The following is a 144,179-nucleotide window of genomic DNA, read 5'->3' on the forward strand; positions in this document are numbered from 1 at the left end:
GGTCTTGAGCTCTTTGTGGTTACTGAAGTGTTACATGTTGACAACCACATTGTTAGCTTTTGGGTTACGGATTTCTCATCTCTTCATTAGTTTTTTATATGTTATACCATGGTAAGGGGCCTGGTAGCCAGATCACTTCTTTATCTTTTTTTTTACTTTTTTGCAGTACTACAGTACATGTATTCTCAATGTACAGTAACTTCAAGCTGATTTTTACTATGATAGTGTGTGAAATGTTTTATACACTTTTTGTTTCCTTTTTCTTTTTAATTACTAAAAATCTTACTGAGAGTTAGAATAAATGGCCCTTTACATGGCCCGATGTAGCATGGGAGGAGTGATCACTAATGCCATTGCTCGTCACCATTGTTTGATGGCAAAAGAGAGCTATTTAGAAGGCATGATCTGCTGCGGCAAACAATGATTTTGGTGAATGCACAAACAATCTTATTACCCGATGAACAAGTGTTTCGCTCATTCATTGGGTAATCGTTGGCACCTTTACACTGGCAGATCATCGCTAACGAGCATTCATATGCACGCCCTGGGAAGTGGGCAGAGTAAAGGGTCATTAACATGCACAATAATTTTGAGGTATGGGTCTCCTAATTCATTAAAATGGGTGTACATTTGGTACATACAGTACATACTTGTTAATGAGAGTGGAAGAGAAAAGGTATTAGAAAGATATTTATGAGGTGGAAACATAAACATAGCAGAGCTGGAGAGGGTCCAGAGGAGGGCAACTAAAGTAATAACACTTACTGTTATCCCCGGGCGCCGCTCCGTTCGCCCGGTACAGCCTCCAGTATTTTCATAGTTAGGCTCCACCCAGGGGAACCTGCCGGCGTCTCTTTCTCCTATGCTGTAGCGCTGGCCAATCACAGCGCTCAGCTCATAGCCTGAGAGTTTTATTTTCCTCTCAGGCTATGAGCTGAGCGCTGCGATTGGTCAGCGCTACAGCATAGGAGAAAGAGACGCCGGCAGGTTCCCCTGGGTGGAGCCTAACTATGAAGATACCGGAGGCTATACCGGGAGAACGGAGCGGCGCCCAGGTATAATAGTAAGTGCAGGGGGATCCCTGGGCGCCGCTCTACATGTCTGTATAGTCAGTTTAGAGGTTTTATTCTTGTGAAAGGTCCTCTTTAAATTTGATCAAAAGGGACAATTTCAACCAAAATTATAATTTTTGGGTGGTATTTAACAATTTAGTCAACCGATGACAGACCATCATCATATGACAATAAGTGGACCGTGTTTGAAATTTTCATTGGATGGATGAAAGATCTTTTTTTGAACGAACGTTCCCAGAAAGATCTTTCATCCATTGCCCGGTTTCAATGAACATGTATGGCCAATTTGAGCAACTGTAACATCCAATATAGGCTAAAATGTGTATGGTCATGTCTGCAGAATGATTGTTCACCAGATGATTGTTTGTTCAATGGCTGTTCAGCCATCAACCAACTTCTATCTAATGTGTATGGCCACCTTTCAAACTGAAAAGAAATCTCTATTCAAAAATAAAAACATGAGGAAATATTGGGTCTGTCTTACTTGCACAAGAAAACTGGCATAAATTCCACAAAAAAATTACTCCATTTCTGAAGCAAAGACAGGCCTCCTGAGATGTGCCAAAAGTATTTAAAGGCATGAAACACTTAATAAATGTGCTGCATCTTACACCAAAGTACTTTTTATTAAAACTGGCATAAAGCACCAGTCTTAATAAATCTTAAAACTTTATATTTGTGAATATAATGATAACACATAAAAAGAATAATATCAGAGTGAAAGGATAAGTTTAATGGGGAAAACTGTATGTAACAGTGGCTGCTGTGCGCTGCTGTTCCCCTGCTTACCGCCGCGGTTCCGGGCGCCGTGTTCAGCCGTGATCTGCTGCCAGTGCTTCCCATTCACCGCTGCAGTCCTGGGTGCTGTTGTTCTGGGATTCGCTCCACTGTTTCCTGTCAGCCCTGGCCACAGCATGCTTACTGCTTGTTTTCTGCAGCACTTCCTTAAGGGTCACTCCCTGTGCTTTATGGGTTAGGTCATGCTGACCAATCCTGGCCCTCCTGCACATATATAAGTGGCTCAGTGTCAAGTGTCAAGGTCCTTGTGTCCTGCTAAGGTTCCTGATATCCACTTGTGTTCCTGACTTGTACTTGTATTCCTGGACTCTGCTACCTGTTTGATCCCTGCCTGCTTGCCTTGACTCTCCTGTTGCCGACTCGGATTGCCTGACCTGTACCTGTGCTGACTGTTCTGACCTATTGCCTGTCTGACTTCGCCTCTGCCTCATCCTTCGGTCCTGCACTGTTGCTCCTGGTTACGAATCAGCCTGCTGACAACGCCTGTACCTCTGGTACCTTGCTCAGGTACCTCCTGGTCCGCCTGGACCAGCTGCCTTGTATGCCTATCCTCCTCAAGAGGTAGCGACCTGGTGTTCCGCTCGGGAAAGTCTATCCCCACCATCAGGGGTACTGTGAAGATCGAGGGGTTCACTTAGACAACGCCCTTAGAGGAGGTAGGACACGTGGCACAGTGGGTTCACACTCGCTGGTTCGTGACACTGTACAGTTGTAAGGAGGCTCTAGTACCCTGTTGGCCTCCTCTAGCCTGGATACAAGATGAGATACGGTTGGACAAGGAGGCATACAGATTCCATATGGTATTATGCAGCACATTTTCCCACAGCTGGACCTGTAGATGCTGCACACTAGTCCCATAAATGCTGGATTGGTGATAAATCTGGCAACTGGGCTGGCCAAGGAAATTTTACAATCTGGCAAAGACGTTCCTGGAAAACTCTTGCTATGTGTGGGCGAACATTATCTTGCTGAAAAATGGCCACTGGAAGCCCTGCCATGAGAGGTAACACATGTGGCTGTTAGATGTCCTGCACATATCACTGAGCTGTCAGTGTCCGTCATGGCTCCTCAGACCATCACACCAGAAGTTGGGTCAGTGTTCTGTGCCACAGCAAAGGCAGGATTGAAATGCCCACAAAGAGGCCTCCAAACGTGAACCCAACCATCATTGGATCCCAAGCAGAACCTGGATTCATAACAGATAATACAGTTCCAGTCCATAGCAGCCCAGGTTTCTTGTTCATGACACCAATGCAAACAAAGATGACGGTGGCTGGCAGGACATATACTTGGCCCCATGGCACTAAATTTCCTTCTGCAAAGCGCCTGGAAATGGTCCGTGCAGAGACAGGGGTGTGTAATCAGTGGCGCACCTACAGGGGGGGGGGGTCCAGCGGGTCTGGACCCCCCCTAGAACAACCAACCAAATTATTATTTTTTTAATCCTTCAGGGCCGCACCGCCGATCACCACAGGCGGCACGGCCCTGGATGTAATTGCGGCGGCCGCGGCGGCGGTGGTGGTGGGGGCCCGGGGGGGCGGGGGGCAGTGGGAGTACTAGGAGATGAGCGCTTCCATTGTGGAAGCGCTCATCTCCATATCTAATCCATCTGTATCGCCGTCCTTAGGACAGCGATACAGATGCCTGTGCTGTGCTGCGGCAGGGGAGGGAGAGGCGTGTCCCTCCCCTGTTCTTCTGATAGGCCGCAGGCACTAATTCCTGCAGCCTATCAGAGGCCGGCTCAGGCGGCGCGATGACGTCATCATCACGCGCCTGAGCCGGGCAGCACACAGCAGGGACACAGGCCGGAAGAGCCTGCATCGCATCGCTGCTGATGGAGGTAAGTATCAGTGTATTTTTATTTATTTTTTGTTTTGCTTTTTTTGGAGGGGGGGAGCTGGCACTATGGGGGCACTAAAGGGGAGACTAAAGGGGAGAACGGCACTATGGGGCATCTGGTGGTACTTTTTTTTTTTAGTTGGCACTTCTTACTGCCACATTATGGGGGGGGGGACCATGGGGGAGAGGAGCACTATGGGGGCTCTAAAGGGGCTTTTTTTTTTACACATTATGGGGGGCACTATAGGAGAGAACGGCACTAGGGGGCATCTGGTGGCACTATAGGGGCATTATTTGGGGGGCACCATGGGGGAGAGGAGCACTATGGGGGCTCTAAAGGGGCTTTTTTTTTTACACATTATGGGGGGCACTATAGGAGAGAACGGCACTAGGGGGCATCTGGTGGCACTATAGGGGCATTATTTGGGGGGCACCATGGGGGAGAGGAGCACTATGGGGGCTCTAAAGGGGCTTTTTTTTTTTTACACATTATGGGGGGCACTATAGGGGAGAACGGCACTATGGGGCATCTGGTGGCACTATAGGGGCATTATTTGGGGGCACCATGGGGGAGAGGAGCACTATGGGGGCTCTAAAGGAGCTTTTTTTTTTACACATTATGGGGGGCACTATAGGGGAGAACGGCACTAGGGGGCATCTGGTGGCACTATAGGGGCATTATTTGGGGGGCACCATGGGGGAGAGGAGCACTATGGGGGCTCTAAAGGGGCTTTTTTTTTTACACATTATGGGGGGCACTATAGGGGAGAACGGCACTATGGGGCATCTGGTGGCACTATAGGGGCATTATTTGGAGGCACCATGGGGGAGAGGAGCACTATGGGGGCTCTAAAGGGGCTTTTTTTTTTACACATTATGGGGGGCACTATAGGGGAGAACGGCACTATGGGGCATCTGGTGGCACTATAGGGGCATTATTTGGGGGCACTATGGGGAAGTGGGGGTTCTAAAGGGGCCTTTTTTTCTTATTGGCACATGGGGGCATTATGGCATCTGGTGGCACTAAGGGGGCATTTTTTACTGGCACATTATGGGAGGCACTATAGGGGAGGGCGGCACTATGGAGGAGTGGAGCACTATTGAGGCATATGGTGGAACTTTATGGGGCGGCACCATGGGGGAGAGGAGCACTATGGGGGCATCGGTGGGGTCTAAAGGGGCTTTTTTTTATTGACATATTATGGGGGCACTATAGGGGAGAATGGCACTATGGGGCATCTGGTGGCACTATAGGGGCATTATTTGGGGGCACTAAGGGGAAGTGGGGGCTCTAAAGGGGCCTTTATTCTTATTGGCACATTATGGGGGCATTATGGCATCTGGTGTCACTAAGGGGGCATTTTTTTACTGGCACATTATGGTAGGCACTATAGGGGAGAGCGGCACTATGGGGGAGTGGAGCACTATTGGGGCATATGGTGGCACTTAGAAGGGGCATTTTTTACTGGCATATTATGGGGGACACTATGGGAAAGGGGGAGAGGAGCACTTTTAGGGCATTTACTGGGGCACTATATAGGGGTATTTTATACTGGCATACATTATGGGGACATTAGCTCAACAGCGGGCACTAAGCGGGGGTATTTCATGTACTGTCATATTGTAGGGAGAATTATTAGTACTAGGAGGTATTATGCGGAGCTTTGCTAATACTGGGGGGCTATTAGGAACATGATTACTAGTATGGGCACTATAGGGGCGTTATTACTACTAAGTGTGCTCTGGCAGAGAATTATTTCTATTTTGGGGAGCCCTGTTATTTTGGGGGGCACCCTGCCACAGTATCAGCTTAGCACAATAATTTTTGGGGGACATTATCTTTATACTATTAGTGTCTGGGCGCAGTTATCTTTTTAGAGCACTGTGTGCCAATAATTGTTGAGGGGGGCACTATCTGTGTGGTAGTAGTATTTCCAGGGGGACTGTTTCTGCAGTATAGTATTGGGGGCACAGCGGGCACAGGGGGTGGCAGGAAAGGGTGTTCAGAAGATGTGAAGATGATGGAAATGTGGGAAACTAATGTCTGTTTGTTAATCTCTGCAGAGATGGAGATGGCTGAAAAATCATCATGACGGTCTGAATGGAGAAGATGAGGAAAGAGAACGTCTACAACAAAGGTGACATCACTGGATGTAAGAGGTATGTGGCGCTATGTAGGAGAGGAGATGCTCCGGCTCCTCCTCCTGCCATTTGCAGAAGGAGAATTCAGAGCTGGGTGAGGACGGTCAAGGGGGGCAGCAGGCCACGGGCGGGTGGCAGATGGTGGGGGGAACCACAGGCCTTGAGCAGGATCAGGGGAGGGAGGAGAGCGGAGGAGCTTCCTGGCTGTAGGTGGCTGTCTATTGTATAATGTGAAGCAGGCAGTGCAGCCAGGACAGACCCTCTCCTCTCTCCGTATGATGTGTAGAGACAGGCCGAAACTATAGAATGTCAGCTGTACAGTGTTTGTTGGGAGTGGCCTATTATATGCAGGAGGGGCTTTTAATAATGGTCGGGGCCGCATTGTTGTTCGCGCATTGTTGTTTTCCTGCAGGGCTTTTAGAATCGCCAAGTAAAAGAATCAGCGCAACACACTACACCCCTTCCCTGCATTTTTAAATATAAAGGGGGCTTTGAAAAATTCAATTAGCACAGCGCACTACACATGCCGCATTTTTTTGCCTTTCTGACCCCCCCTAAACAAAATTCCTGGGTGCTCCCCTGTGTGTAATGAAGATGTCACCTGTTTCTGGATAGCGGGCAATGAAACTGTGGGAGATCCTTGTGCTTGTCGGGGGATCAAACAATTCTTTCTACTTGTGGTCTACCAGGGTCGTCTGGAACATGTTTGTAGTGTGTGCACATGCCCTCACATAACCACTGCTCCCAACACCTCCTAACAGCTAGTTCAGAACGGCCTAGATCAGTGGTGGCGAACCTATGTCACGGGTGCCAGAGGCGGCACTCAGAGCCCTCTATGTGGTCACCTGCACCCTGGAAAAAGTCTATGGTGTACCAATATGCCTTAGACTTCTCCTGCCATTCATCAGCGCAGGACGCAATATGAACAGCACAGGCAGCGCATTGAATGTAGGCAGGTTATTATAGCTGAATGATAAAGTACATGGAAGATATACTATATTGGTATTCGGGTTAAATTTCAGTGTTGACACTTTGCAATAAATAAGTGGGTTTTGGGTTGCGGTTTGGGCGCTCGGCCTCTAAAAGGTTCGCCATCACTGGCCTAGGTGGTGAGCAATCCTGCTTCTTTCAGTCCAGTGATGCGGCCACTCTCAAAGTGTGTAGTAGAGGCATGTCTGGCAGTCAGCAACCTCTCTCCAAGAGGTACACTAACCAAAAGTAGCCTCTGAGAGCCTTTTTATAGGGGAAGCAGTTTTACACCCTCTTGTGGCAAGACCCAGTGTCTAATCCGGCCGCATCTCTAATAACTTAAATAATTTACATTTTACACTTACATTTATCATTTACATTTAATCATCTGGCTGAGACATAATTGCAGCTGAGTTTTGCAGCAATCCGACATTTCTATCTGAGTGCATTATTTATTTATTCAATGAGTGTAGGATGTAGGAAACAGATAGTAGATAGATAGATAGATAGATAGATAGATATGAGATAGATAAATATGAGATAGATAGATATCAATAGATGGATGATAGATGGATGATAGATAGATGTCAATAGATGGAGGAAAGATAGATTGATAGATAGATAATGACACCATTTAATGGATACATGAATTTGAAGTAATTAATAATTACTTTTCAGCAACAAAGACAACGGTCTATTGGGCAAAGGCAGAAGGTAAATTGGAGAGGAACGGGAGGGTCTGCCAAACCCCTGTAGACCAAATGCCAAAATAACCCAAACTGTTATTACTTCATCAAATACAGGCTGCAAATAAATTAATCAAAAGCAAATATGTCCGATGTGCGAATCATTTGGTGATAATGGATGGAAATTAAGATTTGCAGATATTATTTTCTGTCATTCAGTCTAACAAAGTGAACATTTATTGCATATATATTAAAAATTATCCTTTAATGGAGTGCTAGTGGGGGGAGTGCTGTAGAACTGCTCCCAGAGGTGATTTGCCCTATGTAAGGGGGGAATGGCTGATATTTCTGTGTTTTCCCAAAAGAATAGATTTCAAACATTGCTGGAAACGATTGCTAAATTGAGACGTTATTTAATGGCAGCTGCAATTGTTCGATGGTCTGGAGGGAGAATTTTATCATCCTCGTCTTATTGCTTGTACCGACAAGATGAAGCGGATTCTTGTACCGAAATTACTCAGGGCCAAAGGAGCTTGTTGACCCCCCCTTGACACTGAAAGGGTTAACGACTAGAAGACGCATGATTGTGGAGAGACGTACTAAACAACGCTTGGCTCGCTTTACATTTATTAGAATTGTGAAATATGGGAGACTTGGGCCTCGCTGTATAATGACCGCCCCTGTCTCCAGTGGAGACACATTGTACATTGGATCCTCTATGATACATGTTGGAAGAAGAGGATGCTGAAAGACAAACTAGCCTGGAGGGAAATAATTTGTATGATAACTTAGTAAAAGCTAATGAATGAATACCCCAAATATATACACAGTGTCAAATATTAATGGCAGACTCTGTCCCCGGTCATTTTTTACTGTCTGGGTGAATTCAATGAAGTTCCCTTTGTCCATTTTTGGGACAGTATTACTGCTTGAGCAGACAGGAAAGGAAAATGTTGCAAGTATGAATACTTTTTTTGGGTGCAGGGGAACTATTTCTCACGCCCTCTTGCCATACCTCACTACCACCCTTGCAAAAAAAGGAAAGCAACATTAAGTAATTAAGTGCCCTGCCAAGTATAGACACAATTATGACCATTCTTCCATGTGAAGGCTACAAGTCTGATGTAACAATGGTAATTTTTGAGTCTAATGGTTAAGTGTCCTAAGATGGATGGTGCTGGCTGAGTGTCTAAGGCCTGGGGCTATGTCCCAGACTCTGGCTGTCCAGCGCTGACCTCCTCTCGCTCTTTGCCATCAGACCAGGCACCAGAGCTAGGTTGCAGTGACTTGCCCCTTCTTTTACAATACCCCTAAATGCTTGGAGAGACCCATCTCATGCTGTGTCTATCGGTGATTGACCTTTGTGAACCTGCTGAAAAATCGCTGAGCCCATATTAAAGCTATTACTTAGCTGATGTTCGGAAGATGTCCCATACAAAACAGCACCCTCCATATGCTCCATTTCATGCGGCAATATGGATCTAAAATGTAGGTATTGATGAGTGATTCTTGACCAACCTCAACCTCCACGTCAGGAGAGGGAGGTCTGTAGGACAATAGATGGACGTTCACTACAGCCCGAGCTGAATGCAGACAACGCTGGCAACTAGTACTAGTCTAGAGAACTTTATTCATTTTCACTTACAGGCAAAAAAAAAAAATAGGAAATATAAAACTACATTGAAATGATAAAATTCGAAATGACACAAAACAGAAGCTGAAATGTGACTTTAGCCATTCATTTGTGCAAATAGGTAACATATAAGCTTCTTAAATTTCTGGCAAAGTGAAAAAATGGCATCTAATACTAAATACAATAAGCCAATATCTGTAAGGTAAAGAAACCTTCTTACCAAATGGAGGCTGCAGATCTAACTTCTGAGTCACTAATGTTAGGCCATTTTTTATTTATTTTATTTAATTTATTTTTGGACATACTCTTTAATCATGACACTAATGTATTACACATAAATTACATAACAGCCCAGATGGTTTTTCTATGTCATATGCTTAGCACTCTGGTATATAAAAAATATTCTTAAAATCTGAGTATTTGGAGTATTAGGCCCCCTGAACACGAACGTGTGCTTCCCGTTGCCGTATTGCGGATCCGCAATACACAGGTGCCGTTCCGTGGGCATTCCGCATCACGGATGCGGACCCATTTACTTGAATGGGTCCGCAAATCCGGAGATGCGGAATGGTGCGGAACAGAAGCACGGAACAGAACCCTACGGAAGCAGTACACAGTGCTTCCGTGGGGTTTCATCCCGTACTTCCGTTCCGTAAAAAGATAGAACATGTCCTATCTTTTTGCGTAACGGCCGGATCGCGGACCCATTAAAGTGAATGGGTCCGCGATCCGCTGCGGCTGCCCCGCGGACTACATTTTGCAGGCTGCAGCACGACCACGGGGTGCACACTAGACCTAGACTAAGGCCTCCTGCACACGACCGTATGACTTTTTCAGTGTTTTGCAGTACGTTTTTCATGGATCCGTTGTTCCGTTTTTTGTTTCCGTTCCGTTTTTCCGTATGGCATATACAGTAATTACATAGAAAAAATTGGGCTGGGCATAACATTTTCAATAGATGGTTCGGAACGGATACGGAAGACATACGGATGCATTTCCGTATGTGTTCTGTTTTTTTTGCGGACCCATTGACTTGAATGGAGCCACGGAACGTGATTTGCGGGCAATAATAGCACATGTTCTATCTTTCAATGGAACGGAAAAACTGAAATATGGACACGGAATGCATACAGAGTACATTCCGTTTTTTTTGTGGAATGATTGAAATGAATGGTTCCGTATACGGACCGTATACGAAACGCAAAAAACGGCAAGTAAACGGGAAAAAAAACCCCGCCGTGTGTAGGAGGCCTAAGGCTGAATTGTAAGGAGAGATAAACGGGCACGTGCCCCTGGCTGCAAATATTTAAAGGGGTTATGTAGCCGTATACATTTTTTTTTTTTATGACTTTCTGTGGTTTAAAGTGGACCAATAACCTCTCATGACATGTCTGTTTTACTATCTACTTGTATTCCCTTTGTAATAATTTTGGGGCATCTACTGTTATGACTGTATCTTGTGCCTCTGTTATTCCTGCTAGAAGTTATGAATGAATTGCTAGCAGTTTACAATGAAGGTCCAGGTGGGTGTTAGCAGTTAGGGGTGTGTCCCTGCACAGTCTGACACTGGAAGCACTGATTGGACTGTGCAGGGACACACCCCGAAGTGGTAACACCTACCTGGACTTTTCTTGCAGACTTCTAGTAATTCATTCATATCTTCTAGCAGGAATAATAGAGGAATTGCGTATTATAGAGTCATAAGAATAGATGTTCCAGAATTGTTATTACATGGGGGATCAAGTAGTTACTAAAATTGACATGTCAGTAGAGGTGAGAGGTCCTCTTCTAAATAATAAAATAAGTCAATACTTTGCTCACAAATCACCTGTCGCTCCTATTCTGATGCTTCATGGTCCCTCACTGGTCCTTTCTTCCTGGTCCCTCTCGACCTGTAGAAAATGCCTACTCAGCCAATCACTGGCTGACGTGGGTCACTGCTGTGTCGGTGATTGGCTAAGCAGGCTTTTCCTGTGTGTCAGGAAGTAGCAGGAAGCAGAGACAGGCTGGTGACCTAGCACACCCAGGGATCGGTGGGGTGACTAAGACTTACTAAAGCATGGGGAGCTTTTAAAAAAAATATTTATACAGCTGGACAACTCTTTTAAGGTATCAATTAGGCACTTAAAACAATTTACAGCAGTGTATGAGCACCAGCTTCTGTTGCATGAGCATCGGATTTAGCGCTCATGCACAAGATCGTAATTTTTTCCGTTCCGTTTTTTTTACAGGTCTTTATGCAGAACCATTCACTTCAATGGGTCCTCAAAAAAAAAAAAAAAACGGAAATTACTCCATTTGCATTCAGTTTCCATATGTCCGCATGTCCATTCCGCAAAAAATAGAACATGTCCTATTCTTGTCCGTTTTGCGACCAAGGACAGGCATTGTTACAATGGATCCGCAAAAAAAACTCGATGCAATACGGATGTCACATGGATGTCACCTTTTTTTTTTTTTTGGGCGGATCCGTGTTTTGTGGACCCCAAAATACATACAGTCATGTGCAAGAGCCCTTATGTTGTAAAGATAGTGACCACACCTCATACATATTGTGTAATAAGATATGGCACAAAATGCACCATAGTTATTAATAATTACGGTACGTCCAGTGCCAGCAGGCCACAGATTATAACCAATGCATAAAATGCCCGTCTTAAGGCTCCATTCACACGTCCGCAATTTCGTTCTGCATTATGCGGAACGGAATTGCGGACCCATTCATTCCTATGGGGAGCACGATGTGCTGCCCGGACACGGAATTTCGGATCCACAATTCCGGGTCCGCACTTCCGTTCCGCAAAAAAATAGAACATGTCCAATTCTTGTCCGCAATTGCGGACAAGAACCGGCATATTCTATTAGTGCCGGCAATGTGCGATCCGCAAAATGCGGAACGCACATTGCCGCTTTCCATGTTTTGCGGATCCGCGGCTCCGTGTATCCACAAAACACGTTGCGGACGTGTGACTGGAGCCTAATAAATTTCCCCCAATGTGCATTCAAAAGTTGCAGAACTTCTCATTAAAAAATAAGCCTAATTTAGATAAACATGGAAAGCCTCTTTAACAGCATTATGATATGGGTTGTACTATGGTAAAGTCTACGTTATTTAGCCTTTGGGCACGCACTGAATAAGGCAGAGGCGTTGTTGCTTTATTTTATAGCAAATGGTCTTCTTTAAATAAACATGTATACATCCAGAAAAGATCTATTTCAGGTGACATGAGGAATTCTCTCTTTACAATCCCCATTGAAGGCCCGGCCATTATCCCTTTTATCTGCTTGTAAACTTTTGTGTTCACAGTTAACAAGACGGAGCGCTCTTATATGGACACCATTATGTAGGGATTGTTGGCTCTGACATTTCTTTCTTTTCTTGCCATTGTGCCGGTGCCCTCACTTGGAGATTTATGTATTTTTGATATTAAATTCTTTCTGCCTTTAACCTGCTCTCTTGTTGACTTTTATTGACCCCCATGACATTTTTCCTGAACGTTTCCATATTTCTTTGTAAGCCATGTCGTACTGGCCGCTCCCCATTGTCCCCCTAAGGCCGGGGTGGCGTCCCCAGTTGCACTTGGAGTTTGTTCTGTTCTTGAACTTCCTTGGGTCAGCATAGTCCGGCACTGATATTTCTTTGGGTTGCACAACCTTTCAATTCTTCACAGGGGCCTTGTACAACAAGTATTTTCCCTCCTAGATACAAAGTTCCTAATTACTTAGACAAACAGCTCCACTAAGCATGGGGCAGGCCTCCTAATGCTTAGGGTTTTTGTTTGCTGGCCTCCCAATGCTCCTGCTGCTGTAGAATAGCAGGTTGGCCTCTATGACCTAGGACTTCTCCTCTACTTTCTCCTTGGAGCAGGCTGCCCTGTCCAGCTCTCTCTGGTTCAAAGGGCAGCCTCCTGGGTGCAAAGCTTGGCAGCAGCTGCTGGAGGTAACATGGCCAGAGAAGAGAAAGCCTCAGCTCACACACTCTCTGAGATGAATCAATGAATTTTTGTATTTCACATTTCTTTGCGTGCCGGCCACAGCTCAACTTGGCTGGCATACAAAGAGAATGCGTAGATGTAGTGGATGCTCAGCCTTCAAGTGACTGGGATCTGGAGACTTGTCTGCTTAGTATCATCCACTGATGTGGTCATTTTTTCCCTATCTTTATGATGATGGTTGTGATTCTTTCCCATGCTGCCTTGTTAGTTATGCCCTGGAGGTCTTTTTCAGACTGGATGCTTATTGTAGGGGTTGTGCACTACTGGCAGCTATCATGCCTGGAGCCGATCACCAGAACCTTAATTGACAAGGACTTGTCTGTATTTAGGAGCAGCTGGTCCCAGACCCTGGTATACCAGTGCAATCTTAACATGGCGTCTCTAGCCTGGAGCAGTGAGTGTAAACGTGGTTAAAATCAAGAAAGATTTATAGTGTGTTCTCCAGGGTGAAAGGGACATAAAGCAGCCACCAAGATCTTCCCTGGAAGGGGTCTCATCCATCAGCCTCCCAATCTTTGTAGCATGTCTAGCAGCCATGCTTCACATATAATTAATAATGGAGCGGCCATTTAGGATAATTAGGCAGGTGACAAAATTTGAGACAATATATCACTGCAAACAAGCCTAGTGGGGGAGTGAATGATCAACTATAGTGGAGGAACATGGCACACCTACAAAGACCACCCTTCTCATTCCAAGACTGTGGAGTGTTGGCTGAGTTTAAGAGGCATTTACTAAAAAAAGGGTGATGACAACAGGTCCTAAATTTTTTTTAAAAAAATGCAAAAACAGTCAACATTTCGATAGAAAAAAAATCACGCATATACAAAACGCTTTAGCTATCCTTTGTCTACTTTTAAGCTGCCTATGGAAAAGTTGGGTGACAACCATTTTTGACCCTTTTTTCCATAAATAGTACCCAGCTTTCTCAAACGTCTGAATGGAACATGGACATAGTCATGCAGCAAGACATCCCTCATTCCTATATAATAGTATAAGTAGCTTAGGATTCTGGGAAGGTGAGAAAGCAACTCATATAGGATGGTCATAGACTCATCTTGATTGTCACCCATATTTCCTAAGAACAGATATATGTGAAAGAAATGACTTTTCACTGGACAAAAGGGGACAACTTAAGAACCTATATGATTTTGGTGAACGTTCTTAATGTCTTTAATGTGATTATTTCGGTGGGTTCTGTATATTCCAAGGACGTGTAGGCAGGTATTTAGGCATAACATAGCTTACTTTTCCATATTAATGCCTCACCACTGAAGAGCCATTCACACTGTTATGAATACTTATCTATTTACTCCAAAGAAGAAAAAGACATCGGTTTGCTTCATTATGTGAGAACCATTTAATTTTCTCACAGTTTGCACGTGTTAATAAAGGGGATAATAGATTCCGAACCTTCATTCAAATTTTAATGTATTTTTTTTTCCGTCTTTATTTTAAACAAAACTTCTCTAACTTTTTCTTGTTTTCTCAACTTTTTCTGCAGGAACAATACCAACATTGAAGGCCACAGTTGGGAGCCTGCACAGTTGGAGTTCTTTGGTTCCATTTTAGACATCTTTGGATTTCATCAATCAAACTGACTGCAATTTTCCATAAAAACTCCTGAATTTGGGTCAGAAAGTGGGCAATCCAGATAAAGATCATTCTGCTTGTCTTGTGAGATGATAAATAGGCAGGCTTTCAGTGCAACAATGCAAGAAGTTTCAGATTTGTAATGCACGTCTATAGCTTGTGAATACAAGTGAGTCATTGCCATTTCTGTATGTTTGACCAGGCTCAGAAGAGATGTCTTTATATTGCAATGTCTCTGTTGGCAGGATTTGTCTCCACAGCCTCCTCGCATTAGGATTTTGAATTCATATAGAAAATAATATGCTGTTTATCTGAAAATGTGACTGTATAGAGACTGTACTATGCTTTGTTTTGTCAGTTAAAGGGGTATTCTGGTTATATTAAGTTATCCCTTATCCACAGGATAGGGGATAACTATTAGATCAGTGGGACCCCCACCTATCACAAGAATGGGGGCCCTGTACCCCATTGAGTCCCCCCTCCCAAAATGAATGACGTGCGCTCAGCAGCTCCATTAGTTTCTGTGGGAGTTCCAGAGATAGTGGAGCACTGTACTCGGCGCTCTCTCTGCAACTCCCATAGAAAGGAATGGAGCCGCTGAGCGCATGCCCAACAGGCCCCTCTGTTCATTTCGGGGGGCTCTACGGGATATGAGATTCCCGTTGTCGTGATCAGTGGGGGGCCTACCACTAGGAACCCCACAGATCCATAGTTATCCCCTGTCCTGTGGATAGAGGATAACATAATATAACCAGGCCAGTCCCTGTTACTGGAAAGATGCCAAAGAATTGGTGTGAGACTTTTATGTTCTATTCGTGAAGTGTGCTATAATCAAAATTGGCCTTAGATTGGATAGTACCATGTGCAGTACCTTCTAGTGCTCCAATTTGAGGCACATATACCAATAACATAGAGTGCTTAACCGGGTTGTCCGAGATTTTTTTTTTCATGAATTTGCAAATAGCAGGAACCTGTATTAAAGGTGTTATCCCATGAATGAAAGTATTACTATGCAATTAATTGGGCTTTGCAAATAAAGTATTACTGCAAAATACATGCAATAAACACATTGTTAGGGTTTTTTATGTACATTACATTTTCCTCTCTAGTAGCGTCCCCTGCTGTCCACCCATCAGGTCCGCCTTCTGCATTCAGGGGTGGACTAACATGCTCAGTAGCTTTCCTCTTCCTCCTCTCATTGCTGGCGTAGTGATCTCATAGAGAAGCAGGTGAAGTGGTGTAGACACCTTTCTTTTAGTCATCCTTACTTCTAAATTCATAGAAATATATACTGTAGCTATATCTCTCTAGACAGAGAAATTGTGGGGGCACTACATACCATATGTACCTCTGGGGCTATTTGTGAGGGACTATTTTCCATGCAGGGAAGGAAGGGGCTAATTGCAGTGCATCCTGGGAGATGCAGGTGCTTGACGAGCTACTGTCCGCCTACAGAAAGGGAAAAAAATTCTCTAGATGTGTGAGTAAATAAAGTTTTAAGTTTATGGGGTAACCCCTTTATATAAAGAATGAAATAATTATTCACCCTTGAAATGTCCGGCCACTTCTCTGCTCCCATTCTTGATGGGTGGAATACATCATGCCTGTGACCGCTGCGGCAAATCACTGTCCTTTGCGAATGGCACATGACTGCTGAGGTTAGTGATTGGCTACAGAGGTCATGTGATTGAGGAATGTGACGTCATCGCTGCAGGAACGGCAGAAACTGGAGCAGCAGAGACAAGAGTGGTAGCACTGCAGCAGTGGGACATTTGATAAGGTGCATAAAAGTTTTTTACTTATTTTTGACAGGCTTCTGCTTACAGACAGTTTTTAAAAGATCTCAGACAACCCCTTTAATTAGACGTGTCATACAGTATGATGCCTAAATAACATGTCCATACAATTGTGTAAGTAACTGTTAAACAGTGCCACTACCACCATAAACTGCAAAAAGAATATAATTTACAGAGAATAAGAAAAGTACCAGGTAATTTCATGCAGTGCTCAAGTAACACCAGCATACAGTGAAGTAATGTAATAACAGTACTATACAGCTTCTAAATAATACTGCTCTACAGTTCATACTGAGCATTGACTGTGTTGCAGATTAATGATATATTTTAAGATTTTGCCCCTTAGCTTAGATTTTGGTCACTGTGGATGCTGGCATCTTAGTATTCATACATTACAGTGTCAGACTAGCTGGGCCCAAATCCTGACCCAATGATAGGTTTTAAAGGTCCAGCCGAGCACAATCCCGTTTGAAACTGATTTGAAGGCAATCACTTTCTGATATTTGCGGGCCATAATGGTAAAGTATAGCAGCTCTTATGTAGTAGTGATATGACCTGTGTGCACAACTATAGCATAACACGTTCTGTATAGATTGATGGTGGGACCTTAGGTCATATTCTTTGGTGGGCCCATGGCATGCTAGTCTGACACAGTACTTAGTCGGATCTGTATGTATGCACTGCTATGGACATGTGTATGTACAGTAAATCAGCACTGCCTTGGCTACACATAAGACACAATAGGAATCACAGGTTCTAGGTCTAGGAGATAAAGATGGATGGACTATGACATCTGAAAGTACGGTGGACAGTCCATCCACTATTTTTCTAATACTGTTCTGAATATATGTTTTTTCTTATAAAACCTAGTTTTATACCAGATGATGTGGCTGAGGCACAGCATATGAAGAACCACATTCATACATTCTCCTACAATATGTTCATAAATATAGTCACATTATGACCAGTCATGTTTAAAATAAAACAAAATATATTTTTCCCCGGTGTATAGTCTATATACTTACTGTATTGGATTAGAAATATTAGATAAAACTTCTCTGCTTGTGGTCGAATTGTTGAGGCTACATTCACACGACTTTCAAACTGCCATTAAAAACGGACACACTGTCAGTTGGCCATCACAGCCATCCTGCATCCATTTTCTGGCTGTTCGTCCATTTTTAATGGCTGTTTTACATCCATTTTTCATGACTTTTTTTTTTACATCCCAAACACTGCTGTGCCCTCAGTATGTATTAAATTACCCACAGTGCTCCCAGTATAAATAATAGCCACCATATTGCCCCAGTATATATAATGCCCCCCCCCCCCGTGTAGTAGCCTTAGTGTCTATAACGCTCCCCATGGTGGCCCCAGTATATATAAGGTCCCCCCAAAGTGCGCCCCTGTATATAAAATTTCCCCCAATAGTTCCCTCCAGTATAAATATTGCCCACAAAAGTGCCCTCCGTTGTGCTGGGTCTAAAAACAAAACAAAAAAACTCACCTTATCCACTTGAACACGAGGGCACACTTGCTCTGCACTAGAGGGAACAGGAGCGTCAGGTCCTGCTCCCTCCAGTGCAGAGCAAGTCACACGGGTGAGATTTCCACGTGAGGGAAATGCGTGGGGTGAACGCATTGCACCCGCACTGAATCCGGACCCATTTTTTTCTATAGGGCTGTGCACATGAGCGGTGATTTTCACTCATCACTTGTCCGTTGCGTCAAAATCACAGCATGCTCTATATTGTGCGTTTTTCACGCAACGCAGGCCCCATAGAAGTGAATGGGGTTGCGTGAAAATCGCAAGCATCCGCAAGCAAGTGCGGATGCGGTGCGATTTTCACGCATGGTTGCTAGGAGACTATCGGGATGGGGACCCGATCATTATTATTTTCCCTTATAACATGGTTATAAGGGAGAATAATAGCATTCTTAATACAGAATGCAAAGTAAATTAGTGATGGAGGGGTTAAAAAATTATAAACAAATTTAACTTTCTTCAGGACCTGGGTAAAGGACCTTTGTTGACATCACTGCGCTCATCACATGGTGATGGACCATGTGATGAGCGCAGTGACATCATCAAAGGTCCTTTACCCAGGTCCTGAAGAAAGAAGAGGAGATACGCGACCAAGTGGATGGGGTGAGTTAAATTTGTTTATTATTTTTAACCCCTCAATGGACATTTTAGTAAACATTCTGTATGAAGAATGCTATTATTTTCCCTTATAACCATGTTATAAGGGGAAATAATAAAATCTACACAACACCTAACCCAAACCCGAACTTCTGTGAATAAGTCCGGGTTCGGGTCTGGGTACCAAACATGCAGATTTTTCTCACGTGCGTGCAAAATGCATTAAAACGCTTTGCACTCGCGCTGAAAAATCGTGCATTTTCCCGAGACGCACCCGCATCCTATCCGGCCCTCACACGCGGCGCCCATGTGAAAGAGGCCTAAGGGTAGTGGATAGCAATTTACAATCCCCTTTCAAAAGCCCATTTTGGGCATGTTTCCTTAGTCAAGTGGATATCCCTTGATCAGAACCTCCTTCTGTTAGCTAAAGCCGTTCATCACAGCATGGAAGGACTACAACTTCACAAACTGTAGAAAAGGATTGCATGGGTATTCCTTCATTTGGTGCATTGTCATGAAATGTTTACCCTGTCTAACTCTGCTACAGTATAAAGATGATTATGAGGGTTCTCTATGAAAAATAGCTCTAATAAAAGATAGAGAATTCCTTCAAAAGTGAGGCTCTAGAGCCAGGGATACTTACATCCGTGACTGAATTATCAGCAGTCGGTAACTCTAGAAGTTTTTCAAAAGCCACCCTCTTTTAACAGAATGAGAATGACAAAAAGTTGCAAAACTTTGCAGAAAATGTGGTTTTGCACAAAAATGCCCCACTTGTTGGCGCCACAATTCATACTGCGTTGTGGTCTCTTTGATATTTTGGTACAATATGTGTTTCACCAATATGCTGTTCATACAAAAAAACTATTCTATTCTGTTAATAGGAGGCAATACAAGTATGGTTCACCATTTTCACTTCTTTGCTCCTCCATGCACCAGCACTTCACATGTCAGACTTCACATGTCTGGTGACCTGGGCACCTGGATCCTGAAGCTCCAATCCCACAATTCGAGCCCCAGGCAGTGGAAAGACAGCTGCACAGGATTCAGCACATTCGTCCATTTTTTTAATGGAAAGTCTTAGTTGGACTCCTTCTATGCCAATTTTATTTGAGTATTCTATAATTGTATTATGTGGGCACTATATGGCACATTCTAAGCTAGAAGGGGGAATTAACAGAAAGTACCACAAAGGGTATCATTCCACCTAAGGTTGGCCCTTAGGTATAATAATTACTGGAGAATTTTTATTCATGGGTTGTCTTACCATAGATGAGTATTTTCCATGTTTGACTTGTGATATAAATTACATTTTGCGCACATATTCTGTGCAGTGATTTTATGATTTTGTCATGCACAATGTAGTATCCAAAATGGCTCTTGAGATAATAATGGAAGAAGCAATCCTTGAAAAACCAGAAGATCTATAAACATTCAGAGTATACACGCTAGTGAACTAGCTTTAGCCTTGTAACTTTTTATGTTACTTTTATGTTGTTGTTTTTTTGTGTATGATAGTTCTGTTTAGGACTAAGGGAAAGGAATCCTCTAATGTGCTTGAAAGAAGGCAGCTCTCATTACAGCTTCTTATTCAATTTCATGCCTTGGAGATGTTTGTCTTTGCAATGTGAAATGTACTGAATGTGTACAATAATTACATTATCAGCTGCACAGATGCTGTCTGTAGTGCAGGGAACACCCAGGGGACACTCAGCTTTTAAATAATCTCGCTAGATGCAGATTTATGACTTTCCTCAACAAGTATCAGCTTTACCTTATATTTCTGCTGCACCAACAGATTCTACCCAGGTAGAAATGAGTCTGTATTACATCATGTGCATTGATATTATGGCAGTCTGCAGCGGAGAGCACATCAACGTGCAAAGTGTGCTTTGTGCATCACTAGAAGAGCCTTTGCTCCTTCCTTGAGCCACAAGGATTGATTGCCTTTAACCCTTTAGCCTACAGAGATTTTCTCACCATCTCTTAGTGGTAATATAATATGTTAGTGTTAACAATCTCCTCTCATTACAAATGCATCGACATGTGATGTACTGCAAATTCAGTTATTGTGTATGACGTTACTATGGTCAAGTTGAGATCTGGACCATTCAACGAAGAAAAGAGCTTGAGTTCGCTCAAACATTGACTAGAGAGATTAATCTATATACTGTAGAAAATACAGGTGGGACATGTATCAGTCACAGTATATTACAGGGACTAATGTGTCAATAGGTACCTGGCGTAACTGTATTTGAAAGAATGTATGAGTATATATACAACCTGTACAGAATTATTAGGCAAATGAGTATTTTGACCACATCATCCTCTTTATGCATGTTGTCTTACTCCAAGCTGTATAGGCTCGAAAGCCTACTACCAATTAAGCATATTAGGTGATGTGCATCTCTGTAATGAGAAGGGGTGTGGTCTAATGACATCAACACCCTATATTAGGTGTGCATAATTATTAGGCAACTTCCTTTCCTTTGGCAAAATGGGTCAAAAGAAGGACTTGACAGGCTCAGAAAAGTCAAAAATAGTGAGATATCTTGCAGAGGGATGCAGCACTCTTAAAATTGCAAAGCTTCTGAAGCGTGATCATCGAACAATCAAGCGTTTCATTCAAAATAGTCAACAGGGTCGCAAGAGGCGTGTGGAAAAACCAAGGCGCAAAATAACCGCCCATGAACTGAGAAAAGTCAAGCGTGCAGCTGCCAAGATGCCACTTGCCACCAGTTTGGCCATATTTCAGAGCTGCAACATCACTGGAGTGCCCAAAAGCACAAGGTGTGCAATACTCAGAGACATGGCCAAGGTAAGAAAGGCTGAAAGACGACCACCACTGAACAAGACACACAAGCTGAAACGTCAAGACTGGGCCAAGAAATATCTCAAGACTGATTTTTCAAAGGTTTTATTGACTGATGAAATGAAAGTGAGTCTTGATGGGCCAGATGGATGGGCCCGTGGCTGGATTGGTAAAGGGCAGAGAGCTCCAGTCCGACTCAGATGCCAGCAAGGTGGAGGTGGAGTACTGGTTTGGGCTGGTATCATCAAAGATGAGCTTGTGGGGCCTTTTCGGGTTGAGGATGGAGTCAAGCTCAACTTCCAGTCCTACTGCCAGTTTCTGGAAGACACCTTCTTCAAGCAGTGGTACAGGAAGAAGTCTGCATCCTTCAAGAAAAACATGATTTTCATGCAGGACAATGCTCCATCACACGCGTCCAAGTACTCCACAGCGTGGCTGGCAAGAAAGGGTATAAAAGAAGAAAATCTAATGACATGGCCTCCTTGTTCACCTGATCTGAAACCCATTGAGAACCTGTGGTCCATCATCAAATGTGAGATTTACAAGGAGGGAAAACAGTACACCTCTCTGAACAGTGTCTGGGAGGCTGTGGTTGCTGCTGCACGCAATGTTGATGGTGAACAGATCAAAACACTGACAGAATCCATGGATGGCAGGCTTTTGAGTGTCCTTGCAAAGAAAGGTGGCTATATTGGTCACTGATTTGTTTTTGTTTTGTTTTTGAATGTCAGAAATGTATATTTGTGAATGTTGAGATGTTATATTGGTTTCACTGGTAAAAATAAATAATTGAAATGGGTATATATTTGTTTTTTGTTAAGTTGCCTAATAATTATGCACAGTAATAGTCACCTGCACACACAGATATCCCCCTAAAATAGCTAAAACTAAAAACAAACTAAAAACTACTTCCAAAAATATTCAGCTTTGATATTAATGAGTTTTTTGGGTTCATTGAGAACATGGTTGTTGTTCAATAATAAAATTAATCCTCAAAAATACAACTTGCCTAATAATTCTGCACTCCCTGTATATGTCAGTTGTCACTTTTTCACTACACAATTTTTTTGCTAGTGTCAAGGAAAAAGTAGTGTGGTTCTCCAAATATGAGCAATTTATGAAATGTTCTCCTGACAAATGAATCCTGACATTGTTCAGTGAAATGGGCTGTATAACCCAAAAGACGTGCTCTGCAGGGAATAGAGCACATACCACTGAAAGATATACCAATCAACCAACATGCAAGCCCACCCCAATATCCAACTTTATGGGTATCACTACACAGAGGCAGCCTGGGAACTTAAAGTGGCCCTGGAAAAAAAACTAAACGTGACCCCAACAGAAGTAGCTGGGGGCCAGCAATACCTTGGTGCAGCACAAAATACCGCTCCAGCAGAACCAAATACCACAGTGTAGCAAAAAATACTGTCAACCCTTCTGCACTATTCAACTGTATCACTGCCCTGGGGACAGCGATACAGTTGAATTCAGGGAGGTACCTATGGCCACCGGCCAGGTGAATATGTACCTGGTGCTCCAAGCATTAGGGCTCGGATGGCCCTATGTACATCAGCCCACTGGGAGATTTCCCTGTAGGGTTTATGAGCAGCCCTCTCCTACAGCGACACTTTCAAGTTTCCTGATGCAGTTATGGAAGCCAAAACCTGAAGTCAATTAAAAAAGAGAAGTTACATCTGTCCTTTTTTCTCCTTTTATGATCCACTCCTGACTATAGCTTCCAAAACTATATCAGGAAACCTGCACATGTGGTTGTACCCTATCAGTGGCAACCTTGCTCTGTGATTTTTACCCCTGCTAAAGTGTACCCTAAGGCCATTAGCGACAACATTGGCGCAGTTACCCCATGGAGAATCAGTTGTATAGTTTCCAGTCATGGCTTTCCATGGATAGCTGTTCCTGATGATCAATTAATATATGATCTAGTTCCTAGTGATCCAAAGATTAAGGGCTCGTTTACACGAAGTATTTTGCGTTCCGTATACGGGCCGTTTTCTTCATTCCGCATACAATCCGTATACGGAACCATTAATTTTAATGGGTCCGCAAAAGATGTGGACAGCACTCTGTGTGCTGTCCACATCCGTTGCTCTGTCCCGTGGCCCCACAAAAATTACGAGTCCTGTCCTATTCTTGTCCATTTTGCAGACCACAATAGCATTTCTATAATGGGCCTCCTGTTCCGTTCCGCAAAGTGCGGAAGGCACACCGGTGGCATCCGTTTTTTGCACGGTCGTGCGAACAAGCCCTAAGCGGGAGATTTAACATGAGAGAAATTTTTTAAGTCAGTTTTGCAGAATTTTGCTTTGTTGAAATGTGTGCCAAATGTATCTAAATGCACAATGTTTATCCAGTGTATCTTTAACCCCTTCTACCCCGGGCCAGTTTTCGCCCTTCTGCCTAGGGTATTTTTTGCAAATCTGACGTGTCACTTTATGTGGTAATAGCTTTGAAACACTTTTATTTATCCAAGCCATTCTGAGATTGTTTTCTTATGACAAATTGTTCTTCATGACAGTCATAAATTTGAGTCAATATGTTTCACCTTTATTTATGAAAAAATCCCAAATTTACCAAAAATGTAAAAAAATTTCAATTTTCAAAATTTCAATTTCTCTGCTTTTAAAGCAGAAAGTGATACCTCATAAAATATTTATTACTTAACATTCCCCATATGTCTACTTTATGTTGGCATCATTTTGTAATTGTCATTTTATTTTTTTAGGACGTTAGAAGGCTTACAATTTTAGAAGCAATTCTTAACATTTTTACAAAAATTTCCAAAACCTACTTTTTAAGGACCAGTTCAGGTCTGACCTAGTGGAAACCTCACATAAATGACCCCATTGTAGAAACTATGCCCCTTAAGTTACTCAAAACTGATTTTACAAACTTTGTTAACCCTTTAGGTGTTAAACAAGAATTAAAGGAAAATGGAGATGAAATTTCTAAATTTCACTTTTTTGGCAGATTTTCCATTTTAATCCATTTTTTTCTTTAACACATCGAGGGTTAACAGCCAAACAAAACTCAATATTTATTATCCTGGTTCTGCGGTTTACAGAAACACCCCACATGTGGTCGTAAACTGATGTAAGGGCACATGGCAGGATGCAGAAGATAAGGAGCGCCGTATGGTTTTTGGAAGGCAGATTTTGCTGGACTGGTTTTTAGATGCCATGTCCCATTTGAAGCGCCCCTGATGCACCCTTACAGTAGAAACTCCCAAAAAGTGACCCCATTTTGGAAACTAGGGGATAAGGTGACAGTTTTATTGGTACTATTTTGGGGTACATATGATTTTTAATCGCTCTATATTAAATTTTTTGTGATGCAAGGTAAGCAAAAAATGGCTGTTTTGGCACCGTTTTTATTTTTCATTTTTTACAACATTCATCTGACAGGGTAAATCATGTGCTATTTTTATAGAACAGGTTGTTATGGATGCAGTGATACCAAATATGTTTACTTTGTTTGTTTCTGTTTTACATAATAAAGCATTTAAAAAATAAAAAAAATTGTGTCTCCTTTTTCTGAACGCCATATTATTATTTTTTTTATGGCAATCGTCTTGTGCAGGGGCTCATTTTTGGCAGTAAGAGTTGACGTTTTTATTGGTACCATTTTTGGGTACATATGATTTTTTTGATCATTCATTATTACACTTTATGGGGCAAGGTGACCAAAAAATTGGTTGTTTTGGCATCGTTTTTATTTATTCATTTTTACAGCGTTCACCTGAGAGGTTAGGTCATGTGACATTTTTATAGAGCAGATCATTACGGATGTGGCAATACCTAATATGTATATTTTTTCTTATTTATTTAAGTTTTACACAATAATAGCATTTTTGAAACAAAAAAAGAAATATGTTTTAGTGTCTCCATAGTCTGAGAGCCATAGCTTTTTTATTTTTTGAACAATTGTCTTAGGTAGGGTCTAATTTGTTGAGGGATGATGTGATGGTTTGATTTGGGGGGCATATGCCTTTTTGATTGCTTGGTGTTGCACTTTATGTGATGTTAGGTGCCAAAAAATGGCTTTTTTTGGCACTGTTTTTATTTCTTATTTTTTACGGTGTTCAGCTGAGGGGTTAGTTCATGTGATATTTTTATAGAGCTGGTTGTTACGGACGCGGCAATACCTAATATGTATACTTTTTTACATTTATTTCACTTTAACACAATAATAGCATATTTGAAACAAAAAAATGATGTTTTAGTGTCTCCATGTTCTGAGAGCTATAGTTTTTTTTTTTGCGATTTTATTATGTAGGAGCTAATTTTTTGCAGGATGAGGTGAGGGTTTCATTGGTACTATTTTGTGGGACATACGCCTTTTTGATTGCTTGGTGTTGCACTTTTTGTGATGTAAGGTGACAAAAATTGCTTTTTTTGACACAGTTTTTTTTTTATAGTGTTTATCGGACGGGGTGGATCATGTGATATATTTATATATATGGTCGTTACGGACGCGGTGATACCAAATATGTGTGTTTTTTCCTTTTTTTCCTATTTTTTATTCTAAAATCAGGGGAAAGGGGCTTTTTTTTCTTTTTTTACTTAAAACTGCTTTTTTTTAAACTTTATTTCTGTCCCACTCTGGGACTTCAACTTTTGAGGGTCTGATCCCCTCTGCAGTGCATTAAAATACATCTGTATTACACTGAGTAGTACACAAACAGGTTGCCTAGGAGACGAGCCTGGGGCTGGATCTCCTCGGCCCCCGTAGAAGGCAGGTCCCGATGCATTGGGCAGCCTGTGCATGGCATTGGGCTGCCTTGTCAACCACCGCATTCCCCTTCTATGCCGCGGTCAGCGCTGACTGCGGCATAGAAGGAGTTCATCCGCCAGCATCGGCTTTTACAGCGATGACGGCGGATACAGCAGGGGCCTGGCTATCAGGGACTGCCGGGCCCCTGCAGTGATCAGGCGCGCACCGTTCTGGTGCCCGCCCGATCACCATGACGTAATAGTATGTCAAAATGCTGCAACTTACTTGCCACCATGACGTACTATTATGTCATATGTCGGGAAGGGGTTAAATCTAACACTTTTGTGTTGAGATGTTACTCCACCTTCTACACCTCCCCTTTACGGCAGTAAGATTGAGACTAATTTTTGCAAGTTTGTAAAAAGTTGAATTGGATAAACTTGGCTTAAAGAGGTTCTCCGGGCCTTTAATATTGATGTCATCAATATCAGATCAGCGGGGGTGATCAGTTGTATGAAGGAAAGACTCTCGCAGTGCGCACGTGCTGTCTCCCTTCCTTCTTCCTGCTTGCTGCTGCTATGTCTGTGGCGACCAGGAAGAGAGAAGGGAGACGGCACGATAGGTCATCAATATTAAAAGAGCGGAGAACCCCTTTAAATCAGTTTGACAGGCTAAGGCCTCACAACCATATTTTTGATCCTTGACTGATCTGCATTTTTTTACAGATTGCATATGATTCCATCCATATATTTTGTGGTTTGTAGAGCGCAAAATGGATAGTCATGTGCATGAGGCCTAACGCCACACATTTTCAAACCCACTTTTCAAAATTGGAATGAGTGCAGTAAAAAAAATCTAAATTTGTTGTTCAAATATGCACAAAAAGTCAACAGAAGCCCTGTATTAAGACTACTTGAAGCCAGAATTCTGGAGTGCAATCCTGGTAATCCATTGATAAAGACTGTAGTCCCTGGTGCATAGAGCCATATGCAGCGTACTCAAGTTAGGGTTAATAGTGTTCCTGGGTGTTGTAGTGCAATCATGACACTAACCTGAGACGGCTGACTCTCTGCAAGGGCAGGGGATGATAGGAAATGTTCGTGACGCCAGTGCCAATTAAACGGTGGCACGCCGTTTGCTGATAGCAGGAATAACTGAGGAACCACGTGATGTTAAAGCAGAACTCAAACTTTAGTAGTCATCAAATAGGGACATTAACGGAAGCGCAGTTCCTTTGCAGACAGTAGATTTTCAATACAGTTGATGCAGGCAATATATAGATATAGCAAGGTGACTTTCAGAGTGTTAAACACAGGACTTGCAGTCTATTCCTGACTGATCCTGGAACATATAAACTCTTCTCCAAGGCCCGATGCCCTAGCTCTGGCGTATATCCTTGGTTTTATCTTTATCAAGTACCTCCTCTGTTATCTTGAGTACCTCTTGCTTTCCTGGATTTGCCTCTGTCCCTCTCTCAGCTTCCTCAGGCTCTAGAAACTTCTGCACTCCCAGGCTGTTTAACAGTGGTCTTCCTGCTTCTGCATATATAAATTCAGGAGGGGAACCTTCTCCTTGGATCTGGAACCCGGTTACAGGGACTGCAATACCCTCTCCTGGTCCGCAGGCTTCAGGCCTGGACTGGACTCTGACATGGTCTAGTCTCCAACTCCAGACTCCAACTTTAGACTGCCTTTCCTTTCCCTGACTGGGCCTTATATAAACTAGGGCTCCCTAGCTCCCTCTGCTGGCTGGAATCTGCATTGCCTGCTGCAGGCCTAACTTCCTTAAAGAGAAATACACATTAAACCTAGCAGTGTCGGGTAACCTACCCGTATGCTGCACATAACCTAAAGCTTCATGGCCCAAATGGAAAATAAGGGCCTCCACCTACCATGTGCCATTCATAATATTAGTATCTTCTTTTGTGTCCCCTAAGGCACCAGCATTCAGATGTAACTGCTACCTTGGCTCCCCCATCAGCTTCACCACTTATAGAAAATATTTCATTTGGTGGATACAGAGGAAAGGTGCGATGGATACCTCAGCTATGATATTACTGGGGAGCAGATTAAGTTGCTTGAAGTTTCTTAAAACTAAGTTGAGATAGCATCCAATTTCTCATGATCTGCTAGCGTAGTGTGTGACCCAGTGATCTAGTGTCCCTCACTAATGATTAGTGGTTCCTTGATCCACTTTTTTACATACATCCACTCACTAATTTTGTGTCTAGCACTAAGTGCCAAGCTTTGGCCTTCTAAATATTGTTTGTGCAATTAATCTACCCAAATGTAACGAAAAATAAAGCCTGGTTATGAAAAATTAACAACAATGTAGACCCACCCCAGACTTATTACTTCTACCTTGCTTATTCTTGGGCATTTGTAGAAGCCAATCGTCATCATACAACATAACACAATGTCTAGAAAATGACCAGATGTTTTGGACTAAGAAGAGTCCTGCAAAGCATTTCTAGGTTGATGCTTATGAAGAGATAGGGGCGTGCAAAAGGTGACGGAACTACAGTTGCAAGAAAAAGTATGTGAACCCTTTGGAATGATATGGATTTCTGCACAAATTGGTCATAAAATGTGATCACAACAATAGACAATCACAGTCTGCTGAAACTAATAACACACAAAGAATTAAATGTTACCATGTTTTTATTGAACACACCATGCAAACATTCACAGTGCAGGTGGAAAAAGTATGTGAACCCTTGGATTTAATAACTGGTTGAACCTCCTTTGGCAGCAATAACTTCAACCAAACATTTCCTGTAGTTGCAGATCAGACGTGCACAACGGTCAGGAGTAATTCTTGACCATTTCTCTTTACAGAACTGTTTTAGTTCAGCAATATTCTTGGGATGTCTGGTGTGAATCGCGTTCTTGAGGTCATGCCACAGCAATCTCAATCGGGTTGAGGTCAGGACTCTGACTGGGCCCCTCCAGAAGGAGTAGTTTCTTCTGTTTAAGCCATTCTGTTGTTGATTTACTTCTATGCTTTGGGTCGTTTTCCTGTTGCAACATAGTGTTGTGTGTTTCTTCCAAACAACTCAACTTTGGTTTCATCCGTCCACAGAATATTTTGCCAGTACTGCTGTGGAACATCTAGGTGCTCTTGTGCAAACTGTAAACGTGCAGCAATGTTTTTTGGACAGCAGTGGCTTCCTCTGTGGAATCCTCCCATGAAATCCATTCTTGTTTAGTGTTTTACATATTGTAGATTCGCTAACAGGGATGTTAGCATATGCCAGAGACTTTTGTAAGTGTTTAGCTGACACTCTAGGATTCTTCTTCACCTCATTGAGCAGTCTGCGCTGTGCTCTTGCAGTCATCTTTACAGGACGTCCACTCCTAGGGAGAGTAGCAGCAGTGCCAAACTTTCTCTATTTATAGACAATTTGTCTTACCGTGGACTGATGAACAGCAAGGCTTTTGGAGATACTTTTATAACCCTTTCCAGCTTTATGCACGTCAACAATTCTTAATCGTAGGTCTTCTGAGAGCTCATTTGTGCGAGGCATCATTCACATTAGGCAATGCTTCTTGTGAAAAGCAAACCCAGAACTGGTGTGTGTTTTTTATAGGGCAGGGCAGCTGTAACCAACACCTCCAATCTCATCAAATTGATTGGACTCCATTTAGCTGACACCTCACTCTAATTAGCTCTTGGAGATGTCATTAGTCTAGGGGTTCACATACTTTTTCCACCTGCACTGTGAATGTTTGCATGGTGTGTTCAATAAAAACATGGTAACATTTAATTCTGTGTGTTATTAGTTTAAGCAGACTGTGATTGTCTATTGTTGTGACTTAGATGAAGATCAGATCACATGTTATGACCAATTTGTGCAGAAATGCATATCATTCCAAAGGGTTCACATACTTTTTCTTGCAACTGTATTGTAGAAATGCCAAGTCTTTGTTGGAGAGGGTTTCTTCCGGATTGAAAAATCATTTAAAGTAATTGTGTACTTGATATCTACTAGTATCTGATCTTATCACTTCTCCTGAGCTCTGTGTTAAAGTAAATGTGTTGCCCAAAAAAATTTCTGCCATTAAAACCAGATAGTAACACATTTTTCTAATCTGTTTTTATTTTCTAATTTCAGATTTTTTTATTCCATTTCCTGAACATGATTACAGTTCAGCCATCTTGCCTGAGCTGTTCTTAGCAGTATTTAGGAAGCATTAAGAAAAGTTCTTTACGGCAGACCCATGGGGCATAGACACAATGGTCAGGAGGGGACTTCATTGACTTCTATGGGAGAGTTTTCTCGGCATGCTGTGTGACCTGTGCAGAGGTCATTGTACAAGGAAAGAATAGATAAGCTCTGACAATCACCTATTGTGAATGGTGGATCATGTCTTATCTATACACAGAGGTGATATCATTACAGGCAGGATTAGAATGACAGATAAGCAGGTAACTACAGTAAAGTGATCTGTACAGACCAAGAAGTGGTTGTATTATAAGGCTCAGTGGCCAGTGGGAAAACTGCTGGATTTTATGGTTTTAGTTTAAATCTAAATATTGACATGGAAAATTGAAAATATCATCAAAAATTCTTTAAAAATATGTAAACATAAAAATGCAATTTAAACAATAGGTCATTTTCTGATTACACATTCCCTTTAATATACATTAGCCCCCTGAACAGCATGCTGGAATCCACCATCCAGAGTCTCTAATGTATGACATTAATTCTGATAGCTCCTTGGGTTCATTAGCTGCAGGATACTTGTCCTTGGTTACTGTAAACCATCAATTATTCGGAAGTCATTTAAGTTTAAGATAACATAATGAAAACCAAAGAAGCTGTGCGACGCTGTCCTTGTTGGGTTGCATTATCTTGTTACATACAAGTTGTGTTATATTGTCTTGTGAGGAGTGTAAAGAATTTTCAGTACAAAAAAATTAAAAAAATTACCTTTATGTTTTGTGTTGTATTCTGCTATGTATATGGTGGCTTACCTGGGCATTGGTACATTGCAATATCAAAAGAATGTCTACTGATGGTCATATCCATTATACAGTAGGGAGATAGAGAACATAAGGGTATCATTTATTTTCATATCCTTCTGCTCTGGTCAACAGATAATATCTGGTATTTCACACTTCCAGCTAACCAGCTACAAATGGATTAGATTGTCTATTATGGTACATAAGGTATAGTGTATGCAGTCATCTTAAAGGGATAATTCCATGAGAAAGGGCTACATTTTATACTCAATATTCATAGAAAACTGTTTTTACATGTCTATTTCATCAGAGAAGGATAAAACTCCTATATGATATGTAATCCATTCTCAGCTTACTACTGCTGTTAAGGTAAGATGTTATCTGCTAGTATAATAGTAGATTATAGAACTTGGATAACAGTAATAGATCTATTCTCTTTATAGGCATAAATAATGATGCACTTCATTCAGTGCAGTGTAATGTGTGATGCTCTAATTGAGTCACTTGCCCCCTTTCCTCTCTGGTCCCAGTGAATGGTCCGAGTGAGAAAGTCAAATGAAGCTGTTTGCTGGGCTAAAACTCCAAAGAAAGGAGGTACAGAGCCATGACAGACTTAGAATACATGGAGTAACTTCAAAAACATATATGCAGAAAACGATCCACCCATTATTTGTAAAAAAATAAAAAATAAATTACATGAAATATTCACATATAGGTTGTTAATATGTGGTGAAAAATGTTTTATGGTAGTTTCCCTTTAAAGGAAGACTCCAAGGAACCCTCAAACACTGTGTTATACCCATCGAAGTTTTGTGGCCTCAAACAGATCACACATGTTGAAATCAAACTTGTCCAACTGTTCCTTACCCCGATATCTTCTGCCGGGAGCAAATCAGGACACCACATTAGAGGGGTTGGACCATCTTGCTAGGATATGCCAGCAATTTTTGATAGGTGTGGGTCCTACCTCTAGGACTTGCACATATCTCTAGAACGGGGACCCCCAAAGCTCGCTCAGCTATTTCTGAAACTCCCATAGAAGTGAATGGAGAGTGCACAGCAAAGTATGGCCACCTCTCCATTAACCTCTATGAGAGTTCCAGAAATAGTCGAGTGAGCTTTGGGGGGCTCCATTCTAGAGATAGGTGAAAGTCCTAGAGGTGGGACCCTATCGGACATTGGTGGAATATCCTAAAGTGCATGATGGGCCAACCCCTTTAAGTAGTCAGTCCATCAGTCCTGCTGAAATCAGGATTTTTCAAGTAATGGCCTATCCTTAGAATATGTAATCAATATCAGATCAAGGGGGGAATCCACCTCTGCCGATCAGCTTTTTGCAGTAGCTCCGGCGCCGACTTCGTTACGTAGTGGACATAACTGCTTACTGTAGTGATGCTCCCCCTGAAATGAGTCTGTGCTGGAGATACTGTTGAGGGGATTGGGCGTCTTGGACCACCACCCGTCAGATTTTGATGACCTATCCTGAAAATAGGGCATTACTTGTAATATTGTGGACAAACCCTTTAAGACTCCTGCTATTCATCAGATCTCCTGAATGGTGAACATCATCCATCTAGGGAACATTCATAAGAGTGACATCTCATACAAGCATAAGATGAATAGACATGTCTCTTGGTACATACAGTGCCTTGAAAAAGTATTCATACCCCTTGAACTTATCCACATTTTTTCACATTACACACACAAACTTAAATGTATTTTATTGAGTTTTTATATGATAGACCAACACTAGTATGTGTAAATTTCTAATAAATAAAAGTCTTAAAAGTGTGGGGTGCATTTGTATTGATAAAATCCAGTGTGACCAACTGCCTTCAGAAGTCACCTAATTAGTAAATACAGAGTCCACCTGTGTGTAGTTTATTCTCAGTATAACTACAGATATTCTGTGAAGGCCTCAGAAGTTTGTTAGAGAACGTTAGTGATGAAACAGCATCATGAAAACCAAGGAACATACCAGACAGGTCAGGGATAAAGTTGCAGAGAAGCGTAAAGCTGGGTTAGGTTATACAAAAAATATCCCAAGCTCTAGACACCTCATGGAACACTGTTTACATCATCTGAAAATGTTTACATCATCTAAAAAAGAAAGGAGTATGACAAAACTGCAAACATGGCCGTCCACCTTAACTAACAGCCCAGGCAAGAGGTGCACTAATTGGAGAAGCAGTCAACAGGATAATGGTCACTCTGTGGGAGCTCCAGAGAGCCAAAGCTAAGGTGGGAGAATCTGTCCACAGGACAACTATTAGTTGTGTGCTCCACAAATCTGGCCTATATGGATAATATGCAAGAATAAGGCTATTTTTGAAAGTAAGCCATAAGAAGTCCCGTTGCAGTTTGCCACTAGTCATGTTGGGGAAACAGCAATCATGTGGAAGAAGGTGCTCTGGTCAGATGAATCTAAAGTTGAACTTTTGGGCCTAAATGCAAAATGCTATGTGTGGTAGAAAACTAACGCTGCACATCACCCTGAACACAGCATCCCCGCTGTGAAACATGGTGGTGGCAGCATCATGCTGTGGGGATACTTTTCTTCAGCAGAGACAGGGAAGCTGTTCAGAGTTAAAGGGAAGATAGATGGAGCAAAATACAGGGCAACGCTAGGGGAAAACCTGGTAGAGGCAGTAAAAGACTAGAGACTAGGATGAACATTCACCTTCCAGCAGAACAACAACCCTAAACATACAGCGAGAGCTACAATGGAATGGTTTAGATCAAAGCATATTTATGTGTTAGAATAACCCAGTCAAAGTCCAGACTTAAATCCCATTGAGAATCTGTAGCAAATTGTTGTTCACAGACGCACTCCATCCAATCTGACTGAGCTGGAGCTATTTTGCAAAGAAGAATGGGCAAAAATTTCTGGCTTTAGATGTGCAAAGCTGGTAGAGACATACCCCAAAAGACTCCCAGCTGTAATTGCAGCGAAAGGTGGTCCTACAAAGGGGCCTGAATACAAATGCACGCCACATTTTTATTTATTGAAAATTTGAAAACCATGTATCATTTTCTTTTCACTTCACACATACTTGCTACGTTGTGTTGATCTATCACATAAAATCTATTTAATTTTCCGGGTGTTACGTGAAAAAATGTGTGTGTGTGTGTGTGTGGGGGGGGGGGGGGGGGTGTAAATGAATACTTTTTCAAGGCACTGTACATAAGGTTAGACCATAGAGAATGATGTGTTAAAACCAAATTTAGGGTTTTTAATAGTTTTCAATTATAACTTGGTTCAATACATAGTTTCCATTATAACCTGGTCCAGTACAAGGTTTTCCATTATAACCTGATCCAATATGTAATTTTCCATTATAACATGGTCCAATACAAAGTTTTCCAATATAACCTGGTCCAATACATAGGTTTCCACTATAAGCTGGTCCAATACATAGTTTTTCATTATAACCTGGTCCAAAAGATAGTTTTCCATTATAACCTGAACCAATACATAGTTTTCCATTATATCCTGGTCCCATATATTGTTTTCCATAATAACCTGGTGTAATACAGTAGGAAGTAAAAATACAGGGGAAATTTATCATTGTAGGTATATTTGAGGTTAGTTTTTAGTTGGAATTGCTCTACGCACTTCTGCCAAAATTATGAAAACGGTGCACAGTAGTAATAAGTTTGTGCAATGTAATGCACCGATATCAGTGAAAGTACATCTGGGGGATGCCTGGAGTGGAGTTGCAACTTTTTTGTGACTTTTTGTGATAGACTTTAGAATGAAAGTATGAAATAGTAAACCACATTAACCTATTAATTTCAAGTTAAGTAAAATCTATCTATCTATCTATACATCAAAGGAACAACAATTGCACTCATTGGTGACGAGTCCTGCACACACTAAAAAGGTCCTTGTCTCTTTTCCTATATTGCTTACATTTTCCTGAACATTAATCATCCTAGTACAGCGTTACAGAACATGATGGCTGTTCATAATGAAGATTAATCTGCTGTATTATTATAAAGCCCTGTCTACGCTTTACTAACTGGATCCCACCAGACAGGATCTCAAGTACTTGACCATGGAGGGCGTCTGACCCTGGGGGTGGCTCTCTGGCAGGTGATCTCTATGTAGATGACCCTCTATGATATTCATGCAGCCTATTGTGGTGTTAATTGTCCATAATTAAAGCTGGTGCATAAGAATAATAATTCATATTAATAAATATGAGGCCAATGCTCCTCCTGGACCTACTGGTTCTTGCAGGTGCTTGATGGCCCCTTGTTGCGTCTCTTATTTCGTCCATGTAGTTGCTAAGCAGGTGCTTTGAACATACAAGAAGAAAAGAGTAGCCCTAAAAAACAAAAGGATTTGTTTGGGTTAAACTTGCAGGCATGGAGAATTGTTTGGTTGAAGCAAGGTCTGCTTCTGCTGGGATGTCACATTTCCTGTGGTGAAGCCTGCATTGGCTGCTAATAGAGGTCTAATTGATGGGTGAAGTCCCATTTCCTCGCTCTCTCCTTTATTGCTCCATCCAGTCTGTTGCAAAATATAACCTTAATCTGATTTAGCAATTCCTCCAGGATTCAGTGCAAGCCTGCAGCACAGGAAAATCGTTATTAAAAAAGTTATCGGAGAGGCGTGGATTCAGTACGCTGCCTTTTAAAACCCTACCAGGGTCCTGACATCTAACACTTTCTTATTTTGTAATCATTTAAGTTGCATTATTATTAATATCAAATAGTACCACCAATTGTCTCTGAATACAAATGGGATGGCTGGTCTGCCTGGAGGTGAACACCGCTCACACGCAGCAGCTGGGAATATAGTTAATAATACTCACCATATAATCTGATAACATGTATGAAGAATATCTCACTATTATAACCTGATAACATGTATGAAGAATATCTCACTATTATAACCTGATAACATGTATGAAGAATAACTCACCATATAACCCGGTAACATGTATACAGAATAACTCACTATTATAACCTGATAACATGTATACAGAATAACGCACTATTATAACCTGATAACATGTATAAAGATTAACTCACCATATAACCTGATAACATGTATGAAGAATGACTCACTATTATAACCTGATAACATGTATACAGAATAACTCACCATATAACCTGATAACATGTATACAGAATAACTCACCATATAACCCGGTAACATGTATACAGAATAACTCTCTATTATAACCTGATAACATGTATACAGAATAACTCACCATATAACCTGATAACATGTATACAGAATAACGCACTATTATAACCTGATAACATGTATACAGAATAACGCACTATTATAACCTGATAACATGTATACAGAATAACTCACCATATAACCTGATAACATGTATGAAGAATAACTCACTATTATAACCTGATAACATGTATACAGAATAACGCACTATTATAACCTGATAACATGTATACAGAATAACTCACCATATAACCTGATAACATGTATACAGAATAACTCACCATATAACCTGATAACATGTATAAAGAAAAACTCACTATTATAACCTGATAACATGTATAAATAATAACTCACTGTTTTAACCTGATAACATGTATAAAGAATAACTCACTATTGTAACCTGATAACATGTATACAGAATAACGCACTATTATAACCTGATAACATGTATACAGAATAACTCACCATATAACCTGATAACATGTATGAAGAATAACTCACTATTATAACCTGATATCATGTATACAGAATAACTCACTATTATAACCTGATAACATGTATACAGAATAACGCACTATTATAACCTGATAACATGTATGAAGAATAACTCACTATTATAACCTGATAACATGTTAACAGAATAACTCAGGATCACTTGAAATTGTATTACTCACACTTGTAAGTGATACTGCTCATGTTACTAGTGAACTTTATTACCTGAACTAATGAATATTACCAGATGATATACCACTGTAAGGAAACAAATACATCATATCACATCTGTAATCTGATGAAATGTTCACATAATTCACCATTGACCCTGGTATACAATAACAGGATAAATTTGGTATATTGCTCATCATAATACGTTGATAATGAGTTACTCATAATAATGAGCTCATAAGGTATGCATGCTGTTTAATGGAGTAATTATATTAGTATAAATTACTAACTTGTGTCGTCTGTGTGTACCGTATCACTGTTACCCTCAAACATGTCCTTCTGTTTTCATATTTGTGTACAGACTAATAAACTGATATTTGAAAGCGAATGACTATCTGGTTTAAATGTATTCATATGGATTTATTTATGTATTTCCTGTTTATATATATATCACAAACATATTCCTCAGCATTGTACACAGATTGTCGCTGTCTCAATCGTCCTTGCCTCCAGTAGCAGCCACTAGAGGAAAGAACTGAAAAAAGACATCCGTCCATCCACTTGAGCCTGTTATCCTGCAAAGTTGTTCCAGAGGAGGGGAAAAAAACATGAGGTAGAAGCCAATTTTCCTAATTTTAAGGGGAAAAAATTCAGAATAACTCCCTGGATCAACGACCCCTCTCTAGTAACTATAACCTGTAATATTATTACACTCCAGAAATACATCCAGGCCCCTCTTGAATTCTTTTATTGTACTCACCATCACCACCTCCTCAGGCAGAGAATTCCATAGTCTCACTGCTCTTACCGTAAAGAATCCTTTTCTATGTTTGTGTACAAACACCTTCTTTCCTCCAGACGCAGAGGATGTCCCCTCGTCACAGTCACAGTCCTGGGGATAAATAGATGATGGGATAGATCTCTGTACTGACCCCTGATATATTTATACATAGTAATTAGATATCCTCTCAGTCATCTTTTTTTTAAAACTAAATAACAATAATTTTGACAATCTTTCTGGGTACTGTAGTCCATGTAACACTTTTTCCATGTCAGTGTTACCGAGTGTTTTACCATTTAGTATGTACGGGTGACTTGCATTATTCCTTCCCATGTGCCTAACCTTACATTTGTCAGTGTTAAACCTCATCTGCCACTTCTCTGCCCAAGCCTCCAATCTATCCAAATCCCTCTGTAGTAGTATACTGTCCTCATCCGTGTTAATTACTTTACACAGTTTAGTGTCATCTGCAAAAATTTATTTTTTACTGTGCAAGCCTTCTACAAGATCATTAATAAATATATTGAAGAGAATAGGGCCCAATACAGACCCCTGTGGTACCCCATTGGTAGTGATGACCCCTACAATACTGACCCCTGAGGTACCCCCTAGTGACAGTGACCCAATCTGAGTGTGTACCATTAATAACCACCCTCTGTTTTCTATCACTCAGCCAGTTACTTACCCACATACAGACGTTTTCTCCCAGTCCGAGCATTCTCATTTTATATACTAACCTTTTATGTAGCACAGTATCAAATGCTTTGGAAAAGTCAAGATATACGACATCCAATGACTCACCCCGTTCAAGTCTAGAACTTACCTTCTCATAGAAACTGATTAGATTAGTTTGACAGGACTGATCCTTCACTATGTTTATTCCAATAAATATCTGAGTGCTGGGGGCCCTAGGCCTGAGGCCCCACATTCCTTGCATGGAGCACTGATCAAGCATGCTATCTGCTATTTTGTTCAATGTCTGTGGGACTGTTGGAAACAGCTGAGAACTGGTGTTGACTGTCTCCATCAGTTCTGTAGATTCAGGGATGGACTTTACTACCACACAAACCAAGAAAATGTTGGGGTCCTAGAGATTGTGGGCCCCCCTGCTGGCCACAAGAGGTTAGCTTAAAAAACTGCTTCAGTGCTTCAATGTCACTCCTTTCAAGGAATGGGGGCTTGGGACCTCTGTTCTCTTAATGGTTGGGGTTCCCAGCTGTGGCTCCCCCCAGCATCAGACATTTATTCTCAATCCCATGAATTGTGGGAAAACTTTTTAACCTATAGCAGACGTCAGTGACAAGTGATTGTCACAAAGTAATCTCCAAATTGAGATGTTTTCTAATGGACATTGTTACAGCCTGGGCCCACTGGAGGATCTGTTGGTACTCTAAGGCCTCTTTCACACTTGCGTTGTTGGGATCCGGCATGCACTTCCGTTGCCGAAGGTGCCTGCCGGATCCGGAAAAACGCAAGTGTACTGAAAGCATTTGAAGACGGAGCCGTCTTCCAAATGCTTTCAGTGTTACTATGGCACCCAGGACGCTATTAAAGTCCTGGTTGCCATAGTAGGAGCGGGGAGCGGGGGAGCGGTATACTTACAGTCCGTGCGGCTCCCGGGGCGCTCCAGAATGACGTCAGAGCGCCCCATGCGCATGGATGACGTGATCCATGCGATCACGTGATCCATGCGCTTGGGGCGCCCTGACGTCACTCTGGAGCGCCCGGGGAGCCGCACGGACGGTAAGTACACTGCTCCCCCGCTCCCCACTACACTTACCATGGCTGCCAGGACTTTAGCGTCCCGGCAGCCATGGTAACCATTCAGAAAAAGCTAAATGTCGGCTCCGGCAATGCGCCGAAACGACGTTTAGCTTAAGGCCGGATCCGGATCAATGCTTTCCAATGGGCATTAATTCCGGATCCGGCCTTGCGGCGAGTGTTCCGGATTTTTGGCCGGAGCAAAAAGCGCAGCATGCTGCGGTATTTTCTCCGGCCAACAGACGTTCCGTACCGGAACTGAAGACATCCTGATGCATCCTGAACGGATTTCTCTCCATTCAGAATGCATTAGGATAATCCTGATCAGGATTCTTCCGGCATAGAGCCCCGACGACGGAACTCTATGCCGGAAGACAATAACGCAAGTGTGAAAGAGCCCTTATCTCTATATTTTACATACAGTCATTCAGAAATCCATAATCCAGAGCAGGAACTATATTTCTAGTGGTGGTGTAAACATTTACATAGATAGATAGATAATATATACAGTATATACATGATAGATAGATAGATAGATAGAATAAATAAATGATAGATGGATAGAGAGATGTGAAAAGAAAAAACAGCAGCACCTGTTAATGACATGGTGGGTGCAAATCCCCCTAAACCGTCGACTCAAGGTCGAATTATCAAAAAACGCAGAAAAGAGGCAGCACTCCAAATAAGGTGAAGGGTGGTGAACCCAATTATATTCACCCCAACTACAAGTTTTCAGCCCAACTCTATGAGCCTTTGAGAGAAGCCTCATAGAGTTGGACTGAAACGTTGCAGTCAGGGTGAATATAATTGGGTTCATCACCCTTCACCTTATTTGGAGTGCTGCCTCTTTTCTGCCGTTTTAGATAAATAATAGATAGATAGATGATAGATAATAAATGGATACATAATGGATAGAAGATAGAAAGATAGATAGATAATAAATAGATAGCTTGATATATGATAAATAGATAATAGATAGAATATAGATGGATATATGGATAGATAGATAGATAGATAGATAGATAGATAGATAGATAATACATAGATAGATAGATAGATAGATAGATAGATAGATAGATAGATACTAAATAGATAGATAGATAGATAGATAGATAGATAATAGATAGAGATAGAGATAGAGATAGATAGATAGATAGATAGATAGATAGATAGATAGATAGATAGATAGATAGATAGATAGATAGATTTGATAGATGGATGAATAGATAGTGTGACATAGTGAGAGGTTTGGTCTGGGAAAACAGGTATTTTCCTCCCAGCATGTGCTGCTGGGCTGATTTACAGCTGTGCTCCTGGCTGTCCTTAAATAGGCAGCTGGGCTCAGAAGCCAGGTCTCTGTGTTGGGATCTGGGGGCCTTGTGTCTGGATGAAGGCTTGCTACCTGTTTGGCGTGAAAACAGGTTGGTGCTGCTATCAGCAAGGACTCTTTAAGGCAGAATTGCCGCATGGTGTGAACTACCACCAACACCTCAAGGTGACTTTTTGTTTGAATATGACTGCTTGTTTTGTCACTTACCTAAAGTGTGAATAAAACACTGAACTGTCTGATCCAAAGAACTTGTTGTTGCCTCAATACTGCGTCCGCTAATCATGTCTACCAGAGTGAGTCCCCACAATTGGTGGATGATGTGGGCAAGAGTAGTGAGGCTGGCGTGAACACCGATACTTTTGGTCTCTCTATTTTTCAGGCACGGTTGTATGTCGTACATTAAACCAGCTGTATTACAACCAGTGCCCCACGACAAAATAGAGGCTGTTGTGAAGGCCCTCATGGAGACTAATCTGCAGCAGCGAGAGGCTAATAAGCAGCAGCAGGAGACTAAGCAGTTGCTGCTACAATACGTGATGGCTTTGCAGACAGCAGGAGCAACCCCGAGCGTCCACGATGCCTGGAAAGCTGTCCGTGCCGCGATTTCTAAGATGACCCCCGCAGACGACATCGAAACCTACCTGGCGATGTACGAGGAAGTGGCCATCAGGGAAAAGCTACCGCGTGACCAGTGGGCTGAGGTCGTCGCTCCATTCCTGGCATCCGATTCCTAGCAGGTGTATTTTGACTTGCCGTCGGGACCCAACCCTATCCCGTGCCTGGGAAAATGTGTTAATAGTAGATAGTGAACTACAACAACCTAGGGCAGAGTCAGTGTTTCCCCGTTATGTTGTATCGGGTAAACCAACTACGGCGTGAGCCTATTGAACAGTTGGTGGTCCCCAAGGCTTATTGCAAGCTTGTGTTAGATCTAGACCCCGAACAGGTTCTCAGGGGTCACCTGGGGCTGCAGAAAACTCAGGATCGTATTCTACGGCGGTTTTACTGGTCCAGCATATTCAAAGAAGTGGAAGAGTTTTGTAAGTCTTGCCCGACCTGCCACATAACTAGCCCCCAGCCACATTTCCGTAGTCCCCTAGTACCTCTCCCGATTATCAAAGTACCATTTCACCGAATAGCTATGGACCTCATAGGCCCAGTACCGAACTCCGCCAGAGGGCATCAACACATCTTAGTCATTCTAGACTACGCCACTCGGTACTTGGAGGCGGTGCCACTGCGACATACCTTGGCCAAACTCATAGCTAAGGAGTTAATGGAGATGTTTTCCCGAGTAGGACTACCTAAAGAAGTTCTGACCGACCAAGGGACCCCTTTTATGTCCAAGGTGATGAGGGAACTCTGTAAGTTGCTGCACATAAAATAACTACAGACGTCCGTTTACCATCCACAAAAGGACGGTCTGGTAGAACGGTTTAACCAAATATTAAAAAATATTTGAAAAAGGTAGTGTCTAAAGATGGGAAGGACTGGGACCTCCTTCTGCCCTACCTCATGTTCGCTGTGCGATAGGTACCCCAGGCCTCTACTGGGTTCTCACTCTTCGAACTGCTATATGGCAGACACCCTCGCGGTCTCTTGGACGTGGCCAAAGAGGCGTGGGAACAACAACCCACTCCACAAAAAAGTGTCATTGAGTACATTACCCAGATGCAAGATCGGATAGAGACAGTGTTGCCTCTTGTTAGGGAGCATATGGAGGCAGCTCAGCGAGCCCAGAGTCGGGTCTATAATCGGCAGGCTCTGGTCCGGACAGTAAGTTCCTGGCTAGGTGCAGGGGCCCTACGAGGTACTCAAGAAAATTGGAGATGTAAACTACAAGGTACACCAGACAGGGCGGCGAAAGCTGGAGCAGGTTTACCATGTGAATTTACTCAAACCGTGGAAAGATTGGGAAAGCTGTACACAAGACAGCCCGCGGCCGGGTTTTCTAGATGCAAGAGAGGCGGCTGCCACAGTAAAAATTGCTGACAGCCTCTCCTCAGACTCAGGACGCCAGGGAGTTTGTTAGTCGGAACACGGATGTGTTCTCGGACCTCCCTGGCCGCACTTCCATAATCCAGCATGACATTGTCACTGAGCCTCAGGCAAAAGTCTGATTAAAACAATACCGGGTGTCCAAGGCTTGGCGACAAGCCATATAGGAGGAGGTGCAGCTAATGTTGCAGCTAGACGTCATTGAGGAGTCAAAATGTGAGTGGACCAGTCCTATAGCATTGATACCCAAGCCGGACGGGACGTTGCGGTTTTGTAACGACTTTCGAAAACTTAACGAGGTTTCCAAATTCCATGCGTATCCCATGCCCCGGGTGGATGAGCTCAAAGAGAGGATAGGACAAGTCTATATTTCTGTTTTGGACCTCACGAAAGGGTACTGGCAGGTGCCCTTAACAGAGGCTGCCAAAAAGAAAACTGCTTTCATCACGCCTGAGGGGCTGTATCAATATAAGGTCTTACCCTTTAGTCTGCATGGCGCCCCCACCACGTTTTAGTACTTCGTCCACATCGTCGGTACGCGTCGGCTTACCTGGACGATATCGTCACCCACAGTACCGACTGGGAAAGTAACCTACCCAAAGTGCAGGCTTTAGTGGACTCCCTTCAGAAAGCTGGCCTAACCACTAACCAAATCACGAAAAAAATAAAATAAAACCTCTTGCACAATATGATAATGAATGTTGCGGATGTACATGGCTACATTTATACAGTCACAGAAAATAATGCACTATAATAATAGATGCAAGCATAACATATGGACTAAGCCCTCACTCTATTGATAAAATCTGAGACACTATATGTGTGGGGTCTGCGCTCCTTAACATAAATGCTTAACTGCATAGGCATGTTTAGCATAGGACCTGCCTGAACTGAGACCACCTTGTCGCTTGGTAGGTGGGCTTAGATGTCTTTTGATTAAAATGTATTGACCAAGTGTCTCAGATTTTAGCAATAGAGTGAGGGCTTAGTCCATATGTTATGCTTGCATCTATTATTGTGCATTATTTTCTGTGACCCCAACTGCTAACCCCCAAAAAAGCACGATAGGGTTAGAAGAGACTAAGTACCTGGGGTATGTCATTGGGGGCGGAGTCATTAAACCCCAAGTGAACAAAATAGAGGTGATACGGAATTGGCCCCGACCTGTCACCACTAGGCAAATAAAGTCATTCCTAGGAATAGTGGGCTATTATATGAGGTTTGTTCCCCACTTTGCTACTCTAGCAGCTCCCTTGACAGGACTCTTGAAGGGACACAAGTCAATGATGGTTCGCTGGAGTGATCTGGCGGAACAGGCTTTCTCCGCATTGAAGTCGGCCCTGTGTGGGTCCCCGGGTTTTGATGACGCCCGACTTCAAAAGGGAGTTTATAGTACAGACCGATGTCTCTGAGGTAGGTCTTGGTGCTGTACTGTCTCCGGAAGTCAACGGGGAGGAGCATCCCATTGTCTTCCTCAGCCGTAAGCTCACCCCAGCTGAGACCCGGTATAGTATAGTGGAGAGAGAGTGCCTGGCTATCTCTCTGCTATTATTTATTGGGGAGAAAATTCCGCCTGGTGACCGACCACTCCCCTCTCAAGTGAATGAGCCAGGCCAAGGACAGAAATGCCCGGGTCACCCGATGGTTTCTTTCCCTACAAAACTTTAAGTTTTCGGTGGAACACAGGGAAGGCCGGTTACAGGGAAACGCGGATGCCCTGTCCCGGGTACACTGTCTGGCGTGAATTCACTCCGTCAGGGTTGAACAAAGGCGGGGGATGTATGTGACACAGTGAGACGTTTGGTCTGGGAGAACAGGTATTTTTCTCCCAGCATGTGCTGCTGGGCTGATTTACAGCCAGGTGAGGTCAAATACCGAACCGGATTTTAAATGCCGGTCCGGGTTTTGGCAGCACCTGGCTGTCCTTAAATAGGCAGCTGGGCTCAGAAGCCATGTCTCTGTGTTGGGATCTGGGAGCCTTGTGTCTGGATGAAGGCATGGTGTGAATTACCACCAACACCGCAAGTTGACTTTTTGTTTGAATATGATAGCTTGTTTTGGCACTTGCCTAAAGTGTGAATAAAACACTGAACTGTTTGATCCAACGAACTTGTTGTTGCCTCTATACTGCGTCCGCTAATCATGTCTACCAGAGCGAGTCCCCACATTAGATAGATAGATAATAAATAGATAGAAGATAAATAGATAGATGATACATAGCTAGATAGTCGATAGAAGATAGACAGATAGATAAATAGATAGATAATATATAACAGATGGATAGATAGATAGATAGATAGATAGATAGATAGATAGAATAGTACTCCTGTTTTTGTATTCATTGGTGATTTCACTCATTTCTTCATGTAAGTCACTGACTTGGAATGTGGACCAGACTCTCACAGAACTGTGGCATGGCTCATTGAATGGCTTCTGACTGAGTCCCTGAGTAAACAGAGCTGCCTTCACATTAAAGGAAATGTAAGACAATACAAACGCCCCAAACACCCAACATGGCAGCTATTGTCGGCGGTTTTCATTTAGTCCACGTATAGAAGTTATATTTTCCCCAAGCTCAATGTATATGTGGGTTTACTGTGCAGATTACTTCGTGAGGGAACGTCGTCCACAGTCTACTAATAGGAAGAGTATATTCTCATTGTGTAGCTGAAGATGGGTGCACGGGATGACCTGTTTGTCTGTAGGCCTTTCATCCTGAAGCCATAAGCTAGTGACAGGGCTGTGGAGGCATTCTGGGCCTATACAAGCTCTATACACTCCAAATGATGGGCTTAATGAGGCGGAACACCATGAAGGGGATGTGAGCCAGCCACAATGATTGATGAATCCAGGGGCAAGACTGAGCCATTGCTGGATAAAACCCCATAGAGCCCCTAATAAAGGACGGCTAGTAGAAGGGTTGGCTCTCCTGAAAGGACTAAACAGAAAGGGAAGGTGCTGTGTTGTTATCTAATCAGTTTATCCACTGAACCACCAGCAGCAAGAAAGAGGCAAGACACTGATGGTGGATAGGAAGTGAGGAGGGTGAAAGGGGAAGTCTGTGACACAGACATCAACCCCAAGCAGACTTTACCCCTCCTTCCCCGGCCATTCACAGCCCAGATCAGCCCACCAGATGCCTGAGAACCCAGCATGGGACCTGGGTAAAAAACTCCAGGGATCCCTGCGAGGTGGTAGCAGAGAAAGACCTCTAAAAATGTGAAAGGGTTTGCAGTAGATGGTATTATTTATTTCCACAATATTGTGCCTGACAATGCAGCGGCTGTGAGGCCTGAAAAGCGCAGCCTGTGCGCCGGCGATTGGTGCATGGTGCCCTGCTCTATGAATACAAATATACGGCTACGTGGAGCATTCACAATGAAGAGATGCTTCCAAACACCTCCATGTAATAACGCTGTTCGTGAAAGTACTAGTCACTCCATGTCTAGACAGAATCATCATTTATAACATCTGTTCTAAGAATCTGAAAAGTAATGATAAAAACCAGAGCAATATTTTTTAAATAGAAATGAGAAAAATAATTAATAAATTAAAGATAATAAAAATATATATTTTTTTAAAAGGCTCATCCTGTTTTTGTAAGTCTTTAGCTCTTGACAAATTATGCGCAGTCAGATCACCACTGAAGAAATGAAGACTGTCAAATATTTATTAAGATACAGATACTAGAAGTAAAAAATAAAAAAGAATTGAAAGAAATAGAAAAATATATGTATCTACAAGGAGATATATCCATTTTTCGGTACCTTTGCATTTTTGGTGGCGTTTTTGCAGCATTTTTTTCCAGATGACAAATATACTAAAGATATGGGGAAAATATCACGGTAAGCTTTCACATATAGGGATTTGGTGACGTTTTTCTGCACTTTTGCATTTTTTGTGGCGTTTTTTGCATCTGTGTTTTTGGCAGCATTTTTTGCTGCAAAATGACACAATGTACTGTATACAATATATGTACTGTATAGACATACGATGTATACTGTACATATATATATATACAGTAGACACAGTATGTCTAAACAATATATTATACAGTAACAGTATATATATTCCATTTGATAATATACTCTACATTTAGTCATATATTTCATTTTAGTAAGTACACTAAATGCAAAATAGTACAGTTGCAAAAAAAATGTAGGATATGTTTGTTATATAATTTACACGAATAATAAAAGATGTCAGTCTATTGTCCACATCCCAGTATATATTATCCATTTCCAAATGCAATCAGTAACTGGCAAAATTTCATCAGGATACGTGTCTAGTGACTGAGTGCCAGAGAGTGAATATCTACGTACTGTAGGCCTCAGCATCTGTGCGGAACTACTGAAACGCCACGTCACCGTTATACAGATGTCAGTGTAGCGGAATCATATCATATATACCGATCTGATGCTGGAGTCTCACATGCTTTTTGCTGCATTTTTTAATGATATAGATTTTACTGTCATTAAGAAAATTGCATCCAGAATGTCGCGGTATAATCCAGAAGAGCGGTATAGTGCAGTCTAGAAGTGCTAAAATAACTTACACCTGTTTAATGACATTTGACTGTATTTGATTCATATTGTAATATTATTAAGACACATCGACATAGTCCATTTGAATACATTCAGAAATGTCAGGCAGCGTCCAATACTACCATCTCATAGATTGTAAGCTCTTGTGGGCAGGTCCCTCACTCCTAGTGTTTCAGTTGTATATTAGCCAGTTACGTTGTGATTTAGGGATGAGCGAATTTCATATTTTGAAATTCGTTTTTCCTTTCATGTTGTGGTATTTAGTTAATTGCGTTATGGATTCCGTTACCACGGACCATAACGCAATTCTATGATGGAATGCCTTTAGAGGCATTCCGTTATTCATTCCGTCATAATAGAAGTCTATGGTCTGCATAACAGATCCGTCCGGTTTCCGTTATGCTGGAGTAACGCATCTGTTATGCAGACCATAGCCTTCTATTACGATGGAATGAATAACGGAATGCCTCTAAAGGCATTCCGTCATGGAATTGAGTTATGGTCCGTAACGCAATTCAGTAAATACCACAACACGAAGCGAAAACGAATTTATAAAATATGAAATTCACTCATGCCTAGTTGTGACGTCTTTTGTTTTGTACATGAACCCTCTGAATTTGTAAGGCGCTACGGAATATGGTGGCGCTATATAAATAAAGATTATTGTTATTATTATTATTTGTACCCACCTATACCTGCAGGGTGCACATATTTCTTCGTTCACATACAATCTGTGTGAAAGGGTTAATTAGCTGACTGCCTAAACCCTTTGAGGGTCCCAGTGGTCAGCTATCATGACAGGCAATGCATATAGCCTCTTGCTGAGATGGAATTAGAAGTTGCAAGCAGTTTCTTTGAAGAGCCGTGCTGCCAGTATGGCAGGCCCATAGCCAAAAGCCAGCAGGCACAATCCATAACTCTGAGCCTGTAGATAGGGGGTCATCTCTCAATACCTCCCCACTGTCATATACAGCGTGTGTCTTGTCCCTCATTGAGACTGGAGGGAGGCACTATAATACTCATCTACAAAAGGACAATGCCAGCAATAATCTCCTGCACAGAGTCTTTCTTCCTTTAAGTGCTGCTCCATAGCTCCTCAGACACGGCATCCCATCCAGGAGGAATGATGAGATTACCTTCTCTAGTCCTGGGGAGATGCAGTCACACCGGATAAATCGCCCATTATTATACGCGTTGTGGGCTCACTGAGTAAATGCCTCTATGAAATGAAGACATATATCAAGGGAATAGGAACCCTGCATTCCTATAGCACATGCCGCTATCATTAACCATTTCATTTCTGCGTGATATAACTAAGATGTGGGGAAAATGCCCTGGTTAGGATTCTGATGGCACACATGAATTTACCGGTAAAAACACAGAATAGGCGTTTTTTTTTAGGGCACCTGCATCTTTTGCGCTTTTTTTTTTTATAGAGTTTTTGTTTTCTTTCCAACTGGCTGTTTGAACTGCTTTTTTTCTGGCTTTTTTCTCTTATAATTAGGCTACATGCACACGACAGTATGTGTTTTGCGGTGCCGCAAAAAAACGGATGATGTTCCGTATGGCATCCGTTTTTTTGCGGATCCATTGTAATAATGCCTATCCCTGTCCGCAAACTAGAAAATAATAGGACATGCACAATTGTTTGGGCGGAGCAACGGAACGGACGTACTGATGCAGACAGCACACGGTGTGCTGTCCGCGTTTTTTGCGGACCCATTAAAATGAATGGGTCCGCATCCTATCCGCAAAAAAAACGGAACGGACACGGAAACAAAATACGGTCGTGTGCATGAGGCCTTAAAGACACGTAGCAACACCTGAAGAAAATGAAGGACAGACAGAAAGACAAAAAAACGCCACCGGTAGCAAAAAAAAAGCTTGTCCTCCATTTCATGATTCCCATAAACCCTCAGCTAACATCTGGAGACGACATATTTCTAGAAAAAAAACACACCAAGTGACCCCACTGAACATGCAAATGTGCAGAAAAACGTCGGCAAAAACCTATGTGTGAAGACACATGGTCATAAAAAAAAACACATTCTCATACACTATACTTACACACGCTAATATACCACAATACAACACACACGGCACATATACACAGCAAAAACATACATATCGTTAAACACCCAGACACAAGGAGCAGCACATTCATACACATTCATAAGAAGCACAATCATACATGTCCATTAACACACAGGCGATACAGACACAAGCTTGTACACAAAAAACAGCGCACACATACACACAAAACATGTGCACAAAAATTCTCTGAAACACGACAAATTATCCATGCACACTCTCACACACACATATAAGGTACACACGTAGTACATACACAATAAAAACACAGCGGCACATGCTCATAAACACACAGACATACCTAGACACACACACATACTGACATACACCTGAATCACTGTGCAGACACACAAAGCACCTTCTGATACACACAATAGTAACACAGCACACACAATATACACACCGCAGATAGTTACTGATGCCTACAGTACAGGCACATACACACAACACCGTAAAAGCCGGCGAACCCTTTCACACAAAACAGCCCCCCACTCATAGACCGGTAGAGATAAAAGACACAATAAACAGACTACTGTGATATCATTAAAGGCAGGCACTGCCCCTCATCCACAAACATCCCCTCCCCCGCTCTGAAGAATAATTGTGGCTAATTCAATGTTCAGATTCGATAATGGATGCTCAAATAAATCTGAGAATTCCAAGCAAATTTGTGCAAATGAAAAAAGATTTCCTCTGACATAATGGCACGGTGCAAGGCTGTGTGTAATGAGCTGTAATTTGTCTGCAAGAGCATTTAAAAGTGGGTTGATCCATCCAGTGCACCGGCTCAGCCACCGATCGGAGACTGCAAGCAATGAGCCAGCCCGCCTGGTCTCCCAGGAAATTACAGCACATGCAAGCCAGATTTCTGACAAGTTCCATAAATTATTTCAGATTTTCATATTTCAAATTTCATCTGCATTCATCATGTGAGTTTGACTGGGGAAGGAAGAAAAAAAAAAAGTCTAGGAGGAGCTTTGCTAGCATTCAGTGTAGCAGTCCCAGGAGCCTGCCCTAGGACTGAGTAATTCAATTTACTTCTGATTTGATTATTCTTGCTGCAGTCTACTGCCAATCTGAAGTATTGTGCTTTCTCTTGTACTTAACCTTGCTGCCCTGTGCCTGCTCCAGCTTGCATGCATCTCTATGTATTGCAGAATATATTTGAACAATCAAAGTTAGGAGTTATTATTTTCTTTTCCATTGTCCATCCTTATAAAAGCACACATCTTTCACTTGGCTCCATCTTCCCAGAAATCCGATTACCTCTTTCTCGTTTTTTTTTCCCCCTTTTGTGTGTAATATTATTTACCATTTTCGGTGGAAAGTGGCTTGTAATTTAGGTGAGGAATATAAAATCGTTACAATGGTCCTGATGATGCAATACGCTATAAGCAAGAATCATTTATGAGGAAAAATAATAATTCAAGCTGGTAAAGGGAAAAATAAAGAACCTAAGGGGTTTCATAACAGAAGAGCAGCAGGCAAATAATTAATACCACTGTCCTTGATATAAAACATGTTGGCCCAGATTTACCAATTGTAAAGATGGAGTAAGCTTAGGCAGGCTAGCAGATCTATCACAGAGGCTCCCGCTGGTTGATGAATGTGGTGCAGGGATAGACACTTTTGTCTAGCTCTGTACCAGCTACTGGTTGGCTTACTCTGAGATAGAGTTTTATGCCAGAATTGTGGCTCAATTTTGGCACAAAAAAGTGCATCTTAGGCCCTGTCCCTTTCCCACAAAGCTCTGACCCTTTTTCTCAAAGCCCCACCCCTCAAGCATGTTGCAAAAATGTGTTGAAAATCTAGATGTGCCAAATTGTGCCAATTTACGATACTTTTTTAAACATATTTGCTCTCCAGAAGGGATAGTAAGGCATGGTGCACCTCAATGGGAAGTAAGTCCAGAGAGTCAGCGTTTGCAGGGAACCAGTATGCTTCTTTAATGGAGGAACTCTAGTGCAAAATAATACAGGCGAGGCATAGGGATGGCTTCTACAGTCTACTCCCAGGAAAAAGGTTTCATGCTAAGGAAAAGCTTGAGCTAGCTGTTCCCCTCTCTCTCAGAAGGCTGATACCCTGGCCAAAGGGCTGTGGTACCCTGGCCAAATAGCTGTGGTCTGTGGCAGAGTATCACCATCTCAGCATCTTCTGCTAGTCACTGGCTCCCTATCTGCAGACAACTAGAAGCTCTAACTGCTCTGGCCTCAATACAAGTCAAATGGAAATGTCTAAGCAGCTTTTAGATGTAAACAACAGTCCAGACAGAGCTTAACTAGACAGCCAAAAGGTCAGTGTATCCGTTTTTTCCCCCTTCAAAACTTAACTCTGCATATTCTTCTATAGTAACTGTCATGTTCTAAGGGGGGTCAGCCGGACCTCTAGAACATCTCAGGCACAAAAACACAAAGCAAAGACTAAGTGCACCGGTTTGACTTGAGCCAAACACAGAGGGCAGAGACTTAGTGAGCCCGATTCTTCACAGAGCCCCTGATGGTAGGGATGAACTTAGCCGAGGGCTCACTGGTCGCACCTCCAGGATGGTCCTGGTGTACTTGGCCACTTACCTACAGAGACTGGCAGTGTAAGCACCAGCAGTCCACACAAACAAGGACTGGAACCCAGGCACACGAACTGGAACCTGAACAACCGCACAGGACACAGTACAGACAAGACAAACGGGAACCAGAACACAAGCAGATGCCTGGACCCCAATGCGGAACGGTGCATGGCGATCACAGGCAGACCTGCCCAAACAAGCAGATTCCTGGATCCCATGCGGAAAGACACATGGCAGTCACAGGCAGAGCTGCCCAAATAGGCAGAAAAGAAGATGCCTGGACTCTATGTGGAATGACACATGGCAGTCACAGGCAGAGCTACCCAAATAGGCAGACAAGCAGATGCCTGGACCCCACGTGGAAATACAGATGGCGGTCACAGGCAGAGCTGCACAGATAGGCAGAAGTCAGGACCCCATGCGGAATGATACATGCCAGTCACAGACAAGACACGGAACCAGACAAGGTGACCTTGATGTCTTGTTAGGTGGCCACACAGACAGGGCAGATGGAATAACCCCAGGCCAGGTGCATAGCTCCTGCGCCCAACCAAGCTGGAGACAGACTGACCCCCAGGCCCACAGCTAACAGGAATAGATAGCACCTAGTGACCACACCCAGACCAAGACATTAACCCCAACAGAACCAGGAGACAGGGAGGGGAAAGCACGGAAGAGACAGAACACACACAGGTTGCTGTTAATACACATCGCCCATGGCAATCAGCCTTCCCATAATCCACTGTAGCCAGTACGCCAGAGCACAAACTTAAGCAACATAGCAACCTGCATCACAGTAAACCACACTGTGACAGTAACTGTGGAAAATTACTAGCTTCTCAGTGCATAGGTAGAAAGTCCCAAAGTCTCTCAGTATTAACTGGCTGTGCATTAAAAGGGTTTTCCAAGACTTTAATACTACTGACCCAGGATAGGTCATCAGTATCTAATAAGTGGGGGTCTGACACCCGGGGCTCCTGCTGATAAACAGTTTGAGAAGGCACTGGGGCACCTGTGACCACCACGACCTTCTCCGTGCTTACCAAGCACAGCTCCGTACATTGTATAGCAACTGTGCTTGGTATCATCCTCATTCACTTAAATGGGTCTGAGCTGCGCCTAGGCCACGTTACTAATGAATGTGTCATCACTGGCCTACAGAAAGCTGAGAAGGACGAGGCGTGACGGTGAATGCTGCTGCTTTCTCAAACAGCCGATCAGCAGGGGTTCCGGGTGTCGGACCTGAACCGATCAGATAGTTATGACCTATCCTGAGGATAGGTCATCAGTATTAAAGTCTCAGAAAACGTATTTAACCCTTTCTACGGTGCAGTGCAGATATAGTGCAAGAACAGTGCAAATTAACAGAATATATTATATTTTGTGCAGTCACCTAAATTATTTTTGCCTGCAGCAGATCGTGCCATGTAAACAGCCTCTGCTGTCGGCAAACAATGAGTCTGTATGGGGACGATACTGTGGAGGAGATTGCTGCATGTAAATGCAGTCTCCTTCACTGATGAGCAAACGATTGCCAGGAAGGAACGCTCTCTTCCCGACAATCGTCTGCTAAATTGAGAAGAGTAAAGGGGCCTTTAGAATTTTTTTCATAGCTGGTCAACAAATGCAGGCAAGCCATAGGCAGCATACAGTTGCAAGAAAAAGTATGTGAACCCTTTGGAATGATATGGATTTCTGCACAAATTGGTCATAAAATGTGATCTGATCTTCATCTAAGTCACAACAATAGACAATCACAGTCTGCTTAAACTAATAACACACAAAGAATTAAATGTTACCATGTTTTTATTGAACACTCCATGTAAACATTCACAGTGCAGGTAGAAAAAGTATGTGAACCCCTAGACTAATGACATCTCCAAAAGCTAATTGGAGTGAGGTGTCAGCCAACTGGAGTCCAATCAATGAGATGAGATTGGAGGTGTTGGTTACAGCTGCCCTGACCTATAAAAAACACACACCAGTTCTGGGTTTGCTTTTCCCAAGAAGCATTGCCTGATGTGAATGATGCCTCGCACAAAATAGCTCTCAGAAGACCTACGATTAAGAATTGTTTACTTGCATAAAGCTGGAAATGGTTATAAAAGTATCTCCAAAAGCCTTGCTGTTCATCAGTCCACGGTAAGACAAATTGTCTATAAATGGAGAAAGTTCAGCACTGCTGCTACTCTCCCTAGGAGTGGCCGTCCTGTAAAGATGACTGCAAGAGCACAGCACAGACTGCTCAATGAGGTGAAGAAGAATCCTAGAGGGTCAGCTAAAGACTTACAAAAGTCTCTGGCATATACTAACATCCCTGTTAGCAAATCTATGATACGTAAAACACTAAACAAGAATGGATTTCATGGGAGGATACCACAGAGGAAGCCACTGCTGTCCAAAAAAAACATTGCTGCACGTTTACAGTTTGCACAAGAGCACCTGGATGTTCCACAGTAGTACTGGCAAAATATTCTGTGGACAGATTAAACCAAAGTTGAGTTGTTTGGAAGAAACACACAACACTGTGTGTGGAGAAAAAGAGGCACAGCACACCAACATCAAAACCTCATCCCAACTGTGAAGTATGGTGGTGGGGGCATCATGGTCTGGGGTTGCTTTGCTGCGTCAGGGCCTGGACGGATTGCTATCATCGAAGGAAAAATAAATTCCCAAGTTTATCAAGACCTTTTGGAGGAGAACTTAAGGCCATCTGTCCACCAGCTGAAGCTCAACAGAAGATGGGTGTTGCAACAGGACAACGACCCAAAGCATAGAAGTAAATCAACAACAGAATGGCTTAAACAGAAGAAAATACGCCTTCTGGAGCGGCCGAGTCAGAGTCCTGACCTCAACCCGATTGAGATGCTGTGGCATGACCTCAATAAAGCGATTCACACCAGACATCCCAAGAATATTGCTGAACTGAAACAGTTCTGTAAAGAGGAATGATCAAGAATTACTCCTGACCGTTGTGCACGTCTGATCTGCATCTACAGGAAACGTTTGGTTGAAGTTATTGCTGCCAAAGGAGGTTCAACCAGTTATTAAATCCAAGGGTTCACATACTTTTTCCACCTGCACTGTGAATGTTTACATGGTGTGTTCAATAAAAACATGGTAACATTTAATTCTTTGTTTATTAGTTTAAGCAGACTGTGATTGTCTATTGTTGTGACTTAGATGAAGATCAGATCACATTTTATGACCAATTTGTGCAGAAATCCATATAATTCCAAAGTGTTCACATACTTTTTCTTGCATGCCATAGATATTAAAGGGGTTATCCAACCCCTATAATGACCCCAACCCCCCTCAATGCAGGGATCAGAAGCAATGTCGGGAAGCAGGGTAAGTATAACCTATATGAGGGGCCCGGGCATTAGGGGGGTCATTATAGGGGTTGGATAACCCCTTTAGGGTCCATTCACGCGTCCGCAAAATGGGTCCGCAATTTTGCGCAACAGGTGCTGATCCATTCATTTTCAATGGGGCCGGAATGTGCTGTCCGCATCCTCATTTGCGTATCCGCACTTCCGGATCCGCACTTCCGTTCCGCAAAAAAATTGAAAATATCCTATTCTTCTCCGCAATTGCGGACAAGAAAACGCATTTTCTATGAGAGTGCCGGCGATGTGCGGTCCACAAAAAGCGGAACGCACATTGCCGGTGTCCGTGTTTTGCGGATCCACAATTTGCGTATCCGCAAAACACATACGGATGTGTGAATGGACCCTTAGGGCTCGTTCACACGAAAGTGTGCTGCCCGTTGCCATATTGCGGGCCGCATTTGCGGATCTGCAATACACTGGCACCGTTCCGTGTGCATTCCGCATAACGGATGCGGACCCATTCACTTCAATGGGTTCGCAAATCCGGAGATGCGGAACGGAAGCACGGAACGGAACACTACGGAAGTACTACGGAGTGCTTTCTGGGGTTCCGTTCCGTTCCTCCGCACCGCAAAAAGATAGAACATGCTCTATCTTTTTGCGGAACGGAGGGATCGCGGATCCATTCAAGTGAATGGCTCCACGATCCCCATGCAGCTGGGCACGGGCTTCACACGGTCGTGTGAACGAGCCCTTAATCAAATTTTGGTTTGTCAGAAAACAAATTATGCATATAGCCAGCAGTTCTTTATTTCCCCTATTGATTTAGATTCTTAACTTTTATGGTATTGGGTTTTTAAAAAAAAATTGTGAGTGCAAGGTTGGGCAACTTGATCCTGTTTTCTGGAAGCCCAGTATGTTATGCCTTGCTCAAAAACACGGCCAGTTTACTCAGTTATTGCATAGTTAAATGGTACAATGCAGCAACTGAAATAGACTTCCACCTGCCACAGATGGAAAAAATGAAAATGGCATGCACACACACTGATCGCTGAACTGATTAGGTGGCAATGCACTCTGCCAACACCACAGGTGAAAAAAAATCTAATACCATGTGTACAGAGCCCTAACACCACACTTCATATTTGCCAAAGTGCTCTGTTCATATAACAGATGATAAAACAAAATATCCAAGATATTGTCTAGACCCATACAAGAAGATAAGACTGAAAGTATAAGTTTACTTCACCTGTCACCGGGATTTTGTGTATAGAGCTGAGGACATGGGTTGCTAGATGGCCGCTAGCACATCCGCCAGACTATATATACAGTATATTGGTAACAGTGTTAGGACCAAGATATATGGCTTCTGGTGGTGGCTCACCCATAAATCTATCATAACTATCATCCAAAAAGATAACAGCCTATTTGTCTGCCAGAAGGCCAACTTTCAGTACCATGGCTTGGGTCCCCACCCACTTCCTTCTTTGCTTTGTCACAATTGTTGCCCTTTTTAGAAAACTTCTAGTCCCAATTTATCAGGGTCTTTTGATCTCAAGGCCATCACAGATGTACAGTAGATTAAGTGGTCAAGAAGCTCACCCTAGAATTGCAAGCCCTTCTGACTCAATTTGAAACATGATCCCACTCACATGCAAGGTAGGCAAGATGAGAGATTTTAAGATTTTTTTTTTCTAGCTTAGTCACAATCATGCAGTATTTTGCAAAGTATAGTCCTTCAATTGAAAGTCCCAGACAACACCATTAGGCTAGTTTCAGATGAGTTCAGTGCAAAAAACACACTGCCTGTGTAAGGCCGAGTTCACACGAACGTGTGTGACCTGTGCCCGTGCTGCGGGCCGCAATGCACGATCGCCGGCCGTAGGTCAGCCGCATCAGATCGCGGACCCATTCACTTTAATGGGTCCGCGATCCGCCCGTTCCAGCAAAAAGATAGGACCTGTTCTATCTTTTTGCGGAACGGAAGTACGGGACGCAACCCCACGGAAGCACTCCGTAGTGCGGCCGTTCCGCAATTCCGGATTTGCGGACCCATTGAAGTGAATGGGTCCGCATCCATGATGCAGAATGCACACGGAACTGTGGCCGTGTATTGCGCCCCGCAATTTACGTGCCGCAATATGGCCACGGATCACACACGTTCGTGTGAACTAGGCCTAAGTATGATTTCCTGTTCTGACCTCTGCTCCTCTGACAGGATTGCACAGCATTATAATGATTTATTCTTTTTCTTATTCATCCATGAAAATTCATAATTAGCCACTGGCCAACGTTTCGGTATGCTACAAATACTAAGGTCGTGAACAAGGTCTAGGATTAGACCGAAACGTTGGCCAGTGGCTAATTATGAATTTTCATGGATGAATAAGAAAAAGAATAAGACTAATGAAGTAAAATAAAATAAGAAGCTTAAAAACCCCTTTAATAGTGGCCCCTGCCCGCTTAACAGTGACCTCCACAGTGCCCGCCCCTTTAACAGTGACCTCCACAGCGCCCTGCCCATTTAATGCTAGGGCTACACGACGACATGTGTCGCGTGACATTTTGTCTCGACAATTTTTATAATGATAGGCTATGGTGTCGCACTGCGACATGTTCCACAGTAATCAAAATCAACAGCTCACGGTCCTAGGAGGAACCCCCACCACAAAATCCAAATAAATGATTCCCAGCTGCCTTGCTTGGTTTAATCTTGTATCTTTATTTTTTTTTAAAACCTGCGACATGTGACATGCTACTACTGCGACACGACAGTTGCAAAAAATCCATCCAAGATGAATTTTTCTGCGACTGTCGCGGCGCAGTCGCAGCCGCAGCATGTCACCATCACAGTGAAACACCATAGACTATCATTATAAAAATTCTCGCGTGACATTGGTGCGACATCAATGTTGCGCGACACATGTAGCCTATGTGTCGTGCGACTTATTGTTGCGCGACACATGTCATCGTGTAGCCCTAGCCTAAAGATGACCTAGAGCAGTGAAGAAAAATGGCTGGGTTGTTATGGAAACCTGGAGTAAAGCTGTGTATATGTGGACACTACATGCACACAACAGTGAAAAATGGCCGTGTGACTGCCGTCTAAGTAACGTAACCAGTGAAAGTCTATGAGGCTATTCACATGGCCGTTCTTTTAATGACCAGTGAATAGCGTCCGTCCAAAAATAGGACATTTTGAAAGCTGGGGACACTATAATAAAATGATATACACTGTGGGGGACATTTATTTAGCTGGGGGCCTACGTGGGGGCATTATTAAAGCTGGGGGTACTATAAAAAAAATGATATACACAGTGGGGGGCATTATTTTAGTTAGGGGCACTATGGAGGACATTATGGCCACCATGGGGGGTCATGATTATAGTTGGGGGCCAAAAAGGAGAACATTATTACTGCTAGGGGTCATAACTAATGTTTACGGGGCAGTATGAGGTCTAAACTACTGCTTAGGGACCGTAGGGGGCTAAAACTGCCCATCCATTTTTCATGTCCGTTTTTAAGGGACATGAAAAACTGATTCAAAACGGATGCAAAACGGACATTAAAAACGGACATACGGCCAGAAAATGGATGCACACACTGAAAATGGCCATGAAAAACTGAAAGTGTGTCCGGTTTTTTTTCACTGTCATGTGCATGAGGCCTAAGGGCCTGCGAGCTTCAATTGGCTGATAATGGACATGTGACCGTGTGTATGGCAGTTGGGATATGAATAGAAAGACTTGAAGGCTTGTATTGGCTAATGCAGGTCATTTTTTGGGAATCTCCGGAACGGTACTGTACTTCCTAGAGAGCTGTGACCCCCACAAGATTTCTTTCCAAGTAGCAAGGGATGTGTATACCAAGTTTCGTTGAAATCGATGGTTACGTTTTTCAGTGATCGCGGAACATACATACATACTTACAGATATATGTCCTTCTTTATACATATAGATTTTTAAGAAAATCACTGCCATAAATTGAGACTGCAGTCTCGGTGATAAAGATACAATGCACAGAAGAACATTTCAGAAGTAAACCAATTGCAGTGGCCTTAAACAGGACCTTCCACCTCTTCTCCCTGCAATAACATTTCTGGAGCATATTCTGTGCTCTGTGTTGTTCCATTCCTCAATTATTGCTACTATAAGTTTATTAAAGATCATCTGTCAGCAGATTTGTACCTATGACACTGGCTGACCTGTTACATGTGCACTTGGCAGCTGAAGACATCTGTGTTGGTCCCATGTTCATATGTGTCTGTATTGGTGAGAAAAATTTTATTTTAATATATGCAAATGGACCTCTAGGAGCAACGGAGGCGTTGTCATTACACATAGAGGCTCAGCTCTCTCTGCAACTACTGCGCCATCTCCACTTTCGTTGACAGGGCCAGGCAGTGAAAACATCATCGCACCTGATCCTGTCAATCAGAGTAGAGAGGACACAGCAGATGTAGAGAGAGCAAAACCTCCAGGTGTAATGGCAATGCCCCCATTGCTCCTAGAGGCTCATTTGCATATGTTAAAGGGACACTGTCACCTGGATTTCACTTACAGAGCTATTAACATCACCACATCAGTCTCCACGATTTACATTAAAATATACTAGTATTACTGCCCTGTGTCTTGTAATTTGTCTATAAAATCGCTTTGATTAATATGCTAATTACCTCAATAAGGAGCCCAAGGGGCTGTCCCTCCGGCCGTTGGAGCCCAGCCACACCCATTATCTTGGAGCGCAGCACCGCCCCACTGCTAATTTATTCACTGCTCATCGCTGACGTATTGTGTTTGTTGCGCCCGAAATCTCGGACATGCTCCGTGGATACTCATGTCAACGCCCGCGCGGTGTCCTGGCATTGGCTTCACAGAACGAAGTGCGCATGCGTCAGCTTCGCTCGACCCAGAAATGAGAGCAGTGAGTAAATTAACAGTGGGGCGGTGCTAAGCTCCAAGATAATTGGCGCGGCTGGGCTCCATTATTGGTATTGTCACTTCCATAATAAACTGATCTATAAAAGGATCATGAAGCTTATCCCGCAAGCTGAACGCTAAAAAAAGATTTAAAAATAGTATAAAAAGCCTTAACAGAAAAAAATGTTATGAGTCTTAAAAGATATGGTAATGCAAAGTATTATATTAATTTAATGATTTTATGACCAAAAAACCTAGGAAGAAAACCTATATAAATTTGGTATTGCCTTATTTGTATCAACCCACAGAATAAAGTTATCAAATCGTACCTCATGGCGAACCCCAGAAAAATAAAAACACAGAAAATTTGAGGTATTTCCGTACTCGGGACAAATTAAGTATGCTTTTTCTTCATTTAACTCCAGTCAAAGTAGGGCTAAAGCAATACACTGTTGGAAAAAATGTATTGTTCATTTTCATGGCCCAATGTTAATATATTCTATGAAACACCTGTGGGGTCAAAACCATCACTACATCCCTAGCTGAATTCCTTGGGTGTGTAGTTTCAAAAATGTGATTATTACTTGGGGTATCCACTGTACTGGTATCTCAGATATTTTTGCAAATTCGACATGGCACCCAAACCCATTCCAGTAAAATCTGTGTTTTAAAAGCCAAATGGCACTTCCTCCCTTCTGAGCCCTGCTGTATGCCCATCCAGCAGGATGCAACCAAATATAGAGTATTAACGTACTTGGGATAAATTGCATAACAATTGTTTGGGTGCATTTTCTACTGTTAACCCTTGTAAAGATGAAAACTTTAAGTTAAAACTACATATTATAGTTCATGCCCCAATTGTAATAAATTATATGAAAAACATGTAGGGTACAAATGCCCACTATACCCCTAGATTATTCCTTGAGAGGTACAGTTTCCAAAATGGGGTCTTTTGGGGGTGTTTCTTATGTTTTGGCACCTTAAGGCCTCTGCAGACTAAAATAGTGCCTGAAAAACTTCTTAAAAAATGTAGACCCCAAAAGGTGTTCCTTCAATTCTGAGGTAAGTGAGTCAAGTAGCACCCTAGGACCACATATGGGATATTTATAAGAACGGCAGAATCAGGAAAATAAATCTGGATAAATCCTACTGTTTTCCTCAAAAATTGATTCAAATTTAAAATTAGCAAAAAAAAAAGGAAATTTTAAATGTCTCTTCCATTTTGCATGAATTCCTGTAAAACACCTAAATTCCATTTCAATATCTTTTGAACTGAGTTGGTCCCTAAAAAAATAGGATTTGGGAATTTTCGTGAAACCAGCATTTTAACCTCTCCAAAAATTAAAAATATGATGATGCCAACATAAAGTGGACATACGGTAAATGTTAATTATTAACTATTTTGTGAGCTATGACTATCTGCCGTGTAAACAGAGAAATTCAAGTTAGGGAGATTGCAAATTTTCTTAAATTTTCATAAAATTTGGGATTTTTTTAATAAATAAAATCAAAATACATAGACTGAAATCTAACAATAACAGAGTACAATGTGTCATGAAAAATGGCTTGGATAAGTGTAAGCATTACAAAATTATTACCACATAAAGTGACACGGTGACAGATTTTTAAAATAGGGCTGCATCCTGAAGACCAAAATAGGCTTTGTCTTTACATGGTTAAAATAATAAAAAATAGATTTAAAAAGTGGCTAGTTTTTTTTATTCCATACCCCCTCCTCCACCCCGACTGGAGTTAAATGTGCACCTTTTTGAAAGTCACCTTTGATAAATATAACATAGACCTAATTAACATAGGTAATTACACAAACCTTTGCAGCCACTTTTTAACCAGTTCAAGATCACGCCATTTACCCTCCTTCCTGACTAGGTGCATTTTTCATTTTTAATAGGTATCTTTAAAGGCCAAAACTTTCTATTTGGTTATGTAAATGATTGTTGTGGCTTTTTTTGGGTATGTATGGGGATTTATTTTTGTGTCATGTTTATTTTAGGTTTTTTTTTATGTATTTTTTGTTTACAATTTTTGTTAATAGATTAATAAATTATATTCCATTTCCATAATTGTCCTTTTTATATATGTGATGTATGGGTTATGGTTGCTGGGGAAATTGCTAGGCGTTGGGGCGTGTGGTGGCATTTTTTAAAATAGTTTTTTATTTTATTATTTAGCTTTTTTATTTTGCACTTTGTGCCCCCTATAATGTCATATAAGACCTTTGGAGGACATTTAACTGCAGAGCTAATCTGGGTCTGCTAAAACCCAACAGTTTGTGCAGATTCCTGGCCACTGGCGATCAGATGACCACTGGGACCACAGCAGGAAGTGGCATGCCATTTTCTCATCTCTATAGAGCAATGAGGAAAGCAGGGACAGTGAAAAAATTCCCATGCCTTCTCTATGGGGAGCCCTGCTGTCACTGACAGTGTGCTCCCCACTCTGGCAGCTGCATAATTAGCACGCATCTGTAATCTCTACAATGTCCGTGCAGAGATAAATGCCGACTGCCTGGATGTATATAATCAAGGGTGGTCGGCAAGTGGTTAAAGACTGGCAAAAAAAGTCAAAAATTTTTGTAAAAAATAGCATTCAATTTTTTTTTTTTTTAGTATATGGGTATTTTTCATCTATTTTCATTTGAAGCAGCCTAATTCAACTTTTTCTAGCTCGATATGTCAGATAGGTGCGGGTACCACATCTGGGATCTGCTCCTATCTCCAGAAAGGGTCCCCTGAAGTGAGCAGAGAACAAATGTGCGCACTCGCTTGGCTATTTTCAGAACTCCCATAGTGATGAATGGAGAGCACTATCCTCTAGATAGGAGCTGGCCCCAGAGGTGGGACTTGCAGCTATCTGACATTCATGCCAACCCTTTTAAGTCTTGTTATAATAGAGATAGATAAGCCTTGCTTCTTCATAAAGACAACCCTTGTCCAAATGCCCTGTTATGGCATACAGGGAGTGCAGAATTATTAGGCAAGTTGTATTTTTGAGGATTAATTTTATTATTGAACAACAACCATGTTCTCAATGAACCCAAAAAACTCATTAATATCAAAGCTGAATATTTTTGGAAGTAGTTTTTAGTTTGTTTTTAGTTTTAGCTATTTTAGGGGGATATCTGTGTGTGCAGGTGACTATTACTGTGCATAATTATTAGGCAACTTTAACAAAAAACAAATATATACCCATTTCAATTATTTATTTTTACCAGTGAAACCAATATAACATCTCAACATTCACAAATATACATTTCTGACATTCAAAAACAAAACAAAAACAAATCAGTGACCAATATAGCCACCTTTCTTTGCAAGGACACTCAAAAGCCTGCCATCCATGGATTCTGTCAGTGTTTTGATCTGTTCACCATCAACATTGCGTGCAGCAGCAACCACAGCCTCCCAGACACTGTTCAGAGAGGTGTACTGTTTTCCCTCCTTGTAAATCTCACATTTGATGATGGACCACAAGTTCTCAATGGGGTTCAGATCAGGTGAACAAGGAGGCCATGTCATTAGATTTTCTTCTTTTATACCCTTTCTTGCCAGCCACGCTGTGGAGTACTTGGACGCGTGTGATGGAGCATTGTCCTGCATGAAAATCATGTTTTTCTTGAAGGATGCAAACTTCTTCCTGTACCACTGCTTGAAGAAGGTGTCTTCCAGAAACTGGCAGTAGGACTGAGAGTTGAGCTTGACTCCATCCTCAACCCGAAAAGGCCCCACAAGCTCATCTTTGATGATACCAGCCCAAACCAGTACTCCACCTCCACCTTGCTGGCGTCTGAGTCGGACTGGAGCTCTGTGCCCTTTACCAATCCAGCCACGGGCCCATCCATCTGGCCCATCAAGACTCACTCTCATTTCATCAGTCCATAAAACCTTAGAAAAATCAGTCTTGAGATATTTCTTGGCCCAGTCTTGACGTTTCAGCTTGTGTGTCTTGTTCAGTGGTGGTCGTCTTTCAGCCTTTCTTACCTTGGCCATGTCTCTGAGTATTGCACACCTTGTGCTTTTGGGCACTCCAGTGATGTTGCAGCTCTGAAATATGGCCAAACTGGTGGCAAGTGGCATCTTGGCAGCTGCACGCTTGACTTTTCTCAGTTCATGGGCAGTTATTTTGCGCCTTGGTTTTTCCACACGCTTCTTGCGACCCTGTTGACTATTTTGAATGAAACGCTTGATTGTTCGATGATCACGCTTCAGAAGCTTTGCAATTTTAAGAGTGCTGCATCCCTCTGCAAGATATCTCACTATTTTTGACTTTTCTGAGCCTGTCAAGTCCTTCTTTTGACCCATTTTGCCAAAGGAAAGGAAGTTGCCTAATAATTATGCACACCTAATATAGGGTGTTGATGTCATTAGACCACACCCCTTCACATTACAGAGATGCACATCACCTAATATGCTTAATTGGTAGTAGGCTTTCGAGCCTATACAGCTTGGAGTAAGACAACATGCATGAAGAGGATGATGTGGTCAAAATACTCATTTGCCTAATAATTCTGCACGCAGTGTATTGATATCATAAAGGGATCTGCAACATTGAACTAACCAGAACAGACCTTCATTTGAACAATTTTTTGTTGTTTTGTTGTTTAAGTAATTTTTTTCTCTATAAGACTCCCTTTTTCCCCAAAAAAGTAGGGTAAGTCAGTGGGTCTCATAGATAAAATACTAATGAGCGCTTCCATTATGGAAGAGCTCATTAGTACACAATAGGACCAGAGAGTGTTAAATACAGCACTCCCTGTGCTGAAGGTACGGTACTTAATGCTCTCTGGACTTCTTCTGCCGGCACCACATGCTGTGCTGAGACCTGCATGCAGCGTAAGGATGTAGATACAGTGCCTTGCAAAAGTATTCACCCCCCTTGACTTTTTTCTTCTGATTTTATTACATTACAGCATTAAGTTCAATGTTTTGTTAATTTGAATTTTATGTGATGGATCAGAACACAATAGTCTAAGTTGGTGAAGTGAAATGAGAAAAATATATAAATAAAACTATTGTTTAGAAATAGAAAACAGAAAATTGGCATGTGCGTATGTATTCACCCCCTTTGTTAGGAAGCCCATAAAAAGCTCTGGTGCAACAAATTACCTTCAGAAGTCACATAATTAGTGAAATGATGTGTGCAATCTAAGTGTGAAAAATTATATCCACGGCACACTCATAAAATTTGCACAATAGTATAAATTTAATTATTATTTGCCAACACCAACTTTATAACTCAGTCAATACATGAATTCATACTATTGTGCAAATTTTATGAGTGTGCCGTGGATATAATTTTTCATATACAGTGGCTTGACGGCCCTTTTACTGAGCACCTCTAGTTGGATTTAATTCCTTTTTGGCGGTTGTGCCATTCAATGTAGATTCATTGCAATCTAAGTGTCACATGATCTGTCATTACATATACACACCTTTTTTAAAAGGCCCCAGAGGCTGCAACACCTAAGCAAGAGGCATCACTAACCAAACAATGCCATGAAGACCAAGGAACTCGCCAAACAAGTAAGGGACAATGTTGTTGAGAAGTAAAAGTCAGGGTTAGGTTATAAAAAAAATATCCAAATTTTTGATGATCCCCAGGAGCACCATCAAATCTATCATAACCAAAGGAAAGAACATGGCACAACAGCAAACCTGCCAAGAGACAGCCGCCCACCAAAACTCACGGATCGGGCAAGGAGGGCATTAATTAGAGAGGCAGCACAGAGACCTAAGGTAACCCTGGAGGAGCTGCAGAGTTCCACAGCAGAGACTGGAGAATCTGTACATAGGACGACAATAAGCCGGACGCCTCATAGAGTTGGGCTTTATGGCAGAGTGGCCAGAAGAAAGCCATTACTTTCAGCTAAACACAAAAAGGCACGTTGTGAGTTTGAGAAAAGGCATGTGGGAGACTCCCAAAATGTATGGAGGAAGGTGCTCTGGTCTGAGTAGACTAAAATAGAACTTTTCGGCCATCAAAGAAAACGCTCTGTCTGGCGCAACACATCCCATCACCCAAAGAACACCATCCCCACAGTGAAACATGGTGGTGGCAGCATCATGCTGTGGGGATGTTATTCAGCAGCCGGGAATGGGAAACTGGTCAGAGTTGAGGGGAACATGGATGGTGCTAAATACAGGAATATTCTTGAGCAAAACCTGTCCCACTCTGTGCGTGATTTGAGGCTAGGACAGAGGTTCACCTTCCAGCAGGACAATGACCCCAAACACACGGCTAAAGCAACACTTGAGTGGTTTAAGGGGAAACATGTAAATGTGTTGGAATGGCCTAGTCAAAGCCCAGATCTCAATCCAATAGAAAATCTGTGGTCAGACTTAAAGATTGCTGTTCACAAGTGCAAACCATCCAACTGGAAGCAGCTGGAGCAGTTTTGCAAGGAGGAATGGGCAAGATTCCGAGTGGTAAGATGTGGCAAGATCATAGAGACTTATCCAAAGCGACTTGGAGCTAAGATTGCCACAAAAGGTGGCTCTACAAAGTACTGACTTTAGGGGATGAATAGTTATGCACATTTACTTTTTGTTATTTTGTCCTATTTGTTGTTTGCTTCACAATAAATAAAAAAAAACATCTTCAAAGTTGTGGTCATGTTCTGTAAATTACATGATGCAAATCCTCAAACAATCCATGTTAATTCCAGGTTGTGAGGCACCAAAATACGAAAAAAGTCAAGGGGGTGAATACTTTTGCAAGGCACTGTACACTCTGTGACCTCATGCTGCGATGTTGGTTCACAGCACAGCGAAGCAAGAAGTGCGCTGGATTTCCCGAGTGGTGGCATCGGCGTCCGGAGCAGGAAGTGAGTTAATTTTTTTTGTCTGATCTGAGATCTGAATATTTTTTTTCTTATTTTTCTCCTCTAAAACTTAGGTGCTTCTCATAGGCAGATGCATCTTATAGGTTAAAAAATACGGGTACTTGCATTCCCCATATAATGACATTTTTAAGCTTCTATTCTTATGACTCTGTCTTGTGCCATTCCTTTATTATTCCTGCTAGAAGTTATGAATGAATTGCTAGCAGTTTGAAATGAAGTTCCATCTGGGTGTTACCAGTTCAGGGTGTCCCCCCAAACAGTCTGACACCAGCTGCTCTGATTGGATAATGTTAGACTGTGCATGGACACTCCTCTCAATTGGTAACACTCATCTGGACCATCAATGCAAACAGTTAGTAATTCAGTTATAACTTCTAGCAAAAATAATAAAGGAATAGTACATAATGGAGTCACAAGAATAGATGCTCCAGAATTGTTATTACATGGGGAATACAAGTAAATACTAAAACACAAATGTCAGTAGAGATGACAGGCACTTTTTAAGTTTACGTGAACAGGGATTCCACAGGTGAGAAGAGCTTATAGCTGAGGACAGGGGCGTAGCTATAGGGGAAACGGCAGCTTTGGGGCTTGAACTCAGAAGGGGCCAATCCAGGAGGTGGTCCAATTATTAGGAACAAGCATTTCTCTGACCACACCTTTCAGATAACTGGCCCGTGTAAAGGCGCCACAGATCAGCCGACAAATGAGCATTTTTGTGGGATCTAAAACATTGTTTGTCGGCAGGGGTTGTGCTGATGACAATTATCTAAAGTGAATGGCAATGACAAATGATTGCGAAAACGAGAGTTCGTCCCTCTTTCACTTTGTCAGGCCGTGTGAAAAGTCCTTTAATCGAGCACTAATCGACTTGTACGACGTTGATCAGTGGATCAGAGGACCTAAGAAGGGGCTTGTTTGAGAAAGTCTGGAGACTTACTGAATGTAGATTTATTTACCCGTTGTTAGGCCATCTGTAAAATTCCATAATGTACAGAGGTCTCTCCCTAGGACAAGTTCCCTTTAAGGCCTGCCATTGAATAATTCGGCAATCACTTCCAACCCCCTGAATTGTCTTCCAATCGTACAGTCTGATTAAATTCTTATATTTTTTGTCTAGTTTCTTCTACTGTTTTTATTGTGATAAAGCAAATCGAATTTCTTGGTGCCTATTGAATTGAGTTCCACTGATATCTGAGGATTATATCAGTTGTTTAAAAGCACCAATAAATCCAGATCAACGGAAGCAAGCAAATACATATTTGGACATAATTTCGGCAAGGCGAGGACAGCAATGAAAGTTATAGTAAAGCATATTAGGGATTTTATTTCTTTTCCCATACTGATACACAATGCAACAGTAATCCTGACAAAACGTGTAGTTCTCAAGAGATATATACTGTAGCAGACTGGAAGAAATGATATCCGTTTTAATGGCTGGAAAGTGGTCTTAAAACGCGTAGCTGAAGGACACTTTTGTGACTCTTTCCTATAAGATTAACTTTAATCTTTATATGACAAATAACAATTCCAACTCATTTATGTTTTGTAGAGCCATCAGCTCCTACGACCAGTGTTAAAGAAAGGCAGGGACACAATAAAGTCACTTCAATAAGGTACATTGATAGTTCCAGCCAACTTACAGTCCAGTACAGCCGGATCGCAGCCAGGTCAGTTAGTGAGTCCATAACACACGAATAGAGCCATACAGTCTCAGGTCTCACTTCGAACCGTCCTCAGGCCAGTGTTGCTTCACACACACACCTTGCGCTCTGATCTGTAAGCCTCTCACTCATACACACACACCCTGGATTAGCTGACACCAGCTATGCTAGTTAACAAGAGCGTCCACTATCTATCCTAGTGGACGCACAAGCTAATGGCTTTTACTCCACCAAGGCCAGGCACCTTGATGGCACGTCTCAGGTGGAACACAGCAAAGCATGATATGCATCCCCTCTAATAGGTTTCCTGCACCATTCTCGGAGACACATACAGTACCTTCCTTCATATATGAGGCCTGTCACTGCCTCACAGTTTCTTAAAGGTATTCTCCTGATTATGCAGCAGCCTGTGGCAGAGAATGATCTGGTTTCACTGCTGTCAAGGAAGACGCTTCCTAACAATCAGTCTTTTCAGTGGGGTTGTTAGGAAGCAAATTGATAGCAACTAATCTGTCTCAGGACACTTAGGGCTTCAGCTCAAGACAGACAACCCCCCCCCCCCCCCAAACTTGGTGCTAGAAATCCAAAAAAGTGCTAGACATCATTTTCAAAAGCCCAAGGACGGACAACAGCAGTAACTGTTTTGTACTGTAAGCTACATCACTAACTCTGCCCAGTGCCTATCTATACACACCCAATCCTGCCCAGTGCCCTTGGTGCCCCCACACAGTAGTTATTCCCCCTTACTGCCTCTACAGAGTACAATGCTCCTTTAGCGCCCTCTTCATAGTGGTGATGCTCCCTTACTACCCCCACAAAGCAGATACTCCCCCTTACTGCCTCCATTCAGTAAAATTCTCCCTTACTGCTCTCTTCACAGTAGTTATGTCCCCTTAGTGACCCCACACAGTTGTTAAGCCTCCTTAGTGCCTCGTTCACAGGTGAATGCCCCCTTAGTGGCCCCACACAATAGTTATGATACCTTAATGCACCCTTCGAGTAGTTATGCCCCCTTAGTGACCCCACACAATAGTTATGCCGCCCTTACAGTAGTGCCACCCCCTGTCTCCTTGCAACAATTATGCCCCCTTTGTGCTTACCATTACAGTGGCGAAGCCCCTTAATGTTAATAAAATAAAAAGGTAATACTCACCTAGTCGCATTCCCCTGATGAACACATCACATCATAATCTCCCAGCAGCAGGGGTGAAGCAGTGACGTCATTGCGCCTGCTGAGTTGAGCAGGAGAGCTCACAGTACAATTCTTCAGCTGGGGAATGAGGCCCGGCCTGTGCACTCTCCTCCACAGTTCAGGAGGCGCAAAAATGTCACCATCACATCTGCTACTAAGGAGAGCACAGGCCGGTGAATGATGGAGCAGGGAGCTACTTTACCATTGCATTCAACTATATCTACATCCTCAGGACACAGATGCAATTGATATACTGACATACCTCAGTCGTCCTGGGACTACGGGACAGCTGCCAAAATGAACAGTGCCCATAAATTGCACTTGGCAGTGTTATGCTATATACTGCTGAGGCCAGTGACTGGCTGCACCAGTCTCATCTGGTCACCACTGCAGCCCTGGACAGCACTGGAGTGAAGGGAGTTTGAACCAGTGAAAATATGTTGTATAATCGTTAACGCCTTTCCTGCCTGTTTCTACTTTTTTAACTTGGACAATCCCTTTAAAACCTTTCACCACTACTGTACCTTTTTATACATAGTGTAATTAATATTACCTTTGGCTTACCAAAACGTATCAATTTCCTCATGTTCCTCTTTTGTCTATTATGTTGGATATGTACAATGTGTCCATTTTCTTGGTTCCTACTATTTGATTGCCTGTACCATAGCAATGTGTCCAGTGTGATCACAGTTGTGTGTTCTCTGCAGCAGATTCCCTTTTAATTCTTATAGGGGTTGTCTGTGTTTAGATATTGGTGATTTTTCCTCAGGATACGTCATCAATATCAGACCAGAAGATTTGCATTAGAAAATTGCACTCATATTCTATTCCTGCTCAAACCGACATACAGGCTTGAAACACAGGCAGACAGGGGCGGTTTGGCCATAGACCCTACAGGAAATTTCCTGGTGGCCCGATGCCCAGGGGGCAACTCAAGCCCTCTTCATGGCCGCAGGTCAGGAACATAATGATCTCATGCTCAATGGCCACAGGCACCCTCCAGAACTCAACTGCATTACTGTCCTCATGACGGTGATACAGTTTAATACTGTGGTTGGAGTAGCAGTATTTTGTGCTTCCCTATGGTATTTGGCTCTGTTGGGGCGGTATTCTGTACATTAAATAGGTTGTTTGAGGTTTTAATAAAATTATCTGAGAGCAAGAAATGTTATAAAATGTAAAAAAAAATGACCTCACCCATTATGCAGTGTTAATATCAGGTACATTATTCACATTTTTACTGCAGTCAATCACAGGCTTCAGTGGCCATAGGAGGTATATGCAACCATCACCACTGAAGCCAAAGATTGGCTGCAGTGATCATGTGAATGATGTATGTCATGTAATTGCTGTAGGACCGACAGGGATCACCTAAGGATTGGTGCTTGAATAGCAGGGAGTTTAGTCAGTAAATAATGGTTACCTCTAGTGATGATCGAGCACCAAAGTATTCGGGTGTTCAGCCCGAACACATTGCTATATTCGTGTGCTCAGCCGAGCACCTGAGTATAATGGAAGTCAATAGGAGACAACCAGGCACCCCCTGCTCTGAAGAGGGGAGGGTGCCTGGTCCATTGGAAAAAGTCAAAAAGTGACAGAAACACCACCGAAATAGATCGGGAACAGCATGGGGAGGATGTCTGGATGCATCTTGGACTCCCAGGTCGCTGCTGGGAACCATGTTGTCCGAGTAGTACGCCACTTTTACAGACTGACAAAAATACGCACAAAACCCCCGAAAAAAATCAATTATACAGGAAAAATTGTTAGGAAACATTCTTTCCTGTATATTCAATTGTATATAAAGTGCAAGTGCAAAAAATTACAAGCAACAGACACTCCGAAACAGCCTGTATATCACATAAAGGAGGGCCTCATTCACATTGTTGTGCAATTGTTCAGGTAGTGGGACTCCTACACTCATAAAGCCTATGCACTAAGTGAAAGGGCTGCCAAAAATTACAAGGAACCAGCACTACAATACACCCTTTGTTACACATAAAGGAGGGCATCATACACACCCTTGAAAACTTATGATTGATGGCCTGCTGCTGACCCTCAAAAACATTTGGCGCAAGGGCCTGCTGATCTGACCATCTAAAACCTTAGGGGCGAGGGCCTGCTGGCGCATTGGTGACTCTAGATAACCTCTGGGCGATTGCACGTCCCCGTGATGGTGATGATCCATTTGGATGTCTTCCCTATGAACTTTCGATGTTCTTTTCTGCGCCTACCATGGTGATCACGGGTAACGGGGAATCAGGGTTCGATGCCGGAGAGGGAGCTTGAGAAAGGGATACCACATCAAAGGGAGGTCAATGGCTGAAATCTGATTGGCTGTTGTTGCCTTGCCACTTTTTTTTTCATAACTGTGAACCTCCCAGAGAGGGTGGGTCAAGTTATTAAAGTTCAAGAATCCAAGGAAGGCAGCAGGCGCGCGGCAATTACCCACTCCCGACTCGGAGAGGTAGTGACGATAAATAACAATACAGGACTCTTAAGATGCCCTGTTATTGGAATGAGTAATAAAAAAATTACAGGGAATGTCACTGCAGTATTTTGGATGAGGAAATGTTATACAGGAGAGGCCCTGCTGCCGCTTTGTTGACTCTAGATAACTTCTGCCTGATTGCACGTCCCCGTGACATCCACGATCCATTTGGATATCTTCCCTATCAACTTTCAATGTTCTTTTATGCGCCTAACATGGTGACCACCGGTAACGGGGAATCATTGTTTGATATCGGAGAGGGAGCCTGACAAAAGACTATAGCTACTACTTCAAAGCAAGGCAGCATGAGTTGCGGGCCTGCAGGTGAGCTGACCCTGTAAAATATTATATGCGAGGGCCTGCAGTTAAGCTGACCCTCTAAAACATTAGGGGCGAGTGCCTGCTGGTGAGCTGATGCTCTAAAACATTATATGCGAGGGTACATACATATGGGTCCATGCTAAACATGAATGGGGAGTGTTTCACAAACAGGCAGTTTTTCACTGAGATTTTGCAGCTTCACAGATGCATCCCCGGTGTATGGTCTCGATACCAACCAGCAAAGCGACTTCGTTCAAGAGGAACAGATCATAGTGCAATACCCGAATCTTTTTTAAAAGGTATAATTTATTGTACTTACAATAAAACCACTTGCCCTTATATGCGAGGGCCTGCAGTTGAGCTGATACTCTAAAACATTATATGCGAGTGCCTGCTGGTGAGATGACCCTCTAAAACATTAGGGGCGAGGGCCTGCTACTGAGCTGACCCTCGAAAACATTAGGGGTGAGGGCTTGCTGGTGATCTGACCCTGTAAAACATTATATGCGAGGGCCGGCTGCTGAGCTGACCCTCAAAAACATTAGGGGCGAGGGCCTGCTGCTGAGATGACCCTCTAAAACATTAGGGGGCGAGAGCCTGCTGGTGAGCTAATACTCTAAAACATTATATGCGAGTGCCTGCTGCTGAGCTGAAGCTCTAAAACATTATATGCAAGGGCCTGCTGGTGAGCTGACCCTCTAAAACAGTGGTCCCCAACCTTTTTTGCACCAAGCACCGGTTTCATGCAAGACAATTTTCCCAGGGACCGGTTGGGGGGGGAAGGGGGCGGGGGTTCTGAGGTGGGGCTTAGTGGGTGGGGGGGCTTACTGATTCACGCGCATAACAAAACAAAAAGGTGCATATTAAAATATATAACACTATATAATGACTATATAAACTGACTATGGTCTCTGCTGCACTGGTCTCTGCTGCACTGGTCTCTGCTGCACTGTACCGTATTTTTCGCCCTATAAGATGCACCTAGTTTTAGAGGAGAACAATAAGAAAAAAAAAATTTTCATTACACCTCAGGTCAGACCAGCAATCAGACCCCCAATGTTAATCAGACCTCAGACCAGACCCCCAATGGCTCAGATCAACCCCCAAACCTTTAGCCATCTATCAGTCCCCAATGTCAGCCATAACCCCCCCCAATGTCAGCCATAAACCCCCCCAATGTCAGCCATAAGCCCCCCAATGTCAGCCATAAGCCCCCCATTAGCCCCTCATGTCAGCCATAAGCCCCTTATTAGCCCCTCATGTCAGCCATAAGCCCCCCATTAGCCCCTCATGTCAGCCATAAGCCCCTCATTAGCCCCTCATGTCACCCATAAGCCCCCCATTAGCCCCTTATGTCAGCCATAAGCCCCCCATTAGCCCCTCATGTCAGCCATAAGCCCCCCATTAGCCCCCCATGTCAGCCATAAGCCCCCCATTAGCCCCTCATGTCAGCCATAAGCCCCCATTAGCCCCTCATATCAGCCATAAGCCCCCCATTAGCCCCTCATGTCAGCCATAAGCCCCCCATTAGCCCTTCATGTCAGCCATAAGCCCCCCATGTCAGCCATAAGCCCCCCATTAGCCCCTCATGTCAGCCATAAGCCCCTCATTAGCCCCTCATGTCAGCCATAAGCCCCCCATTAGCCCTTCATGTCAGCCATAAGCCCCCCATTAGCCCCTCATGTCAGCCCCATGTCCCCCAGGTCAGCCATCAGCGCAAATAAAAACAAAAAAACAAAACACTTACCTCTCCTGCTCCTGGTCAGCATCGCGATCCTCTTCATTCTTCATTCTGCTGTCAGCTGGCTGTGTATAGCGGCGCACAGTGTGAGGTCACAGAGAGACCTCACGCTGTGCGCAGCCATGCACAGCCGATAGCCGAGCCGAGGACCAGGAAGTGGTGAGTACAGATCCTTCACCGCTCCCTGGTCCTTCTGTACTAATGAAGCGCTTCCATAATGGAAGCGCTTCATTAGTACAGAGTTAAAGACTGCCCTGATCGCCGCGGCCCGGCTAACAATCTTCCACGGCCCGGTCCTGGGCCGCGGCCCGGCGTTTGGGGACCGCTGCTCTAAAACATTAGGGGCGAGGGCCTGCTGCTGAGCTGACCCTCTAAAACATTAGGGGTGAGGGCCTGCTGGTGATCTGACCCTGTAAAACATTATATACGAGGGCCTGCTGCTGAGCTGACCCTCTAAAACATTAGGGGCGAGGGCCTGCCGGTGAGCTGACGCTCTAAAACATTATATGCGAGTGCCTGCTGGTGAGCTGACGCTCTAAAACATTATATGCGAGTGCCTACTGGTGAGCTGATGCTCTAAGACATTATATGCGGGTGCCTGCTGGTGAGCTGACGCTCTAAAACATTATATGCGAGTGCCTACTGGTGAGCTGATGCTCTAAGACATTATATGCGGGTGCCTGCTGGTGAGCTGACGCTCTAAAACATTATATGCGAGTGCCTACTGGTGAGCTGATGCTCTAAGACATTATATGCGAGTGCCTGTTGGTGAGCTGGCGCTCTAAAACATTATATGCGAGTGCCTGCTGGTGAGCTGACGCTCTAAAACATTATATGCGAGGGCCTGCAGTTGAGCTGACGCTCTAAAACATTATGTGCGAGTGCCTGCTGGTGAGCTGACGGTCTAAAACATTATATGCGAGGGCCTGCTGCTGAGCTGACGCTCTAAAACCTTATATGCGAGGGCCTGCTGCTGAGCTGACCCTCTAAAACATTACGGGCGAGGGCCTGCTGGTAAGCAGATGCTCTAAAACATTATATGCGAGTGCATGCTGTACAGCTGACCCTATAAAAAAATTGGAGTTGGGGGCCTTCAGTTGAGCTGACGCTTTAAAAAAAAATTAGAGTGGAGGGAATATATACAATCTGGATGAGGAGGAGAAAACAAGATTCAACCATATACTCTTTTTTTGTGGTGGAAAAGGTGCATACACTACAGTAGACTAAGTACATTATAAATGATAGATTGAAATTGCCTTTATGTTTATCATCAGCTCAGCTCTCCTCTGGTGGAGTTGAGAAATCAGGGGCAATCCAGGCCTTGTTCATTTTCATCTGAGTCAACCTGTCAGCATTGCCAGTGGACAAGCAGATAAGCTTATCTGTTATAATGCCAACAGCAGCACTAAATACACGCTCAGACAAAACGCTGGCGGAAGGGCAGGCCAGCACCTCCAAGGCGTAAAGCACAAGTTCGTGCCACGTGTCCAGCTTGGACACCCAGTAGTTGTAAGGCACTGAGAGATCATTTAGGACACTGACACGGTCTGCAATGTATTCCTTCACCATCTTACAAAACTTTTCCCACCTTGTACCACTAGTCAATCCCAGAGTATGACTCACTCCCGGCCTCCACAACATTCACCCAGTGTGCCGTCAGGGAAATGTAGCATCCCTGGTCACCAGCACTTGTCGATGTGTCCGTGGTTAAGTGGAGCTTCCCAGAAACTGCGTTGGTCAGGGCACGGGTGATGTTCTGGGACACATGCTGGTGTAAGGCGGGCACGGCACACCGTGAAAAATAGTGGCGGCTGGGGACTGCGTACCGAGGGACGGCCGCCGACATCATGCTGCGGAAGGCCTCAGTGTCCACAAGCCTAAATGGCAACATTTCAAGGGCCAGTAATTTCGAAAGTTGCACATTTAGTGCAATGGCCTGTGGGTGGGTGGGTGGGTATTTGCACTTGTGTTCAAATGACTGTGTTATGGACATTTGGACGCTGCACTGGGACAGGGAAGTGGATGTTGTTGCTGATGGTTCATGCGATGGTTCATTCGACAGGGGATTGGCCAGCAGTGCGTAACACAGGGGAAGAGGAGGCAGTGGTGTGACCCGCAGACCCAGATTGCGGACCCAGGCGTTCGGCCCACTTATTATGGTGCCTGGATGCCATGTGGCGGATCATGCTGGTGGTGGTGAGGTTGCTAGTGTTCACGCCCCGGCTCATTTTGGTACGGCACAGGTTGCAAACTACCACTCTTTTGTCGTCTGCACTTTCCTCAAAAAAGCACCATACTGTGGAACACTGACCCCTTGGCAAGGTATATTTATGCATAGGGGTGCTCTGTGTAACGGTTGCCGGCCTGTTTGGTGTGGGCCGACTTCTCGCTTGTGCAACCCCACTGCCTTTTCTAGCCTGTTGCCTGTGCTGCGGATTCCTCCCCCTCTGTACTGCTGTCCTCGCTCGGCTTTTCACCTTCCCATGTTGGGTCAGTGACCTCATCGTCAACCACCTCCTCTTCCACTTCCTCATTCTGCTCATCCTCCTGACTTGACCTAACCACAACCTCAGTGATTGGTAACTGTGTCTCATCATCATCCACCTCGTGGACGAATGATTGCTGTTCATCACCGTCATCTTCTTGAGACTGTGAAGGCTCAAAAGGTTGGGAATCAGGGCACAATATCTCAGGTCCCTCTTCAAGCGTGCTGTGTGCGAGGGCCAAATGTAATAGTGGCGCTGAAAAGAGCTTCTCGGAATATCGAAGTGTGGGATCACTCGTTTGGCAAGCCTCTCCATGGTGGGAGAAGGGATGATCAGAGAGAGGATTCGGTTGACCAGACTTTTGGCTACAGAGACTGGACTTAGTGGAAGAGAGGGTGGTGCTTAACCGACTGGAAGCATTATCTTCAGCAATCCAACCGACCAACTGTTCGCACTGATCCAACTTAGACAGTGTTGTCCCGCGCCACCCAGCTTAGGCTACTTTCACACTAGCGTTCGGGTGTCCGCTCGTGCGCACCGTTTGAAGGGGCTCACGAGCAGCCCCGAACGCATCCGTCCGGCCCCAATGCATTCTCAGTGGAGGCGGATCCACTGAGAATGCATCCGCCTGCCAGCGTTCAGCCTCCGCTCCGCTCAGTGAGCGGACACATGAACGCTGCTTGCAGAGTTCGGGTGTCCGCCTGGCCGTGCGGAGGCGAGCGGATCCGTCCATACTTACAATGGCATTGAAGACATTGAAGATGTCACTATATGGCTCAATCTTCAAGCGGATCCGTTCCCCATTGACTTTCAATGTAAAGTCTGAACAGATCCGCTCAGGTTACTTTCATACTTAGAAAATTTTCTAAGTTTTAATGCAGACGGATCCGTTCTGAACGGATGCGAACGTCTGCATTATCGGAGCGGATCCGTCTGATGAAACATCAGACGGATCCGCTCCGAACGCTAGTGTGAAAGTAGCCTAAGTTGGACATGAAGCTGGGTATGGTGGATGTTTTTTTTTTCTGGTGCACTGGCAGCAGACACAGTTTCATTGTGCCCAGGGCTACGGCCTCTGCGTGCACCATCAGCATCACACCCACTTTCCCGTCCCTTAGTGCTCACCTTCTTCATATTAATGGTTTTGTCACTAGATGTGGCCCAGATTGTTTTACAGTCCGCTAAAGACACCGTTTTTGGATGCAGGACAGTATATGTCACAGAAACACACAGAATATGGACACTATTATTAGGCCCAGATTATTGAAATTTGCCCTAAAGAAAGAGTTTTCGTATGCAGGACAGTATATGTCACAAAAACACACAGAATATGGACACTATATTAGGCCCAGAATTTGGCAATTTGCCCCAAAGAAAGAGTTTTCGGATGCAGGACGGTATATGTCACAGAAACACACAGAATATGGACACTATATTAGGCCCAGATTATTGGAATTTGCCCTAAAGAAACAGTTTTCAGATGGCGTACTGTATATGTCACAGAACACCACAGAATATAGACACTATTTTAGGCCCAGATTATTGGAATCTGCGGCACAGACACTGTTTTCTGATATAGTTTATATTTATATTTTTCACTATATCTAGGCCTGACAACCACACAAGGTGTTGAAGCGCAGATCACACAATTCACGGATTACACCGTTGACAGCAAGAATGTGGACAGATTATGGGAGAATTTTTTTTTGTGTATTTTTTATTTTTTCCTTACATCTGGGCCTGACAACCACACAAGGTGTTGAAGCGCAGATCACACAATTCACCGATTACACTGTTGACACCAAAAATGTGGATAGATTATGGGGAAAAAAATGGTGTTTTCTGTATTATAATGTTTTCCCTATATCTGGGCCTGACAATTTTCAAGTACAACTTTGCACAATTAAATTGCTGCCACCACACACAATAGTCCTTAAAAGGACTTTTGGGTCTTTGAAACGTTATTCACTGGAATATATTGCAATCACAATCTCCCTACACTATCTGTCCCTTCCTAAGCGCAGCTCTCCCTGACTCGCAATGAGCTGAACCCGCGTCATCGGGTGCTATATAGCACCCGATGACACTTTCCGGCCAGCCAATCACTGTAATGCCAGCAGCCAACATGGCTACTGGCATTACAGTGATGGCAGTACTTACCTGCACTTTTATTGGCTGCTTAGCAGCCGTGAAACGTACGGGGAGGAGACTCGAGCTTCCTGCTCGAGCACATGTGGTACTCGGCCAAGTACCGCCAATGTAAAAGAATATGACGGGCGCGAATATCTCCATATGTTCGCATGTTCGCCGCTAAACGACCGCCGGGCGAACGGCAAGGCCATCTCTATTGCCTACCCCTTACTATATAGGAAACTCCCCAGCAGCCATTTCCTGCAGTTTTTTTGCAGTTCTGAGAGAGAGAGAGCAGTGACATTGCTGTGCTCTGTGCTTTCATCTGGATCCTATTCCTTATCCAATTACATTAGATAGTTAGTTAGCTCATATATATAATACAGATAGTTAGGGGGAGATAGTCCGTGTAGGTTAGATAGTGATATAGGGTAGCTGATAGGTTCCAGAGCAGAGTGTTAGGTAGTGTGATAGGAATTACTGTACTGTGCATTTTCTCCAGTCTCAGGAAACTTATAGCAGCTTGAAAAATGTATCAAAAGTGACCCACGCCTGTATTGCGCGCACATTACATTGCCGATTGTCACAATCAAGAAAATAATGACTGGAGATCACGAATTCTAGAATTTGCTAATTTATTGCGTATATTAGGCTAAAAGTGTGCGAAATATCGCGAAAACTAATATTGCCTATGCTGCTCATCATCACTATTCAGTATACTAAAGGCAAATAATTAGTTAGATGGCTGCTAAGGGGAGACTTTACATGCAGTTTTGTTACAAAAATTTACATATTTCCCTAATAAAGTATATTACCGGAACACAATGTTCCTACATATAAAAAATAATATGACAGTTTCCTGGACAACCACTTTAACTACCATATGAAAAATCCACATGAAATTGTGCAGTACATACATCTGTACATGCATCTACAGCAATCAAGGAAATTTTGGTGTAAGTTCAGTAACTTTTTCATCAGTGGATATCCCAAGATTGATGTAAAAATAAAATGATGATCAAGCATTAATGGCTTATCCTAATATCATGCCATCTATGTTACATCCTCGACAACCCAATGCAACTAAATGAATGCAGGCCTTCAGGGGATAGGGGGTGCAAAGGTAGCATTCACCCAATGGCCCCTCTGTCACACAAGCATTATAAGATTCTTGAATCTTGCAGTAAAGGAGACCTCTCTCTAGTTGGATGCTGTGAATTTGCTGTGGTTGCAGACAGCGCACTTCTACCGGGCTGTTTACAAGATCTTTAGACCATCTGGACAAATGTTAATCAGACAAAAATGTAATATAGTGCACATAAAGTCTTATTAACATATTATGAAACCTCAAGGTACTGTTCATCTGAGCCAGATGTGCTGCTGCATAATCAGCATAGCGGTAACCTTCATAACACAGATCACACATTACTGTCTATCGCCTGTCACTTGTCTTTACAATAAAAGAGTTGAAATACTGATATTTTCAGGGCAAGTTTCCTCTTCTTTATAATAAGCCTTTGTTATGGTAGCTTCTTAAAGAAACTTTCCATAACTAGATGCTTGACGCTTATTTAATAGCACCCAAAAATGTAATTTTTAAATAAAATTTTTTTTTTTTGGTGCTATTAAATAAGCGTCAAGCATCTAGTTATGGAAAATTTTCATTTTTGTGTGTGTAACATGTATATCTTCAGCAAGTATCAGGGGAGAGCGGAGAGGATAGGAGTGATTGTAGCAATAAAGGGGCCAGCAGGTATTCACAGTAGCAGTCCTCTCGCTATGTTGCTACCTTGGGTCCAGGCAGGGATATGAAGGGAGCACCTTTTCCTCCCTTAGCAGCACACCCTTTTTCTGTTGGTTGGGGTGCCCTTGCTGGTAATGAATTGTGAGATGCAAGGCAGGGTCCCCTGCAGCAGTGAGGCAATGATGAGGCAGATTAAACAATAGAGTTTTTTACTTGCAGATAAGGTTCAAATACAGTCTATAAAATATTTCCAGACTCCCGAAGCCTTTCATCTCCTGGACAAGTTAGCTGTGAAGTTCAAAAGTGCATAAGACATTTTATCTCCACAGAGCTTCGACATGCACCACCTCTTAACACTGGTATGCTTCTTAAGTATATTTTAGGCTTTTTTCTCTTTTTGCTCTAAATCTTTGCTTCTTTTGTTCTACACTGGTTGATTCTGTCCCAGGGCTGTTCCTAGTTTGTATCTGTTCTCTTCACTGTCTCAGGCTAGATTGCTCTGTACACTAAGCTGTAACCACTCTCTATGGAGAGTCTGGCCTGGGATCTGTATCAGTTCAGGAGTTCTGGAAGTTCTGTATTTATTTGGGGTCTATATTAATTTAGGCAGTCTGTATTAAGAGGGGTTCGGATCTGTCTTTGTTTATTGAGTCTAGGCTGGTCTAGGCTGTGGCCAATACATGATGCTTTGTAGAAGCAAAATGTGCTATAAAACCTAAGAGATAAACAACTTTTTTTCACACTCCTGCACAATTATGTTTTTTTTACATAATTGGAGGGTCACTTTAATGCTAACTAAAAACAAAAATTGGAACCCAATGCACCTCAGTCCAACACTGGTTACAACATCATTATGTAGAGGTACCTGCTGTGTGAAATGTGATTGTCATAGTTATAGTATTGTTTTGTAAGCTATTCTAGATCACTGCATAGCATGTGCAATAATCCCAGGAAGTGAAAGTGGGAGGATAGGAGTGGTAGAATTGGCACGAATATAGGTGGTAGTCGCTCATGGTGGTGGTCCTCACTCTAGGGCATGTAGTGAAGGGAGGGGTGAAATCTTTATTTCCCTTCAGGGCACACCCTTGTTTTATGAGGCTTCCTGCCTGGTGGCAGTTGGAGTACCCTGATTGTTGCTGGTTTTTGGGGTGCAAACCAGGATTCCCTGGAAGTGGCTTAATGTAGAGTACTGGCTGTGTAGATGAGGATGCAGAGCAATGATAAGATCGGTTTTGGGTGACACAAGTTGGCTGTACTTTACTGGAGTTCACCAAGCGCTATAACCACTATAACAACAACAAATGTGTGGTCCCAATCGAACGCAACACTACAACACCACACCACTACTAATTATTAAATGACATCTTTATTCTGTGCAAAATTACAATAATATACAATACATAATAATAACAATAATAATCAATAAAAAATTGGATCCCAATGTAACAGCAGGCAGCAGAACAATAGCAGCTTAAGCAGGGGAGCACCCAGGCAAAAAATGTGGCACGTGTAGCGCGCTGTGCAAATTATTTTGCCCGCCCATTTTTCAAAGCCGCCTTCATATTTAAAAATGCGGCGCGCGTAGCGTGCTGCGCTGATTATTTTGCCTGGCCATTTCTAAAAGCCGCGCAAATTTTTTAGCGCAGCCCATTATTAAAAGCCCCTCCTACATATAATAGGCCACTCCCAACAAACACTGTACAGCTGAAATTCTATTGTTGAGGCCTGTCTCTACACATGATATGGAGAGTGGAGGCCTGTCCTGGCTGCACTGCCTGCTTCACATTATACAATAAACAACAGCAGGCTACAGCCTGGAAGCTCCTTCGCTCTCCTCCCTCCCCAGATCCTGCTCAAGGCCTGTGGTTCCCCCCACCATCTGCCAACCGCCCGTGGCCTGCTGCCCCCTTTGGCCGTCCTCACCCAGCTCTGAATCCTCCTGCTGCAAATGGCAGGGGGAGGAGCCGGAGAATCTCCTCTCCTACTTAGCGCCACATACCTCTTACATCCAGTGATGTCACCTTTGTTGTAGACGTTCTCTTTCCTCATCTTCTCCATTCAGACCAGACCGCCATGATGACTTTTCAGCCATCTCCCGTCTCCGCAGAGATTGACAAACAGACATTAGTTTCACACATTTCCATCATCTTCACATCTTCTGAACACCCCATCCTGCCACCCCCAATACTGTGCCCGCTGTACTCCCCAATACTATACTGGAAATACTACTACCACACAGATAGTGCCCCCTTCAACAATTATTGGCACACAGTGCTCTAAAAAGTGCACAGTAAATGCCCTCATAGTGCTCCTCTCCCCCTTCCCCATAGTGTCTCCCATAATATGCCAGTAAAAAAATGCCCCTTCTTAGTTCCCCCAGCAGATGCCCCTATAGTGCTCTTCTCCCCCATAATGTGCCAGGAAAAAATGCCCCTTCTTAGTGCCACCAGATGCCCCAATTATTGGCACACAGTGCTCTAAAAAGTGCACAGTAAATGCCCTCATAGTGCTCCTCTCCCCCTTCCCCATAGCGCCCCCCATAATTTGCCAATAAAAAAAAGCCCCTTTAGAGCCCCCAGATACCCTTATAGTGCTCCTCTCCCCCACGGTGCCCCCCATAATGTGCCAGTAAAAAATGCCCCCATAGTGTCCCCCCAAAATGGGCAAGAAATAAATGCCCCCAGAGTGCCACCCCCCAAAAAATAGGGCTGTAATAAATGCCAGATGCACCCATAATGCCAGCTCCCCCCCCCCCAAAAAAAAATACACTAATACTTATCTTCATCAGCAGTGATGTGATGCAGGCCTCTTCCGGCCTGTGTCCCCCATGTGTGCTGCCCGGCTCAGGCAGTGTGATAATGACGTCATCGCGCCACCTGAGCTGGCCTCTGATAGGCCGCAAGCATTAGTGCCTGCAGCCTATCAGAAGAACAGGGAAGGGAGACGCCTCTCCCTCCCCTGCCGCAGCACAGGCATCTGTATTGCTGTCCTGAGGATGGCGATACAAATGAATATGGAGATGAGCGCTTCCACAATGGAAGCGCTCATCTCCTACTGCTCCACCACCAACGCCGGCAACTAGAACCAGGGCCGCGCCGCCTGTGGTGATCGGCGGTGCGGCCCTGAGGGATAAAAAATAAATAAATATTCGCTGGTTGTTCTGTGGGGGGGGTCCAGACCCGCAGGACCACCCCTGTCGGTGCGCCACTGAGCATAAGTAGCTAGGCCAAAGGCACATAATCAGTAAGAAAAGAAAAGTCCTATGCGTCCAAATCTATGATAAATGTCACTCCCCCCTTGTAACTATATGTCTACAACATACATGCCATCAAAAAGAACCTCGCAATGGCTATGGGAGGTACTAAAATTAAAATACCCCCCACCACTAATTTGATCCACAGGTAGACAAAAATCAATCCTGTGTAGATAGATCACAAATACACTAGTCAGATGGCAGGCATGTCAGAGTACTGAATACATCACAAGAGATACATGAAACACAGGGGAGACAATTCAAAATAAATACAGACCGCAATGCTATCGAACCACCACCATGACAGTATGTTCCACAAGGTGGCCCTCAAGCACTGGGCAGATGGAAAAAGCCGGACATGAGCAAAGCTCCAGCACCAACAAAGGCGGGAGGACAACTAACTCCAGCCTTTAAGCCACAGGTTAAATAAACCTAGTGGTCACAGCCAGCCCGGGAGTTAACCCCTCCAGAACAAGACAGGGAAGGAACTAAGATATAAGGGGAAGTGCACACACATGCAGAGTAAACGACACGTTGCCCCTGGCAACCGCATGCACGGCAAACGTGTCACGGCAAACAGCAACAAGATCGTGATAACGCAGTGACAGTGGCACTGTTCAATTTTGGCGCCTCATTCTGAGGCTGAAACTACTCCGAAATAGCAGATTGGCAGGGGTGCAATGTAATGTGTTGGATTGCTGCCAAACTAAAATTGAGGACATATCCTATGGATCGATCATAAATTGTTAAATCCTGGAGAACCGATTAAATGTGTGAGATCTTGCAACATCCAGTCGTTCCCAAATGTGGCCATGTAAAGAGACCATAGTGGAAAAAGCCAAGACCTTTAGTAGTTCATGCAGGGGCGTAGCTATAGGGGAAGCAGGGGTAGCGGCTGCTTTAGGACCCACCCAGGAGGAGGACTAAAAGATTTTATTATCAGGGCCCCCTCAACAGTATTATAAAATTACATTATACATAGATACACTGTAGGAAATGGATGGAGCGGCTGATAGGCCTCGTCTGAGAGAGTGAACTTAATTAGCCACAGGTGGTTGCACGGGAAGAGGGGGTTGCGAAGAGGTTGCTGTGGGGCCCCTGTCAAAAATTTGCTGTGGGGCCCAGTCATTTCTAGCTACACCAATGAGTTCATGTATACATTACAAAGTGAAACACCACAAACTAATATCATCCCGCCACACTCCCACTTACGGCGTATTTGTCTCCAATGGTATTTCAGATAAAATGGACTTCAGGGCTTGCTGAATGGATTATACTGCATTCTATTACAGTCATGGAAAGCCAAGACAGATGGGAATCATGTCACACATCAACCATTATCTTCTCTCTTAGAGATATCCCACCTGACAAAGAAATATTCAGTCATTTATTACGTGACATAGGAGTCCATAATTTTGCCTTTGCTGCCGCCTACAAAATACATTCCATGTAGTTATATTGTATCAGTTAAACCTCGCAATAAATGGAGCCTGTGGTTTCCAGCTTTTTTTTTTTTCATTTGCACCTCGATGAGATTCGCTCATAGTACATCCCGTAATTTGGTTACGTTGCTTTTGTAATGGGTTGTATTTTGGGAAATGAAGACAAACGGCTTAGACCTTGAAAACACATGGGCTACTTAGATAGATGGCATCTGTGAGGGCCTCGCAGAGCTTCGACATTCTATAGGGAAAAACAGAGCCAGGTGCATTTCTCTCCAAATTGAATTAGTTGCAAGATGCCACATCCAATTGTAGTAAATTGATGTGAGAGGTTGTGATGTCTATAGCAGATCTTACAACAAAGGTCAGCGTGCACAGACATAGACAACAGGCTGGCATATGAAAGTTGCGGTTTTAAAAAAAGAAAAAGAGCTATGGCAGGAGCCGAGAAATCCAAAATGTAATCAAGCTTGTAAATCTGCGAGAGAATTTGCTTTAATCATGTGTTTAATTGTATTTCCAATACAACCATTCACATGTTTAATAATGTAATAATGTAAACTCGGGATCAGGTTTACAAGTACAGCGTCAGCAGAACTCATTTTACATGGATTACGAACATTTACTTATCTTTAAAAATGTGGGAAATGTTGATGATTCTGTCTTGAGGCTCATTAGCCAAATCGCACCGATGTGATAACATTATTGATTGCACAATTTGCTTCAAAATATTCAACATGGCATTAACATATTTAGATTTAATCTCCTGTGTGTAATTACCAGATTTTGCTTAATTACCGGCAAACCAGATATTATCCAATAAAATCTATTTTTACTTAGCAAACGCACTATGGCAGGATGCTCCAGGTAGAAGGCAGGCTGAATAATACATCAGAGTGTTTTGGAGGATGAATGTGCAGGTTTAGGCTGCATATATTGTGAATATATGACAGCCGAAATGTAATGGCAATGGATATAGAATGTATCAGGAAACAAAGGATCATTTACAAGACAGGGACCCCAACACAATCGTGGACAGACGTCTAAATCGCATTGTTTATGGTGGGTCTTGAACAAGGCCACCCACTGTAGTGACATGAATAATTATGTTGGCTGTGCCTTAATAATCACCTTCTGGTATGTAATTATGTAATCCAATTGGTATAAGTTAGCTGCCCTCTTGTTTATTGTGATATGGACACTACTGGCATTATCTAGCTTCTTTGTGACATTTTTAAGAACATAAGGAGCGTGGATAATGGCTGTTTATACATTTTTGTGTTAACATTCTGATGAATGGACAGGAAGGATGTAGTCTACTCTGGAGGATGACGCTTAGAGGGATAACCTGAAGACAGTAGACTCCTATACAAAACAGGGCTCCCACTTATCATGTGCATTTATATTTCTGTCTTCTTAGGTGGCAGAATGACCTTTGGGCCTCCTCAAGCACCATGATCCAGGAGCGATTGGTATCTCTGTATCCACTCTAGCCATACCCCTAACAATGCTTGAGTCTAGATAACATCATCTTTTGCACATCTCCACATCCCTATCTCAATGTGCCAAGAGCAAATGACCTGCTTTCTCCCATCCTCACTACACCCCTTTTGTACAGCATGGTTTTCTTACAAACTCATCAGAACCAAGGCTTTCTTCTTCCTTCAAACAGAGTAAGTGAAGCCATGAACCCTTGAGACTCACAAGGGACTCAATGAATTCTCTTAAAGTCTACTCCGCAGCAGCAAGTGTACTTGTTTCTAAAATGTGTGGTGCTGAGCACATAAATCAGTAAATTGCCCATGTATTTAAGGGTTTTTTCCTCTGAATATTTTAACTTGTTTCCCATATAGACCTTGTACTATTTTTTTTTTCCCGGGACTACAATATGGATGACCCATCCTCAGGAAAGGCCATCAGTATCGGATATGTCGACTATCGGTATCATCGACAATTAGCTGACTGGAAGTGTGCCAGCACTAAAGATAGGCCATCAATATTGTATTTCCAGATAACCCTTTAGGCTAGAATCACACATGCAGTTTTGTGACAGTTTCTGATACAGCCAAACCCAAGAGTGGATGTGCAGTACCCCAGACCTGGTGGTATCGGCAACTGCTATGTAAATAGTTTTGTATTGTTATGTATTTTTGTTATTTGGCCATATCTTCCAATAAGGAGTGGATGTATCACGGTCGGCGTGGCTATCACATACGTGACACAGAGGGAGGGAACGAGGAAGGCCCTGCCCAAGTGAGAGGGAAGATGGTGACCCCTGACTCACCTGGCGGCTGGCACCTGGCTGCCCTGACGTCCCTAGACGGGTTCCTCACCCGTACGCCGATCACGTGCCTAAAGCCCTGGCTTTCCCTGAGCTGAGCCCTAGGTAGTGAACAGGGCGATGGGAACACTAGTCCGCACCACTAACTCTAAGGGAAAACACCAAGGGGAGGACAGACAACACAGACTCAACATATATTCCCAGGTGGGCGACAACAGGAGACAACAATAAGCCCAACAGGGATCCGGAGGGTAGCACTCAGGAACGACAACCAGGATTAACCACTCCAGTGGGTCAGTATAGATGTCCAGGCAGGAAGCTCTATAACTGGCAACTAGAGAAGTGTGAGGGGAGAATATAAGAATATAAGGAGGTAGGGAGTGGCAGACAAGAAACAGCTGAGGAGGAGAAGCTACGGATCCCTGAGAGAGACAAAAAGGATAGCAAGGCAAACACAGAAAACAATCACAAAGAAACAACGTGATCTTTCGATATAGAGCGCGCAGCCACCCGCTGCGACTTCCTGACCCCGGGTATAACGGAGTCAGACGTGGCTCTTGATACCCTCGTGACAGGATGGTAATTGTTGGTAAGGAACAGAGTTAACCAATCTGTTCCTCCCCTATTGGTAGGAGTGGGCTGGTCCTGCTTCATGCCAGGAGGGGGAGTTCCTGTTAAGACACAGTGAGGAGAGGAAGCACAGTGCAGAGCTACAGCTCCTGCGCAGGATTCTCCAGAGAACAACATCTAAAGACAGCCTCAAGAACAGACTTGAGAGGAATCAAACAGCAGCGTGACCAGCTCAGATCAGCATTAAAAGACACTGGTGTGAGATGAAGGACTATGGCTTAGAACCCATCACCCAGATTACTACTAGGCCAATACAATACAAGGGCTAAATTGCAGCAATCGAACCAGCCTCCATAATCCTTACTGGAAGTTTTAATTGGAAAATTGCTGCTATTAAATGTATCTGAAATTACCCTTCGCAAGTAGTAAAAAAGACTATTCTACGTTTACTTATGACCCATTCTTCAACGCTACATTTCCTTTGCACCAATCCCCAGGGGTACACCTATCCTTTCCGATGTAGATGTTCTCTTTCCTTATCTTCTCCGTTTAGACTAGACTACCATGATGATTTCTTTCAGCCACCCGTCGTTTCTGCAGAGTTGGACATCTTAGTTTCCTAATTTTCGCTCATCCTACCACCCCCAATACTGTGCCCACTGTGCTCCCCAATATTATACTGCAGAAACAGATGTAATGTGTGCCAGCAAAAAAAAATATCCCCTTTTAACGTGTGCCAGTACACATTTAACCATCAATAGTGTGGTTATTTTTTGGCCATATACTACATCAGGTGCAGGCTGAGCCTGTGTCACCCAAGTGCATTTAACCATCAATAGTGTGGTTATTTTTTGCTAGATCCTACATCAGGGTCAAGCTTTCATCAAGTGCATTTAACCATCAATAGTGTGGTTATTTTTTGGCCATATACTACATCAGGTGCAGGCTGAGCCTGTGTCACCCAAGTGCATTTAACCATCAATAGTGTGGTTATTTTTTGGCCATATACTACATCAGGGGCAAGTTGAGCCTGTCACCCAGCGCCTAAAAAATAGGCCTGACATTTATATTCCTCCAAATCAGTACTGTTTTAGCTGGTCAAGTTATTTTTAGTGACCGTAAAAGCACAGTTTTTGTTCTGGGTTGAAAAACAATTCCCAAATTTGCCATTCTCAAAATTAGTGGTTTCTGCTGTATCAGGCCTACTTTAAATCTATCCCTAAAAGGGTATATTAGATTCAAGGTGCTGATAGGGTCATTCTGAAAAACTTAACACACACGCTACAGTGCAGATACAATACCTAAAAAATAGGCCTCACATTTATATTCAGCTAAATCTGTCATTACTGGTGTGCCTGTATTAGTGTAATACGGTACCTAAATAGATAGCCAGACAGTGTTAGGTGTCTGTAAAAAAAGGCCTGAATTTTAATTCAATACATTGGCCCGAATAATATTTTTCTTATTGTGGTGAACGGTAACAATGAGGAAAACATCTAGTAAGGGATGCGGACGCGGACGTGGACATGGTCGTGGTGGTGTTAGTGGACCCTCTGGTGCTGGGAGAGGACGTTCTGCCACAGCCACACGTCCTAGTGTACCAACTACCTCAGGTCCCAGTAGCCGCCAGAATTTACAGGGATATTTGGTGGGGCCCAATGCCGTTCTAAGGATGGTAAGACCTGAGTAGGTACAGGCATTAGTCAATTGGGTGGCCGACAGTGCATCCAGCACGTTCACATTATCTCCCACCCAGTCTTCTGCAGAAAGCGCACAGATGGCGCATGAAAACCAAGCCCATCAGTCTGTCACATCACCCCCATGCATATCAGGGAAACTGTCTGAGCCTCAAGTTATGCAGCAGTCTCTTATGCTGTTTGAAGACTCTGCTGCCAGGGTTTCCCAAGGGCATCCACCTAGCCCTTCCCCAGGGGTGGAAGAGATAGAATGCACTAACGCACAACCACTTATGTTTCCTGATGATGAGGACATGGGAATACCACCTCAGCACGTCTCTGATGATGATGACGAAACACAGGTGCCAACTGCTGCGTCTTTCTGCAGTGTGCAGACTGAACAGGAGGTCAGGGATCAAGACTGGGTGGAAGACGATGCAGGGGACGATGAGGTCCTAGACCCCACATGGAATGAAGGTCGTGCCACTGACTTTCACAGTTCGGAGGAAGAGGCAGTGGTGAGACCGAGCCAACAGCGTAGCAAAAGACAAAGAGGGAGCAGTGGGCAAAATCAGAACACCCGCCGCCAAGAGACTCCGCCTGCTACTGACCGCCGCCATCTGGGACCGAGCCCCCCAAAGGCAGCTTCAAGGAGTTCCCTGGCATGGCACTTCTTCAAACAATGTGCTGACGACAAGACCCGAGTGGTTTGCACGCTGTGCCATCAGAGCCTGAAGCGAGGCATTAACGTTCTGAACCTTAGCACAACCTGCATGACCAGGCACCTGCATGCAAAGCATGAACTGCAGTGGAGTAAACACCTTAAAAACAAGGAAGTCACTCAGGCTCCCCCTGCTACCTCTTCTGCTGCTGCCGCCTCGGCCTCTTCTGCTGCTGCCGCCGCCTCGGCCTCTTCCTCCGCCTCTGGAGGGACGTTGGCACTTGCCGCCCAGCAAACATGGGATGTACCACCAACACCACCACCTGCGTCACCAAGCATCTCAACCATGTCACACGGCAGCGTTCAGCTCTCCATCTCACAAACATTTGAGAGAAAGCGTAAATTCCCACCTAGCCACCCTCGATCCCTGGCCCTCAATGCCAGCATTTCTAAACTACTAGCCTATGAAATGCTGTCATTTAGGCTGGTGGAGACAGACAGCTTCAAACAGCTCATGTCGCTTGCTGTCCCACAGTATGTTGTTCCCAGCCGGCACTACTTCTCCAAGAGAGCTGTGCCTTCCCTGCACAACCAAGTATCCGATAAAATCAAGTGTGCACTGCGCAACGCCATCTGTGGCAAGGTCCACCTAACCACAGATACGTGGACCAGTAAGCACGGCCAGGGACGCTATATCTCCCTAACTGCACACTGGGTAAATGTAGTGGCGGCTGGGCCCCAGGCGGAGAGCTGTTTGGCGCACGTCCTTCCGCCGCCAAGGATCGCAGGGCAACATTCTTTGCCTCCTGTCTCCTCCTACTCAGCTTTCTCCTCCTCTTCTTCCACCTGCTCATCCAGTCAGCCACACACCTTCACCACCAACTTCAGCACAGCCTGGGGTAAACGTCAGCAGGCCGTTCTGAAAATCATATGTTTGGGGGACAGGCCCCACACCGCACAGGAGTTGTGGCGGGGTATAGAACAACAGACCGACGAGTGGTTGCTGCCGGTGAGCCTCAAGCCCGGCCTGGTGGTGTGCGATAATGGGCGAAATCTCGTTGCAGCTCTGGGACTAGCCGATTTGACGCACATCCCTTGCCTGGCACATGTGCTGAATTTGGTGGTGCAGAAGTTCATTCGCAACTACCCCGACATGTCAGAGCTGCTGCATAAAGTGCGGGCCGTCTGTTCGCGCTTCTGGCGTTCACACCCTGCAGCTGCTCGCCTGTCCTTCCCGCTCACCGCTTCATATGCGACGTGCCCACCAGGTGGAACTCCACCTTGCACATGCTGGACAGACTGTGCGAGCAGCAGCAGGCCATAGTGGAGTTTCAGCTGCAGCACGCACGGGTCAGTCGCACTGCGGATCAGCCCCACTTCACCACCAATGACTGGGCCTCCATGCGAGACCTGTGTGCCCTGTTGCGCTGTTTCGAGTACTCCACCAACATGGCCAGTGGCGATGACGCCGTTATCAGCGTTACAATACCACTTCTATGTCTCCTTGAGAAAACACTTAGGGCGATGATGGAAGAGGAGGTGGCCCAGGAGGAGGAGGAGAAAAAGGGGTAATTTTTAGCACTTTCAGGCCAGTCTCTTCGAAGTGACTCAGAGGGAGGTTTTTTGCAACAGCAGAGGCCAGGTACAAATGTGGCCAGACAGGGCCCACTACTGGAGGACGAGGAGGACGAGGATGAGGAGGAGGTGGAGGAGGATGAGGATGAAGCAGGTTCACAGCGGGCTGGCACCCAACGCAGCTCGGGCCCATCACTGGTGCGTGGCTGGGAGGAAACGCAGGACGATGACGATACGCCTCCCACAGAGGACAGCTTGTCCTTACCTCTGGGCAGCCTGGCACACATGAGCGACTACATGCTGCAGTGCCTGCGCAACGACAGCAGAAATGCCCACATTTTAACGTGTGCGGACTACTGGGTTGCCACCCTGCTGGATCCACGGTACAAAGACAATGTGCCCACCTTACTTCATGCACTGGAGCGTGATAGTAAGATGCGCGAGTACAAGCGCACGTTGGTAGACGCGCTACTGAGAGCATTCCCAAATGTCACAGGGGAACAAGTGGAAGCCCAAGGCGAAGGCAGAGGAGGAGCGAGAGGTCGCCAACGCAGCTGTGTCACGGCCAGCTCCTCTGAGGGCAGGGTTAGCATGGCAGAGATGTGGAAAAGTTTTGTCACCACGCCACAGCTAACTGCACCACCACCTGATACGGAACGTGTTAGCAGGAGGCAACATTTCAATAAGATGGTGGAACAGTACCTGTGCACACCCCTCCACGTACTGACTGATGGTTCGGCCCCATTCAACTTCTGGGTCTCCAAATTGTCCACGTGGCCAGAGCGAGCCTTTTATGCCTTGGAGGTGCTGGCCTGCCCGGCGGCCAGCGTTTTGTCTGAACGTGTATTCAGCATGGCAGGGGGCGTCATTACAGACAAACGCAGCCGCCTGTCTACAGCCAATGTGGACAAGCTGACGTTCGTAAAAATGAACCAGGCATGGATCCCACAGGACCTGTTCATCCCTTGTGCAGATTAGACATTAACTACCTCCCCTTAACAATATATTATTGTACTCCAGGGCACTTCCTCATTCAATCCTATTTTTATTTTCATTTTACTATTATATTGCGGGGCAACCCAAAGTTGAATGAACCTCTCCTCTGCCTGGGTGCCGGGGCCTAAATATGTGACAGTGGCCTGTTCCAGTGGTGGGTGACGTGAAGCCTGATTCTCTGCTATAACATGAAGACTGATTCTGTGCTGACATGAAGCCAGATTCTCTGTTACGGGACCTCTCTCCTCTGCCTGGGTGCCGGGGCCTAAATATGTGACAGTGGCCTGTTCCAGTGGTGGGTGACGTGAAGCCTGATTCTCTGCTATGACATGAAGACTGATTCTGTGCTGACATGAAGCCAGATTCTCTGCTATGGCATGAAGAGACTGATTCTCTGCTGACGTGAAGCCAGATTCTCTGCTATGGGACCTCTGTCCAATTGATATTGGTTAATTTATTTATTTTTTTTAATTCATTTCCCTATCCACATTTGTTTGCAGGGGATTTACCTACATGTTGCTGCCTTTTGCAGCCCTCTAGCTCTTTCCTGGGCTTTTTTACAGCCTTTTTAGTGCCGAAAAGTTCGGGTCCCCATTGACTTCAATGGGGTTCGGGTTCGGGACGAAGTTCGGGTCGGGTTCGGATCCCGAACCCGAACATTTCCGGGAAGTTCGCCCGAACTTCTCGAACCCGAACATCCAGGTGTTCGCTCAACTCTAGTTATGGATTCCGTTACCACGGACCATAACGCAATTCCATGACGGAATGCATAACGGAATGCCTTTAGAAGCATTCCATTATGCATACCGTCATAATAGAAGTCTATGGCTAGCATAATGGATCCGTCCGGTTTCCGTTATGCAGGAGTCCTCTAGATGCCTCTAAAGGAATTCCGTTATGCATTCTATCATGGAACCCCAACCCTGCTTACCTGGGACCCCTAATTTTCCCATCTGTTCAGAATAAACCTTCATACAACAGGGTAGGTGAATGGGAGCTCTCATTTTTCACCAAAATGGCCCCTTTCTTCTCCAACCTAGCCTATTTAACCCCCAAATTCCCGCCCCCTGAAATTGAAGTGCCCAATCCCTAACCTCTGGGGTCTCACTGAACCAACCCCCGTCATGTTAGCCTCCCCTAAAGGCTACCGCCCCCCAGTCCGGCTATTACTTGACAGAGGTGTTGGTTACCTTCCGCTTGACCCCCTTTAACACTTAACTGACCTCTTAACATCGACCCAACCCATGCCTCCCTAGACCACACGTCCCGGACCAGACTTAGGGCTCATGCACACGACCGTTGTTGTTTTGCGGTCCGTTTTTCACGGATCCGTTATTCCGCATCTGAGGTTTTTTTTTTTTTTATTTAAGTCCTCTTCCATTCTGTTATTGCACAAAACATATCCGTATGGTTTCCATATTTGATCCATTTTTTGCAGAGTTTATACATTTTTGTTGTCCACTGTTTGTATGTGTCCTTACGTAGGTCAAAGGGCATCCAGCTTTGTTTGGAGCCTTTTCCCCCTTATAACAATGTGTCTGTGCCATCATTTTACATGGCCCGATGAAGATGTAACTCCTACATCGAAACCATCATTCCTACATCGAAAGTGTCAATAAATTATCAATTTTTTTCATTTTCGCAGCACTTAGGCAATCTCTTTTTTAACCTTTTGCATTGGGCAAGAACATACATGTTCAGCTCCTGCCAGAAGTGTCTGACAGTAGCCTATCTCCTGGAAGAACAAAAGGGTCAGGTGAAAAATTGTATTTTACCCGATCCTTCTCTCCCCTGACTTTATTATTCAGGGGAGAGTCGAGAGCTCGTCATACACATTAGGTTGTTGGTGAAACACTCATTTTCATAGGGTTCAGCTGACTATACATTAACGTGTATGGAAGCCATTAGTGTCCCTACAAACTGCTGGTTTGAAGCTGCTGCAGCCAATCACTGGCCATAGTGGTGACCTACTCCCCTTGCGTCATGTCAAATAATCACGTGACACAAGGGAGGCTGGGTACCCCCCCGAGGTGTAGGGTGTGTGTGTGTGTGTGGCCATATTGATTCCTCATCCCCCTGCCAAAGCCCTTGGGCTCTCCCTTCGGGGAGAGTCCAGACCTTTGTTGAAGCTCCTGGCTGACGCCCTGGGTGACAGCCGAGGCGAAAGCAGGGAGCACAGACTGGCGTACCCTCGGCTTTGGCTGAGGGTTGCCATTTGTCCCTGTCTCTTGCAGGAGCCATAGGCCCGGAGGGATAGGGAATGGTTTGTGGGGGGCCCTCTCTTATGGAGAGGGCCTGCGATCAGTGGCGTCTCTAGCTTTCAAATTTTGGGGGGGCCAGGACAAAAGTAGGGGGGCAGCTATAACAACGATACATTTACACAAGTATGCTTAGAAATGCTGCAATACTTTACCCAATACCTAAAACAGCAACAGGGAAGAAAAGTCCTGCTGTCTGTGGTTTAAAAAAATATAAAAATCACTCAGATTTCAACATGTCCTAGTTGCCTGTGGATGACACTGTTATAGAGAGGGGGATCTGTGGATGAATACCGTATATAGCATCTTATGCTATATGTGTCATCCACAGATCCCCCTCCCTATAACAGTGTCATCCACATATCCCCCTCCCTATAACAGTGTCATCCACATATCCCCCTCCCTATAACAGTGTCATCCACAGATCCCCCCTCCCTATAACAGTGTCATCCACAGATCCCCCCTCCCTATAACAGTGTCATCCATAGATCCCCTTCCCTATAACAGTGTCATCCACAGATCCCCCTCCCTATAGCAGTGTCATCCACAGATCCCCCTCCCTATAACAGTGTCATCCACAGATCCCCCCTCCCTATAACAGTGTCATCCACAGATCTCCCCTCCCTATAACAGTGTCATCCATAGATCCCCTTCCCTATAACAGTGTCATCCACAGATCCCCCTCCCTATAACAGTGTCATCCACAAATCTCCCTCCCTCTAACAGTGTCATCCACAGATCCCTCTCCCCGCCGCTCACAGGAGTGTATATTTGATATTTCTAAACTGTAATCCATATCCTGCAGTAACTTTAACTTTAAATCAGGATTCAGAGGCCGCTCATCTCTACTAGTACCTTAACCTTACACCACTCAGCTAGCTTCTGTAACAGGGCCAGGCTACAGCCTACAGGCACTGCATGTTAGTTGTTACCGAGCGAGCGCTGATTTCTGCAGGTCAAAGGATACGGATTACAGTTTAGAAGAAATGTACACTCCTGTGAGCGGTCCAGACCAGTGGCGGATCCAGAGCCTGGTCTCGGGAAGGGCACTTCCAGATTATTTTCTGTCTGCCACCACAAAACAATGGTGCTTATAGAACAGACTACACAGTGTAGAGGTATACTGTACATTGTGTGGCACAGTGTAGAGGTATACTGTATATTGTGTGGCACAGTGTAGAGGTATACTGTATATTGTGTGACACAGTGTAGAGGTATATTGTATATTGTGTGGCACAGTGTATGCTATATGTGTATAACATAAACATATTTCACATGAAAACTTACAATTACTTGGCTTGGCCCTTGGGTATCTCGGACACCACTTCAACACTTTGGCTGGGGGGCTCGGTGGAGCTGATGTTGTGTTTTATCCTAATGAGAAAGATTTCATAATAAGGATTTGGAGAAGGGGCAGAGGGATAGCAGAGCAGGGAGAGGCTGGTGCTGCTACTAGGGGGCTCATGCCATGGGGGAGTAATAAAGCCCACCATAATGCCCCCCCAGTATAAATAATTCTCCTTATGTGACAGTGCAAAAAATACCCCCTTGTAATGCCCCCAGTTGAGCTAATGTCCCCATAGTGCCCCAATAATGTGCCAGTATAAAATACCCCTATAAAGTGCCCCCAGTAAATGCCCCCATAGTGCTCCTCTCCCCCCTTCCTCCTAGTGCCCCCATAATGTACCAGTATAAAATACCCTTTCTTAGTGCCCCCGTAGATGACCCCATAGTATTCCTCTCCTCCCTTCCCCATAGTACCCACCAGAATGTGTCACAGTATAAAATTCTACTGTACAGAGCCCCCATATAAAATACCCCTTCTTTGTGGCCTCAGTAGATGCCCCTATAGTGCCCACCAATAATGTGCCAGTAATAAGTGCCCCCAATAATGTGCCAGTAATAAGTGCCCCCAATAATGTGCCAGTAATAAGAGCCCCCTATCACGTGCCAGTAATAAGAGCCCCCATCACGTGCCAGTAATAAGAGCCCCCATCACGTGCCAGTAACAAGAGCCCCCATCACGTGCCAGTAACAAGAGCCCCCCCACCACGTGCCAGTAACAAGAGCCCCCCATCACGTGCCAGTAACAAGAGCCCCCCCAACACGTGCCAGTAACAAGAGCCCCCCCATCAAGTGCCAGTAACAAGAGCCCCCCATCACGTGCCAGTAACAAGAGCCCCCCATTACGTGCCAGTAACAAGAGCCCCCCATCACGTGCCAGTAACAAGAGCCCCCGATCACGTGCCAGTAACAAGAGCCCCCCCATCATGTGCCAGTAACAAGAGCCCCCCATCATGTGCCAGTAACAAGAGCCCCCCAATCATGTGCCAGGAACAAGAGCCCATCCATCATGTGCCAGTAACAAGGAATAAGAGCCCCTCCATCATGTGCCAGTAACAAGAGCCCCCCATCATGTCCCAGTAACAAGAGCCCCCCCATCATGTGCCAGGAACAAGAGTCTCCCCATCATGTGCCATTAACAAGAGCCCCCCATCATGTGCCAGTAACAAGAGCCCCCCATCACGTGCCAGTACAAGAGCCCCCTATCACGTGCTAGTACAAGAGCCCCCCATCACGTGCCAGTAACAAGAACCCCCATCATGTGCCAGTAACAAGAGCCCCGCCATCATGTGCCAGTAACAAGAGCCCCCCCATCATGTCCCAGTAACAAGAGCCCCCCCATCATGTGCCAGGAACAAGAGCCCCCCCATCACGTGCCAGTAACAAGAGCCCCCCCATCATGTGCCAGTAACAAGAGCCCCCCATCACGTGCCAGTAACAAGAGCCCCCCATCACGTGCCAGTAACAAGAGCCCCCCCATCATGTGCCAGTAACAAGAGCCCCCCCATCATGTGCCAGTAACAAGAGCCCCCCATCATGTGCCAGTAACAAGAGCCCCCCCCATCATGTGCCAGTAACAAGAGCCCCCCCCCATCATGTGCCAGTAACAAGAGCCCCCCATCATGTCCCAGTAACAAGAGCACCCCCATCATGTGCCAGTAACAAGAGCCCCCCCATCATGTGCCAGTAACAAGAGCCCCCCCATCATGTGCCAGCCCAGTAACAAGAGCTTAGAGCCCCCAATGTGCCAGTAACAAGAGCCCCCCTAATGTGCCTGTAAAACTATTGTACATTTAAAAAAAAAAAAAAACACTTATACTTACCTCCATGTCAGCGATGCGATGCAGGCCTCTTCCGGCCTGTGTCCCGCACTGTACAGCTCAAGCAGCGCGATGACGTCATCGCGCCACGTGCGCCGGCCTCTGATAGGCTGCAGGCACTAGGTCGGAAGCCTATCAGAGGAAGGGGAAGGGACACGCCTCTCCCTCCCCTGCCCCGCCGCACTAGCACAGGCATCTGTATCGCTGTCCTGAGGACGGCGATACAGATGACTATGGAGATGAGCGCAATGGAAGTACTCATCTCCCTGTGCCCTGCGGCCACCGCCCGCCCGAGCTGCTCAGTTGGGGGGGCACAGCGTGATATAGGGGGGGCCGTGTCCCCCCTAGGCGACGCCACTGCCTGCGATAGACCACAACCTAGTGCACGTTTTTGTGTGGCACGCTGCACGATTTTGTTGCACGGGGTGAGAAAGCATACACTGCTGTCTGCAGATAAGGTGCTGGCTTATTTATTATCCAAGTCATGTCCAAGGCCTATTTAAAGGGAATCTGTCACCTGGCTTGAGCATATTAAGGTGTTACTACTGCCATGTATAATAAAATACCTTATTTCTTGCTGTAGTCTTCATTTTTTGTTTCATGGTTTCATCAGCAATAAAATCCACTTTTATGTTATGCAAATGAGTGTCCAAGATGCCCAGAGGGGCGTTATTATCCTTCTCTGGAGCCCATGAACTCCCCCGTACAGTGCCCAGTCCGCCTAAAATGGCTACATCCATGGAAAAATTAAAAAGTTGTGGCTTCCGGAATACACTGATGCAAAAATCAAGCAATCCCTGTTTCCTCAAGGCTTAAATTTTCTGTGTCCATTAATGTGTGTGGTAAGAAAACTACTAAAAGAAAATTGCCTAAAGGTTTCCTTGTATTGTAATTAAGCATAGCGCATTGATCAGTGTCCCAACCTGATTGATTCATTTTGATGTGGCTGGAAATGTTGACAACACCTAAAATTTAACTAGTCAAATGTTCCTTAAAATAATATGAGCTGCTGGACCTGTATGATGAATACAATATCTTATATATTAGATTTTAAATTGTGAAACTATTAAACTTTTCAGTATGATGGTGAAGTCCGCCCTACACTTCACATTGAGCCACACACAAGTGCTTGTCTTTTATATTCAGGTCTCATGTGCGATTGATTTACCTTGGGACCAATGGCAATATGTATTCCTATACTTGAATGTTAATATACAGAGTAAATTAAAAACTGCCTTAAAGCTGTTTTTCATTTGCCTACACTGAAATGAATCAGCCACACTAATCTAATACTATATATTGCTAGATTTATGAAGATTGAGAATAATTGGAATTCTTATTATCCATCTATGAAGCACCAGACTTTTTACCATACTGTAAAATTTCAATGAGATTGTATCCCCAGGTGTACTGGCATGACTACTGGCTAATATGGGAAATACTGGATTTTGTTCTCCATCTGACCTTAAAGAAGTTGTTCAGGAGTAGAAAACATACAAGTGCCTTGCAAAAGTATTCACCCCCCCCCCCTTGACTTTTTTCATGTTTTGTTACATTACAGCCTTAAAGGGTTTCTACCACTTCGTTTTCCCATAATTAGCTTTCAGACACTAGCAATCCGCTAGTGTCTGCTCTCCCAAACAATCCTAATATAACTGTTTATTGTCCTGCCGTTTCGCTAAAAATCGAACTTATATAGATATGCTAATGAGCCTCTAGGTGCTATGGGGGCGTCATTAGCACCTAGAGGCTCGGTCTACCTTCATAAAATGGCGCCGCCCAGCGCGTCCCTCCAGCCCGCCCATCTCCTCCGGAATGCGATCAAGCGGACGAATTCTCGCGCATGCGCCATGCGTGTCTGTATTCGGCGCATGCGCAGTGAATGTCTGACCGCTTCCCTGCACAGACATCTCCACTGCGCCTGTTCCTCGGAGCACTATGACATCATCGGCGCAGGCTCAGTGGAGATGTCTGAGCAGGGAAGCGGTCAGACATTCACTGCGCATGCGCCGAATACAGACGCGCACGGCGCATGCGCGAGAATTCGTCCGCTTGATCACATTCCGGAGGAGATGGGCGGGCTGGAGGGACGCGCTGGGCGGCGGCATTTTATGAAGGTAGACCGAGCCTCTAGGTGAAAATTGGCATGTGCGTATGTATTCACCCCCTTTGTTAGGAAGCCCATAAAAAGCTCTGGTGCAACCAATTACCTTCTGAAGTCACATAATTAGTGAAATGATGTCCACCTGTGTGCAATCTAAGTGTCACATGATCTGTCATTACATATACATAACTTTTTTGAAAGGCCCCAGAGGCTGCAACACCTAAGCAAGAGGCATCACTAACCAAACAATGCCATGAAGACCAAGGAACTCGCCAAACAAGTAAGGGACAATGTTGTTGAGAAGTACAAGTCAGGGTTAGGTTATAAAAAAATATCCAAATCTTTGATGATCCCCAGGAGCACCATCAAATCTATCATAATCAAATGGAAAGAACATGGCACAACAGCACACAATAAATAAATAAAAAAACATCTTCAAAGCTGTGGGCATGTTCTGTAAATTTAATGATGAAAATTCTCAAACAATCCATGTTAATTCCAGGTTGTGAGGCACAAAATACGAAAAAAGTCAAGGGTGGGGTGAATACTTTTGCAAGGCACTGTAACTGCTTTAGAAGCAGAGACCCATTTTTGGCCCAGAATATTTTAGACAATCTTATTTCAATAGCCAAAGGCTATGTCAATACTGCGTATGGCCTATTGTCTTTCTAAAAAACAACCTTTATTTTTTTTATATTAAAAGTAAATAAACAAAAGAAAATATGTGTTCATTTTTCCAAAAAGCCTTTTAGTGACTAATAAAATATTCAAAGCACATTTGTGTTATTTCCTTATTTTTTTACTGACTTCTAGAGATAGTGGTATATCAATTCTGTGTCTAAACAGTAAATGTGTTTTCTTTCACACTATCTCTGTTATTATATTAGAAATTTTTGTAAACTATTTTATATTATTTATATACACAGAGAGATATCCATTTCTTATCATACACACAGAGAGATATCCATTTCTTACTAGTGTACCTTTTAGTATTTTAATCAGATCACTGTTGTTTGTTATTTTTATTTGCAACATTAGTATCTGCTACAAATAAACACTCCCTAGATCATGAGTTAATAGTGTTCCTATATATCTATATCACAGAGTGTTAGGGTACTTTCACACTAGCGTTTTTCTTTTCCAGCACTGAGTTTCGTCCTAGGGGCTCAATACCGGAAAAGAACTGATCAGTTTTATCCCCATGCATTCTGAATGGAAAGAAATCTGTTCAGGATGCACCAGGATGTCTTCAGTTCAGTCACTGAACGGTGTTTTGGACGGAGGAAATACCGTCAAATTCCGGATTAGTTGCTGGATCCGGAATTAATTTACATTGAAATTTATTAGTGCCGGATCCAGAAAAAAAATTGAAACGGATCAGTTTGTCCGTATGACAAACGGAGAGACGGATTCGTTCTTGCAATGCATTTGTGAGACAGATCCGGATCTGTCTACAAATGCTGTTCGTTTGCATGCAGATTGCCTGATCCGGCAGGCAGTCCCGGCGACGGAACTGCTTGACGGATCACTCTGCCGCAAGTGTGAAAGTAGCCTTAGGCCCCTTTCACACGGGCGAGTATTCCGCGCGGATGCGATGCGTGAGGTGAACACATTGCACCCGCACTGAATACCGACCCATTCATTTCTATGGGGCTGTTCAGATGAGCGGTGATTTTCACGCATCACTTATGCGTTGCGTGAAAATCGCAGCATGCTCTATATTCTGCGTTTTTCACGCAACGCAGGCCCCATAGAAGTGAATGGGGTTGCGTGAAAATCGCAAACATCCGCAAGTAAGTACGGATGCGGTGCGATTTTCACGCACGGTTCTAGGAGACGATCGGGATGTAGACCTGATCATTATTATTTTCCCTTATAACATGGTTATAAGGGAAAATAATAGCATTCTGACTACAGAATGCATAGTAAAATAGGGCTGGAGGGGTTAAAAAAAAAATTAAAAAAATTTAACTCACCTTAGTCCACTTGCTCGCGTAGCCGGTGTCTCCTTTGTTGAATAGGACCTGTGGTGAGCATTAAATACAGTTACAGGACCTTTGATGACGTCACTCCGGTCATCACATGGCACGTCACATGATCTTTTACCATGGTGATGGATCATGTGATGACCGGAATGACGTCACCAAAGGTCCTGTTGCTGCACAGAGATCAGATGAAGCCAGAAGGAGATGCTGGGCCGCGAACAAGTGGACTAAGGTGAGTTAAATTTTAATTTTAATTTTTTTAACCCCTCCAGCGATGTTTTACTATGCATTCTGTATTCAGAATGCTATTATTTTCCCTTATAACCATGTTATAAGGGAAAATAATACTATCTACAGAACACCGATCCCAAGCCCGAACTTCTGTGAAGAAGTTCGGGTTTGGGTACCAAACACGCGCGATTTTTCTCACGCGAGTGCAAAACACATTACAATGTTTTGCACTCGTGCGGAAAAATCGCGGGTGTTCCCGTAACACACCCGCACATTTTCCCGCAACACCCGTGTGAAAGAGGCCTTACTCTTCTAAAAGTATCACTTGATTAACAGGACTTTTCCCAACACACACTATCTATTTATTTGCTTTGGTCAGTTTCATATATCTGCTTTGGGAGCGTCTGCAGTACGTTCCCTTGTGGATCACTCATGTGCTTTTTATTTTAAAGATATATCGAAAAGATATACTGATATTTCGGATACAGAAACATTAGGGACAAAAGGGTCAATTAAATCAGGAGGACAAAACCAGAAGAAAGGTACAAAAAGGAAGTTGAAAAAGAAAATATATAATACATCTAATAGACAAGCAAAAGATCAGGTCAACACGAGGCAAACATGTCCAGCAATAGGAGTAGGAAGACAACAGATATCGATGAAGGCACAAAATCCAAGTATGAATGCACAAGATACAAATATAACTCCAATGATATCCTCTGGTGGTTCACAACCCTTCTTGTTTGCACAGCAAGCGTCCGATTCACGACAGAATACGAATACACAACCCATCCAGGCAGCTCAAACGGCACTAATTTCAAATCTAACAGGGGAGAAAAATACGACAATTGCCCCCTCCCTTTTTTTAGGCCATCCTGGGATACAATTAGGGGATCGAGAGAAATGGGGTTACAACAAATAGAAAAATCAAGTATTATTTCAAAGGTGGATAGACAGATTATAAACCTTTCCTCATATGAATTATTGGAAGCAGAAAAGTCATTACTATCAAAAGGTCTTACCTTTTCACCAGGACCACAATGTGACAAATTTACATGGATTAAGGATATTAATGTCATACCCTGCTCTGACTATGTGCGGAGGTCGGCCAGAATAGCAGCACATGTTTAGTTTTGTTTTGTTTTGGAGTCGTGCTGGACCCGCCTCCCATCAGGTGCACTGGGTGGGGTCATTGGTTTAAATATCACTCTAGTCCAGTGTTCTGAGTGGGTTATAGAAATCAGTCTGGCCTTGGAAGCAAGGAAGGAAGGTTGTCTGTTCCAGCTCAGAAAAGATAAGTGTGGTTTCAGTTTTTGTTGATTGCTGTCTAGGTTGTGTTTGTGTCATCTTTCCCATCCAGGTTCTGTGCGAGCAGGCTGCTCCTTTTCCCCTTTTCACCATCTCAGGGAATCTAGGGTGTTTTAGCCCAGGCACGAGGACACATCATTCCTACCTTCAAGGTCTGAATGTGGGCTGAGCAGTGCAGGGAAAGAGGTCAGGGTTTAGCTAGGAGGTGACCCTTCCCCTGCTTCTCGCCTAGAGCCTGGTTGTTGGTTTATCTGTGTGTCTGAGTTCCCCGTCCACCATGACAATTAATTTATTTGCACAAAAATTGGCATTTCACGCTTACATTCTGAACATGATTGCAGAAAAATGTGCAAACCGGATTCCAAAAAAGTTGGGACACTAAACAAATTGTGAATAAAAACTGAATGCAATGATGTGGAGATGGCAAATGTCAATATTTTATTTGTAATAGAACGTAGATGACAGATCAAACGTTTAATCCGAGTAAATGTATCATTTTAAAGGAAAAATACGTTGATTCAAATTTTCACGGTGTCAACAAATCCCAAAAAAGTTGGGACAAGTAGCAATAAGAGGCTGGAAAAAGTAAATTTAAGCATAACGAAGAGCTGGAAGACCAATTAACACTAATTAGGTCAATTGGCAACATGATTGGGTATAAAAAGAGCTTCTCAGAGTGGCAGTGTCTCTCAGAAGCCAAGATGGGTAGAGGATCACCAATTCCCACAATGTTGCGCAGAAAGATAGTGGAGCAATATCAGAAAGGTGTTACCCAGAGAAAAATTGCTAAGACTTTGCATCTATCATCATCAACTGTGCATAACATCATCCGAAGATTCAGAGAATCTGGAACAATCTCTGTGCGTAAGGGTCAAGGCCGTAAAACCATACTGGATGCCCGTGATCTCCGGGCCCTTAAACGACACTGCACCACAAACAGGAATGCTACTGTAAAGGAAATCACAGAATGGGCTCAGGAATACTTCCAGAAACCATTGTCAGTGAACACAATCCACCGTGCCATCCGCCGTTGCCAGCTGAAACTCTACAGTGCAAAGAAGAAGCCATTTCTAAGCAAGATCCACAAGCTCAGGCGTTTTCACTGGGCCAGGGATCATTTAAAATGGAGTGTGGCAAAATGGAAGACTGTTCTGTGGTCAGACGAGTCACGATTCGAAGTTCTTTTTGGAAATCTGGGACGCCATGTCATCCGGACCAAAGAGGACAAGGACAACCCAAGTTGTTATCAACGCTCAGTTCAGAAGCCTGCATCTCTGATGGTATGGGGTTGCATGAGTGCGTGTGGCATGGGCAGCTTGCATGTCTGGAAAGGCACCATCAATGCAGAAAAATATATTCCGGTTCTAGAACAACATATGCTCCCATCCAGACGTCATCTCTTTCAGGAAGACCCTGCATTTTTCAACAAGATAATGCCAGACCACATTCTGCATCAATCACAACATCATGGCTGCGTAGGAGAAGGATCCGGGTACTGAAATGGCCAGTCTGCAGTCCAGATCTTTCACCTATAGAGAACATTTGGCGCATCATAAAGAGGAAGGTGCAACAAAGAAGGCCCAAGACGATTGAACAGTTAGAGGCCTGTATTAGACAAGAATGGGAGAGCATTCCTATTTCTAAACTTGAGAAACTGGTCTCCTCGGTCCCCAGACGTCTGTTGAGTGTTGTAAGAAGAAGGGGTGATGCCACACAGTGGTGAAAATGGCCTTGTCCCAACTTTTTGGGGATTTGTTGACACCATGAAATTCTGATTCAACATATTTTTCCCTTAAAATGGTACATTTTCTCAGTTTAAACTTTTGTTCCGTGATTTATGTTCTATTCTGAATAAAATATTAGAAGTTGGCACCTCCACATCATTGCATTCAGTTTTTATTCACGATTTGTATAGTGTCCCAACTTTTTTGGAATCCGGTTTGTATGATAAGGAGAATAAATGTATTGAGACCCTGGAAAGTCTAGTCAGGGTAAATGAAGGCCTGGAATCAACTATAGATCCAGCTTTTACAAATCTAAAGCCTCAGTCAAAAATGACACCTCCCTTTTATAAAGAGATTGATACATTTGTAAATCTGGTTACGCAGGACATACAAACCATGAAATTGCGGAAAGATAGAATAAGATCTAATCTAACCGTACCAGAAAGAGAGGCTCTGGAAAAGTTGAGAAAAAATGATACCACTGTGATAAAACCTAGTGATAAAGGTGGTAATATGGTCATACTGGACAGACAAGATTATGTCAACATGGTTTTGAAACTATTGAATGATAGGCAGATATACTAATTACTTCCAGGTAATCCTACTGAAAGATACTTACAGGAATTAAAGCAATTTCTTACAAAGGCCAAAATGGAGAACCTGATTAGTAAAGATTAATTCCAATACCTCTTCAATAAAAATCCACCGATTCTGACTTTTTATGCTCTCCCGAAAGTACACAAAAAGAAGATACCTATACCAGGGAGGCCAATTGTATCTGGAAATGACAGCTTGACGCAAGGAATAAGCAACTATGTGGATCAAGTTTTAAGGCCATTTGTTACATCATTACCCTCATATATAAAAGACACAAAGGATTTACTTTTAAAAATCAATGATAAGTCTTTTTCCCAGAATATACTTTTGGCTAGCCTGGACGTTGAATCCCTGTATAGTAATATACAGCATTCTTTTGGATTTAATGCGGTCCAATACTTTTTAGACACAAAAAGCATCACTTTTCATCAACACAACTCCTTTGTTCTATCACTACGGGAATTTATTTTAGAGCACAATTATTTTACCTTTCAAGAAAGGTTCTATAGACAAATCAAGGGGACCACAATGGGGACGGCTTGTGCACCGACGTACACAAATCATTTTTAGGGTGGTGAGAAAATCATTCTTATCATTGTTTTCCCGGAAGAAATGTCATCATATACCTGCCACATAATATATTGGGGCAAGTATACAGACAACATTCTCATCCTGTGGGAAGGAAATTGTACACTCTTTCAGGAATTTGTTCAAGTTTTAAATAACCATAATATCAGTATAAAGTATACATATGAGATACAGGAAAATGAAATATATTTCTTGGATTTAAAAAAAATAAATTTGAAGATGGTAGTCTAAGTACCGATATATAGTGATGGACGAACATCAGCCGGGACGGTACACGAACATGAGTTCGCGATCAAATGTTCGCGAACCGTGCGTTCGCTGCATGCCCCATTGACTTTAATGGTAGGCGAACCTGAAAAACCTTCAGGTTATATTTGCAGCCACCAAATACTTACTATAGTGCACAAATAGTCCCACAACATGGACAGTGACATATCAGAGGGGGATCATTGGAAAAAATTCCCACAAAAGATATGCATTTTTAATCAGGGGCCATTTTTATACGTCTTAAAGGGAAACTCTCAAAAATGTGCCCTGCTGGAGCCTAGAATAAAAATTCTTTTAGGCCACGGGAGTACAGGCCCCAAAAATTAGGCATTCACCTGACAGAAAATAACTTGTGATTATGTGGTTGGAGGTACATTAGGCGATCACTAGAATTTTTTTTTACTGTAGGCCACTGGAGTACAGGCCCCAAAAATTAGGCATTCACCTGACAGAAAATAACTTGTAATGATGTGGCTGGAGGTACATTAGGCGGTCACTGGATAAAAATTTTACTGTAGGCCAGTACAGGCCCCAAAAATTAGGCATTTACCCGACAGAAAAGAACTTGTAATGATGTGGCTGGAGGTACATTAGGCGGTCACTGTATAAAAATTTTACTGTAGGCCACTGGAGTACAGGCTCCAAAAATTAGGCATTCACCTGACAGAAAAGGCCTATTATGCCGCTGTATATACATAAGACAAGGACCATTCTTTGTTCTGTGTTGTAGCGGATATGTGTGGGCTGGCATGAGGAAATTCATTTACACGTGGTTGTCACAGGTGTTAAATTCTTCCGAGATCCATGCATCATTCATTTTTAGAAATGTGAGGTAGTCCACACTGTCATGAGCTAGGCGAGTGCACCTATCAGTCATGATCCCCCTTGCTGCGCTGAAGGTCTTTTCGGACAGGACACTCAACAAGGGGCAAGCCAAGAGTTCCATGGCAAATTGTGCCAGCTCTGGCCCCAGGTCAAGCCTGCATACCCAGTAGATCAGGGGTTCCTGGCTTCTCAGAGCGTCCACATCGACTGTTAACCCGATGTAGTCGGACACCTGTTGGTCTAGGCGTTACCTGAGGCTGGATCCAGAGGGCGGCTGTCGATGGGTTGGCTGCAAGAATGATCTCATATCCGAAGTGACCAACACATCTTCAAACCACCCTCTTCTTGTAGGCGCGGTGGGATTGGTACCCTCACCTGTTTCACTGTGGTTGGAAATTCCTCTGCCAGTGCCCGCAACAGCAGAATGCAGCATCACTTGCAGCAAGGCCTGGAGATGCTGCATTCTGCCCGCCCTATGTGATGCTTGTAACATGTCCCCCATTTTGTGTTAGTACCGGGGGTCTAAGTACGTTGCCACCCAGTACTGGTCCTTGCCCTTTATGCTTTTTATATGGGGGTCACTCTTCAAACACTGGAGCATGAAGGCCCCCATTTGCACTAAATTGGAAGCGGTGGAGCGCCCTGGCTCCTGCTCATCGCCCAGGAGAATGTCGTCCTCGGTCTCCTCCCCCCAGCCACGGACAACACCAGGAATCCCCGAAAAATTTAAAGTTCCCTTCAAATCCTGCTCTTCTTGCTCCTCTTCCCCCCAGCGACCATCCTCTTCTGGCTCCTCTTCAGACTGCTGTTGACTTGTCTCAGATGGAGTAGCCCCATGGGAATTCATTCAGTATTGCGACGACCTGATTTTCCAGCTCCTGCTCCTTGACGGCTTTATCAATGACATGACGCAATGCACACTCCAGAAAGAAGGCGTAAGGTACGATGTCACTAATGGCGCCCTGGCTGCGACTGACCAGTTTGGTGATCTCATTAAATGGCTGCAGAAGTCTGCATGCGTCGTGCATGAGCAGCCACTGGTGCGGTGAAAAGAAACCAAGCTCCCCAGAACCTGTCCTGCTGCATAGTTCGTATAGGTAGTCGTTAACAGCATGTTGCTGCTGGAACAACCTTTCAATCATATACAAGGTGGAGTTCCAGCACGTTGGACTGTCACAAATCAGACGTCTGATGGGCAAGTGGTGTCGCCGCTGAACGTCAGCAAGGCGAGCCATGGTCATGTAAGATCTTCTAAAATTGCCAGAGATTTTCCTGGCCTGCCGCAAGATGTCCTGGACCCCGGGGTATTTGGCAACGAATCGCTGCACGACTAACTTCAGAACATATGCCATGCACTGCACGTGTGTCATTTTGATCTGTTTCAGCACTCTCAGCAGATTGGCACCATTGTCTCACACCACTTTACCAACTGTCAAATTGAGCGGGCTTTGCCACTGATCGGCCTGTGACCGCAGAGCTGAAAGCAGTGCAGGACCGGTGTGGCTCTTGGCTTCCAGGCACAAGAGCCGCAGCACAGCATGGCAACGTCTTACCTGGGATGTCGAATAGGTTCTGGAGAGCTTGGGGGGCACAGCGGAAGAGGCAGTAGCAGTGGAAAAGGAGGAGTCAGCCGAGGAGGATACGGAGGATGGAGTAGGAGGAGGAGAAGAAGAGGCAGGCCTGCATGCAATCCTTGGCGGTAACACCAAATCCACACGGGAGCCACGGGTTACATGCTTGACAGCCGTCAGAAGGTTTACCCAGTGGGCAGTAAAAGTTATGTACCTTCCCTGCCCGTGTATTTGCTATACCACATGTCTGTGGTCAGATGTATCTTGGCACCTATACTGTGTGCCGGAGATATATTCACTTGCCGCTGAATGTGGCCATATAGCTCCGGGATGCCCTTCTGGGAGAAATATTTCCTTCCGGGGACCTTCCATTGCGGTGTACCAATGGCCACAAATTTTCTAAAGACCTCCGAGCCCACCAGTTTATATGGCAGTAGTTGGTGGGCTAGCAGTTCCGACGAGCTAGCAGTCAGCCATTGGGCAAGGGGTTATCAGGCGTCATCAACTTTTTATGCTCAAATATTTGGGCCACGGAAGCCTGCCTTTTGCCAGATGAATGCGACAACGGCACGGTGGAAGGTGGAGTGAAGGACAAATGGGAGGAGAGAGGAGAAGAAGAGGAGGCAGGACCTGGAGCGCCGGGAGTGTGGCTTTGTGGGTTCTGACTGTCCTGACCAGCTAAGACAAGTCCTAGATTGCTAGTATAGCCTTATATGTGTATACAGCTAGACCTGCCAATAGCCTTAATACAGTTCCTATGTTTATGTGTTAAAGACAAAAGCAGAGTTTTTTTACTGTGACATCATGTTTTGGATGTCATATAACTGCTATATTTTGTGTTCACAGAAGCAGAAAAAGATAATATAACTTTAAGATTCATTTTGTAATGTAAGGTAAGCTCAGTGACACAGCAAAAACAACTGAAAATATAGTGTTAATCTGTTGTTGCTGGGCAGAAGTCTAGACCAAGCACAGGTAGCTTCTCACACAGCAAGAGTTTTCACCAATCACAGCCAGCCTCACAGACAGCCTGCCTGGGAATTCCCCTAGCAGGAGCTACTAGAATCATTATTCACCAGAGACAGGAGCTGAAGAGACATTCACTCCACTGAGAGCTGAATTTTTATGGGAACAAGAGGCCAAAATAAGTATTTAGAACAGTTATATAATGTTCATATTGTTAGTATTGTGATTAGAACTGTATACTGAACTAGATATATATGTGTTTACTTACAGTTTCACCAATTGCAACCATACAATTGCAATACAAATTGCATACAACCATACCAGATCATACTCAACCAATATGCAAATAGTCACTGCTAACTGAATACTGCAAGTAGAGCTATTAGTTAGAGCTCAGATATACCTCTCAGAGAGATCATAAAGTGCTTAAATTACTTAAAGTAAGAGTACAGATACTCAAGAGAGAAATATATCCACCATTTTTTGTTGAATGACAAGATTGAACAGTTGAACCACCATCTTATGCATACCACCATTTTGTGATATCTTTTCATCACGTGTTTTGTAAATGGACTATCTGCTGCGGAGGCAGCAGTGTTATCTGAAGAAAAGTTGAAGTTAATAAAGAAGTTATTTCAAGCATTTGGTGTGCTCTTTAAACCTACTGTTTCCATAGAACGGTGCTAGAGGAATTACAGAGTAATAGACTAGAGTTGTTGCGATACCAAATTTTTGATTCGGTTTCGATACCATGAAAAAGTATTGCGATACTCGATACCATTCGATACCACGCGAAAAAAATAAACAAAAAAAGCAACGTGCATTCCTCATTTTTAAAAATGGCGAATCGCGCAGTTTTTATTTTATTTTTTCTGTTCCGGCATTCACCACCTAGATTTTTTTTTTATATTTTAATAGTTTGGACTTTTCTGACGTGGCGATGTAATATGTTTATTTATATATTTTATATGTGAAATTGGGAAAAGGGGGGTGATTTATACTTCATATTTTAGTGTTTTGTTTTTTTTTCACTTTTTATTTAATAACTATTTCCCCCCTTAGGGGCTAGAACCTGGGATCTTTCATCCCTTTTCCTATTCACCCTGATAGATCTCTATCAGGGTGAATAGGACTCCACACTGTCCCTGCTGCTCTGTGCTTTGTGCACACAGCATCAGGGATGTTACCATGGCAACCAGGGCTTCTGTAGCGTCCTGGCTGCCATGGTAACCGATCGGAGCCCCAGGCTTACACAGCTGGGGCTCCGATCAGAAGCTGCCACTGCACCACCAATGAGGGGGAGTGGAGAGGTCCCTGTGGCCACTGCCACCAATGATTTTAATACTGGAGGGTTGAAAGGGGCCGGCGCACTGTGCCACCAATGATTTTAATGGGATGGGGGGATTGAGGGGGGGGGGCACACTGCACCACCAATGATTTTACCCCTTTATACAGGAGGCGGGTACTGGCAGATCAGCGGCAGTTAACTGCCGCTGATCACAGCTCCCTGTCAGGGGCAGGGTGCCGGCAATGCGATTCTGCTGCCGGCACCCGCCTCCTGTATGTGTTAAAGACTGACTACTGTATATGAGTCCAGACTTTCACTATTAGGCCACACAGAGCGGCGCCCAGCGATGTCTCAGCACTCACCATTTAGTCCTGGGCGCCGCTCCGTTCGCCCGCAGTGCCCCATTACTGTCTCCTCTCCTGCTCCACATGCTGCTGATTACTATCGGAGCGATGGGAGGAGACATCAGCTTCACTAGTGGGCGTTCCTTCTCCCTGGCTGTAGCGCTGTCCAATCGCAGCGCAGGGAAAAGGAACGCCCACTAGTGAAGCTGATGTCTCCTCCCATCGCTCCGATAGTAATCCTATCATTGGTGGCGCAGTGCGCCCGCCCCTCCTCCGCCCCTCTCTTCTCATTGCCGCCCCTCCTCCACCCCCTCTCTTCTCATTGCCGCCCCTACTCCGCCCCTCTCTTCTCATTGCCGCCCCTCCTCCGCCCCTCTCTTCTCATTGGTGGCAGCGGCAGCAGCACAGGGGGAGGGAGGACAGCTTCCTTCTCCCCGTGCTGCTGAGAGAGAACATGAGCGCGCCGATAGCAGCGCGCTCATGTTCAGAGATACTAGACTGCGCAGAAGCGCAGCCCAGTATCGAAAAAATGGAAATCCCGGTATCGTATCGATACCGGGACAAAAGTATCGATTGGGTATCGAAATTTCGATACCCGCAACAACCCTATAATAGACAGTCTGGTTAGACTAAAAGTCAGAGATATCAAAATTCTTCTAATGCCACAGCGCAAAAGGCACTTCATAGTGCTGCGCCTGCCACACTGACGACGTTGCTCCCACTGGGCTCGGTGATGGGAGGCCAGGTGCCTTCTTCAGGCAGTCGTCCCTAAGTGAGTGTTGGGCTTACCGCGCCAGAAGTGACCATGCATGGTGGATGGCTCGTTTCAGATACATTTGCAGTCTGCTTTTTGCCTACTGTGCCCTGCAAGCTCTGCCTGCTACTCCTCCCTCTCTGCTGCTCCGTCTCTCCCTCTGAACTCCCCTCCTCTTCCTCTCTTGTGGGCACCCACGTGATGTCCTTTGACACGTCATCATCATCACCTTCACCACCACTGACATTTGAGATCTCGGAGTAGGCAGCAACTGCGGGGACCTCCCTCCTTTGGCTGATCTGGGTACTGTCGTCAGACCGCTGAGTGGCGGTCGTTGCTACCTCCTCTTCCTCATCCGATGTCAAGAATGGCTGCGCATCGGTAAGGTCTGGGAATGGATGGGAAAATATTTCTTCTGACTCGAGTGGAGGGTGGTGGTGTATTTGGGGGTGCACACAACAGAGAGTGAGGAGGGTGTAGATACAAAGGATGAGGATGGGTGCAGAAGCAGAGGGCTGAGTGAGCTACTCAACCAATTGTGGTGCACCCTTTAAAGTAATCGCACGCGCCTTCTCCAACCCTGTGCCTAAGTCCCTAGAGAAGAGCAGTATTTGTGGAAGCAGGTATATTGCAGGCCTCAATCAATATTTGGTGGAAGCAGGTATATCGAACCCCTTAATCAGTATTTTGTGGAAGCAGATATATCGCATGCCTCAATCAATATTTGGTGGAAGCAGGTATACCAAACCCCTTAATCAGTATTTTGTGGAAGAAGGTATATCGCACCCCTCAATCAATATTTGGTGGAAACAGGTATATCGAACCCCTTAATCAGTATTTTGTGGAAGCAGGTATATCGCAGGCCTCAATCAATATTTAGTAGAAACAGATATCAAACCTCTTAATCAGTATTTTGTGGAAGCAGGTATAATGCAGGCCTCAATCAATATTTGGTAGAAACAGGTATATCGAACCCCTTAATCAGTATTTTGTTGAAGAAGGTATATCGCAGTCATCAATTAGTATTTTGTGGAAGCAGGTATATCAAACCCCTTAATCAGTATTTTGTGGAAGCAGGTATATCCTAGGCCTCAATCAATATTTGGTGGAAACAGGTATATCGAACCCCTTAATCAGTATTTTGTGGAAGCAGGTATATCGCACCCCTCAATAAATATTTGTTGGAAGCAGGTATATCGAACCCCTTAATCAGTATTTTGTGGAAGCAGGTATATTGCAGCCCTCAATGAGTATTTTTTGGAAGCAGGTGTATCAAACCCCTTAATTAGTATTTTGTGGAAGCAGGCATATTGCAGGCCTCAATCAATATTTGGTAGAAACAGGTATATCGAACCCCTTAATCAATATTTTGTGGAAGCAGGTATATCGCAGGCCTCAATCAATATTTGGTGGAAACAGGTATATCGAACCCCTTAATCAGTATTTTGTGGAAGCAGGTATATCGCACCCCTCAATCAATATTTGGTAGAAACAGGTGTATCGAACCGCTTCATCAGTTTTTTGTGGAAGCAGGTATATCGCAGCCCTCAATCAGTATTTTGGGGAAGCAGGTATATCGCAGCCCTCAATGAATATTTGGTAGAAACAGGTGTATCGAACCCCTTAATCAGTATTTTGTGGAAGCAGGTATATTGCAGCCCTCAATGAGTATTTTTTGGAAGCAGGTGTATCAAACCCCTTAATTAGTATTTTGTGGAAGCAGGCATATTGCAGGCCTCAATCAATATTTGGTAGAAACAGGTATATCGAACCCCTTAATCAATATTTTGTGGAAGCAGGTATATCGCAGGCCTCAATCAATATTTGGTGGAAACAGGTATATCGAACCCCTTAATCAGTATTTTGTGGAAGCAGGTATATCGCACCCCTCAATCAATATTTGGTAGAAACAGGTGTATCGAACCGCTTCATCAGTTTTTTGTGGAAGCAGGTATATCGCAGCCCTCAATCAGTATTTTGGGGAAGCAGGTATATCGCAGCCCTCAATGAATATTTGGTAGAAACAGGTGTATCGAACCCCTTAATCAGTATTTTGTGGAAGCAGGAATATTGCAGCCCTCAATCAGTATTTTGTGGAAGCAGGTATATCAAACCCCTTAATCAGTATTTTGTGGAAGCAGGTGTATCGCAGGCCTCAATCAATATTTGGTGGAAGCAGGTATATCGAACCCCTTAATCAGTATTTTGTGGAAGCAGGTATATCGCATGCCTCAATCAATATTTTGTGGAAGCAGGTATATCGCACCCCTCAATCAATATTTGATGGAAACAGGTATATCGAACCCCTTAATCAGTATTTTGTGGAGGCAGATATATCGCAGGCCTCAATCAATATTTAATAGAAACAGGTATATCAAACCCCTTAATCAGTATTTTGTGGAAGCAGGTATATCGCACCCCTCAATCAATATTTGGTGGAAACAGGTATATCGAACCCCTTAATCAGTATTTTGTGGAAGCAGGTATATCGTAGGCCTCAATCAATATTTAGTAGAAACATGTATATCGAACCCCTTAATCAGTATTTTGTTGAAGAAGGTATATCGCAGTCCTCAATTAGCATTTTGTTGAAGCAGGTATATCAAACCCCTTAATCAGTATTTTGTGGAAGCGGGTATATCGCAGGCCTCAATCAATGTTTAGTAGAAACAGGTATATCAAACCCCTTAATCAGTATTTTGTGGAAGCAGGTATATCCTAGGCCTCAATCAATATTTGGTGGAAACAGGTATATCGAACCCCTTAATCAGTATTTTGTGGAAGCAGGTATATCGCAGCCCTCAATCAATATTTGTTGGAAGCAGGTATATCGTACCCCTTAATCAGTATTTTGTGGAAGCAGGTATATTGCAGCCCTCAATAAGTATTTTTTGGAAGCAGGTGTATCAAACCCCTTAATCAATATTTTGTGGAAGCAGGTATATTGCAGGCCTCAATCAATATTTGGTAGAAACAGGTATATCGAACCCCTTAATCAATATTTTGTGGAAGCAGGTATATCGCAGCCCTCAATCAGTATTTTGTGGAACCAGGTATATCAAACCCCTTAATCAGTATTTTGTGGAAGCAGGTATATCGCGGGCCTCAATCAATATTTGGTGGAAACAGGTATATTGAACCCCTTAATCAGTATTTTGTAGAAGCAGGTATATCGCACCCCTCAATCAATATTTGGTAGAAACAGGTGTATCGAGCCCCTTAATCAGTTTTTTGTGGAAGCATGTATATCGCAGCCCTCAATTAGTATTTTGTGGAAGCAGGTATATCAAACCCCTTAATCAATATTTTGTGAAAGCAGGAATATTGCAGCCCTCAATCAGTTTTTTGTGGAAGCAGGTATATCGCAGCCCTCAATCAGTATTTTGTGGAAGCAGGTATATCAAATCCCTTAATCAGTTTTTTGTGGAAGCAGGTATATCACAGCCCAGAATCAATATTTGGTGGAAGCAGGTATATCAAACCCTTTGATCAGTATTTTGTGGAAGCAGGAATATTGCAGCCCTCAATCAGTATTTTGTGGAAGCAGGTATATCAAACCCCTTAATCAGTATTTTGTGGAAGCAGGTATATCGCAGGCCTCAATCAATATTTGGTGGAAACAGGTATATCAAACTCCTTAATCAGTATTTTGTGGAAGCAGGTATATCGCAGGCCTCAATCAATATTTGGTGGAAGCAGGTATATCAGTATTTTGTGGAAGCAGGTATATCGCAGGCCTCAATCAATATTTGGTGGAAACAGGTATATCGAACCCCTTAATCAGTATTTTGTATTTTTGTATATCGCAGGCCTCAATCAATATTTAGTGGAAACAGGTATATCAAACCCCTAATCAGTATTTTGTGGAAGCAGGTATATTGCAGGCCTCAATCAATATTTGGTAGAAACAGGTATATCGAACCCCTTAATCAATATTTTGTGGAAGCAGGTATATCGCAGCCCTCAATCAGTATTTTGTGGAACCAGGAATATCAAACCCCTTAATCAGTATTTTGTGGAAGCAGATATATCACAGGCCTCAATCAATATTTGGTGGAAACAGGTATATCGAACCCCTTAATCAGTATTTTGTAGAAGCAGGTATATCGCACCCCTCAATCAATATTTGGTAGAAACAGGTGTATCGAGCCCCTTAATCAGTTTTTTGTGGAAGCAGGTATATCGCAGCCCTCAATCAGTTTTTTGTGGAAGCAGGTATATCAAACCCCTTAATCAATATTTTGTGAAAGCAGGAATATTGCAGCCCTCAATCAGTATTTTGTGGAAGCAGGTATATCAAACCCCTTAATCAGTTTTTTGTGGAAGCAGGTATATCACAGCCCTCAATCAATATTTGGTGGAAGCAGGTATATCAAACCCTTTGATCAGTATTTTGTGGAAGCAGGAATATTGCAGCCCTCAATCAGTATTTTGTGGAAGCAGGTATATCAAACCCCTTAATCAGTATTTTGTGGAAGCAGGTATATCGCAGGCCTCAATCAATATTTGGTGGAAACAGGTATATCAAACTCCTTAACCAGTATTTTGTGGAAGCAGGTATATCGCAGGCCTCAATCAATATTTGGTGGAAGCAGGTATATCAGTATTTTGTGGAAGCAGGTATATCGCAGGCCTCAATCAATATTTGGTGGAAACAGGTATATCGAACCCCTTAATCAGTATTTTGTATTTTTGTATATCGCAGGCCTCAATCAATATTTAGTGGAAACAGGTATATCAAACCCCTAATCAGTATTTTGTGGAAGCAGGTATATCGCAGGCCTCAATCAATATTTGGTGGAAGCAGGTATATCAAACCCCTTAATTAGTATTTTATGGAAACAGTTATATCGCACCCCTCAATCAATATTTGGTGGAAACAAGTATATTGAACCCCTTAATCAGTATTTTGTGGAAGCAGGTATATCGGAGCCCTCAATCAATATTTGGTGGAAGCAGGGGGTATATCAAACCCCTTAATCAGTATTTTGTGGAAGCAGGTATATCGCAGCCCTCAATATTTGGTGGAAGCAGGTATATCGAACCTCTTAATCAGTATTTTGTGGAAGCAGGTATATCACACCCCTCTATCAGTTTTTATGGGGGCAACAGGTATATCACACCCGTTGCAATTAGTTGTCCTTCTTTATAGCTGCGGTATTGCAGCAGAACCGCACAACAACTGCTGCACAATACAAATGCACTATAATATATTTTCTATGTTAGAAAGTATATTATAAGTAATATCACACCCCTCAGTATATCACACCTATCGATAGCACACCTATACCAGTCCTTAAAAGGACTTTTGTGGCCCTATTAGCATTGGTATCCTTAACAGCCTGTCCCTGCTCCACAAAGCAACCTCTCCCTACACTGGCAAAACACAGGTTGTACAATGGCTGCCAGTTCGAGTTCTTTTATAGGGTGGGGGTGTGTCCATGTGCTGAAACATCTCAATTGGCTGTCCTGTCCCACCTGATGGATGTGTCATGGGTCACAGTTCGGCGCACTGCAAAAGAATATGGCACTGGCGAACATCGCCATATGTTCACATGTTCCGAGAATCGCGAACGCACAAAGTTCGCCACAAAACGACCACCAGGTGAACAGCAAGGCCATCTCTACCGATATATGCATGAAGTCAACATCGACAAACTGTTACCTTTATTGGACAAGCTGGCATCCCCCTCCGTTAAAGAGAGGGATACCAACGGGACAGTATTTAAGAGCACGCCAAAATTGCTCAAATGAGGAATCTTTCCTTTTGGAAAGTAGAGAACTACTTTCTAGATTTCGAGAACGAGGTTATCCCACACATCCATTGAAAAAGTCCTATAACAGGGCTAAGACAACAAAACATGAAGATCTTCTGGAATCCAAAATAACGAAAAAAGAAACAATAATCAGGTGTATTGGAACCTTAATCAATATTTTGTGGAAGCAGGTATATCGCAGCCCTCAATCAGTATTTTGTGGAACCAGGTATATCAAACCCCTTAATCAGTATTTTGTGGAAGCAGATATATCGCAGGCCTCAATCAATATTTGGTGGAAACAGGTATATCGAACCCCTTAATCAGTATTTTGTAGAAGCAGGTATATCGCACCCCTCAATCAATATTTGGTAGAAACAGGTGTATCGAGCCCCTTAATCAGTTTTTTGTGGAAGCAGGTATATCGCAGCCCTCAATCAGTATTTTGTGGAAGCAGGTATATCAAACCCCTTAATCAATATTTTGTGAAAGCAGGAATATTGCAGCCCTCAATCAGTTTTTTGTGGAAGCAGGTTTATCAAACCCCTTAATCAGTATTTTGTGGAAGCAGGTATATCGCAGGCCTCAATCAATATTTGGTGGAAGCAGGTATATCAGTATTTTGTGGAAGCAGGTATATCGCAGGCCTCAATCAATATTTGGTGGAAGCAGGTATATCAGTATTTTGTGGAAGCAGGTATATCGCAGGCCTCAATCAATATTTGCTGGAAACAGGTATATCGAACCCCTTAATCAGTATTTTGTATTTTTGTATATCGCAGGCCTCAATCAATATTTAGTGGAAACAGGTATATCAAACCCCTAATCAGTATTTTGTGGAAGCAGGTATATCGCAGGCCTCAATCAATATTTGGTGGAAGCAGGTATATCAAACCCCTTAATTAGTATTTTGTGGAAACAGTTATATCGCACCCCTCAATCAATATTTGGTGGAAACAAGTATATTGAACCCCTTAATCAGTATTTTGTGGAAGCAGGTATATCGGAGCCCTCAATCAATATTTGGTGGAAGCAGGGGGTATATCAAACCCCTTAATCAGTATTTTGTGGAAGCAGGTATATCGCAGCCCTCAATATTTGGTGGAAGCAGGTATATCGAACCTCTTAATCAGTATTTTGTGGAAGCAGGTATATCACACCCCTCTATCAGTTTTTATGGGGGCAACAGGTATATCACACCCGTTGCAATTAGTTGTCCTTCTTTATAGCTGCTGTATTGCAGCAGATCCGCACAACAACTGCTGCACAATACAAATGCACTATAATATATTTTCTATGTTAGAAAGTATATTATAAGTAATATCACACCCCTCAGTATATCACACCTATCGATAGCACACCTATACCAGTCCTTAAAAGGACTTTTGTGGCCCTATTAGCATTGGTATCCTTAACAGCCTGTCCCTGCTCCACAAAGCAACCTCTCCCTACACTGGCAAAACACAGATTGTACAATGGCTGCCAGTTTGAGTTCTTTTATAGGGTGGGGGTGTGTCCATGTGCTGAAACATCCCAATTGGCTGTCCTGTCCCACCTGATGGATGTGTCATGGGTCACAGTTCGGCGCACTGCAAAAGAATATGGCACTGGCGAACATCGCCATATGTTCGCATGTTCCGAGAATCGCGAACGCACAAAGTTCGCCACAAAACGACCACCAGGTGAACAGCAAGGCCATCTCTACCGATATATGCATGAAGTCAACATCGACAAACTATTACCTTTATTGGACAAGCTGGCATCCCCCTCCGTTAAAGAGAGGGATACCAACGGGACAGTATTTAAGAGCACGCCAAAATTGCTCAAATGAGGAATCTTTCCTTTTGGAAAGTAGAGAACTACTTTCTAGATTTCGAGAACGAGGTTATCCCACACATCCATTGAAAAAGTCCTATAACAGGGCTAAGACAACAAAACATGAAGATCTTCTGGAATCCAAAATAACGAAAAAAGAAACAATAATCAGGTGTATTGGAACCTTAATCAATATTTTGTGGAAGCAGGTATATCGCAGCCCTCAATCAGTATTTTGTGGAACCAGGTATATCAAACCCCTTAATCAGTATTTTGTGGAAGCAGATATATCGCAGGCCTCAATCAATATTTGGTGGAAACAGGTATATCGAACCCCTTAATCAGTATTTTGTAGAAGCAGGTATATCGCACCCCTCAATCAATATTTGGTAGAAACAGGTGTATCGCAGCCCTCAATCAGTATTTTGTGGAAGCAGGTATATCAAACCCCTTAATCAATATTTTGTGAAAGCAGGAATATTGCAGCCCTCAATCAGTTTTTTGTGGAAGCAGGTATATCGCAGCCCTCAATCAGTATTTTGTGGAAGCAGGTATATCAAATCCCTTAATCAGTTTTTTGTGGAAGCAGGTATATCACAGCCCTCAATCAATATTTGGTGGAAGCAGGTATATCAAACCCTTTGATCAGTATTTTGTGGAAGCAGGAATATTGCAGCCCTCAATCAGTATTTTGTGGAAGCAGGTATATCGCAGGCCTCAATCAATATTTGGTGGAAACAGGTATATCAAACTCCTTAACCAGTATTTTGTGGAAGCAGGTATATCGCAGGCCTCAATCAATATTTGGTGGAAGCAGGTATATCAGTATTTTGTGGAAGCAGGTATATCGCAGGCCTCAATCAATATTTGGTGGAAACAGGTATATCGAACCCCTTAATCAGTATTTTGTATTTTTGTATATTGCAGGCCTCAATCAATATTTAGTGGAAACAGGTATATCAAACCCCTAATCAGTATTTTGTGGAAGCAGGTATATCGCAGGCCTCAATCAATATTTGGTGGAAGCAGGTATATCAAACCCCTTAATTAGTATTTTGTGGAAACAGTTATATCGCACCCCTCAATCAATATTTGGTGGAAACAAGTATATTGAACCCCTTAATCAGTATTTTGTGGAAGCAGGTATATCGGAGCCCTCAATCAATATTTGGTGGAAGCAGGGGGTATATCAAACCCCTTAATCAGTATTTTGTGGAAGCAGGTATATAGCAGCCCTCAATATTTGGTGGAAGCAGGTATATCGAACCTCTTAATCAGTATTTTGTGGAAGCAGGTATATCACACCCCTCTATCAGTTTTTATGGGGGCAACAGGTATATCACACCCGTTGCAATTAGTTGTCCTTCTTTATAGCTGCGGTATTGCAGCAGAACCGCACAACAACTGCTGCACAATACAAATGCACTATAATATATTTTCTATGTTAGAAAGTATATTATAAGTAATAGCACACCCCTCAGTATATCACACCTATCGATAGCACACCTATACCAGTCCTTAAAAGGACTTTTGTGGCCCTATTAGCATTGGTATCCTTAACAGCCTGTCCCTGCTCCACAAGGCAACCTCTCCCTACACTGGCAAAACACAGATTGTACAATGGCTGCCAGTTCGAGTTCTTTTATAGGGTGGGGGTGTGTCCATGTGCTGAAACATCTCAATTGGCTGTCCTGTCCCACCTGATGGATGTGTCATGGGTCACAGTTCGGCGCACTGCAAAAGAATATGGCACTGGCGAACATCGCCATATGTTCGCATGTTCCGAGAATCGTGAACGCACAAAGTTCGCCACAAAACGACTACCAGGTGAACAGCAAGGCCATCTCTACCGATATATGCATGAAGTCAACATCGACAAACTGTTACCTTTATTGGACAAGCTGGCATCCCCCTCCGTTAAAGAGAGGGATACCAACGGGACAGTATTTAAGAGCACGCCAAAATTGCTCAAATTAAGGAATCTTTCCTTTTGGAAAGTAGAGAACTACTTTCTAGATTTCGAGAACGAGGTTATCCCACACATCCATTGAAAAAGTCCTATAACAGGGCTAAGACAACAAAACATGAAGATCTTCTGGAATCCAAAATAACGAAAAAAGAAACAATAATCAGTTGTATTGGAACCTTAATCAATATTTTGTGGAAGCAGGTATATCGCAGCCCTCAATCAGTATTTTGTGGAACCAGGTATATCAAACCCCTTAATCAGTATTTTGTGGAAGCAGATATATCGCAGGCCTCAATCAATATTTGGTGGAAACAGGTATATCGAACCCCTTAATCAGTATTTTGTAGAAGCAGGTATATCGCACCCCTCAATCAATATTTGGTAGAAACAGGTGTATCGAGCCCCTTAATCAGTTCTTTGTGGAAGCAGGTATATCGCAGCCCTCAATCAGTATTTTGTGGAAGCAGGTATATCAAACCCCTTAATCAATATTTTGTGAAAGCAGGAATATTGCAGCCCTCAATCAGTTTTTTGTGGAAGCAGGTATATCGCAGCCCTCAATCAGTATTTTGTGGAAGCAGGTATATCAAACCCCTTAATCAGTATTTTGTGGAAGCAGGTATATCGCAGGCCTCAATCAATATTTGGTGGAAACAGGTATATCAAACTCCTTAATCAGTATTTTGTGGAAGCAGGTATATCGCAGGCCTCAATCAATATTTGGTGGAAGCAGGTATATCAGTATTTTGTGGAAGCAGGTATATCGCAGGCCTCAATCAATATTTGGTGGAAACAGGTATATCGAACCCCTTAATCAGTATTTTGTATTTTTGTATATCGCAGGCCTCAATCAATATTTAGTGGAAACAGGTATATCAAACCCCTAATCAGTATTTTGTGGAAGCAGGTATATCGCAGGCCTCAATCAATATTTGGTGGAAGCAGGTATATCAAACCCCTTAATTCAAGCATGTCAAACTCAAAGGCTAACATGGGCCAAAAAAACAAAATTTTAGTTTATGTGGGCCGCATCAAAAAAAATAATAATAATTTTTACAATATAATGCAGACGGATCCGTTCTGAACGGATCCACCGTCTGCATTATATGAGCGGATCCGTCTCAGACGGATCCGCTCTGAACGCAAGTGTGAAAGTAGCCTTAGGGGCGAGAACCTGGGATCTTTCATCCCTTGTCCTATTCAGCTCTATCAGGGTGAATAGGACTTCACACTGTCCCTGCTGCTCTGTGCCTTGTGCACACAGCATCAGGGATGTTACCATGGCAACCAGGGCTTCTGTAGCATCCTGGCTGCCATGGTAACTGATCGGAGCCCCAGGCTTACACAGCTGGGGCTCCGATCAGAAGCTGCCACTGCACCACCAATGAGGGGGGGGGGGAGAGGTCCCTGTGGCCACTGCCACCAATGATTTTAATACTGGTGGGGTTGAGAGGGGCTGGCGCACTGTGCCACCAATGATTTTAATGGGATGGGGGGTTGAGGGGGGGGGCACACTGCACCACCAATGATAAATTACCCCTTTATACAGGAGGCTGGTACTGGCAGATCAGCAGTTAACCGCTCAGGTGCGGCACCTAAGGGGTTAACTGCCTCTGATCGCAGCTCCCTGTCAGCGGTAGGGTGCCGGCAATGCGATTCTGCTGCCGGCACCCGCCTCCTGTATTGTGTTAAAGACTGACTTTCACTATCAGGCCACACAGAGTGGCGCCCAGCGATGTCTCAGCACTCACCATTAGTCCTGGGCGCTGCTCCGTTCGCCTGCAGTGCTCCATTACTGTCTCCTCTCCTGCTCCACATGCTGCTGATTACTATCGGAGCGATGGGAGGAGACATCAGCTTCACTAGTGGGCGTTCCTTCTTCCTGGCTGTAGCGCTGTCCAATCGCAGCGCAGGGAGAAGGAACGCCCACTAGTGAAGCTGATGTCTCTTCCCATCGCTCCGATAGTAATCAGCAGCATGTGGAGCAGGAGAGGAGACAGTAATGGGGCACTGCGGGCGAACGGAGCGGCGCCCAGGACTAATGGTGAGTGCTGAGACATCGCTGGGCGCCGCTCTGTGTGGGAAATGGGAATAGTCCTATTATTGGTGGCTCAGTGCGCCCGCCCCTCCTCCGCCCCTCTCTCCTCATTGGTGGCGCAGTGCGCCCGCCCCTCCTCCCCCCCTCTCTTCTCATTGGTGGCAGCGGCAGCAGCACAGGGGGAGGGAGGACAGCTTCCTTCTCCCCGTGCTGCTGAGAGAACATGAGCGCGCCGATAGCAGCGCGCTCATGTTCAGAGATACTAGACTGCCGGGCCGCAAAGATATTCATTGCGGGCCGCATGCGGCCCGCGGGCCGCATGTTTGACACCCATGCCTTAATTAGTATTTTGTGGAAACAGTTATATGGCACCCCTCAATCAATATTTGGTGGAAACAAGTATATTGAACCCCTTAATCAGTATTTTGTGGAAGCAGGTATATATGAGCCCTCAATCAATATTTGGTGGAAGCAGGGGGTATATCAAACCCCTTAATCAGTATTTTGTGGAAGCAGGTATATCGCAGCCCTCAATATTTGGTGGAAGCAGGTATATCGAACCTCTTAATTAGTATTTTGTGGAAGCAGGTATATCACACCCCTCTATCAGTTTTTATGGGGGCAACAGGTATATCACACCCGTTGCAATTAGTTGTCCTTCTTTATAGCTGCGGTATTGCAGCAGAACCGCACAACAACTGCTGCACAATACAAATGCACTATAATATATTTTCTATGTTAGAAAGTATATTATAAGTAATATCACACCCCTCAGTATATCACACCTATCGATAGCACACCTATACCAGTCCTTAAAAGGACTTTTGTGGCCCTATTAGCATTGGTATCCTTAACAGCCTGTCCCTGCTCCACAAAGCAACCTCTCCCTACACTGGCAAAACACAGATTGTACAATGGCTGCCAGTTCGAGTTCTTTTATAGGGTGGGGGTGTGTCCATGTGCTGAAACATCTCAATTGGCTGTCCTGTCCAACCTGATGGATGTGTCATGGGTCACAGTTCGGCGCACTGCAAAAGAATATGGCACTGGCGAACATCGCCATATGTTCGCATGTTCCGAGAATCGCGAACGCACAAAGTTTGCCACAAAACGACCACCAGGTGAACAGCAAGGCCATCTCTACCGATATATGCATGAAGTCAACATCGACAAACTGTTACCTTTATTGGACAAGCTGGCATCCCCCTCCGTTAAAGAGAGGGATACCAACGGGACAGTATTTAAGAGCACGCCAAAATTGCTCAAATGAGGAATCTTTCCTTTTGGAAAGTAGAGAACTACTTTCTAGATTTCGAGAACGAGGTTATCCCACACATCCATTGAAAAAGTCCTATAACAGGGCTAAGACAACAAAACATGAAGATCTTCTGGAATCCAAAATAACGAAAAAAGAAACAATAATCAGGTGTATTGGAACCTATGATGGGTATACAAAAGAAATGCATACCATTCTGAAAAGAGATTGGCATATTTTGCAATAGGGAATTGAAAACAGTTCTCAGCCCAGATCCAAGTATAACCTATCGTAGCGGCCCGAACTTGAAGGATTTACTGGTACATTGTCACCATTTAAAAAAAAATATATCTTTAGAAAAACAGAGGGAAGGTATGAGAGGATCACAATGAACACAATTTTCTTTTGTTCATTTTACTTTTAATATAAAAAAATAAAGGTTATTTTTTAGAAAGACAATAGGCCATAAACAAAATTAATATAACCTTTGGATATTGAAATATGAAAACATAACTGGTTTCTTCCATATAAGCATTGTCCCTGAATTGTGTCAGGTATGGCCGCTCAGTTCCATTGAAGTGAATTGGGCTGAGCTGCAATACCATAAACTAACTGTGGACCGGGGTGGCACTGTTTTTGGAAGATAGCAGCATGTTTTTCAAATTCTGTACAACTCCTTTAATAATATGAAATCTTGCCTGTCATAATCATTCTACAAAAGCTGGGCTCAGACAGTGTTTTCTGCCTAGCGTGGATCGCATAGCTAAGCATGTAAAAATGGACATTTGGCGGATTCAGGATGCACTGAATTATGGGCAGATGTTTTCAGGAACATGTGGATGGGGCTTTGTACTTGCATTTGTTGTGGATATGTTGCAATAAACCCACCAGGAATGGATGTGGTCCAGCACGCTGACTCTACACCCTACCAGGTATGGACGTGGTCCAACATCCACCTGAAACCAAAGAACCTCAAAGCTCTTCTTCACCACATCCTAGCCCAAATAACCAAACTTACATGTGCTAGGTTTCTTTTCTATTAAAGGGGTTTTCTGACTTTTTTTTTATATTGATGATACATCCTAGGTCATCAGTATCTGACCGGTGGGGGTCTAACACCTGGAACCCCCGCCAATCAGCAATTTGAGAAGGCCACAGCACTCCTGTGAGCACTGTGGCCTTCTCACAGCTTACTCTAGTCTAGGGACATCATGTTCATTGCTTACATGGCCTATATGCAGCTCAGTACCGTTCAAGTGAATGGGGCTGAGCGCGATACCAAGCATGGCCACTATACAATGTACGGCGCTGTGCTTGGTAATCTGTAAGAAGGCAAAGGCGTTGACTAGAGTGCCGTGGTCTCCTCAAACAGCTGATCGGCGGGGTTCTAGGTGTCAGACCCTTGCAGATCAGACATTGATAACCTATCCTGAGGACAGGTTATCAGTATAAAAAAGTTGGAAAACTGCTTAGGTTGTTAATAAATAGAGTATGAGTTTGTGCTCCAGAACTGATCTTCCTACTTTAACTAGGGAAAGTTCCATCTGTATTTTACCAATTAAGAACAATGGTCTTGTGGTCACCTGACTGAATGAAGGTATACTCTTAATAAATATAATTAATTAATAAGTATAATCTTAATACACTAAAATGCTCCCATTTGCATCCTATCTTCTGCCTTCTTTGTCTTTACCAATCTTGCTCATGTTCCTTTTGTGCCTATGTGAACTAATACAAAAGGCAAAGGGGAAGATTTATCAAATTGGTGTAGAGGAAAACTTTAGATGGAACAATTCAGCAGGCGATTGTCGGGAAGGAAGGATTCCTTCCTGGCAATTGCCTGCTCATCAGGGAAGGAGGACACCTTACATGCAGCCATCTCCTCCACAGTATGGGGAGGAGTTATCGCTAATGCTCTCGCTCATCCCCATACAGACTCGTTTGCCAGCAGCAGATCGTGTTTAGACAGCACGATCTGCTGCTGGCAAACGATGATTTAGGTGCTTTCACAAACAATCCAATAACCCGATAAACGAGCGTTTTGCTTGTTCGTCGGGTAATTGGTGGCACCTTTACAACGCCAGATAATTGCTGATGAGCGTTACCATGAATGCTCATTAGCGATTATCTGGAGGATATTCGGCCTGTGAAAAGGGCCCTTTAGTTGCCCATTGTAACCAATCAGATTCCACCTTTCATTTTCCAAAGGAGCTCTGAAAAATGAAAGGTGGAATGTGATTGGTTGTTATGGCAACTAAGCCAGTTCTACTTTACACCAGCTTGATAAATCTCCCCCAAGGTCTCTCATACACTGAGACCATAATACCCAAATGAGTCCTGGCTCCAGAGCAAATTTAAGTACTAACTACCCTGGTAGTTATGTCTAAGTGACTTTTATCACAGTAGCCCAGCTTACCAGATAGAAACAGACTTGTGATGTCACAGTTACTTATCTGAGTAAAGCACTCTTATGATTTATCATATTTGTGCACTTAACTAAAATGATTTGTGATGTCGCACCATATTACTTCTAAAACCCACTTGTGAGGTCATGGTGATTTACCTTACTTTCACATGCTGGTGATGTCACAGAAACTGACAATGTTTACGCAACTAAAATAGTTGTGATATCATAGCAGCTTACCTGACTGAAACCCACTTGTGAATTTAATAGGTTCCCAACGCTCTGGTCCTACTAGTAGCCCTAGCTAGGATGTTGCTGGAACAGACACCATGAGGAGACACAGATCAAATGGAGGTAACTTTACTGACTTCCTTGAATGGAAGATTCTTCGGCTTAGCACCCTCTTGTACGATATTCCCCAAGAAAGACACGCAGGCTTGACTTGGTGTAAAAAAGGCCGTAGCGGCCAAATTTATTGACAATGCAATTATTACCATAAATTGCACACATCCTATATAATAAAAGCGCAGTGTGAGTGCGGTGTGTCTGTGTGTGTGTCACCAGTTTTGCACTGGGCATGCGTGGTGGGGCAACCAATCAGGACACAGCGCTCCATACACGGCCGCCCACAGCATCACGCTGACCAATCAGGACACGGCTCTGACACTCTGCTTTAAATAACTGTTTAACCCCATCCATGCCACGGTCCTTAGGGACCGCTGTCTGGAAGGGGCTAACCATCGGGCCGCTGCTCTGCCCTGGCAGCAGTCCGATGCATGAAGTGTTAATGTTCCCCCCAACACAACCCCCCCCCGCAAACAACACCCCCGCCCTTCCCCTTTCAAGATGAAGAGCACGCCCCCCTGCCCCTTCCATTCTGGATGGCAGAGCGGCAGCGGGGTAGAGTGTTACAGCTAACACTCTGCTTGAAACAGCCGAAATCGGTGCTGGAACCTATGTCGGCCATTTAACTTCTTCCATGCCGTGGTTCTTAGGGACCGCTGTATGGAGGGTCTAACCATCGGGCTGCTGCTCTGCTGTGGCAGCGGCCGATGCTTGAAGAGTAAACTGAGGGAGGGAGCTCTCTTCCTCCCCCATTGGGCCGCTGCTCTGTGGCAGTGTCCCGATGGTTACCATGGCAACCGGACGCCTTCATAGGCATCCGGTTTGCTGTGGTATATCTAAGCCTGATCAGGATCCTGCTAAAGGCAGGAGCCTGATCAGGCTTAGTGTGAGTTCAATACACTGCAGTACACTATATAGTTAGTCTGAGTCCCAAAAAAAGTTATTCTGAGTCCCAAAAAAAGTAAAAAAGTAAAAAAATAAAAAATACCTTCTTATATCCACACATAATTGGTTAAAAATTTAAAAAATGAAAAACACTAAACATGTTTGGTATCGCCGCGTCCGTAAGGACCTGATCTATAAAAGGATCATGTTACTTTTAGCGCATGGTAAAAAGAAAAACTATGATTGAATTTCAATTTTGCCCACCGCACTTCCCAAAAAATGGTATAAAAGTGATAAAACGAAGTCATATGTATTGTGGGGGGTTAGCTCACACACTTCTTCCACCGGACACCAGGATTTAGGGGCCAAACTGTGCTTTATTGTGGCACACAGCATAATGAAAAAAACTTACAAAGCCAAAATAATATACCTTGCCCGTCTGGGCTCTACCTAAACACATAGGTTTCCCTGACTCACCTAAAGCGTAACGCAGTTCACACCCGTGATGAGATGTGGCTTTCCCAGCCCAACCTCCAGCAGCCTCCAGGCTGCTCCCACACTAGTGTCTCTTGGGGGAAAGTGGTCTCTCAGCCCTCCCGGCTCAGACCACACAGAGCCACTCCAGCCTTCTGTGTGCAAGTCCCCACCCCCTCTCACTCTGAGGATTCCTTCATCCCCAGGTGATTACTGCACCTGGTCTTTCTTCAGACCTGGTGATTGTGGGAAAGACACAGCAAATCCTGCCATATATCTCCCCTAACAACCATGAGGCCTGTCACTGCCTCACAGTATCCAAAATTAGCACCAATCAAACCGTGACCTCATACCACAAAAAATTTGCTCCTACATAAGCCAATCATCCCAAAAATAAAAAAAATATGTCTTTCAGGAAATGGAGACACAAAAAGATTTTTTTTTTTCAAACATGCTTTTATTGAATAAAATAAAGTTTAAAAAAATGCACATATTAGGTATCGTCATGTCCGTAACGCTATCACCTTACATCACAAAAAGTGTAATACCAAGCGATCAAAAATTCATGTGCACCAAAATGGTACCAATCATACCATCATCTCTTCCAGCAAAAAATTAGACCCTACCTAAGACAATCGCCCAAAAAATAAAAAAAATATGGCTTTCACAAAATGGAAACAAAAAAAAATGTATTCTGTAAATCCAAAATAAAATAAAAAAATAGACTTATTAGGTATCGCCCCATCGTTACGACCTGCTCTATAAAAATGTAACATTATATATTCTGTCAGGTGAACATTGTAAAAAATCTAATAATAATAACTGTGCCAGAACAGCCATTTTTTGGTTACATTGCCTCATAAAAATAGTAACATACATATATATATATATATATATATATAGACACACACAATGCACAACTACCTCTAGCAAAAGATTTATATACTGCAGGAATAACCCTAATAATAACACGCCCCCCGTACCGCTCACACCTGCGCGCCGACCAATCAGGACACGGCGCTTGACATGCCGCCTGCACCGCCCACACCTGAGCGCCGGCAAGCAGGTCGGAATGCCACCATCAGGGGAGGGCTGGCAGCCTTAGTCTTGGGGGGCAAATCCAGTCAAGTGGCCCATTTTTAGCCCCGCCCATTATTAAAAGCCCCTCCTACATTTAATAGGCCACTCCCAACACACACTGTACAGCTGACATTCTATAGTTGAGGCCTGTCTACACATCATACGGAGAGGGGAGGCCTGTCCTGGCTGCACTGCCTGCTTATATAACAAGCTACAGCCAGGAAGCTCCTCCGCTCTCCTCCCTCCCCTGATCCTGCTCAAGGCTTTTGGTTCCCCCCACCATCTGCCACCCGCCTGTGGCCTGCTGCCCCCTTTCGTCGTCCTCACCCAGCTCTGAATCCTCCTTCTGCAAATGGCAGGGGGAGGAGCCGGAGCATCTCCTCTCCTACATAGCGCCCCATACCTCTTACATCCAATGTCACCTTTGATGTAGACGTTCTCTTTCCTCATCTTCTCCATTCAGACCAGACCGCCATGATGATTTTTCTGCCATCTCCCGTCTCTGCAGAGATTGAGAAACAGACATTAGTTTCCTGCCACCCCCAATACTATACTGCAGAAACAGTCCCCCTGGAAATACTACTACCACACAGATAGTGCCCCCAATACTATACTGCAGAAACAGTACCCCTGGGAATACTACTACCACACAGATAGTGCCCCCTTAAACAATTATTGGCACACAGTGCTCTAAAAAATAACTGCGCTCAGACACTAATAGTATAAAGATAATGTCCCCCAAAAATAATTGTGCTAAGCTGATACTATGCCAGGGTGCCCCCAAAGTAACAGTGCCCCCCAAAATCCCACCAATAGAAATAATTCTCTGCCAGAGCACACTTAGTAGTAATAATGCCCCTATAGTGCCCTAGTAATCATGTTCCTCATAGCCCCCCAATAGTAGTAAAGCTCCCCATAATACCCCCTAGTAGTACTAATTTTTTCCTATAATATGACAGGACATGAAATACCCCCGCTTAGTGCCCGCAGTTGAGCTAATGTCCCCATAATGTATGCCAGTATAAAATACCCCTATATAGTGCCCCAGTAAATGCACTCATACTGCTCCTCTCCCCCTTCCCCATAGTGTCCCCCATAATATGCCAGTAAAAAAAATGCCCCTTAGTACCCCCAGCAGATGCCCCTATAGTGCTCCTCTCCCCCACAATGTGCCAGTAAAAAAATTCCCCTTCTTAGTGCCACCATATGCCCCAATAGTGCTCCACTCCCCCATAGTGCCCCCAAATAATACTCCATAGTGCCGCTCTCCCCTATAGTGCCTGCCATAATGTGCCAGTAAAAAATTCCCCCTTAGTGCTACCAAATGCCATAGTGCCCCCCATAATGTTCCAATACAAAAGGCCCCTTTAGAGCCCCCACTTCCCCATAGTGCCCCCAAATAATGCCCCTATAGTAACACCAGATGCCCCATAGTGCTGCTCTCCCCTATAGTGCCCCCCAGAATGTGCCAATAATTAAAAAAAGCCCCTTTAGAGCCCCCAGATACCCCCATAGTGCTCCTCTCCCCCATGGTGCCCCCCCATAATGTGCCAGCAAGAAATGCCCCCATAGTGCCAGCTCCTCCAATAGTGCCAGCTCCCCTCATAGTGGCAGGTCCCCCCCATAGTGCCAGCCCCCCCATAGTGCAAGCTCCCCTATAGTGCCAGCCCCCCCTATAGTGCCAGCTCCTCCCCCATCGTGCCAGCTCCTCCCCCATAGTGCCAGCCCCCTTATAGTGCCAGCCCCCTTATAGTGCCAGTCCCCCCATAGTGTCAGCCCCCCCATAGTGTCAGCCCCCCCCATAGTGCCAGCTCCCCCTATAGTGCCAGCCCCCCATAGTGCCAGCCCCCCCATAGTGCCAGCTCCCCCATAGTTCCAGCACCCCCATAGTTCCAGCCCCCCTATAGTGCCCCCCCCCCATAGTGCTAGCTCCCCCAAAGTGCCAGATCCTGCCCCATAGTGCCAAATCCCCCCCATAGTGCCAGCCCCCCCTATAGTGCAAGCCCCCCTATAGTGCCAGATCCCCCCCATAGTGCCAGATCCCCCCCATAGTGCCAGCTCCCCCTATAGTGCCCCCCCCATAGTGCTAGCTCCCCCAAAGTGCCAGATCGCCCCCCATAGTGCCAAATCCCCCCCATAGTGCCAGCCCCCCTATAGTGCAAGCCCCCCCTATAGTGCCAGATCCCCCCATAGTGCCAGATCCCCCCTATAGTGCCAGATCCCCCCCATAGTGCCAGATCCCCCCCATAGTGCCAGATCCCCCCCATAGTGCCAGCCCCCCCTATAGTGCCAGCTCCCCCTATAGTGCAAGCCCCCCCATAGTGCCAGATCCCCCCCCCATAGTGCCAGATCCACCCCCCCATAGTGCCAGATCCACCCCCCACCCCCATAGTGCCAGCTCCCCGCAAAGAAGAAAAAAAAACAAAACACTAAAACCTACCTCCATCAGCAGCGATGCAAGCCTCTTCTGGCCTGTGTCCCTGCTGTGTGCTGCCGGGCTCAGGCGTCGCGATGATAATGACGTCATCGCGCTGCCTGAGCCGGCCTCTGATAGGCTGCAGGCATTAGTGCCTGCGGCCTATCAGAAGAACAGGGGAGGGACACGCCAGCAAGAAATGCCCCCATAGTGCCAGCTCCTCCAATAGTGCCAGCTCCCCTCATAGTGCCAGCTCCCCCCCATAGTGCCAGCTCCCCCATAGTGCCAGCCCCCCATTGTGCTAGCTCCCCCATAGTGCCAGCCCCCCCTATAGTGCCAGCTCCTCCCCCATCGTGACAGCTCCTCCCCCATAGTGCCAGCCCCCTTATAGTGCCAGCCCCCTTATAGTGCCAGTCCCCCCATAGTGTCAGCCCCCCCATAGTGTCAGCCCCCCCCATAGTGCCAGCTCCCCCTATAGTGCCAGCCCCCCATAGTGCCAGCCCCCCCATAGTGCCAGCTCCCCCATAGTTCCAGTTCCCCCTTAGTTCCAGCCCCCCCTATAGTGCCCCCCCATAGTGCTAGCTCCCCCAAAGTGCCAGATCCTGCCCCATAGTGCCAAATCCCCCCCATAGTGCCAGCCCCCCCTATAGTGCAAGCCCCCCTATAGTGCCAGATCCCCCCCATAGTGCCAGATCCCCCCCATAGTGCCAGATCCCCCTATAGTGCCAGCTCCCCCTATAGTGCCCCCCCATAGTGCTAGCTCCCCCAAAGTGCCAGATCGCCCCCCATAGTGCCAAATCCCCCCCATAAAAAAACACTAAAACTTACCTCCATCAGCAGCGATGCAAGCCTCTTCTGGCCTGTGTCCCTGCTGTGTGCTGCCGGGCTCAGGCGTCGCGATGATAATGACGTCATCGCGCTGCCTGAGCCGGCCTCTGATAGGATGCAGGCATTAGTGCCTGCGGCCTATCAGAAGAACAGGGGAGGGACACGCCTCTCCCTCCCCTGCCCCACAGCACACAGCACGGCCGCAATGACATCCAGGGCCGTGCCTGAAGAATAAAAAAATAATAATAATAATTTTAAGAAGGGCGGCCCATCGGCCGTTTATTTAGGGCGGCCTGGGGGGCAATTGCCTCCCTGCCCCCCGCCCCAGCCCGCCCCAGGCCACCATTTCTGTTCATTGGTCCCAGTCGCCATTTCTGGTTATCAGTTACAGCCATATAGAGAGGACGTCCCTTCACGTCCTTCACTGAGCCTGCTGACCGACCCAAGCGGTAATGGGGGGGGGGGGGGGTTGGATAGTAAGCAGACTGCTGACATGGGGGGGTAAGCATACAGATCGCCGACGTGGGGGGGGGGTGTTTGCTAGCAGTCAGATCGCTTACCGGGCAGTGGCGGATCCAGAGCCTTGTCTCGGGAGGGGCACTTCCAGATTATTTTCTGTCTGCCGCCACAAAACAATGTGGTGCTTATAGAACAGACTACACAGTGTAGCGGTATACTGTATATTGTGTGGCACAGTTATGCTATATGTGTATAGCATAAACATATTTCACATGAAAACTTACAATTAATTGGCTTGGCCCTTGGGGATCTCGGACACCACTTCAACACTTTGGCTTGGGGGCTCGGTGGAGCTGATGTGTTTTATCCTAATGAGAAAGATTTCATAATAAGTGGCAGTGGGGTCGCAGAGCAGAGAGAGGCTGGTGCTGCTACTAGGGGGTCATACCATAGGGGAGTAATAAAGCACACCATAATGCCCCCCCCCATTAGAAATAATTCTCCTTATAATGTGACAGTGCAAAAAGTACCCCCTTGTAATGCCCCCAGTTGAGCTAATGTCCCCTTAGTGCCCCTATAATGTGCCAGTATAAAATACCCATATATAGTGACCCCAGTAAATGCCCCACAGTGCCCCCCATAATGTACCAGTATAAAATGCCTCATATATTGTGCCCCAGTAGATGCCCTCTTCTTAGTGTCCCCCATAGATGACCCCATAGTACTCCTCTCCCCCCTTCCCGATAGTACCCACCATAATGTGTCCCAGTATAAAATGCTACCGTACAGAGAACCCCATATAAAATACCCCTTCTTTGTGGCCTCAGTAGATGCCCCTATAGTGCCCACCAATAATGTGCCAGTAAGAGGTGCCCCAATAATGTGCCAGTAATAAGTGCCCCTAATAATGTACCAGTAATAAGTGCCCCCAATAATGTGCCAGTAATAAGTGCCCCATAGATGCCCCCCAATAATGTGCCAGTAAAATGTGCCCCCATAGATGCCCTTCAATCATGTGACAGTAACAAGAGCACCCCCCATCATGTGCCAGTAACAAGAGCCCCCCCAATCATGTGCCAGTAACAAGAGCCCCCCCATCATGTGCCAATATCATGAGCCCCCCATCATGTGCTAGTAAAAGTATTGTACATATAAAAAATAAAAACAGTTATACTTACCTCCATGTCAGCGACGCGATGCAGGCCTCTTCCGGCCTGTGTCCCGAGCTGTACGGCTCAGGCGGCGCGATGACGTCATCGCGCTGCCTGCACCTGCCTCTGATAGGCTGCTGGCCTAGTGCCGGCAGCCTATCAGAGGAACAGGAAAAAGACATGCCTCCCCCTCCCCTGCCCCGCCGAAGCATCAATCTGTATCTTCCATATCTGTGACTTCCTGTCCCCAGAACACACCTATATGATGCAAAGGAATCCTAGAAGGCAATCCAAGTAAACTGTAAACCTCCACTTATAATCCAACCTTACCCTTGGCTGCACTCTCCGACCAAAGGGGACCAACTCCTCGAAAATCATACCCCTGCAGGGCTATTAGCCCAAACAGGAGCCCCAGCTTCCAATTCACCACCAACCTCCTAGATACACGCCCCAAAGAGTCATGCACCTATTCCAAGTTTTGCCTCAGCTGTAATGGCCGCTCTGTGCCCCCATAACAGTAGTAATGCCCTCTGTGCCCCTTCACAGTAGTAATGCCCATTGTGCCCCATAATAGTTATGCCCACCCCCTCCCTACACAGTAGTAATGCACTCTGTGCCTCCTTCATAGTAGTAATTCCCATTGGGCCCTGTAAGGAATATCTTATTCTCTTCCCTAACGGTGTGTCCCTTAACACATGATTTCAGTGGCCAGCTTGAATTAAGCCTTACCGGTACCGGGAGAATGAATTAGATGGAGACCAAAAACACGTGTCTTTCTCTGATCCATTCTGGTTTATTCACAGCTGGCAAACAGTTTTAATAGAGGGGGTTGAGCTTCCTTTACATCCAATCATATGTTAGCATTAGTATTTGACCAATAGTATGGTCACACATAAGCTCTGCATTAACATCATAGCTGACTCCTAGTAACAGCATTTGACCAATCAGGTATATACACATAGGCTAGCAAGTACTTGAGTCAGATGTCCTTTTATGGCTAGAAGGCTGTTCATACTTTCAACATGTATGGATTTCATGAAACAGTTTAAGGAAGTGTCTCACATTCCATAGGGGGGAGGGAGGTTTTGTAGTGCACTAACCAAATGTAATACACGTGGCTAAATGAGACAAAATGGAGTCACATATATCCCATCAAATCCCCTCTTAGAACCTTATATATATACCTTATACTATATGGTTCTTTCTCTGCTCTTCCTTGGTTTGCTTATAAGCCTTTAGGTATTCCATATACCCTTCAGCAGTATAATCCTCAGGCTTTGTTGAGGTTGGGTTTGCCTCTTCTACCTCTACCGGAGTATAGAGGAATGTCGAGTGTACCCCTCTTTCGGCCACCTTTTGACATATGGCTAGAAGGGAGGGCGCACACTACAGACAACAGCAGAGACCCACTATTGCAGCGACCACGGCGAGTACCACTCCTAAAACATATCTTATTTGACCAAAGTCAGGTATTCAGCCAAAAAGCCAGTCCCACCAACCTTGGTCAACATCCTGTTTTATATGTTTCCTCATCTCCTCTAATTGGCCTATTTTATCTTTTATTCCACGGGAGTGATCTGATAGATTGAAACACCACATCCCTGCGAACGCTGAGCATCCTATACCATGTTGGAGCAATAAATAGTCAATAGTTGCCCTATTCTGCAAGATAGCCTTTTCATACGATTGTATATCCAGCAGCATATCTTGCAGAACTGCACTAGTGACATTTATCTGTTTTACCATAAAACAGGCAAGTTTTGATATTGTCCTGTGGTTATATATGGCCAACCCTGGTACTCCTATCAAAGATACCCCTAAACTCATATATTCTGATCTAGAGAGGAGATTCACATTATAATCACAATTTTCCGGTAACTGTAGGGAAGTGTCTCTCGTGTGTCGTGTCTGCATTGCTGGAAATAGTGGTAACATTGCTAATGTCAGCCTGGCTATTGTACAGGGTCCCTCTGTAATATTGGCCGGTATGTATGTGTAACTAGTATTCCCACAGGCCAATACCCATCCTGCTGGTAGAGGTACATGTTTGTCTAGGGATGGTACTGTTTTAGTAATATTACATTGCATATTTTTTCCTGATATTATCTTTTTACAATTACCTAAATCTCTATCACAAATATTTGGCTTAATCTTATTCTGCATTTTTGCTTGTATGCAGGGAGGCAATAGTGTCTCATCACAGGTGAAGTTATAACATATTTCTGCTGCTGTGACAAGACCTGTAATTACTTCTATCATATTACTCTGCAGATTCTCATATGTAGGACAGTCATAACAAGCATGATAAGGATTTACATATCCATATTTAACATCATGATCCTCCAAGTCTGTGTCGTTCCATTGGGAACGTAGGAGCTCCGTCCATACGTCTAGTGGGGTGGGGACTGCTACCAGACATGTCTCCAAAATGTTAGATGCCGATAAAGTGGTTTGGAGACAAAAGTCAGTTAAGTTCAGAGTTTTTGGCCAGGTACAGCCATAAGTTCTCCTTTGTCTTGCATAGACTGTCTTCCCCTCTGCATTCTGTTCCCAGGTATATCTGTCTGTTCCACAGCCATGGGACAGTAAGTAGGAGACACAAAATTACAATTATTAAGGCACTACATCTCAGCCATCTCAAGGAATTTCCCGACTGCGTCATCTCGTTGGGGGTCAAGGCTGTCTGCCTCCGTTAGTACCCCTTCTGTATCTTCTTCGAGGTCAAGGCTGTCTGCCTCCGTTAGTACCTCTGGGCCTCGTTGGAGGTCAGGGCTGTCTGCCCCCGTTAGTACCTCTCTTTTCTTCACCAACTTAATCCTTGTGGCGTGGATCCACGTGGGCGATTGTTCAGTGAGGACCGCTGTTCTGGTGATCGCGACTACCTCGGTGGGTTGTCCGTAGGTGAAACTTCCTGGTTCCTTTCCCTTCTTTAAGATCTTGATCATCACCTGGTTGCCTATCCGGAATGGACGGGTTGATTCCTGTGAAAGAGAAGGAGACTTACAAACAACTTTTTCTTCAGTTTTACTGAGGACTTTGATCAGATTAGTACTTCTCTCTGATCAGGTCCAAGTCCCCTTCCTGCACCACCAGGGGGCGTCTTGCCCATGGTGTGGGGAAAGGCCTACCCATGAGTATCTCAATGCTGTTTATGTCCTACTCTGTGGAATGTCCCACTCTGTGGAAATGTGCTACTTAAAATGGAAGCACTGTGTTGGGGTGTTGGGGAATGCATAACTTCCCCTCTTCGCAGACTAATCCTATCTCAGGATTTTTCTGCAATACTGGATAACACCAGTCCTGCTGTTCCTGTTCAGTGACATACCACTGAAGATCAGTAAGTATTTGCAGCATCTCAGGGGTTGGAGATGCCAAACATGGCATCTCCCAATGGTTATACAAACCTGTGAGGTTGCTTTTGGCAACTCACTTCGCCATCTTAACTGCCAGCGCATTGCCCTGTGAGACATGATCCTTACCATCTGCTGCCGTAAATCCTCTCCTCTGCCAGATCATACCATGGTCCCACACTACCCCATGTGTGTACCTACTCTCAGTATGAATGGTGACAGGTCTATCAGCATGTAGAATACATGTCCTAGTGAGTGCAATAAGCTCAGCTGCCTGCTGTGTTGAGTGCGGATGTCCTTGAGTAGGCCTACAACATCATGAGTGGTGTGCAAAATGGTGTAATGTCACATTGTGAAAGAATTTGCCGACTCTACCATCATAGCACAGGCTGCAAGAGAACGCAGACATGCCGGCATCCCCTGGACAGAGGTGGGCATTACCTTTGAGAAAAACACACAAGGACGCAACTTGCCTCCGTTTTCTTGTGTCAGTACACCCGCCATGGTTTTACAATTTTGGCGTGCAAACATGTGGAAGGGCATATTATAGTCAGGGAGGCCCAGCCCTGGACTCGACATGAGCGAACATTTCAGACAATCAAATGCATTGTACATTTCAGAAGACCATTTAATCAAATCTGGATTTCCATCCAGAGTGGCTTGCCTCAAAACATTGTCAATAGTGGGAGCAACCAGTAATCCATTGTCTACCGTTTATCATACCAAGGAAAGATAACATTTCTTTCTTGGTGTGCGGGGCGACCAAACCCGCAATAGACTGGACTCTTTCTGCGCTGATTCTCCGTTCACCTTTTGTGAGGACAAAGCCCAAGTATTCAACCTGCATTTTACACCATTGCATTTGCTTAAGTGTCACTTTGTGACCACATCCTGACAACCATTATAACAGTGATAAACCATCCTGAATGCTGGCCTCCGCTGACATGCTACACAGTAATAAATCATCGACATATTGCAGCAGCACAGAACCTTGGGGGGATGTACCATGACTCTAACATCGCTCGGAGGACTATGCTGTACACTACAGGTGAATCAGCATATCCCTGGGACATCTCTGCACCAGGTCAGTTGGCGTCTGTCAAAGGAAAAAGCAAAAAGTAGTCTGGTTATCTTATCAACTGGGATAGAAAAGAAAGCATTTTTCAGATCTATCACACTGAACCAAACAGCGTCTGCTGGAATGGCAGATAATAATTAAGTGACATCAGGTACAACAGGGGCTATAGGCACAATGATGTTGTTGATGGCCCTTCAATCCTGTACAAAGCGGGCAGCACCATCTGCCTTTGTCACTGGATTCACGGGCGTGCTGTAGGGTGAAATCACCTCTTCCAGGATTCCCTTTTGTAGGAATTCTTCTATCATTGGCCTAAGCCCATCAAGTTTCTCTTTTAACAGCAGGTATTGTTTCTGGAACACTGAGATGACACCTGGTTTCACAGTAGCTGTGTAATGTGTGCAATCTATGAATCCTGTGTCATATTCATTTGAAGACCATAATGCAGGGTTAATGTTATTCTGGGTGGTCCTGTATGTTTGCAAGAATCAGTGGCACTGGTGTAGAGACTGGAATGAGACCTGAGTGTACTCTTATGTCCTGATTCTTTGCTGATACCTGCAAGTTAAGCCTAATGAACAAATCTCTCCCTAATAGGCTGACTGGGCAATCTAGTATAATGCTAAATACATGACATGATGTATTCCCTGTCCATGGTTTCTACTGGTAAGGAATCTGTTCTGTATGTCCTTGTCAGTACCCCATTTATTCCCATAGAGGGCTCACATTTCCTTCCTGACACTCTGAGTCACCTAAGTCCGCCCCTTTTGGTGGACGCTTTGGTCTTTCTTCTGTTCTGCCATTAGTATCTTAGCTGTCCATACGAGCAGAGCTCTGATGTTAAGCACAACACTGAACATGTAACATGTAACTGCAAACATTGAAACAAACAGATCTGACAATACAGACATGAACACACAAAGGGCCCATAAAAACTTTTCATTGAAATAAAAATGTACAGCTTGATCAATGCTGTTGGTACCAATAAAAAACCCAAAAACTTCCAATAAAATAAAATAAAATTCTTAATGCGCATATTTAAAAACAAATACCGTATTCCATACGCATTCATATACATTTTCATGTACTCATCTTCACAAACCAGCTCATACCACGCCCTTATACATAAAATATGAATTACACACACAGCTCTGCTACGTACATATAACTCAGAGCCACACCCATTCACATTCCACTGAATCATGTATCTTTCACCCAATCACACAATCTCTTTGTTACATCCCAAAACTTGCAGCACAGGCAAACACAGCAATTGCTGATGGTCTGTCGCTGTAAAACAATATACATGTTAATCATACAGTCATTTTGTTAAAATTAACAAATCATCTTATATGCCATGTCTTTTTTTTTTTTTTTTTTTTTTTTTTTTTTTTTTTTTTTTTAGTGTTACACACATCGCCACTTATTGTATATAACTAACCCCTCCCCCATTTCCTCTGCCTTGCGTCTCCTATTTCAGGAGTGTTGAAACAGGGGAAGCAAAGCAATACATCAAGGACATTCAGCTGTACCACATGTTCCTCAAACTTTTACTCACATCTGAATAAGAACTTATTGGGTGCAACCTTAGATTGATACGAGTGGACACTTCCAATTAGCATCATCACTGCAGGCACATTTTAAACCATCGGAACATACAATTTGGAAAGATACAATCAATACTGGAGCCCTGTCTGGAATATCTTATAGATAACACAGGTTAGTATCTTCACATTCTGCTGATGCATTACCAATTAGCAGCCCCCCTCCCCCCTCAACCCCCATATGAAATTCCTGAGCAGAGGAGGGGGGTGAGATGGGAGGGAGTTCTCTCTGAAAACACATCTCAAACAGGACAGGAAGAAGTTTTTTTGTAGTACTACAAGTGACATTTTGGAATGTGGTGGGGGGGAGGGATGCCTCATGGCAACCTTTGTTCTCTATAGGATTCAAAATCCTCCATCTTGAAATAAGAAATGCTGCTCATTTCATTTCTCTAACTTCAAGTTCTCTCAGTCACTTCCCTATACACTTTTCCACCATAACTCAGCTTGCACCAGGCTATTATTATCCTTTAACAACTTCTCTCTTCAACTATCAATACACTTATGCATTAACTGTCCATCTTTTAGTGCTGTAATCTCTAATTCCAGGGACTATAAATCGTCACTATTTAAACACACACAGATCATTAGGGCAACAAAACTTAACCAGTTCATTTCTGAACGTTTAACACAAGCCCTTTCTAATTGCAAACACTGAGACACTTTTTCCCTTGCCATGAATTAACTTCCTGACTCTGCTGTGTCTTGTCACTCACTATAGCCCCCCTTCACAATCACAGGAGCTCTGATGTACACTGTCTGTAAGCTTCTAACAGATTTTTTTGCAGCTTTTCAATCCTGCCAGCCTAGCATAACATTCTGTTTCACATTTTAACTGTCAATTCTCACATCTTGCCCAATTGTCTACTCATGTGTTAACTAGAAAATAATTTGTGGGACTAGACCGTGCAACAAAGTTTACATGTTGGCAGTGATAGAAACAGAATGATTTCAAAGCGGGATGCGACCGTAAACTTACCACCCGGCCAACATCTCACACAGACAGATAATCTTAATACTTCTAAAATACTTATACTATATATACATAAGAGTTAATTCAAGCTTGTATCCTTCTGTTCCCGGAACAGATATCCTTATATAGTGCACTATCTCTTAACGATACGGACTCAAATGAGCCTCTTATAATCAACATTTTTACCTAACGATATGGACCCTATGATATGAGCCGCTTAAAATCAACAAGCTCCCTGAGCTTTTGCGCGTGTCCCAGACATCGCAATCCACTGAAATCATAAATAGATGGTTCGACTTACTTGAATGGGATTTTTGGTCATTGCTCCCAGGTCCAAGGCGGACAAAAATTGATGTCTTTCACGGTAGACCTGAAGAGTTGACCCTCCCAATCCCGGACGAGCCCCCAAATCTGTAAGGAATATCTTATTCTCTTCCCTAACGGTGTGTCCCTTAACACATGATTTCAGTGGCCAGCTTGAATTAAGCCTTACCGGTACCGGGAGAATGAATTAGATGGAGACCAAAAACACGTGTCTTTCTCTGATCCATTCTGGTTTATTCACAGCTGACAAACAGTTTTAATAGAGGGGGTTGAGCTTCCTTTACATCCAATCATATGTTAGCATTAGTATTTGACCAATAGTATGGTCACACATAAGCTCTGCATTAACATCATAGCTGACTCCTAGTAACAGCATTTGACCAATCAGGTATATACACATAGGCTAGCAAGTACTTGAGTCAGATGTCCTTTTATGGCTAGAAGGCTGTTCATACTTTCAACATGTATGGATTTCATGAAACAGTTTAAGGAAGTGTCTCACATTCCATAGGGGGGAGGGAGGTTTTGTAGTGCACTAACCAAATGTAATACACGTGGCTAAATG

This window comes from Bufo bufo, chromosome 2 (genome assembly GCF_905171765.1).
Source record: "Bufo bufo chromosome 2, aBufBuf1.1, whole genome shotgun sequence".
Taxonomy (NCBI): Eukaryota; Metazoa; Chordata; class Amphibia; order Anura; family Bufonidae; genus Bufo; species Bufo bufo.